This window comes from Mus musculus, chromosome 1 (genome assembly GCF_000001635.26).
Source record: "Mus musculus strain C57BL/6J chromosome 1, GRCm38.p6 C57BL/6J".
NCBI lineage: Eukaryota > Metazoa > Chordata > Mammalia > Rodentia > Muridae > Mus > Mus musculus.
The window spans coordinates 95,004,363-95,148,541 of NC_000067.6; the positions used below are offsets into that span (position 1 = coordinate 95,004,363).

The 144,179-nt window shown below is 36.6% G+C and overlaps 1 pseudogene; it reads right to left on the reverse strand.

The window, feature by feature from the left end:
• Window positions 1–35,571: 35,571 nt before the first annotated feature.
• Window positions 35,572–35,681, reverse strand: Gm23181 (annotated as a pseudogene).
• Between the last annotated feature and the right edge of the window lie 108,498 nt (window positions 35,682–144,179).

Genomic DNA, 144,179 nt, shown 5'->3' on the forward strand with positions numbered 1-144,179 from the left:
AATGTCAACTAAAATATCATTGACATCCAGACCTTTGATCTTTTCCCAAGGGCACGCATGTATTGCATACCTGTAGAAACTTTGTAATTACAAAGACATTTCAAGCCAATAAAATACTTTTTCTTGGTTGTATTAAAAATATTTCCATTCTTGATTTAACTTTCCTTATCTGTGAATATGTAAAAATGTGTTAAATATTTTCTTAATTTAAAATTTATTCATTATCTTCAAGAACTTTGCAAAATTTCTAACTTGCCTGAAGATATGTAGTATTAAAAAACTTGGTAGCTGTGCTTGCAATTGAAGAAGAAAGGTTGTTTGGCTGCCTAAAACTACACCACTGTGTTTTTTAATTTGCAACATCAATAATAATATATGCTCCCATAGATGGAATCATCGGAGAAAACAAGATAGGGAATTTACAAAAATTAGAATATTTATCAAAAGCAAATTGCATTTCCTTATTTATTCACTGAGCTTAAATGTTAATAAAATTCTTTCATTCAAATTATATCCACAAAGCAAACATTAGATAAGGCAATGCTATCAAGGATAAAGAATGACTGAATTGCTGGTTTTACACTTAATAATCTGGAACAGCGATTGTAGGTCAATGGAAAAAGAGGGTATTTAAAATGTTTCTATTGCATAGATAAAATGATACTTGATTCAAAGAAATAATGAACCATATGCACATTTGGGTGGGGGAGTGATTTCCTTTCATTCCAAATGCCAGCTAAACTGTAAGTGCTGACATTTTGAATAAAGGGAAGGAAAGATGAAAACCGATGGGACAAAAATGCTTGTCACACGCTGCCTTTCCATCACATAGATCAAGATCTTTGAATCCTGACTTCTTCAGCGCTGGAGACAAACTGAATTAAAATTGTTTGGACAGTTTGCAGTACAATTCAACAACAAAGTTTTATGCAGAATTCTTATTAAAGGCCGTCAATAAAAAGCAATGTAAAAACTTGCATCAAGTACAAGTTTCTCGCTGTGAACGTCTAACAGTATTGGGCAATGACAGTGTTCTAGTCAAGGTTGAATTGTGTTTCCTAGAGAAAGAGTGAATCCAGTGTATTGATAACAGATACCTTGCAATTTGTTCTTTCTTCTTCCTGAATCATATAAAATAATAAAAAGGGAACTTTCTGAAATGTGAATTATTAAACAAATAAATAGGAAATAAAAATGGCTAATTATAAAAGCAGAAAGTATAGTATTACATTTTTTAATTCATGGAATTTAAATGTTTTATTCAAATCTTATATAAGATTTGATTTTAATAAAGTATAAATATTTTTATTTGAATCATGAAATATTATCCTATCCTAAATTTATTAAGTGCTATTTAAAGTTGTAAATACTTTCATATAAAATTGTTCTTTATATTTACATTAAACAGCTGAAATAGCCCTTTGTTGTAGGATTAAAACTTATGTAGAAGAAAATAATAATGTAGATGCATATGTATACTTAATAAAATACACATGAAGATAAATTAATCACTTTTCTTTATATTAGTAATTACTTATTTCTAACTGATAATTAAATATATAATTTTCTAGGCATATAGAAGATCAAAGGTTTCTCTAACCTATTCGGCCATTTGAAATTATCATAATTTATTATTAATGACATCTTGGAATTTGGCATCTTTTATCTGCAGGGCTGGGTAGATAGAATGCATTGGTTAGATCTAGAAGATATGACTTTAACTGAAAACCCTAAATATACATCAAATTTTTGTCTGATAGATTTTGCACATAGTTATTTGCCACAGATATTTGTTTTTGTTTTATTGATAACTTCATACATGCATACAATGTGATTTGATTAAATCCACTGACTCTATCTACCCCTCCTCTATTGTTTCTACGGGTTTTACTTCCTAAGTTTCATATGCTCTTTACTTAAATACCTACTGGGACTTGAGTCCACTTAATGTTGATTTATGTACATAGATGCTAAACCACCTATTGGACTGTGGATAGTTTTCTGGAGCTGCAACCCTGAAGAAAACTTGCTTTCTTTCCCTTAGGAGTCATAGCTTCTGCCTCAGGATGAGACCTCATTAGCTCCTCATGCTCAGATTTTGGCTGACAATTTCGTTGAACACAGTCAAGGCCCCTGTGAATTCATGTGTACAAATAACTTAGTCGTGTTCAGAAAATATTATTATACAGGTGACCTCTCTCTCTCTCTCTCTCTCTCTCTCTCTCTCTCTCTCTCTCTCTCTCTCTCTCTCTCTCTCTCTCTTTCTCTCCGTCTCCTCTTCCATGTTGATCCCTGATCCTTAAGGGATACAGATATCCCTGAGCACTACGTTGTGTCTTATTAGGGTTTAAATGTTTCAACCTCCTTTCTAGTCCACCAACCAGAGGTAGCAGAAGATGATGGTTAATAGGACAAGGGGGCTGCTAACCTACTTAGAAGTAGTTCTTTGGGGTGATTCCAGTCTTTGCTTTCAGGATATCAGCAGTCCAGCTCAAACCATCAAACATGAATCGGTAGCAGCAATCTGGTCCAATTGTCAAACACCAAACAAGAATCAGTAGTAGCAGTTCGATCCAGAAGAAAAGTATGAGATTTCTCCAAATCATATGAGCCTACTGAAATGACAAGTAGCAGCTGGAATACCACAAGAACTTCTTTAGCCCTTTTCTCTCTGTGAAGTCATGACAAACAAAGATCAGTAAAAGCCCAGTAAAGTGTCACAAGGAGAACCAACTCAAGGGCTCCATTCACTGTCTGTTGGATTATACTTATACTCTTTCCAAACATCACATGTCCTCTCAAGTGTCTGCCTCAGAAAAACATCTTCTCACATACCTGCCTCATCAAAAAAAAAAAAAAAAAAAAAAAACCTTTCACACATCTTCCACAGCAAAATACCACTCATAAGACAGCTTCCAAAAAAAATAAAAATCACATGAAACAACTGAGTCTTCAAGGAAATAAGAAATTTCCACTTCACTGTACCTTGAACAGTGGTATATTTATGTATTAATCACCATCTACTGCAAATAGACACTTCTCTGAAGAGGGTTATGATATGCCCTGATAAGTATAAAGATAAGTTGGTGGGAAGTTATTATTATGTTGATTTAGCAGAACAATAGTATAAGGTTTTTCCAAAGGGCCTATGACCTAGACAGTCACTCTTTTTTTTTTTTTTTTTTTTTTTTTGCCTATTTATCAATATAAGGCCCTAGTTTCACCTATTGAGCATTTTTTAATTGCAACAAAAATAGTTGATCCCTCTTACAATACTCAGGTCACTATTTCACAGTGGGCATATCTTGCATATCAGGCATTATTGTGGCTTACATTGATTCAGAAGTGGGTAAGATTGTTCATTTTTTTTTCTCCAACTATTGTAAATGGAGTCTTTCAGCAATGTGAAATTTAACCAGTAGGGATGAAGCTTCCAGGTTGTTAGCAGTTTTATTTCTCGTGTACCATAATTCTAATATGCCATGTCTTCAAGGACCATTAGATCTACTCATCCTTAAAATTCAAGGACCAGAAAATTTTGTGTGTCATAGAGTGATGTTAATGTCTTCCAAATTCTTGTTTCTTCTCACAAGCAGCATGCTTAGGGCTTTCATGGCCAATAGATCAGAACACTGTCTACAAATGTAAAAGACATTATCTCTGAAATTTAGTGGTCTAGTATTCAATGGCACAACATACCCTTCATGCTTAAGGCAGCATTCTGACAATGGCCAAAATTCCTGCATATGCATGCATTATACATGTGCTTGTGCATGTCTGCACGGTAATGACTTGTGCGAGTTCCTATTCACTAGGCCTAATCAGAATTATGACATCAATTTAATTTACTTATCACATATTTTTAAAAGTTTAAACACACTCAAAATTTTGTTTTCTCCCTAACCTTTGATATTTTTGTAGATTAGAAAATTATGTATCAAAGTAGTCTGTGGATTAATCAAGTAACACACGCAGGCACACACCCACCCTATGTCCACAAATATTTAAATTTCTTCTATAATGTATATCTGTTAAATTTCCTCATGGTAAATTTCTGATTACCATAAATTAAGATCTTCAAGTTGCAAGGACAACTATTACAGTCACCCAAAGTCCTGCAATTGACAGTAAAATGATGTCTCTCAACAAAGCCAAATCAATAATTTAGAACATGTATCTTACGTTTGACTTTGCATTCTTCAAATCTACCCATTCTCACACATAAGACAAGTCACCAGCAAGTGAAATAAAGATTTTGCAGGGTTTTAGTCTTTTTGAGTCTTTTTTCCCTAGAGAAAAAAACATCTTCAGTATTCTCTCAGTAATAATAAGGTTTAACTATTTCATTACTTTAAAAGTAGTAATTCCACTCTTGAATATAATTTCTTAAATATATCATGATGAGAAACTAATCAGTTCAGAAACATGACTTATGCTTGTGCTAAATGAAGCCAGTTTAGCATCAAGAATAATCCTTCAGAAGGTGAAGCATTCTTAGGCTATCTACACTGTTTCTGTCATTATCACTGACATCATCATCTTGATATCCACACATCCTATTTGAATTTGTGGTACTCAAGATTAATCCCAGGGCCTAGAGCATGCTAGGCAGGGGATCCATTGATGAGCTGTATCACCAAAGTCTGCCCTGTGAGTTTTGGTAAAATAGAACATGAAACATGAAAAGAAAGAAATAACAATTTGACAACTTGTAGCATCACACTGGAAGCCACATTTCCTGCTCTGCAAGAAGCCATACTCTGGACTTTGTTTCCTTTGTCAGTCCTTTGTTTTGAAGCAGTTTTATCTTGTATGTCCATGCAAGATGAGCTCTTAACCCATTTCTGCTATATGTGATGGTCACTATGCTATATTTATTGTATTTATCTGCTTGTATTAGGGTCCTGAGTCTGTCTGTCTGTCTGTTTGACTGTCTCTCTCTGTCTCTGTCTGTCTCTGTCTGTGTCTGTCTCTCTGTCTGTGTCTCTGCCTCTGTCTCTTTCCTCTCTGTCTCTCACTCTCTCTGTGTGTGTGTGTTTGTGTGTGTGTGTCTTTACTCTCATTTCTCTGAAGATTGCTTCTAACATTTTTCCTTATACTTCTGCTTTGTCACAGAGTCATGGATGTATACATAATATTTTTTTCTGTACAAATTTTTGAAAATGCAGACCCATCGATATCAAGGCTGTATTGTATATATCTTAACACAAGCCATGTTTTCACTGAGTTGTATACAACCACTAAGAAGGAGATAGGGAGTCATTAATATTTGACCATTCATAAACAAATGTGACATTTATATCTGAGCTATCGATTGCTAAGTATATCCCTCAATCAGATCCTAAACAGTGAAAGGGTTGTTTTAGGTTGAACATAAATCCCCCAAATGACCTGGACTTCATTTTTAATGATAAATTACTGCAGGTAAGACAGACATGTTGATGGTGATATTGACTCTCACAACTGCCTTACTGTAAACCTTTTAGAGGATTAATAACAATGAGGACTAACTAAGGGAAACAGGATTTTATGCAATAATTTCTAAAATTGAAGAAAATGTTCAAATACAATTAATTATCTTTGATTTACTCAGCATATATTAGTCAGTTTTAAAATTTCACTGAATTATTAAACCTAATGTAGATTAGAAAAAGACAAGGGTATCTGAAAAAGCTACAAAATTAATAGTCTTTGAGAAATGTGTGCTTTCCATAGTCTAAAGTAGGACAAGATGAAGTTAATAAAAGGAGTGCTGTTCTGTGCTCAGTAGACACTGCAGAGTTGATCTGCTCCCCTGAAGGGATGTTTAACTCATGCATATTAAAATAAAAGATGACTAGGGTGACCCTATTGGAGACCATCAGTCTCAACTAACCTGGACCCCTGGGATCTCTCAGACACTGAGCCACCAACTAGGCAGCATACATCAGCTTCTGAGCCCTAACACCCCCTCCCCTCCCTTGGTATACAGCAGAGGACTTTCAGGTCTGGACTCAGTGAGAGAAGACACACCTAACCCTTGAGAGATTGAAGCCCTAGGGAGTGGGGACATCCTCTTGAAGATGATGTGGGGGAGATTTGGGACAGTCAGAGGGTGGACCAGGAGGGAGATAAAGTTTGGACTGTAAAAAGAGATTAAAGAATATTTTTTTTTAAAAAATTAAAAGAAAATAACAAATGTCTCCAGTATCCCTGATATATGAGTTTGATTCCAACTTCTCAACAGCCTGACAAAGTAAACAGTCTAGCTGCTATTGTCATGACAACTTCTCTTTGTAACCATTCAAAGTATTATTCAAGGACTATTAAGATTTGAATGCATTTCAATGACAAGACAAGAAAATACAATACAAATACAATATAGTTTTCATTCTTGGGCCACCAAAATGCTTGGGGGTTTAAATTGCCGACCACCAAACCAGGACCCAATCAATTCCTGCAAACTGTACACTGACGTCCACATTCACACCATAGCATGCACTCACCCAAATATGTAAATTTAATACAATTTCATTTGTGTTGTTCTTTACTTCTTTATGTATGGAGAAGGAATACAGCATTGCAGAGAAGTGCTTACAAGCTTTGCTAAGACATGTTGCCTTTGCTTTTCAAAATATAAAAACTGACTGAAATTCCAAATACTTAAAAGGAAACTATCAAAATAGTTTTAAGTTGGAGTTACCAAACTTCATATTATGATTTGAGTGTGAATCAGTTCAAAACATGTATTGATCTCATGTATTGAACTCTTGGTCCATAGCTAAGATACCATTTGGTAGATGGTGGCATTTAGGGATGTAGGGCAAGGCTTGAAAACCTGTGTCTCGGGATTGATATTAAGAGATATTTTATACCTGGCTCTTTCCTATACTGCCTTTTGGTTTCCTGGTTTGCTACAAAATCAACCCCTTTCCTCTACTGTTTGCTCCTACTGAAATGATAGTCTACCCAGCAGCACAACAGCAGAAAACCATGCACTGACACTTCTGAAACCTTGAAATAAAGTAAATGATTTCTTCTTTATGTTGTTTCTGCCAGGCATTTTAGTATTTTGGCATGAAATGTAATGAATACTCTCCATTTTTAGTGGTTTTTATTTTAACTAAGTATGCCAGATAGACATCTGTCTCTAATTTTGAAGGGTAGTCTCCATTTGAATTTCTTAATTTCACTTATAATAGAAAGATAATTGAAGTAGTTTATCTATCTAGCTTCCCAATTTATGTTAAAGCATTTGATTGATGGATAGTATTATAGTCATTTCTGGGAAGTCATTTTGTTCATTAAAATTGTCAATACAATGAATTGACTATACACAACTACAATCTATTTTTATTAACATGTGCTACCTGTTCAACTGCAAGCACATGATATGTTAAATATTCTTAAGGATGGCAAACATTGTTGGTCAAGGTCAAAGATAGATCAGTCTGGGGATCTAGTCTTTCTTACAGTATTAACTGAACAGTATATTATTTTAAGTGAAACATATTTTATTACATATACATCAGATTTTTATCTTTTTATTTGATTATTATGGCATCAATTTTTAATAGCTAAAGTAGTAAAGATGTTCTCAAAAATATTAGGGAATAATTTTAAATGAAATACTACATTATCTCACAATATACAACGTCTTATGTTTTAAAATGTTGTTTTCATCATCGTGCTTTATGTGAGCTGGTTTCTTGTTCATGTACAGAGTCTAAGCATCCTTGTCATGTAGTATCACTGAAGATTTCTTAAGAGCTGCACTCACAGGTTGTTACCCCCTTGCAGTGATGGTCTGCAGGGAAAGACGCATCTCTGTCTCTGACAAGGACTTTACTAATCTTTGAAAATCTTCCAAATGTACAAGAAAGTCTAAGCATTAGGTCTGAACAAAGTTGACAAATACAAAAACAAATGCAGAATGTATGTATCATACACGATGACTTGACATTTTATGAAATGAAAGAACCCTATCCTAAAAGATAATGTATCTTATAAAATATCTGGAAAATAAAGTCTCTCCCAAAATTAAATCACCTAGTAAAATAAAGAAATCAAAGACCTATCATGAATGTATGCTTAAGTATCTCTGTGTTTCATGAGAATTAAGAACAAAATCAGGATGCAGGATAAGGTCTATTTTTCCATATGTTTAATGGATATGTCTATACCAGTAAAAATTGTAAGGGATATCAAACATATTTGCAACATCTTCCTACATCCTGTACTTCGTTTCTATCAGATGGTTAACTTTAGGTTCTGTATGTGAGTGGGATCACGTGATACTTCTCCCTCTCTGCTTGGATTAATCATTATATCTAATTTATGTCAAATTTTTACGTCAAATGATATCCCAGAAATTGAAAGTGGAGGAAAAGTATAAATGGATTGAGGAAAAAAACACTTGAATATAGTTGATGGGGATATATTAGTATGCCTGTTATGGAAAACTGTATGGGGGTTACAAAGTCACAAAGAATGTCAATAAACAAAATAACCAATAAAAAGTTAAAAGAAAAAAGACAAAAAAGAAATCTAACTCTCATATGGAGCTTCAATTCCACTTCTGGGTAAATAAAAATCAACTGAAATAAAAATTTTAAACTGAAGAGATAGTTACGTGTTCATCTTCATTTCATCATTAGACACAAGACATGAAATCAAGCTATGTGCCCATCAAAAGATGAATGGCTGTGTACCTACATAATTTCCTATATTTTATATTTAATTGAATTATTATGTTTCCAAACTTTGGGAATTATAACATTGTAAGTAGATTAAAATCAAATAAAATTTGCAAAGCAAAAGTATTTTATACACATTAATATGGAAATCTACAATTACAGGCCCATGTCACCACCTTTTTTGGATCAAATAAAGGGAAAATTAGATATTCACAATATAATTCTAGTTTATTTTCTCTGTGTTTCTATTTCCAAGATTCTTTTACTTTCATGGAAGATGAATCAAACTACATTAAGGTCACATTCTATTTTGTAGGGCCAAATGTTATTTCATATCTTGATTTTATGTGTCTGGACCAATTTTTCACATAAATTCAGTGTCTAGGGATTAAAGCTTCAACAATGATTCACTAGGGAGGAGGTGTTATTTGGTCTGATTGCTCTTTGATTGTGATCATACCTCATTATTTAGAATAGATTATTGACACTATCTTTTTTGGTTCATATCTTTTCTTGCACATAAATCATATATCTTTAGCTTGAAAAGATCTGTAGAATTCCTTATATGTGAAAATCTGTAATATTACATATATTTGTACCATGGCTTCTTAGTAGTCATCCAAGAGCTAAGACTTAGATGTAGCATTAAAAATTAATAATTATGCAAAAATACTTTGAATATCCTGACTTAGCAATACTCTTCATTTTTATTACATGTATTTATTGTGTATATGTATGTATCCTTCTGCATTTGTTTGGATGCATTTGCCTGCTACAACTTGTGTTGGTCAGAGGACACCTTGTGGGAGTTATTTTTCTCCTTCTCCTGTGCTAATATGGAGGCTTGAGCTCTAGTTTCAAGGCTTGGGAATGTATGACTTTACCTACTGAGCCATATGCCTGTACCAAATTCATGTGTGTGTGTGTGTGTGTGTGTGTGTGTGTGTGTGTGTGTGTGTGTGTGTGTCAGAGAGACAGATAGAGAGAGAGAGAGACAGACAGAGAGAGAGAGAGACAGAGAGAGAGAGAGACAGAGAGAGAGAGAGAGAGGAAGAGAGAGAGATATTAAGACTTCATTGGCTATACCATATAGTAAGCAAATTTCATCAATGGAAGAGTAAACAAAGTCAGAATAAAAAATTTACTACAGAATTATAATCACTGTGTATAAAATATAAACATGGCTGTATTTCTTGAATTGTGAATCCTTAGACTTTCTCCCTTTCCTTTAAAAGTGGTCTGCCTTAAACTTTTTATTATAGTCATGAAGTTATAAACCCTAAGAAGCCTATTTATTATTTGATCAACTTGCCAACTCTGAGACAATGAAAAGCCTCGTTATTACTTATCATGATGCTTATCAGGTTACATTCATCTCATATGGTTACATAAGCACACACATACATTTTTATGTACACACACACACACACACACACACACACACACACACACACACACACACACGTATATGAACTGCAGCCTTAAGTGTAATTCTGAGAATGGCTTTGAGAATGCATTAGTGAAGGTGACTTATAGTTATCACAGAAAAGTATTTAATTGAAATATAAAATATTATTCTTATTTTAATTGAATAATATATAATTTTTCATAGTTCTATTATTTCTCATGCTTCGACTTTAATGAAAAATATGTAAACTATATCAAGAAATTAAACTACATATTAAAATTAAAGCTTAATTATATTTCCAATCCTATTGTGACTCTATTGAGTTTTACTCAATTTCAGGAAATCAACCTTCGTGGGCTGGTAGAAAATTTTAACTTCTTTGAGAAAACTTTTTGAATTTTATTGTTTAAAATCCGCATTCAATGTAATAAGCTTGGATTTTATATTATTTCTTTATAGTTATATTAGACAATCAAAATTTTATAGTACATTAAATGATGAGAAAAGTAAAATACCTGATCCTTAATCTTCTTTCTTCTTCTCTGTTCCATATCTAATTTAAGATTAATTTTCCTTCCTTAAACACCATTTTTTTTATCAGAATTAATGTATTTTTTTTTGTTCTGAGATCTATAAAGATATTTTCACCTTTGGTAATCCTGTTTTTGTTTTGTAAAATGTTTCCGTTCCTATGCTTTTCTTCTTTGTTTTGTCTCATTTTTATTTACCAGGTCTTTTATTCTGTCTTCTAAAAAGAAATTCAAAAGCAACTTTTATTGTATCTGACTGTACTTTCAAGTGTTTGCTGATTGGTCCTTTCCTTTTGTTCTGTGCTGACACTCATGTCAGCTCCCAGAGCATGAATCATTATCATTCTATTATATTTCTCTTTATCCTGTGTACTCCAAGCCCAGCCATTTTACCAATGAACCTGACAGACTGAGATTTTAAAGGGGAAGTGCTGGGACATGCTCAAATATCATAATGGAAAGTTTGAGCATTTGTACTACACTGAAAGCTTACCTGATGCTCTAAGCATGTTATGGAAAAGGAGTACTGAGAGCCTTTGTCAAATTGTTCGACTTTGGATTCAGAGCCAGAATTCTTACATCCCTATGTTTCTAATTGTGACATATTACTGCTTCAACTTGACACTACTACTTGAAATTAAGTAGGACACTTTCTCCTTGATTGGGGAAAAGTGCTATGAATTTCCTTTGAAATTCAGTTTCATGATTCTGAAAGTAGACAAACTAATTCTTGCTTTGCTTACCTAGCTCAGTAGATACCACTAGGAAGGTCCTTTTCTGTTTTATGGCAGGCAGTAGCTTGGTCAAGGCTGATAAACTGAAGTGATGTATTGATATCTTAAGAGTAAGGTTTTGTACTGTTCAACCTTCAGTTTAGGCAGAGCAAATTCCATGTAATAAACTTGGTACATCCTGGGTAAAAAAACAAAACAAAACAAACAAAAAAAAAACAACCCAAACAAACAAGAACAATAACTAAACAGAAAACAAAAACAGACTCATAATTACTGGTTTCATATTATTTCCTATGTGGTTTTCAAATTAATTAGTATAAAAACCACATATAGGGACAGCGCCATTATGTAAATATAAAGTAAAAAAAAAATAACTTGTAGATTTTCAATCATCTTAATGTGGTCTTCCGTTATCCATTTGTTTGTTAACAAATATTTTAAAATGCATAACTTAGCTATACTTAATATGATTCTAAAAATCACATTATCACCAAAGAAAAAGTCTTAGAGGATAAAGGTGTTACTCAATGGTAGATCTCTTGCCTGACATTCCTACAGCCTTCTATTTACTCTCCCCCACCACTTGATAAGAATAAAAGGAAGACAAAGAAAATGTTTACTCAAATAGAACATAGCTAACAAAAAAAGCTTGAATTTTACTTCAGTATAAATGTCTGACTAGAAGGGACAAATGGAAAAGAAATGGGTCTTTTACTTTTACAATGCATGTAGTTCTTCTCATTTAGCATTCTTGATATTCAACAAGCTAAGATATAAAGAATAGTAGTTCTATCAAATCCACCTCCAGGTATCGTTCCCTTTCAAACAAACAGTAAAATATATAACAAATACTTAAAGAAAAACTTCCCTCATGGAATAACACTTGATGGTTCCCTGCTCCTCTATCCTGAAGATAGGGAGCCTTAAAATAATTGAGTTTCACTGAAGATGCCCAGAAGTTTCTCTAAATATACTAGAGTGTTGCCATTCTGACGCAGTAACATACGCCACAGACTGCCTAAGGCTGTAAATACGCCACCAGTATAAATTGTTTGAAAAACAGACTTGGGCAAGTATTTCGGGGAAAGAAATATTGAAGGGCAGGCCTGCTAAATCAAATGGCAGAAATGGCAATAAACGCCACGCTGCCGAGTCCTCATAAGATTTACTGCAGATTCTCGCTCTACAACAAACTCATTTTTCCCCTGTGAGAGAAATGAAGTCATTATACAGTATCATGCCAAATCTGATGAAATACTATGAAAACCAACAAGGAATGGTTACTTTCTTCCTAGAGCTCCTGAAGGTGATCTTGTGAATAAATACAACATTGAAATACCCATGAACTTTATTTTTAAAAGCTATCCTGAATATTGGAACATTGTCTTTTGATATGTTTATTTTCCTCCTTTGTATGTATTATATTTGCATGTGTTTGAAAGGTTACTTATAATTTTTTTTATTTTACATGTTATATGTAGTATGCTATTTTTTAAAAAAGAAGATAGTCAATTTCTGAGGGTCAGCAGAAAGGATGGAACAGGCAACTTCGGGGGATAGGAGGTTAAGGGGACCCTCCAGAATGCACCAGAGACTTGGGAGGTCAGAGACTCTCAGGACTCAAAGGGAGGGACAGTAGGGAGAGGGAATTTATAGAGCCCACTTCCAGCAGGAAGACAGGACATCAAGTGAGGGATAGGGTTGCCATCTCACAGTTACAACTCTGACCCATAATTGTTCCTGTCTGAAAGAACTGCAGGGATAAAAAAGGAGAGAGGCCTGAGGAAAAGAAGGTCCAGCAACAGGCCCAAAGTGGGATCCAGATCAAGGGGAGGTTCCAAGGCCTGACACTATTACTGAGGCTATGGAATGCTCACAAAAAGAGGCCTATCATGACTGCCCTCCAAAAGACCCAAAAGGCAGCTGAAAGAGTCAGATGCAGATATTTGCACCCAACCAATAGACAGAAGCGGCTGACCCCTGTTGTTGAATTAGGGAAGGGTGAAAGAAGCTGAGCAGAAGGGCGATCCTGTAGGAGGACCAGCAGTCTCAATTAATCTGGACCCCTGACATCTCTCAAACACTGGACCACCAAACAGACAGCATATACCAGCTGATATAAAGCTGCCCACACACATACAGTAGAGAACTTCCAGGTCTGTGTTCATTCATAGATGATGCACCTAACCCTCAAGGGACTGGAGGCCCCAGGGAGTTTAGAGGTCAGGTATGTGTGGGGGGACATCCTCTTGGAGACTGGGGTGGGGGTGTGGGGTTGTAGGGGTATAGGAGGTGAGAGGGTGGGGGTGGGGAGGTGGGAGGAGGTATGGGATGTGGAATATTTGAAGATTGGGTGTTGGGGGGAATAAAAAATAATATATTTACAAAGTAAGAATGGTTGCATTTTAAGTTCCTTAATTAAAAAAATTCTTTGTTTTTCATTGTCAGTCTCTTGGTCCATTTGTTACAAAGCAGGCTTGTTTGGAATGAACTGGCTACTGACAGTAGAATCAAGTCAACTGGCATTCACCACAAAGTTGCCAGTGTCCACACCATTATAACTGCAAAAGGTTTGGAAATTTTAGCTTTTAAATAAATAAAAATTGAGTCAAATTCAATAGTTCTGATTTGAGTTTTCTGGCCTGGCTATACTTCTTCATACTTCAAACTTCAACCCTGCAGCTTTCCTTATAAACATTTCCAAAAAAGAAGTCTTCAAGAACATTTCTTTCAGATTGCAAATGTTGAACTTCACTTTAAATGTCCTTTGCCACTGGTATTATTGTCTGTTAGGGATTCGGGGATGCTCAGTTTCCCAACCTCCCTTTGGAGCCAGACTTTCTCTACATTGCTAAGGATGTTGGCATTAGACAGCACTATGTTAACATTCAGAAGTAACCTTGGTCTACACACAATAGCTGACTCTGCAAGGGTTATACACACCAGTATGTAGAACTGAAGACATGGTATCTCTAACTAGACAGTGCAAGCTCTGGACTCATTCTATGTTTGAAGAATGCATGAGGAACATATAATATCTGGATTTCTCCCTCTGCCCGTAGTTGATACTTCTTCCCCATAGCTGCATGGATCCTGTGGTGCTTCCAAATAGTCACTCTTAGTAACAAACTGGGTCCACTCCTCACAGGATCCTATGTGCTTCAATACTTTAAATGTGTGCTTATTGTTTCTGCTGATGTATTTCTTTATAGAAAATATCACTCCTATTTGGAACAATGATGAATGCATATCAGGTCTCTCTTCAAGCCCAAATCCCTTCAAATACTATACCTCATAGTGCTAGAAAACAATTGTGTCTCTCATCGATTTTTAATCTATAAATGGTCATGAGTGATTATAAAATTTAACCTAATTTAACTTGCATGCCAAAACTGTTTTTATTGTATCTAACATTTCCATATTTTAATTTGCACAAGTATATCGGGAGTCAACTTTTCTAATTGCTTCTTGCTCTTCAAATGTCTGTTTCCTGGTACCAGTAAATATTTTCATTACCTTATCATCCTAAATATCAATTTCTTTGATTTTTGAAAAGTACTATTTTACTTGTTTCACTCAATTAAAATAACACATTTTCTCTGAAGGGTGTATCTATTGAAATTCTTTTAGCTATTGTTTTGTATTTTTTTGATGATTGGTATTTAATAGCCCTATAGTTGCTGTAGAACAAATGATTCAATTGACATAAATAAACACATCAAACTTCCTTCTTTTTTGTTTAAATATAATTCTATTGTTAGAAGAACAATATACTATTTTTCCAGTAATGTTTTCAGCCATCTGATAAGTGTTATTTCTGAAGAGCCCAATACATTTACAAATTTTTAAAAACATTTGAAACTTTCTAAAATTTAGAAGAATTGTGTACATAAGAGAATACTTGATTAAAATAACAAAATCATTTCTTTTAGTCATTTTATATATATCAACATAGAAGACTATAAACTCTGAAAAACTCAAGTGCTATTCTCATAACATGTGAACCAATTAAGTTATAACTCACAAAATTTCACATATTGTATGTACTGCATATGTCAATTGGTTTAGCTTTGAAAAACAAACAAGGAAACATTAAATTTCTATAACTATTCATGTGTAGAAGAGTCACATGTACTAGCAAATTTATTTTAACCAGACTAAAGGAAATCTAGGTATAATTAGTATATATAAACTATAGCAGATCTTTTGCAGTTTCACTATGTTAGATTGCTGGGACACTATGCAGAGCTATGTGCCACCTTTTGACAGTAGCTGATATGAAGAAGTATATAAATAAACAATATCACCCAGTAAAGCTTAATGTAGATTAATTTATTTCTAAAGAACAGATAAAATATGTACTTCATCTGTTAACGCTTGAATTTAAAATATCTACATTTCTAATAATAGAAATGTTACAATCTTTCAATGAAAGAACAGCCACCAACACTATCATCACTATCACCAACAATACTGTAATCACTATAATCACCACCGCCATTACCAGCACACCCATAATCACCATCATCACTATTACCAACACCATCATAATCTTCACCTTCAACTTCATTCCTAAAGTTAGAATGTAAGAGAATATACAAAAAAATAAGTAACAGAACCCTTTATGTTGTGTGAGAATGATACAAACTACCATAGAATGTCATGATGATTACTAATTACAGACACCTCAGAGTCTTTTGGGCAAACTTTTTGATATTTAAATTTCATTCAAAGACATTTCTTTAGAGAAAAGGAAGAAATCTAAAAATAATTGGCCAAATGTTTCTAAATTACAATAACAACAATAATAACAAAATGTTTAAAAATATAAAAGTGTACAATTTATCTAAAGCAGAGATACACTGAAGAAATATAAGTGCCTCTGTTCTTCAGGTACACATTAAACTTAAGAAAGAATGACATTTCCATTACTAGATCACAATCAATGACTCTAGATATGGCAACAAAATCCAGGAAAGATATTGATTTGGATCTAACACATTTATGAAAAAGATAGTGGTGAAAGAGTTTTAAAAATAAGATAAATTTGATAAAGTATCCTTTCTTCTTTATTTGTCTTCTCTGAATTTAACACTAAAGGATATTAAGTATACACATTCATGAAACATCTAAGTTCTGTGTGTTGATTTAAATTAAATTGTTGATTTAAATTTAAATAAATATAGATAATATGAATTATCTATTTCACTAGCTTCCTATTTGCTTGCCATCTTTCTGTGTGTTTCCTTGTATACTATTTATTCTTAGTTTGTGACTACTTAAAAATGTTATGAGTCAGTAGTCATGCTCTATTATACCTTTAAAAAGATCTCACTCTTCAGATGAAATAAATGGCAAGGAATAATAGTGATTTATTCTAAATCTCCTTTGAAGTAGCTTACATTTATGTTTTACATACTTGACTGCTTGCTAGGTGGTCACCAGCTTGAATGGCCTCTATTCTTTGACCTCAACTTCTTGCTTTTAACTTTAATCTTCTTTTGAGTTACTGGCAATCCAATCAGTCCAATTATTCAATAATCTAGTGCTCTTGCCACTTAAGCTTTACATTTATTATATGTAACTTTCTATGATTTAAATATAACTTTTATATATTAAATATAACTTTTTATTATTTTTAACTTCACCATAAGTATAAATAGAAAGATGTTTATACTTTTAAGTTTTTATGTTCTATATCTATGTGTCTCTATGTATGGAGACATCAATGCGGGAATCAGTAGGGTTTGGGAGCTTTGGATCCTCCTTGTAGTTGAATAACAAATGTTTGTGAACTGCAGTGTGGGTACTGTGAACAGAATTCAGGTCAAAAGCACTAAGCACTCCTAATCACTGAGCCATCTCATTAGGCTATGTTTTAAATATAATTCATTTAAAGATTTGATACTTTTCAAAAATTATTATTTGTGGTATAATTTTAAAGTATATACTTGAATATTTGATGATTTGATGAGCTGAAAAAATACATTTTAGAGATACAGAAAAGGGCAGTTAAGTATATCAAGGACCATTCAGTGACTAGAGAGATGACTTGGTGGTTAAGAGTTCTGGCTGCTCTTACAGAAGATACAGATTTGATTCCCATCATTCACATGGTGGCTCACAACTCTCTTGAACTCCAGTTACAGGGAGTCAGATGCTAGCCTTAGACCCCATGGACACCAAACTTGCATTAGATAAATAAACACATGCAGGAACAACACTAATGAACATAAAATAAAATAATGTGTTTTTTAAAAGAACAAAACCAATCTGAAGTATTTCCATTTAGTCAGGAAAGAACAAGCAGAGAATTTTCTAAGTCTTATTGTCCTATAGGTCTCTCTCATCCTGTCACCTGTGATATCTGCGCATCTATTGTTTCTGTTATACTTAAGCAGGCAACCGAAATCTTACTTCAGATCTTATTCTAAGGATAATATAGAGTAACACTGAAAGTAGGAGAAGAACTAGAATGAGAAACAAAACAGACTTTTTAAATTAAATATCCATGTGCGGAAGAGATTTTGTTTGGAATTTAGAAATCAATGAAGCTCATCAAATGGAAAGATGCTTAAATTTAAAATTCATAATAGAAAGGATAAAAATTGTTAGCGTTTATGAGGAAGCAAACACTGGGCAACATTCAGCAGAAGTAATAATTTCACGTGTTTATATTGTTGGAGCAGAAGATTGCATGCACTTGGAGCCACAGATTTAATATTTTTGGAATTACTAAATAAGTATAATATCACAGGCACTACAACAATATTCACAATTGGACAAAATTAGACTATTACTTGATAATGTACACTCCATCTTCTAAAATGCAATATTGTTTACTAATATGTGTTATCATTAGCTAATGGACACAGTTGCTAATACATTCATTGTCATAGTTTTTTCCTCCAGTATTTCTGTCATTCTTTGCAGATGCCTCAACTCACCTCAACTCCAAATGCACAAATCACTTCACTTCATGCAAATGAATATAGAGAGCTTTCCCTTACTCTTCACTTTACTCATTTAAACACAAAATTATGGAAACCGAAGAACCACATATCAAGTAGTGATATAAAATGATTGCCATATTAATCAATGAAATTACATGCATTAGTAACAATGAGTGTACATTTTCTCAGTATCATGAGTGACTCTTCATCACCAGTGAGTGGGATAAGTGAATGTCAGCACATACTTGTAACCCTAGCACTCAGAAGGTGGAGGCAGGATGATAGCAAGATCAGGATCATTTGCAACCTGGTGACCCTGAGACTAAATTACAGACATGAGACATTGTCTCAAAAGGCAAATAACTTAATGAACAAATACATTTATATTTAGAAATATGTGTTTGTGTATGTGAAAGAGAGAGAGACACAGACAGAGAGAGACAGGAATATAGAGAGAGTAATTAAATTAAGAGCCAAATAATTTGAAAGAGTTGAGAACAGGTGTGTGGGACTGATTTAGAGGGGAAAAATTTGTGTAACTATATTTTCAAAAAATATTTAATAAAGAAATTAAAAGGAGAGACAGAAACACAAATAGAAATAAAGGAAAAGCTGCCTGTATAGTGAGCAATGTGCCACATGAAAGCCTATTCTGTGTAGATACAATATGTATATTAAATCTTTGAAGGAAGGGGTAAATGGCTTGGAAGTATATGGAAGATCATCCATGTATATAAATCTTCTTTTTAAATTATTTCTCCTAGTAGAATTATTTATGACTGTGCTTTGTTACTGAATACATCTGAGAAAATCCATTGAGATGAACATTTGTGATACACAGACAGTTCTAAATGTGTATATACTCCATCAAAATGTGCTCTTAAAAAGTACATGTGTCTATACGGTAAGAAATATTTTAATAATTTATAAGTCCTAGAATTTGTAAGTCCTCTACAGAGGAAATAAATAAGAAGGGGTAGTAAAATTCACATGTTAAAGGATGAATTTGCAATCTCTGAAACTAGCTTGAAATAGATACTTATAAATATGACTCATTTCTAGACATAAGTGGGAAAAAAAGACCTTGGACAAACTATGGAAAGTGAATTTAGCCTGAAGTGGTGTGACCTTGGGCTGTGACTACATTGGTATAATCTTTGTTGAATCATGAATGGAAAACTTTAGTAAAGAGAAAATATATATTGTAACTTCTCTATGATTATCTCAATTTTAAAAATAGAACAAAATTATACTTTTTCTTTTTATGATAAAACCATAAGCTTGATGATATAATCCCTTTGTGGTTTAATATTAATAAGATAATCTGGTGAGATATATTAATCAGATATTGTTTGGGGGATAAAGTCTAATGTAACCTTGTCTAACAGTCTCTATGGAATGTTCAAGGATGAAGGTGCAACTTCCACACAGCTCAGAATAAAAACAAAGGTACACAGGACAGTCAGTAAGCGAGGCCAAGATGTATCTAAACTCAGATTTGGATGAATAAATTTCGCCTTCCCTCGTATTTACTAAGGATTCTGTTGGCCTCCTTTAAGAAAAAATGCTAAAAAAAATTCTAATAAGTCTTAAGATAAGACAATTTTCAGACATTTCTTTTTCAGATCATGGAAAGTGTACATGGAGAGCAAACTCTATACGTCTGATTAGCCATGAAACTCACAGAACAATAAACTTTCTACCATGAACTTCTCCACACTAAACCACATGAGCAGTCATGATTAAACGAGAGCAGCATTAATTGAATGTTCATGTTATCAAATTGTTTAATAAATTTAATTAACTTAAATCTATATTTTATGAATATGACTTTTAATCATCTATCCACAACTCATAAAATCAACAGGATTCTGAAACACTCATTAAGAACAACATCTGTATCTTTGGTCTAATATAGAAAATACATCGCATGCAAAATCAGTATATTTTTAATGTGGAATTTCCCAGGAGTCTGAGACAATTGACATTTACTAGTTAAAGTCAGTTCCACCCACTATTCTAACTCAGATATTGAAAGAGGAAAAATAAGTGTTCAGGCAAATTTATTTATGGAAGTTATGGCTACATGAAGTTGTTTCTTGTCCTGACCACCAGTGCAGAGTTTGGACATCGGTGTCTGAAGCAGCATCCCCAGGTGCCTAAATATAACTCTGTTGCTAGATAGCCCAACTGACTCTGCTTCCTCCATCACCAGCCATATGGGCCTAGGACAGCTTCTTTTCTGAAAACGTGGGCATATGAATTCCTAATTAATTCCATATAATTCCTATTAGGCTTATGAAATGAAATTGATTGCCTGTTATAAACACTTGGTATTTAGCCTACATAGTTGAGTATTCTATTCACAAATTATAAAATGAACTAATGAGTCCATGGCTTACTTGCTCATTTCAGTCTATGGTCATTGCTAAGTCTTCATTTTTTTTCCCTTTAATTCTGAGTAATGCGTTATATGCACTATTGGCCACTAAAGATTTCTCGAATCTGTTGTAACTGGCGTTTATGATGGTCCTTCTTCAAGAACCTTAGAACTTGGTTGAAAATCTCTCAGTTCTTCTATGATTTCCTTTACTGACTGATCTGGTATATATTTTAGTATGTCAGGCAAATGATAATTTTGAAATATATATATATATATATATATATATATATATATATATGTATAACAAATTCTTCATTAATTGTTTAATCCTTAATTTCAAAGTAACATGTAGGATATGAAAACTTATTTTTAGTTTACAAATGAAAATGAAAAAATAATAAATAAGCCCACATTTATATAGCAAACATTAGGCTGACTCTCCATGCAAAGACATTTAGGGACCATGTGACCCATATTCCAAGAATAGTGTCCTTATGGGATTCCTTAGTGAGCCAAAGAGTAAATTTCCAACTCTTGCATCTTCTCTGGAACTCTTTTCCTTCTGTTTCTTTGTCTTGTCCAACACTGAAATGTTAGTTTTTGTTTTATCTTATTATATTTTAATATTATCAGTTTTAAGCCTGTCTTCTAAGACAGAAATGTAGTAGAACCAGATGGGAGAGAAAGTGGGGAGGAACTGGGAGGAACAAAAGGAGAGGAAACCAAAATTGAGATATAATATGCAAAAAATAAATCCATTTTCAATAAAAGGAAAAAATAAAAACAAAACCATGTTCTCTACTGTAAGGTATTCCCTCATGCTTTGCCCCCATATCTCTCTCCATTGAACCACACAGGAACCAGCAGTCTCAGGCTGGGGAATTAACAAGTGTCTCCAGGTCCTGGCTATTATAAATAAGGTTGCTATGAACATAGTGGAGTATGTGCCCTTATTACAAGTCAGAACAACTTCTGGGTATATGCCCAGGAGAGGTATTGCTGGATCTTCCAGTAGTGCTATGTTCAATTTTCTGAGGAACCGCCAGACTGATTTCCAGAGTGGTTGTACCAGCTTGCAATCCCACCACCAATGGAGGAGTTTCCTCTTTCTCTACTTCCTCACCAGCATCTGCTGTCACCTGAATTTTTGATCTTAGCCATTCTGACTGATGTGAAGTGGAATCTCAGTGTTGTTTTGATTTGCATTTCCCTGATGATTAAAGATGTTGAACATTTTTTTCAGGTGCTTCTCAGCCATTCTGTATTCCTCATGTGAGAATTCTTTGTTTGGCACTGTACCCCATTTTTAATGGGATTATTTGAATTTCTGGAGTCCAGCTTCGTTTATTTCATTAGATATTTTCTTCATTTACATTTCAAACGCTATCCCAAAAGTCCCCTATACCCTCCCCCGCGCTGCTCCCCTACCCACTCACTCCCACTTCTTGGCATTCCCCTGTACTGAGGTATGTAAAATTTGCTAGACCAAGGGGCCTCTCTTCCCAATGATGGTCCACTAGGCCATCTTGTGCTACATGTGCAGCTGAAGAATGGATTCAGGAAATGTGTACATTTACACAATGGAATACTACTCAGCTATTTAAAATGATGAATTCATGAAGTTCTTAGGCAAATAGATGGACCTAGAAAATATCACCCTGAGTGAGGTAACCCAGTCACAAAAGTACACACTGGTATGCACTCACTGATAATTGGATATTAACCCAGAAGAAAGAAGATCAAAGGGGGGATACTCTGGTCCTTCTTAGAAGGGAAACAAATTATCCATGGGAGGACATACATAGTGTAGACCAGAGACTTAAGGAATGACCACCCAGAAACTGCCCCATCTGAGGATCCATCCCATATACAGTCGTCAAACCCAGACACTATTTTGGATGTCAACAAAAGCTAGCTGACAGGAGCCTTATATAACTGTCTCCTGAGAGGCTCTGTCTGAGCCTGACAAATACAGAAGTAGATACTCACAGCCATCCATTGGACTGAGCACAGGGTCTCCAGTGGAGAAGCTAGAAAAAGGAACAAAGGGGTTTGCAACCTCATAGGAGGAACAGCAATATGAACCAACCAACACCCCCAGTGCACCCAGGAACTAAACCACTAACCAAGAGTTCACATGGAGGGACCAATGGCTCCACCTGCATATGTAGCAGAGGAAGGGCTTGTCAGTCATCAATAGGAGGAAAGACCCTTGGTCCTGTGAAGGCTCTATGCCCCAGTGTATGGGAATGACAGGGTCAGGTAGTTGGATTGTGTGGGTTGGGGAGCAAGGGGAGAGGGTGTTTTTGGAGGGGAAAATTAGGAAAGAGGATAACATTTGAAATGTAAATAAAAAAAAGAAAAATGAAAAATAAAAACAACAACATCAAAAAACCAACCAACCAAACAAACAAACAAACAAACAAACAAAAAAGCCAAGTGTCTCGCAGATTTTCTTACTATAAAAGCTGAGCTTAATGTCTGAAAGCAGCATACAGCCACAGTTTGTTCTGCAATTCACTAAATACTCAGTCCTGAATCGAATACATGTAAGAAAGGAATGGTTCAAAATATGCAAGCCTTTGAGTTCATTAAAAAATAACAAAGAAAAGCCAAATATACATGCATAAATATACACATATGTATATATGAGTTTGAATATAGAGTATTGACACTATCGAGCCCTTGGTAAAAAAAAAATTAGGTTGATTTTCTAACTTTGGTATTTTCATTATAAAGAGATTTATGCTGTTATTTTTTAATTTATAAGGCTATGCTGTAATAGGTGGACTGTGATACTATAATCTAAATGTTGATATGTTTTGTAAATGTTTTTGTATAACTAATTCAAGTGTAATAAGTATAATGTTATGGTTTAATCAGCATGTGTCTGAGGATAATATAAAGTGGTTGTAGAGCTGTTAAAATTTCATAATCTAAGCTATCCTGGAACAATATCAGGGTTTTGTTTTTGTTTTTGTTTTTGTTTTTTGCCTAATAGAGGCATTGCTCAAAAATCTCTCTCTATTGCATTGCAAATGGACCAGCAATCACAGACTGGGGAAAATAAGTGTCTCTGTCAACCTTTCTTACTATAAAGCCTAATTCGTATTGCTTAATATATCTACTAATGAAATGTATGTTAATAGGCATTTTTACTGGTAATTTATTTTAAGTGGTCATATTCTTTTAAGTTTCAATTTTGATGTTGTAAATATAGAATAATTAATGCTTACATCTTCATATCATTCATAGATTCACTATCATTTATGCATCATTCAATACCATAGATTCAGTATCATTAGGGTTGTTACAGATAATAGAATAGTAATTTGAACTACTTTAAATAAGGTTTATAAAGATCTTATCCTACAAAATTACTATTAAAATAATAGATAGTAAATTGTGAATGTTATATATACAGTATTTAAGGCTATGTGAGTTAATATAATTTCTAGAATAAATGAAATAATATGAAATCAGATGCTAATTTAAGATATTATCAAGGCATCTGATTATATAGCGATTCTTTTATATTATATGATATTTTAAAATTCTAGCTGAAGAAAGAGTGCCATAAATATATATAGGTTTTTAACATATAAATTAGACAAAGTTATACAATGCTTTTACTTGTTTTCACTGGTTGAAAAAGCTTCACTGTAAAGCTTGAGTAGAAACAGAAATAGGTCAATCTATTCCTTCCTTGCCTACACTTTAATTTAAGCAGTTTCAGGAGACATGTGGCACAAGGATGGGTATCCATGAAATTGTTACAGAGTAGTGAGAAGCGTCAGTGAAGAAATGTCATGTTTTACACTTAGACTTTGCTCACTAGGGTACGTGTTATTATTACAACAGTGAGCTCTCAATATGGATATAGTAGACTTATATATAATGTAGACTTAGATAACTACAGATAGACAAATAACTTTGATTGATATGAGAGAAAGTAGTATATAAACTACAGGGACTACTTTTAAACTCCTTTGTCACAAAGTCAACAGTTTTGTGTTTACAAAACAAACATACAAAAAATATACCAGTTGCCTTGATAAAACATGAAAGTACGTACTTAAGAGTGAATTAAAGTTTACTTTATTTTTTCTTAAGGAGATAAGGGTCAGTTTATTCTGAATTCAAAGAAGTGTGAACATGTCCCAGGAACACAGATTTAATTTACCCCAAAACTCCATGTTCCAATGTAGAAGCAGTTTCTTAAAGACATTATAGAACATTGAAAGCTATTAATGAACACATCCAGATTATAGTAAATCAGAGAAAACTATTATATATCTTAGGTATTCTCTGACAGTATCCTTAGCCTTTGATTGGTGGAATCTAGGGGCCTGTTTAAACATTTCAAATAACATTTATCTGTTAGACACAGTTTGTCAGGTCTTATCTAAAGGTAAGCAAAGCTTGGTTATTTAGGAGTCTAAAAATAGCACCTGTAAAACTGTACTGAGGCTCTGGACAGCCAACATTCACCGCTCCACATCACTAAAGTCAATAAGGTAGCTTTGTTCCAGGAATTTTCATTCACAGTAACTTCCAATATACTCACTCATTCATCAACTTAACTTGATAAACGTCTTTCTTTGTACCGTTTGGACTGTCATTACCTCTTTGGTGTAAATGAGTAAACTTTTCTTCTTTTTATCTGTATCTTTTTAATTTTCATACAGTAAATTTTGTTTTCCCCTCCCACAATACCTCCTAAATATTTCCCAGCTCCTAACCCATTTTACTTTATTTTTCTTTCTATCTTTGCATCTCTCTTAAACTTAAACACACATACACACACATACAAACACACACATACACCCACACACAGTTACACATACACATACACACACACACACACACATACACACACACACACACACACACACACACACACACACACACACACACACACAAACAAAGTTTGTTTTATGTTGGTCAACTACTCATTGGCACGGGGCTTGCTCCAGAGTGTGCTTGATGTGTTCAGTGGCACTCCATTGGATAAAACTGATTTTTCCTTTGCCAGTGTGTAGCAACTGCAATAATGTCTTGGTTAGGGGTAGGACCTTGAGTTTGTGTCAACTTCTCCCTCTCGGTACTGTGGCCATTCTGTGTGAACCTTTGCAGCTCTCGTGATCACTGTCACAGTCTCTGTGGGTTTGTGATTGTACATCAGCCCTGTTATGCCTGGAAGACACTGTTTTATGAAGTCATCTATCACTTTGGGTCTTATAGTCTCCTGTCTTTTCCCATAGACCTCTGAGCCTTGAAGAGAGGAGTTTGATAAAGCATACATTAAGGTCAAAGACCTTGAAAATCTCTCAGTCTCTGCACATTGTCCAGTTGGGCTCTGTGTTAACTGCAATCTTCTGAAAGAAGAAACTCCTATTATGGATGTTGAGTGGGATCCGAAATACACACCGGAGAAAACATTTAAGGTTTATTTTCATTTTTATTACTTTTATTCATTTATTGTGATGCATAAAGCTGAAAATATTTATTGTCTGTTTTTGAGAGGTAAATTTATCTACCCCACAGAATACAATTTGCTTAGGCTAAGTAAAAGTCTACGTTGACTTAAACAAAGAATTTACACAGCAGAAAAGCTAAATTTGAACCACCCTGATAGAAGAATCAAAGGTAAAACCATTTACATTTTAAGTCCTAAAATACAATTGGTAATTTACAGACTATAGTAGAAGCAATCTGGCAATTCAAAGAAGGACAAAAGACCCTAAATGCTTTGAGTGAACACAACAGTCTGGAGAATGTTGATGTTCCCAGCTGTCCAGTAACTGAAGGTGTTTAGCATGAACACTACCCATGAATAGCACCAAATGCGCACAGGGAATAGTAGTGAGTAATGTGGAGTTTCTTGCTATTTTGTGTTCTTTTTTTTTTAAATTTTTTTTATTACGTATTTTCTTCAATTACTTTTCCAATGCTATCCCAACAGTCCCCCATACCCTCCCCCCCACTCCCCTACCCACCCACTCCTACTTTTTGGCCCTGGCGTTCCCCTGTACTAGGGCATATAAAGTTTGCGTGTCCAATGGGCCTCTCTTTCCAGTGATGGCCAACTAGGCCATCTTTTGATACATATGCAGCTAGAGTCAAGAGCTCCGGGGTACTGGTTAGTTCATAATGTTGTTCCACCTATAGGGTTGCAGATCCCTTTAGCTCCTTGGATACTTTCTCTAGCTCCTCCATTGGGGGCCCTGTGATCCATCCAATAGCTGACTGTGAGCATCCACTTCTGTGTTTGCTAGGCCCCGGCCTAGTCTCACAAGAGACAGCTCTATCTGGGTCCTTTCAGCAAAATCTTGCTAGTGTATGCAATGGTGTCATGGTGTCATCGTTTAGAGGCTGATTATGGGATGGATCCCTGGATATGGCAGTCTCTAGATGGTCCATCCTTTTGTCTCAGCTCCAAACTTTGTCTTTGTTCTTTTTTATTATTTAGAATAATTTTAAATAATTTTAAATAAATTTATAAACATATTTTTTCTCTCCCCCAAGTCCTTCCAGATCTTCTCCCATTCCCTACCCACCCAACTTTAAGTTGTTTCTTAAAAACAAGCAAGCAATACAACAACCCCCCCTCCCAAAACAAGTCAATAAAATCAAACCATACAGACACCCCATTCTGCCCCCCATCCCTCCAAAAAAGAAATTGTAATCAAATAGATAGGTCAGGGAGCAAGGGTAAGATCAAATAGTATGCTTGAAAAAATGGAAAACAATATAATGATAAAATAATTACTAATGATAGTCTGCTGTAATTATAACCAGAGCCTTGCTTGTCCATCATCAGAGAAGCTTCCTGCTGAAGAAGATGAAACCATATTGAGACTCAACAAGGAGACATTGTGTAGATCATTACAGTCCTTAGAGGACTCATCCCTAAATGGGATGTCTTCATTAAATGACTCCCCTCAGCTCGGGAAATCCCTAGGAAGGCGTACAGGAGCCAGAGGGTTTGGAGGGCACTAGAAGAACAAGACCCTCCAAATCAACTGAGGAAAGCTCACATGAGTGCAGAGATTCTGAAACATCAAGCACAGGGCATGCATGGGTCTCTACCAGGTCCTCTGCATACATAGTATGGCTTCTGGCTTAGTGTTTTAATTGGAATCTTGAGTATGAAAATGAATGCTTCTCTGATTCTTGTGCCTTCTCCTGGGCTCGTTTCCTTCTGTTTCTCTTTATCAACTCTGGTATGATAGATTTTGTTTTATCTTATTATACTTCATTTTGTTATATTCTAAAAAAAAAAATGAATGAATGAATGAATGAATGCCTAACTACTAGCTTAGGAACTGAACTGTCATCTAAAAGTGAAACTGGCCATATCAACTACTCCAGGACTCATGTTCAGGAATAGTTGACCAACAAACATGTAATGACACCACAGGGTTTTTTGTTTGTTTGGTAGTGTGTGTGGTTTTGTTTTTGTTTTTTGTTTTGTTTGTTTGTTTGTTTGTTTGTTTGTTTTTGTATGTGCTTTAATTTGGTAGAAGTAAGATTTATTTTGAGTATGTATATAGGGGATAGTGTGAGGATGTATTTATGGGTATCTAAAGTGTTGCATGCCTTGTATGCTAGAGTTATAGGAGGTTATTAGCATCCATGTGGACATTAGACATGAAAACAGATTTTCTGGAAAATCAGCCAGAGTTATCTCTTTTCATTCCTTTAATGTACAATTTAAAAAGAAAAATAGAAAACCAAACAGACACACACACACACAGAGGCATGCACACACACTCATGCACACACAAACAAAAAGTTTTAAACATTTCTTTAGCTCTTCACACATACTTGTGATGGGCACAATTGACGTCTTCTTTATAGTTGTCACATAGAGGTAATCAGAAGTAATCAAAATATTAATTCACAGATAAATGCATTAGGAATTTCTAGTATGGAAAACATAGTCCATACAAAAAGAGCACAATAATGATTAACAACACATCAAACATTATACCTATGTTCTTTATGCTGAAGCATAAATGCAGTTGCCAAAACCGTACAGGTATGCGATTTTCCAGCAGAGAAAATCTACCATTACTTCCTAAAACAGAGAACATGGCAGGACACATGATTCAATAAGTAATTTCAAGAAGATGTGTTTTTGGTTTTATCATAATTGTTTTCAAGCCTGAAAAATTTCACCCTGCTAATAGCTATTTGTTGTTGTCTTCTAGCCTCATTGAATGTTAAATATTCATCATATTGTCAAGTGAAATCTACTAAATTGATGATCAGCAGCTCGACTTACTTTCTCTTTTCTTTTTTTCTTGGTTATTTATTTACATTTCAAATATTGTTCCTCTTCCTGGTTTCCCCTCAACAAACATCCCATCCCATCCCCCCCCCATCCTTGCCTCTATGAGGGTGCTCCCCCATGCACCAATCCACTCCTGCCTCACCACCTTGACATTCCCCTACACTGGGGCACTGAGCCTCTTCCACAGACCCTCTTGGTCCCTTGTCTATGTAGAACGGGGTCTCTGGTTGCAGATGGGCAAGGAGTCTGCGAATGACAGACAGCTCAACACACGAGATTGTGTAGAATCTGAATGTATTGTCACAAAGTGAACACCAGACTTATATAATACAGAAAATACAGGGGGTAGGATGTCACAGTAGGCAAATTACATTGAAGTTACCTGACACAAAACAAAGGAATGACTTCAAAAGGACTTGTAGGAATTAGGTAAATGTTTACAGTAAAGATAAAGCAATCCTGCCTAGGGGCAGCTTAATGATAGGCAAGGATTTCACACCCTAGTTACAATTTGAGCTACTCCTTTGAGCCTTGAGAAAGCTAGCACCAGGAGGTTCTGCTCTAGCAGACCTTCTCATGAATAATGCAATACCACAACCCCCCTATTTCCTGGGCCCTGATAAATTCTTGTATGAGTGTAGCTTGACTGTTCTTTTAAGTATCTGTGGAGAATCTCCATTTGTCAGAAGAATTCACCAACTTGCTTCTAATATGCAATGTAGCCTGCTATACCTGGCTATAGTGAAGATTCCTGTCTCAGTGGGATTCCCTAACTCTTTCATAGTAAACCCACCTATTAGCTAGGCCATTGTGTATGGGTGAGACTGGCTACTGCCTCAAGTAAACACTCTGCAGACTAGCCCTGAGCTATTCTCGGTTCTTTGTGATGCCTAATTAGTTTCATTGTCTCTATTAGAAGTAAATTTGAATGTTACTGAATAGGTAACCTTCTCACTGAATTCCTATTGAATTCCCAGTTTGTTGGCTTCAAGGTTTTTCTGGGACATTGGAACACTGGCAAAGGCTTAGCTATGTCAGAATTCAATCTTAAAAGGCACTTATAATAAGATAATACTAAAAGAGAGCATGTGGATCCATACACCAGACTAATGCAAGGATAGGGTATGAGTATATGAGTTATGAGAACTCCAAAGTTCTAGGAGGTGAGTTTCCTTGAAACTCTTTGCCTCGTGAGTGCTTCCAGGCCTCTTGGCCTGCCAAGCAAACTTCACTGGAGTGTGCATAGCAAGCCTCCACAGGACCAAGGGCCTCTCTGCCATTGATGCCCGACAAGGCCATCCTTTGCTACACATACAGCTGGAGCCATGAGTCACTCCATTTCAACTCTTTGGTTGGTGGTTTAGTCCTTAGGAGCTCTGGGGATCTGGATGGTTGATATTGTTGTTCTTCCTATGGGGTTGCAATTAACTTATTTTCTTAGCTTCCATTAAATAAATTCATGCAAATTTCTGCAAATTGAATGCTGTATTTATTTTGACTTAAAAGAACTTTAAAAGAATCTTTCTCATTTATAATCAACTAAACGTGTTTAATTGTTGTTGTTGTTGTTGCAGTGATGTTCTTAGGTGTGAGAGCTTGTACAATCTACTCCAGCTAGTAAATATGTAGTAAAGAAAATGATATTTTATAATGGTGAAACATGACATGTTGTTCAGAAAATAGAACTAAGCTCCTGGTCAAAGTAATGAATAGAAAACAATGTAAATGAGAGAGACTCATAAAAAATATGGTAGTAACATTACAGTAAAGAAGTTTCAATATTATTTACTTTACATACACATGAAGGAAAAGAGAATTCTTAGCTTTTCCATCCTTCTTAAATTGTTTTATGAATGTGATATTTATAATTATTCATATAAAAGTAGCTACTACATTAAAATGCATAAGTCTAAGCAAAATAGCTCACGAAAGAAACTTGTGATTTGTTTGCACAGCTCAGAACACAACTGTACATCCAAACAAATCAAGTATTTTCTACCATAATTTGAATTTGCAATAAATAAACATTGAAACTCACTTCATGTATATCAGATTGTTATTCAACTATTTGCCTTAAATCCAATCACAGATCATTCACCTGTGGTATTTCAGATTAAAATATGTTAATATAAAGACAGGTTGGCATATACTACTAATCTAATTAAACTGTTCTGAAACCATTTGATGACCCTGTACTTTTAGATTTCTCACATACCCTAGGGAAACTTCCTATTTTATTTGCATTATAATTGAAGAAATTTGTTTAATTACCTTTCCTTACAAACCTAGTTGGTGATTTTATTATAATCATACATTTTAAAGAAACTCTAGAACATGTTAGGAAAGAGAGACTTTGCTCAAATATTTATATTACAGCAGAGTTACCACTGAAAGCTTAGACTGAGAGTGCTCACGGTTTGTCTCTCACTTGTTGTTAATACTTTTTCTATAGTCTATGTTATGTTTATCAGGGCAAGCATTCAGAGCATTGATCTTTCATTTCTTAATTTTGGTATTGTTTTAGCTTTGTACTACTTCCTGCACTGGAAGCAGAAAAGCAGCTTATGGAGATGCTGCAGTCTGTGTTCGTACGCATTTTACCACTTTCTGCACACCGGTTTACTTTTGCAATCTCAGTAGATAGAGATGATCATGAATCAGCCTGTTTCTTTTATGCTTTTTGTTAATGAACAAGGGGCATTGGAAGAACAGGTGAAGAGACTGTTGTTGGAACTGCAGCCTGCCCAGTGCTGAGACCATTGCTCACTTTGTCTTTGGGAATCAACTGAAAACTCAATAGTACTTGTGAAAGAAAATAAAACTTGAGACCTGTGATTCATGTAATTTATGTCAAATAGCCCAAAGAGTTGTTTGTGAGCTTTGAAACCTGGGGCTGAGAACATAGCAGAACAGGCCCGCTGTTAAGACATTCTTGAGGCTGCTTGGCCATAAAGATAAAGAGAATGACATGACCGGACTGGCCCTGCGCCTCCCTATTTCCTGCCCTTCTGACCTAAGTTAAATGTTATCTGCATGTATAGTCTGCTGGACTATAAATGGACCAATCATGTGAAATTTCGCCAATCCCCCCCACCCCCCAGTCCCAGCCCCTTTTCTATAAAAACCCCTAGCTTCCAAGCCTCGTGGTCGAATCCACTGTCTCCTGCATGAGATACATTTAGACCTGGAGCTCTGACATTAAACTACCTCATGTTTTTACATCAAGACGGTCTGTTTGTTCATGATTCTTGGGTGCACGCCAAATCAGGAGTTGAGTGGGGATTTCCCCACTAGGTTCTTTCACTTGTAAAGTGGAACACACACTAACCCTACCACACACACCACTACACATATACCACACACACTCACATTCACACTCACACAAATACACCACAAACACACAACACACAACACAACACACACACAACACATACAATTTCACAGCCAACTGTCATGTTTTTTATGTAGCCAAGATTGTCTAACCAAGAGACAAAATGAACTAATTTCCTTTCCTTTTATTTCCTTAGGCCTTGCTGTGAGCTTAGTTAGAAGACTTATGCTACCTCTTCAGTTTTCTCATGATTCTCAGAAATCAATCACTTGGAATTACAAAGAGGAGCTTTGCTTTGGATTGCCCAGCTGCTGTGATCTGTCACTGCCACTACTGAGAGAATTGCCTCTAATATGTGAAAACATAAACCAGGCTTTTTCCTTTTGAATCTTAAACTTTCCCCAAAGAAATGCATATTGGATTGGTGAGGAAAAAAAAAAAACACTCTGTTATATTTCAACATGTGTTGTTAATGTAGCAAATGGTATCTACCTGAGAGCCTGTCTGATCTCAGGAGGATTACCTGATAGGGACAGCAGAGTACCCCCACAGAGTCCGCTTAGCAGATCACCCAGACACTTCTTATTGCTGCAAACTGTGACTTCATTTCTTGCCAACTTGGAGCTTTATAAGCAATGAAAAATCAGCAGTTTATCTGACAAATAAAATAGCAGCAATCCATAATGAACCAACGTCATGATGGCTGTGGTGCAAGTCTATAATGGCTGTGTATATTCTGAGTGTATACAGGCAATGGGATTTTCATTTTAATGATTAATATTTGACCTACAGGTAAAGGATTGAGCTAATTACATATTTTATGAAACTTTATTTCAATAAATTCATTTGATATTTGTTGTGAATAGCCCTGGGAATAATTATATTTGATGTTAATTCCATTCTCTTCTGAGTGGTTGAGAACAAGGAATGAGTCAGCACTCAGGTGATTTCCTGTAAACCTGCTTACAACCTTAATTTGTAAAATAAAGGAGAACTGATGATTGGGCAGATAAAAGGGAAGGTGGAGCAAAAGGTGGGGGAGAGAGAAGGAGAAAATGGAAGAGGGAGAGGATGCAGAGGAGGAGGAAGAAAAAAAGCGGAGCAGAAGCTCATGGCCTGGAGAAACCACAAGTTCTAAGAGGTCTCATAGATGTGGAAGATGGTAGTGTAGTGGTAGATCTGCCTAATCTAGGCGCACAGCATGTATTCATATTAACCGAGTTGTGTTGTCCTTGCTGGGGCATATTTGGGTTGGAGATTTACCACAACAGATATTATCATTATTTGTTTTGTTCCATTACTTTATTCATTTAATTATCCATGGACCCTAACCATTCCTGCAAAGTAACCATTCAATGTTTGGTCTACGTTCTTCAGTAATTGGATGCCTTTCCTAAATGAACGTCTATGCTTCCTTTCCAGTTTTTTACCAGAACAATGAGCTTGTAAATTGAGTTGATTTTTTTTCTATTTCTTTGTTTACGTTTTATTTTATTTTCATTGGTTCTTTGTGAATTTCACACCATGCACTCCAATCCCAATCACCTCCCTTCCCTCACACCTGCCCTCCACCCTTGCAACCTTTGTTCCAACAGAGAAAACAAGATTTCATAGTAGAAGCTATAGTATGTCACAGTCTGTTCCACAGTATCCCTTCTGTTGACACTGCTTTGCTTGCAAATGTTCATTGCAATGACTAATTAATTAGTCTGGAATGAGGCCTCTGGTTTCTGCTCCTCTATCAATACTGAAACCTCACTCAGATGTCCTGTTGTTGCCTGTGTAAGGGAGATCCTGTACTATTGGATCTGCAGTACCCTCCCATTCATGTGTTCTAGCAGTTGATCAATTGGGTAGATGTTGGGGAGGATTGATTCAAAGCCCTAAGTCAAGGACTGAAAAGTATTTGAGCTGGTCATCCTGCCAACTTTCCTGCTTTCACAACCTCAGGGTCAGCTCACCAGCAACTTCTGTAATCAGGGCCAGTTCTATTCTACTGCCCAGGCAAGGTAGAAATGAACATCTATGCCCGGGTCTGTTCTCTAGAGTTTTGCAACCAGTAAGGGTCATGGTCAGTTTTCCTGCTCTCATGATCCTAGGGCCAGCTCTCCTCATTATCATAGATGGCTCGGGAAGAGTGCATCTCTCCCTCCTCTGTATCACTGCCCCTCAGACAAGAGGCTCTTCTGTGCTTATGCTCTTGGGACAGGTTCGCCAGCAACCAGGTCAGAGCTGTCCAACTGAGGTGCAGGAATCTTTCTCCCATTCTAATGACCAGCTCCCCGATGTGCCACAGTTGATGAGGGGTGAGGAAGTCCATGCCACTGCTTGGGAGATGAGTGGTAGGACCATCTAGCCCTCATATCCTCATAGTCACTCATCTGCAACTCCCTAAATGTTCAGTGTTGGCTCTCCAGCCAGCTAGTGGCTCCATTGCCTCTGCTTTCATGCTTCCAGGGCCAACTCTCCCACAATGCTTAGGGAAGGGATGGGGCCTGTTCTGCACAACCCTTAGACATCAACATGTCCCCAGATATGGCAACCCAGACATCCACCTGACATTTGGTGGTAACAGACCCCTGCTACTGCAGGAATGATGGACCAGACATGGACCCACAGGGGACAACATGAGCCAGCACTTTAGCATAGTTCCAGGTGGCATCACCAGCTACTCACATCAGCCTGTTCCTTATTACTCTTGAGTCTCAAGTTTGGCCTAGCTTCATTGTGTCCACATCTTTGTTTCTTTCTCTTTCATTTCTCTACCATTTAATTGCTCATAGTGGCAACCCTGGCCTGAATGTCTAGATTCATCTCATGAGTGCTCTCAAGAATATTATGTTCTGCTCATGCATTATGGCACTGGGCAGGGGGTCACCTAGGGCATGGTTCCCCCCATCCCCTGAACTGCACAATGCCAGACTAGTGGTCATCCCAGGCTAACTTACTGTCAGGGCCGCATGGTGCCAGTCCGGTGGTCTTCTTAGGTTCACTCCTTGCCCAGCCTGTCATATTATTCCCTTTCAAAGGTAGTCTGTCTTGGGCTCATTCCTGCTCAGGACTATGGTTCCAGGCAGGGTTCTTTTAGTCTGTAGCTTTTCAGCTTGCTTCTCATCCTGGGAGCCCATCCAGACCTGCCTTGGTGTCAGACTGGAAGTCATCTCAGACACGCTTCTTGTCTGGGCTACCTGGCACCAGACTGGTGGTCATTTCAGGCTATCTCCTCCCCAACTCACCCCTTCCTCCAATTTTTTAGAGAATGTTAAGCTACTAATCATTCAGATGTTCATAGGTCAAAGCACTGAGCATAGATATAACCTCTCTTCTTGCTGCCATCTACTGATGCACATGGACACATTTGGAACAGGTATTATTATTATTATTATTAATTATTATTATTATTATTATTATTATTATTATAGTTCTGGCTGTTTGAAATTTCTTCTAGTCTCATAGTCGATATTTGTATGTTTCTCTGTATAATATAAGCACATACCCATCAAGTCTTTTGCTTTCAGATGCCAGACACAGCAGAGGGACTATAATAGATTGTATGTACATTTCATGTAACTAAGGACTGTGAATTGCTTTTAAACAAAGAAATGCATATTAATTACTATATCTTCTATTCCAAAACAAATGGTTCAATTGTCTACCTTTCTTTATGCAAGAATATATCAGCATTTGTAGGCATAATGTTATTGTGCATTGTGTAAAGACTATGTTTGTATTATTTAAGTGCCTATTTCTTCTCCCACATCTGGTTGCAATCTGGACATGACATTGTAATGCTTATTCTAAGAATCTTCCATTTCAATGTTATGTAAACATTCCTACCCATTTATTCTCTGAATTGTCAGTAAAGGCTGATCAGCCAATGACTGAGCAGTGCTGAGAATACGGCTTGACTTGGCATACCACTGGGGTCCCCTTGCTCAGTCTGATCATTGGCTATAAGCATCCACATTCATTTCAGGGAAGGGGTAGAGAGAGAAGAAAGAGAAATCACCAAAAGGAGAAAGTCGAGAGGCACCATGAGAACACATTTGGAGCAGAGAGAGATAGGTCATTACTAAAGTGTGAGTATCTCGAGGCTTTTGTCTGAGAGGTAGCCAGATTAGCTTAGCGTAACTGAATAGATTAATAACTGCTCAGCTACTGGGCTGTAAGTCTATTAAATAAATCTTTTGTCTTAGATTTATTTATTTGGGAACTAGCTGAGATGGAGAAAGACTATCACTTTTAAAATTGTGCTAAGAAGCATTTTGTTCAGAAAAAATATGTCACAATATATGCTTAAGTTTTTATACACACACACACACACACACACACACACACATATATATATATATATATGTAACAAAAGAAACAGAATACATCCATATTATAATCCTCATAGTTTTCAAGCTGAAGCTATTTTAGTAAGCTTCTACACTAGTAGGTTTCCATGAGGCTTTTTTTTTATAACACTTTTATAATTCAAAAGGCTATTGATAATGTTACCTTCCACACACTGATGGCAAGCCCACGTCACATCACTTACTTATATCATAAAATATAAAAGAATGTGATTGATTGGTAGTCAACCAGAAACATCACCCCTAGCGGATAGTTTTTATAGTGATGGAGGGTATTATACATGCTATCAGAAACGAAAAGTAATTATTAATCTCACCCAACTGTGAACGCTGTGAGCTATAATAATGGCCTTCCATGAAAGATATGTCTTTCTACTAAATAGGGGCATGACTCTTATTAGAGTAACCAACTGCCTCTTATTGGATTTAAGGCCCTCTTCACATTATCAGACCCGTACCTGACACTGTTAGTGAGACCAAGAACCTGAAACTAGATAGGTCACAGGACCTAGAATAATAATTACTATTATTATTAATAATGATAGAATAATTGCTATTATTCTGCTAAGTGAACATTGTGATAAAATGCCTCCTAATAACATATTTTTATTAAATCAGTTCATCACTTATTCCTCATTAGAGAAGCTTTCCCTTGCATAGAAACCCACAACTTGGCAATACACAGAGAGTGAGAATCTTTGGAGTATTCAGCCTGAATGAGATGTCTACATTTTACCCTTCATATGATGTCTCAGGTACTAATGTGGAACGGGGAAATAGAAAGATGACTAGGGCTAGAAGGGATTAAAGATTTCAGTGGAAACATGTTTTCTAGACACAACAGGGAAAACTCACAGAGCCCGTGGCAATGTGAACAGAGCTGTAAAAATTCTAGGCAAAGAAAAGGGGAAGTAAGAACTGGGTTCCATGCCTAGCCAAAAAGCCATCCGTGATCTACTTTCTAACATTTTTTATTTGATAATTTGTTTATTTACATTTTGAATGTCCCCACCTGGTTTCCTCTCCAAAAACCACCCATTCCATGCCCCCTCCCCATACCCCCACGTGGGTGCTTCCCCACCCATCCACCTACTTCCACTTCACCACCCTAGCATTCCCCTATGCTGGGGCATTGAGCCTTCACAGGACCAAGGGTCTTTCCTCCCATTAATGCCCAACAAGACCGTCCTCTGCTACATATGTGACTGGAGCCATGAATCCCTCCATGAATACTCTTTGGTGGTTTAGTCCCTGGGAGCTCTGGAGGGTCTGGTTGGTTGATATTGCTGTTCTTCCTATGGGTTTGCAAACCTCTTCAGCTCCTTCATTCCTTCCCTAAACTCCTCCACTGCTCAGTCTGATGGTTGGCCGCAAGCATCCACATCTGTATCAGTAAGGCTCTGGCTGAGACTCTCAGGAGACATCCATATCAGGCTCCTATCAGCAAGCACTTCTTGGCCTCAGCAATAGTGAATGGGATTGGTGGCTGCTATGGAATGGATACCCAGGTGGGGCATTCTCTGTATGGCCTTTTCTTCAATCTCTGCTCCACTCTTCGTGATCTATTGGAAATAAAAGAAAGTTTTATTTCAATCAGATTTCTTCAATAGAATGATATCGGATATATCAACCACACTCCAGGACAGACAGCATGCTCTGTAGTAGTTGGCCAACACAAATGAGTTTGCATGATTCTGTTGGTATTGTTTCTGTTTTGAAGAGAAAAACAAATTGAAGTTGAATAGATAGGGAGGTAAGGGATGACATCTGGCAGGAAGTAGGGGAAGAAAAAATATTATTGAAATATATTATATGAAATTCTCAAAGTAAGCATATTAAAAATCTTCCAAAACAATAGTGATATAATAATTTTAGCAATAAAGAAAGCAAAATTATCTAATATACTTAAAGATTTATTTTGTATGTGTGTAGATTTCTTCCTTTTTTATATGATTTCTTTTACTTCTGTTCCTTGACTTATTACTATAGTTAGAAACTCTGCTAGGATGCAAAAAATTTAACACCATCTTCTTTCCATTATGTGTGATCATAACAAATCAAATTTGTGTTACCAATTTGAGTGGCTTCTTTCAACTCCCTTGTTTATGAAGATATTAGCATGATTAAAAGATATCCAAAGCATGTTGCAAAAGATGTTAAAAGAAATAATAACCCTCAAATCTTTGTTCCATCAGTTGTCCATATTATTATGAGCATTGTATATATGATATGAATTAATCCTGGAAAAGATTGAAATCTGAATACATTGTGGTTGGCCTTAATTAATGAAATAATAAATTTTAGTCATGTTTCTGTATGTGTGCATGTGTGCATGTGTGTGTATGTGTGTGTATGTGTGTGTGTGCACATGAGAAACAGAGAAGCAGAGATTGAGACAGAGACAGAGAAAGAGAGACTTTTATGTTTATCTCTATTTTTACTCTGTTGTTTGTTTGTTTGCCTATTTCTTCTCTAAAGGGAGAGAGGGAGATAGAAAGGTTGTGGCATTGTGTAGATAAGGGCATTGAGTGGCATCTGGGAGTAATTTAGGGAAGTGAAATAACAGTCAGAGTATCTTATATGAAAAAAACCTGTTCAATGAAAGTCAAAACAAATATGCAAGGTAAGAACTACCATTATTTTAGAATAATTATGATTATAAAATATCATATTTCTTCCCAGAAATGCCATATACAACCATAATAAGAATTTCTCTACTAAATAAATTTTAATTTATATATGTATTTAAGTATCAAAATTTGATAATCTAATAGTGAATAATAATTTAGTTATTTTTACTGATGTTTCCTGAACCATGTTCATTGAACTCATTGATTACATTACAAAAGGAATATCCTTTCAGTATCAAAACATATCTAATACACTTTGAGAAACAAATATTCTGATAGGTAATTATGATTTTTCTTTGGTAATTATGATTTAAATTGGTATGTATTAAGAAAACAATTGGAAAAAAGTTCTGGAAATTATCAAAGATTGCTTATACTAGACAAGAATAATAAGCTTGCATATATACTTATGATGCATATAATGCCATAAAAATCTTTAGGCAACAGAGATGTATAATAGGACTAAATTAAAACAGAACTCCTTCAATTGGTCTGTAGGAATTTGGCAACATTTTATCTCTATGGATGCACATTATTTTTAGAGCATTCAGAATAGTTGAAGGAATGCAGCATAGTGAGTTCACTTGCACTGTGAACGTGAGTACTCTAGCAGAGCTCAATTTTAAAGTTCTTTTAGTCACTTCCCTACATTAGGGGTTATAAAAACCAAGGCACTCTTTTGACATCTCATTTCAAAAATAACAAATTTGTCATTAAACCCGAGCTATGAATTCAAGCTTATTGATATCTCTATTGGCACTACAGCCTAAGAAGCTATAAATATTACTTACATTCTTATTACTACCTTGAAAGTTCAACTCAGAAGAGCAATAAATCATTCTTGGTTCTTTATAAAATATCACAAAATGGGAAAGAGGATTTATGTTATACTCGACATAATAAAAGATTGAGTTTTAATAGTTCTCTAGGTTTATACTTAATTCAGTTTTATTAACTTTGTCTAAATTTTAATTTTTCAATAGGTTAAAAACAAGTTTGAAAACTTGCTTCAGTGCTTTCCATAATCATACTCAACATGCACATATGTTAAGTGGAGCAATCTTGAAATTGGAAATATGCAGATGTTTTTCAGAATAAGAAGATAATATTCCTAATAATATGCTTATTTTTTTAAGCATGAGATTGAATCTGGGTTCTTGTGTATTCCATTCAAATGTTTTATCACTTTTTCCATCATTAATCCTTTTTTATTTTATGCCGCATAGGCTGATTTTCAACCTGTTAAGTAGCTGAGGTCTCTGCTGCACAGCCCTCCAGCATCTGTGCAGTAGGAATGTAGGTGTGATCCACCATGCTTGTCAAGAGACTCAATAAACTTTACTGGAAAGTGTGAATATCTATTTACCTAAGGGGAAAGAGTGAGAAAACAGCACTTTAACATGGATGTAAAATTGCCTTCAAAGTCTGTAGATGAAAATTAGATACAAAACCATGATTTCTAAAAAATAAAGGAGAAATCCTTAGCTAAAAATCAGGCAATTTTTATTCTCAATAGATAGAATATATTTTAAGCCAGCAAGTTTAATTTAACATTAGAAACTAATAGCATCTGTATTGACTTCTCCTTAAATATCTGCCAGGAGTTTGATGGGTTTGTAAATATGCTCTCAGTTTAGCCTCAGTTTGGCCTATAGTTTTTTTTTTTTTTTTTTTTTTTTTATATATATATATGAGGTTGAGGATAGACTTTCTTTTTTAGTCCAACAACCTAGTTCCATTCATGTTAGGCAGTCATGTTGATGGGAATTTTAAGGCTGTAGCTTATGATATTACTAGGTGTGATGGTTTGTATATTCTTGGACCAGGGAGTGGCACCATCTGGAGGTGTGGCCTTGATGGAATAGGTGTGACCTGGTTGTAGGTATGTCACTGTGGGTATGGGCTTAAGACTCTCACCCACGGCATGGATTCCCTCTGGTTGAGCATCCAATTACTGAAGTTTTGGGTTCTGTTAAGGTATGTGTGCTACACTGCACCCTTAGGGTTATCTTGCTTTGCTGGTAATCGGTGTTGTTCACAGGCATCAGAACTGACTGGACTGTTGATTTCTTCCCTCTTTTGGAAACTTGCACAATGCCTTCTAGGACCATAAAAGCTAGTTGTCAGGGAGGAGGCCTTAAGGCCGGTTCCAGCTCAGAGACCTCCATGGCCTGTTTCTGAAGTCCATGGTGCCTTTAGAAATAGGAAGTCATATTTTACCTCTAAGAGTAACCAAGGGTAACAGCAACAGGTTGTATGTTTGGGAATATCTTGGATAGCCCTGTCTGTGAAAAAGCTTGACTATGCCATTGAAGTTGGATTCTTCTACCTCATCTCTACTTATAATTCAAAGGTGTGTTCGTGTACAGTGTTTCACACTTTCTGCTTGTTTCTTTCTTGTGTTTTGTTTAAAGGTATTTCATGATCTTTGCTTATTTGGTCTAAACCTTCTATTTTCTCTTCAAGACCTGATCTTGGTTTTTGGCTTAGGTCATTCTACTTGTATGTCTTTCCTGTGAGTTTTCCATTTGAATCATTTGGTTCTGCAATCTGTTGTTTGAATTCTATTTTCAGGTCTTAAATTGTCTTTGCCATTTCCAACAGTCTTAAGTTTTGTGTTTCCTTGAGCATCATTCAGATGTTTATTCTTAAGATATTTGATTGCACTGAGTTTTATTCATTTCTTCTTTGAACTCCTTGAATTTTTTCCTATTGTTGATATTCTTTCAATGAGATCTTGGCGTGTACACTTCTTTTATAAGCTCTATGATTGCTATGGAAGAACAGGCGAGAAAGCATAGAAGGTATTGGAGTATATTATGTCTAGAGTTTGGGAATGGTGTTTGTACAATTAAGTCATATTGGCAGAAAGGAATATAATATATATATATATATATATATATATATATATATATATATATATATGATAAACATCCTGTTCTAAGATTGGAGTATGGTGGTAGATGTATCTGTGTGGGAAAGATGCATGTGACATGGGGGAGATCTTTGTCTTGGGGTAGACATAATTCTAACATAAGCTGAGTTCCTTTGAAATGAAGGTAAAGAATGGACCCAGGATAAATCTTTTGAAGTACAGAAAATGCATGGATGTGAAGGTCAATAGAAGTAACCAGGCTAGACGTGAGAGAATGATGTAGGAAAAATATCTGCATTTTTAGTAAGATGTTTAGTAAGATAGTAGAGATGGCCCTAAGGTGGTTGAATGTAGAGCAGTTTCTGGAAGAGCCTTAAAGTTTGGCTGTGGCACAGACTAGTTTGTTCACACTAAGATACCAATGTTGAAAAGGGATTTTCATTTTATCAATAAATTTTATTTTATCAGTTATCAATTAGTGTTACACAAAATCAAATCAAGTTGTCAAAAGATACACAGATTTCAAGATTTTACTTGTTTTATTTCAATTGTATGTGTTTATCTGTTTATGTATCTATGGTTATTATGTGCATATAGATGCCAGAAGAAGGGGTTGGAGCACCTTGGGGTATAATTACCTGTACTACCTGATATGGGAGATGGGAATTTATTGGGTGCTGAGAACTAAAATATACCCTCTGTAGAAGGATATTATGCTCTTAACATTTGAGCTATTTCTACAGCTCCTCAAAGAAGCATTTTGGCTACATAGCATGGATATGCCCCTAGACCTTCCTACTTGACCCCCATAACTTTGGGAATATTTACTAACAAATTACTCTTTGATTCATGAAAGATGCCCACTGATAATTACAAGATAATCACTTACCTGCTCACATTTCCACACTCCCTTCTGCTATCAATAAAAATGTTCTTGTAGAGTTTCCAATACACACATCTTACAACATCCTTCTGTTTCCCAACAAATGTTTAGAAGTTGTGCTTTCTAATAAAGATCTGTTAACTGCAGATTAGATTTCTCTGTGTATAACTGAGAATATTTCTATAATGTTCTATCACTTCTGGGAAGTGTCTTTAAAGCCTGCATTTCTTCTACCAGGCTACTCAAGAAATCATATGCCTTTATATAATTCTCTTGCTCATCACTCAGCAGTTCAAAACACGCTTACTCTGTGACTTCTTAATATGGCACTTCTGAAGCCAAAATGTATTTTTTCTTATTGCTGAAAGGACTTTTAATAAAACTAACAGATATATTTTTGTTATGGATTATTTAATTTTAACCTATGTTTTATTTGTATAGTGAAATATCTAAGACTGGCCAAAAATCTCTCAGTCTAGAGATCCCAGACAGTTCATGAACTCCTGTATTAGGTAGTATAAGCCCAAATGTTCCAATAGCCAGAGCTGTAAGTGTGCCCCAATGCCTTTGCCAGAAGATTATTTTAAATGGAGTTATCATTTGTATTACAGTTCCTTATAATGTATGCTAAAATTCTCCAGGTGTCAAATAATGTGCCTTATCAATATTTTTGATGTATTAGTAGATGAAATCAGTATAAGTAGTGAACTAATGTATACATCAAGTTTGTGATATGTGTTGTGAATTGGTTTATTTCCCTCAAATCCCTTATAAATAAGTTGAAGTTCTGACTCTGCACCTGTGAGTACAACAATATTTGGAAACAAAGCCTTTAAGATATAACTTAAACACACTGTTTTAAGAAGTATTCTGACATCCAACAACTGTCATCCTCAGGAAGAAGAGATGCAAAGACAGCAGCATTTTGTTACAAAAAAAAAAGCACAATACAGGATTAAGCCAAGAAATGCCAAGAACAAATGGCACCAACCAGGAAAGTGGGATGTTCAAATGAGAATGCTTTCCAATGAGTCTCTAAGAACACTGTGATATGAGCTTTAGCCGTAAGAAATGGCAAGAAGTAAAATTTTATTTTGAAAGGCTTCTGTTTTTATAGCATATTTGATTCAGTCACCCTAGAAATTAATATGATAGACGTCCCTTAGGAGATAAACTAGGCGTTTGTGTACAAGAGTTCATCTCTACGAAATTTTGTCTTCTTTTTAGCCATTTTTGTGAAACTGAAATTGCTTTTTATGCATTCTATGTATAGCATGCAAGTGTAAGTTTGGATGAATTTGTTTTATTTTAAATGTATGAGTTAGGACTAAGTGATCCTATGTGTGTCATAAAATATTCTGCTTTGCAATTCAGAACTTTAACTAGCATTTAGAATTTCACATGTTCACTTTCTGTCATGTTTAATTTGCTCAGAGTAGTAATTTCCATTTTAAAGGTCAATAACCATTCATTTCAAGATAAAATTTTCTCTGTGTTATTTTTGGTAGATCACAAAGATTTTGATTAACTTCTCAATGTAGATTTTAAATAATAATTTAATTAAATCAAAGGTTATCAGAAAAGAGCCAAATATCCAATTAGATGTTTAAAAATCATCTATTCCTTATAAAATAATACTGCACTACAAATGGTTACTAAACTGCCTACAAGATTAGTAGACTAGTAAAAATGTACTTTCCATCTAAATTATCACTATTAAATTGCTGTAATAACTCATGACTTGAATGGAGCGATTATTTTTGAATGTTTAATTTTAGGATGGAGCTCACTATTCTGAGCATTATGCTTGTAGCTGCAGTTCTAATAATTACTTCCTTGGAACAGAGATAATTTGGGGAAAAGAGGCAGAATTAGCACATATGCAAGCAATGAGTAGGTAAAGTTATGAAATGAATAGGCAGTAGGTAATGCCTAGTCATACTTTGGTAGCAAAAGTGATGTGATCACTCAAAACGTGAATAAATCATTGAGATATAATCACAGCAAATATCAAAATTGTGGTCAGTTAATTCTCAAGATTTATTGATTTAATATATCTTCCTAGACTTTTAAAATTAATTTCTTTAAGTAGCATACACTGTGATGGATAGCAGTAAAATATTTTTACTTATATTCACTTGAAACTATTTTATCAAGAGTCCCATCTCACTAATATCTTTCGTGCCACCTGACCACAGATTGCTGTGTCCCTAATTATATACATGAAAAAACAATTACTAAAGAGAGAGAGAGAGAATATATATATATATATATATATATATATATATATATATATATATATATATATGGTTGGAGAAAAAAAGGGGACAGGGACAATGATATAACTATATTATAATTGAAAAAGTTAAAATACATATTTTTAAAACTATATATAGTTAAGTTTACAAGTACTTATACAACTTTTCTTGAAGTGATAGTCTAGTATTATTCCACCATTATGTGATATGATACAATATGTTATTTTGATTCTTTTTTATTTGATAAGGCTTTCTTTTGGACTTACAACACTTTTTGATTTCAGAATGTTCCACGGGCTACTGAGAAGAGTGTATACTTTGTAAATATTGAAAAAAGAAGAGATAAATATAACCAAGGATAATTGAAAAAGGCTTAGGCAACATTATTTTAAAAGTTTTCGCCCTTCCAGTTGGCACCAGCACCAGGGCACCTTGGGTACAGAGTCCGCAAACACTCCCAAGGTCCCCAGAGGACTTTCCACGGGATCTAGGACCTCTGGTGAGTGGAACACAACTTCTGCTCCAATCCAATCACATGGGACCTGAGACAACATTAAATAGGGAAGCAGAAAACCAGGCCTGACCAGGGTCACAATTCCCTTCCGGTCAGCACCATCACAGTGGCACCTTGGGTGCGGAGTCTGTGAGCACCCCCAAGATCGGTAGAGGAGTCTCCAAGCGATCTTTGGACCTCTGGTAAGTGGAACACAACTTCTGCAAGTAGGCAGGTTCAAACTCCAGATATCTGGGCACCTTCCCTGCTAGAGGAGAGCTTGCCTGCAGAGAGTACTCTGACCACTGAAACTCAGTAGAGATCTAGTCTCCAAGGTCTGCTGATAGAGGCTAACATAATCACCAGAGGAACAAGCTCTAACCAGAGACAACTATAACAACTAACTGCAGAGATTACCAGAGGCGAAAGGCAAACGTAAGAATCTTACTAACAGAAACCAAGACCACTCATCATCACCAGAACGTAGCACTCCCACCTCACCCAGTCCTGGGCACCCCAACACACCTGAAAAACTAGACTCAGATTTAAAAGCATATCTCATGATGATGGTAGAGGACATCAAGAAGGACTTTAATAACTCACTTAAAGAAATACAGGAGAACACTGCTAAAGAGTCACAAGTCCTTAAAGAAAAAGACGAAAACACAACCAAACAGGTAGAAGTCCTTAAAGAAAAACAGGAAAGCACATCCAAACAGGTGATGGAAATGAACAAAACGATACTAGACCCAAAAAGAGAAGTAGACACAATAAAGAAAACCCAAAGTGAGGCAACGCTGGAGATAAAAGTCCTAGGAAAGAAATCTGGAGCCATAGCAATAGAATACAAGAGATGGTAGAGAGAATCTCAGGTACAGAAGATTCCATAGAGAACATGGGCACAGCAATCAAAGAAAATGCAAAATGCAAAAAGATCCTAACTCAAAACATTCAGGAAATCCAGGACACAATGGGAAGACCAAACCTACAGATAATAGAAGTAGATGAGAATGAAGATTTCCAACTTAAAGGGCCAGCAAATATCTTCAACAAAATTATAGAAGAAAACTTCCCAAACCTAAAGAAAGAGATGCCCATGAACATACAAGAAGCCTACAGAACTCCAAATAGTTTGGACCAGAAAAGAAATTCCTCCAGTCACAAAATAATCAAAACACCAAATGCATACAACAAAGAGAGAATATTAAAAGCATTAAGAGAAAAAGGTCAAGTAACAAATAAAGGCAGATCTATTAGAATTACAACAGACTTCTCACCAGAGACCATGAAAGGGAGAAATCCTGGACAGATGTAATTCAGATTCTAAGAGAACACAAATGTCAGCCCAGGCTCGTATACCCAACAAAACCCTTAATTACCACAGGTGAAGAAACCAAAGTATTCCATGAGAAAACCAAATTTATACAATATCTTTCCACAAATACAGCCCTTCAAAGGATAGAAAAGGGAAAAGTTCAATACAAGGAGGGAAATTACAACCTAGCAAAAGCAAGAAAGTAACCTTTTAACAAACTATGAAGAAGATAGCCACATGAACAGAATCCCAACTCTAACAACAAAAATAATAGGAAGCAACAATTACTTTTCCTTAATATCTCTTAATATCAATGGACTCAATTCCCCATTAAAAAGACATAGACTAACAGATTGGTTACATAAACAGGACCCAACATTTTGCTGCATACAGGAAACCATCCTCAGTGACAAAGATAGACACCACCTCAGAGTAAAAGAGTGGAAAACCATCCAAGCAAATGGTCCCAAGAAACAAGCTGGAATAGTCATTCTAATATTGAATAAAATCCACTTTCAACCTAAAGTTATCAAAAAAGGCAAGGAGGGACACTTTATACTCATCAAAGGTAAAATCTACCAAGATGAACTCTCAATTCTGAATATCTATGTTCCAAATTCAAGGGCATCCACATTCATAAAAGAAACTTTGCTAAAGCTCAAAGTCCACATTTCACTGCACACAATAATAGTGGGAGACTTCAAAACTCCACTCTCATCAATGGACGGATCATGGAAAGATAACTATACAGAAACACAGTGAAGCTAACATAAGTTATGAAACAAATGGATTTAACAGATCTATAGAACATTTTTTCCTAAAACAAAAGGATATACCTTCTTCTCTGCACCTCATGATACCTTTTCCAAAATATGGACAGGGGGTATTTTGAGGGGAAACCAGGAAATAGGATTATATTTTATATATAAATAAAGAAAATATCTAATAAACAATAAAACTCAAAAATTTTCATATATGTATATATGTTTATATGTATGTGTATGTATACATATCCTTAATGGAATTTCATCACATGATGTGATGATGTTTTTCTGAAGAGTTTATACCTTATCTAACAAAACCCTCAGTACCATGTACTGAAAACCTCTAATAACTGGTTGGTCCAGTGAATTCAATGCTCTTCCTAGACATTATCCTTTTGATTCAACATAGTGAAAATTGTGACAGCAGTGCAGTAATTAAAAAACAAAAAAAGTGCCTGGAAGAAAAAAATACAGATAAAACGTGTTCCTTTCTAAGTCTTCAATACATGGGTGCTAGCAGTTAATATACGGGAATAATCTGTTTGAATCTGTAATTGTTTTTCTTAAGTTTCATCTTCCCTATTTGCATTTCAGTGGCCTATCTGGTAACACTTAGGTTTATACAGATTTGGCTCTACAGGTATTTTTTCTCATAATTTGGAGATTTTCCAGGTCCCAAAGAGTACCTAATTGTCTAGCTGGAATGCATATTACAAGTGGTAATCAGAGATCTATGTAGGTAGAGGAAATAGCTCTAGAATTTCTAGATTTCATAAGTATTATTAATGGGGTTATACTTCAGGGTTCTCTTGATCTAGACCAATTAAATGCCAGATATGTGGCTGAAGAGATTGATCCACTAGGGTTAGTTAGGGTTTCATTCCTCTGAAATGACACCATGACCAAGCTAACTCTTATAAAAGAAACCATTTAATTGGAGCTGTCTTACAGCTGTAGTGGTTCAGTCCAATATTATTCATGGTAGGAAACATGGCAATATCCAGGCTGCCTTGACACTGAAGAGCTAAGAGTTCTACATTATGATCCTAAGGTAAGCAGAAGAAGACCCAACTACTCTAGGCTAAGCCTAATATAGGATCACAAAACCTATCTCCACACTGAAGCACTTCCTCCAACAAGGCCACACCTACTAATAGTGCCACTTCCCATGCATGGGTCAAGCATATTCAAACCACCACACACTACTAACCTTAGGTCTGGATCGTGAAACTCCGGACTGATTCTTAGTTGATGAAATCTAAACCTAGATACCAAATGGAGAGTTATGTTAATAGTTTCCACAGTCTCTGGCAATCTGTGCTTACCAGCTTGTCAAGTCCCAGCCCTCGCACACTCCACCGTTGTCTCTTGGTTACTCCTATTCACCGTCTCCATAGTAGTTCATTTTTCTTCACTAGAATCCCTCTTATGATGACACTTTCCACTAGCCTCTTATCCTATAAACAAAATAAGAGTCTTTTCCACTGGTGAGCCAATCACCCAAGAAATTACCATGTCACGAGGACCTGCTGCTGGATTTGGGGCCTCTGAAGACAGTGAACTTTCTCAATAACAATCCTCATACCCTCTCTTCCTAGAACCATCTTAGTCACCTATCTGCAGCGTCTGAACTGTTTCTCTTTACTTGCCTGAAACTCTGTTCTGCTTGTCTCAGCTTCTTTAAACTGGCTTAACTATTATTTAATTTTACTGTGTTTTTTAGGTATCCTTTTACTCTGAATTCCAACAGTCTTTTGTCCTTTTCTCCTTAGGAAACAGTCCATTCTTTTTCACATTGAAAACAGCTTCCTAAGTCAAGCAGCTTCAGTTTCTAGTTCACTAACTTTACCCCAACATATGTCATTTTTAATGAAAATTTTATAATAAAGATTCTATAATTTTAAAGGATAACATGCATTCCAGTATTTTCTGAACATTTACCCTTAAGATATTCCATTTAACATAATCTTTTACCCAAATTAGTGAAGCTAAAAAATAACTTTCAGCTTATGAATACAAGAAATGCAAACTAATAACTTGCCACCTTTATGAAATAAATCAAACTTAATTGTGTAGTAGACACTACTCTTACCCTTGGCATGTATTTAGATAGTGTGTATAAATACACATATTAATCTTTCCCACAATATTAGTTCATTGTTATATATATGTAACAGTCTGTAGTAAAACAAGAATGCTGAAAAAAGCATGACTGCATAGACTAGAAGTTATTGTAATATATGTCTTATAATTTGTAGTCTAGCTATAAATAGTAAGCAAAAATGGAAAACGCCTGGCATTTCATTCCAGGAATTCATCATCTTAGCTATCCTCTCAGAATTCAATACTTAGTGTCACTATTCATTATATCAGCAAGTAACTTTTAATGGAATGATTAAAATATGGTTATTAGCTTTTCTCAATCATCATGAGCTTAAAATTCATAAATCTGAATAATTCAGTTAAAATTATTTAAAATGCATCTATAGAATGTGAACAATTAAAATATGTACAAACATAAATATGTATAACTATGATTATGTGCCTTCCAGGTAATAATTTTAGAAGATAAATGAGAACATTCTTTTGTCAAATTTAATAGATTAAAACCCACTGAAATAGTAAAACTACTGGTGAGTGTTACTGTTTTTACAAGATTCTATATTAAAAATTCTTCACTGTTAAAAATGCTGTAAAGCAAATATCATAACCCACTTGTGTTTCTTTAAGGACAGCACACATATAAGATGCTAGTGCAAGAAGCTAGTGGTACAATATATGTCCAAATTACTATTGTTTAGGAGCTGTAAAAACATATCAGCCTAAACTATCTATTTAACTAACCAGATAGTAAATATTTGCTGGCATAAATCAATTTTTTTCAGGATATTCAGCATGTTCCCTTAGTACCAAGGCACTTCTGAATTTCATTACAGAAAGCATTGAACCTAAGCATTACCTTTGGAAATGTACGATCATCACCCTATTCAGAAGTACAGTTTCTAGATATAAAATGAATTAATCTTCATGTTTTACTATTATATTCTACCAATTAGCATAGTTTGAAACCATTAAGTGGTCAAAATAGTTAAAAACAGACAAGATCAACAAGTGGTAAAGCATGAGCAATCACAATTACATCTCTTTTTCCCAGTGATTTGCAGAGTAACTTTTTTTTTTGATTTCCACTGAGTCACATCATATTCCTCTTTTAATCTGTTCTCAGCAATTACAGCTGAGCTTGCCAGTATCACCAAATGAAGTGAACCAATAAATTGAATTGCCTCCGCAATGGTTTACTCTTAACATCATATCTATTATGTTACTGATTTGAAACTGTTATCTAAAATAGCATAAGCTGCAGAAGTTTCCTGCTTTGGATAATAAAGCACTGGATTTAAAACGCATGTCCTTAGCATTTGAATTTATCTCTAGATGTCTGGCATTTATTATGCAAAATGCTTTCTCAAATGTTTCCTTGAAAGATTTGTGTAGATATGAGTCCTGTACAATATCAAAGCCAGCCCCAGTTCTTAATTGAGAAGTGTCGGGGGCATGTATCTCAAAGCTTTGGCCATAGGGTTCCCCAAAACAAAGAGAAGTGTTGTTGTTATTTTTATGTCTTTGTAAGTGTTTCTGGTTCCATCTTCATAGCAGAAGTCTATAGCATATATTATAGGGAGATTAAGGAAGCCATTTTAAGTATGGAGCTAGAGTTCCATCTCTACAGTAACTCGACCAGCTGATACATGACAAGATAAGGGTACTGTTTCTCAAATGGCAGAGTTTTCCATCTCTTAATGAAATAACATGGCCTCCTAGGAAATAGAACCTATCATCTAATTTTTGTTCTCATAAACTAAGTTTAATCATTTTTATTGTCAAATATTAACAAAAATAATGCAATATTCCTGTTACTCCATACTGGTTTTTATAAGTTCTTTTTGCTTTGTTATTGACGTCTCCAGTAGAACTGCAATTGATTTAAATGTGTTTTGGTCCTGGTAGGCACTCTGTGACCCTCCTGGGCCTGTAATTAATAATATTTTCCATTGAAACTGGACATTTACCACTCTATTTGATGTGTTTCAGTGTGGGTTGTGTTGCTTCATTTGGGTGTGCTCACCTGAGAATCTCACTCTATAGTACACGATGCCCGATATACTTGGTCACCTTGCATCAGCCTCAGAAAGCTGTAATTACAAGATTACCAGTATGTCATGAACATTCAGACTTATTCTTTCAAATATTCTGCTTTTAGTAGATCACATATATCCTAATTGCCACCTTTTTTCTATACCCCAGAAATCAGGTCAGAGGATCTGAAGCCTCTTGGTCTCCAAAGAGAACAGTGCCTCAGCTGGGGCTCTCCTTGCAGTTGAAGGCAGGTCTCAGCTGCTGAGAACCAGGCTTGACTAGTCTCTTACCTTTTCTAATTCCTGGCATATAGAATTTATTAAGCAGTATGAAACTACATTGTCCTGAAAAGATAGGAGCCAAGAATCGATAATTTGTGCCTTGAACTGAAGTTCTCTATCTTCTCCTGTTGTGCTATCTAATGTTGGCTAAAATTTGATTAAGCTTTTCTGAAAGTTAATTCATCTTATTTTCTTTCTAGCCAAAATACAACATTCTTTACCAGCTTACAACATGTCCTCCATTCTACTTGATCTTGTTTTGTTAGCATACTGATAATGAAGTGTCCAAGGCTGTACTTATCAGATGACTCCATTTATGTTATCATGCTTATTTATTTATAGTATCCATTTTTGATATTTTTCTCAATGTTTCCATCATTAGCTAATATTATACAGGTATTCTTTCATTTTGCATGTTTTTAAAGCAGATACCTTAATGTATTATTAATGAAGATGGTAATTTTCTACTCTATAAGCTCTGTCATGTTGGAGTTTTAAAGTGATCATTCTGTTTTGATTGCTTTATCCACTTATTGTGTCTTGTGATTTCTTATCAAGACTAAAATGTGATATAACAAACTATAAAAGCTATTCCTGGATGTGGCATGTAAACTTTACCTAGAAATGTAATGGCGAATGTGAGGGCAGCTCCCCACATTTTTTCTTGTCTTGACTAGTCTTGAAATGTTCTTTCTCTTTTATAATATTTTGTTTAATATTCATAGATGTGTCTAGTGTGTTTGCATCTGGTAAACCCATCTATGCTTCTAAGTTTTTTCCAACTTCATTTGCTTTCTCCCATTCTCTCTAATTTAATATCTATCACCTTATTTAGTATTGTGTATGTTCATGAATGCATGACCATATACTGGAACACAGGTAGCTTTAATAATGTGCACATTTTCAGGAACTGTTTATTATCCAAGATAGATTCGTTGACAAATTTCTTTGCCAGTGTACTTCTCCATGCTTTTCCAAATATATTTAAGTAAAATAATCATGCAATCACATATTTTTCTGATTTCAATCTTTTCTAAACTCAAATTAAATAAGCAAAATCTCTATATAAATAGAGATGACTCTAGGTTGGAATTAGCTAGATCAATTTAAACAATATATTTGTTGTACTACTGAGACCTGATATCATATAATTGATATTATTGTAATTGAAAGCAGGGTTGGAGGTAACATGAGAGATCAGATTGTTGGCACTTGGTTGTAGTCAATCCTTTTTAATAGAGATAGTGCTTAACTTTTTCACTTTTGAAATATGTGGGTTTTTTTTCACAGGATTATTAAATTTGTTTCCCTGTTGCTTGTATTTAATTCTAGATCAGCTCCTTTGAATGACTGTAAGTCCCCTTCATCTCAGATCTGTGTAACAGTTGCTATATGTCTGCCTGTTTTGTAAGCTAGCACACAGTGTTCTTTTGTATTCTCATGTACTTGAATTTTCTATGTGAAAAAAAATAAATTTGAAGAACAACCATGTGCCTGTTCACAATCTTTAGAAAGTGGATTGGGATTGAGTATTACAGGTCAGAAACTAATGATGAAAATTGTGTACTTACTTCTCCATTTAACATTATTAAAAATTTACTGTTGATATTTGTATTTAATAGATTAATTATCAGAAGATATTTTGCAGTGTATGGTTTTCCAAAATAGATATTTTAGTGGAGAGATTTTTAGAAGCATCACCATATGTAGATCTAAGAACATTAGAAATCCTGAGAAAATAGTGTTGGTGTCTATAACATTTCTATTCATTTGTACTTCACACTACTGTAACTGTAATTTTTCAAATGCTTTAACCTTCCTAGGTAGTGGGGAAAAAAAGGATACAGGAAAAGAAACCTGTTTAGAAAGGTTCTTTGGAGCAACTCCTGTCTGTGTTGTCTGGAAATCAGCAGTTCAGTTCACAGTTTAGCAGCAGCAGCAGCAGCAGCTGAACCCACTCGCAAACACTTTGTGGATACACTGGCAATCCTGATCAGTAGAATTGGGAGAGCAAACATGAATTAGCAGTGGTGGCACTACCTACCTAGCAGAGACAGCAAGGCCTTAGCCTCAGCTCAAGTCAGCAGGAGGACCTGGAGGGACACCAGCAGTTCTCGGTTGTGCCTCTCCCAGCAAAGACACAAGACTTACAAGCCTTGTACATCTAGCTCTCTAAGCAAGCCAAGCTTAGTCTCTGCCATTGTCTATTAAGTCATTTTCTACTCCAAACATCACGTGTCCTCTATGGTTCTCATCTCAGCATGTGTCTTGCTTCAGCATGCATTTTGCCTTAGCATTTGCATCCAATCAGTTCATGTCTACAAAGTCCCAACAAATGGAGCTCAACAATGCAATGTAAGGCAGACCAATACATGTGTGTTGTTAGCAAACAATCCTTCATCAAGTGTCCTTTCACATGCTTGCTTAATAAGAACATCCTCTCCCGTGTGTCTGCTTCAGCCAAGAGTTCCTTCATGAGTGTGCCTTGGTCTCATGTTCTTAGTTTCACCTGTGTCCACCTCAGGAAAACACTTCTTCATGTGTTTGCCCCAGCAAAACACCACCAACACAACTGAAAACCAAAATAACCCTTAAGTTTCCACATTACAAACACTGTCATTTATTTTGAGTATAAATTCTTCTTATCCTACTGTTATATTATTTAACCCAGGGTATTGTGGGAAAAAGATCAATTAATCTCATATAGGACAGAAAGACAAACCAAATAAACAATTCCATTAATATCCAACACAGGCAACCAATGAGTCTAACAGATTTACTGATGCATGGATGAATGTTTAATTAAGAACTTGGGTGACACAAAAACCCTTGATTCAGATAAATTGTCCAGCATGGGCAATGATATCACTGAAAGATGCATTACTAGGGTACCACTTTCAGACTTTACCTCTTATGCACAGCCCCCCCACCCCACCCCCCCGCCATGTGAAAATGCAGTGTTGGAGGGAGTAGTAAGGAGAATCCAGATAACAGTCTGGCAACACTTTGTGTAATCTTTCTGTTACAGCATATCAATATCTCAATAAAATAATATTAGTTACTTTTCCGTCACTCCGATAAAACACCATAAGCAAAAGCAACTCAAGGATGAAAGCGTTTATTCTGGCTTTTGATTCCAGTTGGATGCAAGTATATCATAGCACAGAAGTAGGTAGGTAGGTAGAAGTTAATAGTAACCAACAGGCCTGGAAGCAGGAACAAGGAGCTGAGAGTTCACACCCTGGAACTGGAAATTTGAAGCAGGCAGAACAAAGTGAGAATATGCAAGGCTCTCTACTTTCAAAGCCCAGAGTGAATGACATACTTCCTTTAGTAAGACCACATCTAGTAAACCTCCCCAGGCAGTGTCACCCACTGATGATGAAGCACAAACTTCTTTGTCACAGTTCTCTTGGTGAGAGTGGCTTCTAGAAACCTTGAAGAAGGGATTCAGGACCAGTTCACTCTTGTGCTCTTTATTTCTCCAACCCTGGATCCACATGAATAGCATTAATAATTTCCATTGTCAGGTTTGCTTGGACCCCACCTTCTTTTTGTTTTGTTTTGTTTTGTTTTGTTTTGTTTTGTTTTGTTTTGTTTTTCGAAACAGGGTTTCTCTATATAGCCCTGGCTGTCCTGTAACTCACTCTGTAGACCAGGCTGGCCTTGAACTCAGAAACCCGCCTGCCTCTGCCTCCAAAGTGCTGGGATTAAAGGCTTGGGCCACCACACCCAGCTGGACCCCACCTTCTATGTATCACATTAACAGCAGTGCTTTTTCCCCCATTTTTATTAGATACTTTCTTCATTTACATTTCAAATGCTATCCCCAAAGTCCCATAAACACCCCCCCCCCCGGCCCGGCTCCCCTACCCATCCACTCCCAATTCTTGCCCCTGGCGTTCCCCTGTACTGGGGCATATAAAGTTTGCAAGACCAAGGGGCCCCTCTTCCCAGTGATGGCCAACTAGGCCATCTTCTGCTACACATGCAGCTAAAGACACAAGCTCTGGGGGTACTGATTAGTTCATATTATATTGTTGTTCCACCTATAGGGTTGCAGACCCCTTCAGCTCCTTAGGTACTATCTCTAGCTCCTACATTGGGGGCCCTATGTTCCATCCAATAGATGACTATGAGCATCCACTTCTGTATTTGCCAGGCACTGGCATAGCTTCACAAGAGAGTGTTATATCAGCGTCCTGTCAGCAAAATCTATCTGGCATATGCAATAGTGTCTGGGTTTGGTGATTGTATATGGGATGGATCCCCAGGTGGGGCAGTCTCTGGATGGTCTTTCCTTCCATTTTAGCTCTGAACTTTGTCTCTGTAACTCCTTCCATGGGTATTTTGTTCCCCATTCTAAGAAAGAGTGAAGTATTCACACTTTGGTCTCCCTTCTTCTTGAGTTTCATGAGTTTTGCAAATTATATCTTGGATATTCTGTTTCTAGGCTAATATCTGCTTATCAATGAGTGCATACCATGTGTGTTTTTTGTGATTGGATTACCTTACTCAGGATGACATCCTCCAGATGCATCCATTTGCCTAAGAATTTCATGAATTCATTGTTTTTAATTGCTGAGTAGTAAGTACTCCATTGTGTAAATGTACCACATTTTCTGTATCCATTCCTCTGTTGAGGGACATCTGGATTCTTTCCAGTTTCTAGCTATTATAAATAAGGCTGCTATGAACATAGTGGAGCATGTGCCCTTATTACCAGTTGGAACATCTTCTGGGTATATGCCCAGTAGATGTATTGCTGGATCTTCTGGTAGTACTATGTTCAGTTTTCTGAGGAACCACCAGAATGACTTCCAGAGTGGTTGTACCAGCTTGCAATCCCACCAGCAATGGAGGAGTGTCCCTCTTTCTCCATATCCTCACCAGTATCTGCTGTCACCAGAATTTTTCAGTTGTTTTCTAGGAGAAAAAAAAAAAAGCCTTATGCTCTCCTTCACAAATGGAAAGTTTTGAGGGTGGAGTCAAGCTCTAAGTGCATTCTTCCCATCATTTTCAGAGCATGAAGTTACTCCTGATGGTGCTGTCCTCATCGTCTTCAGCACCACCCTCAGCTGCAACATTTTTCCTGGTGCTATCTTTCTTTCTAAACTGAAAATTTTATATTTCTATCTTTCTTTCTTCCTCAACCACTCTTTTTCACTTACATTTGCATTAGAGTCAATAATAAACATTCCACAGCTTCCATAAAATACTATCCTGAAATGATCTCTGCCAAATAATTCAAACCACTGCTTCTAAATTTAGTTTCAGGCAAATTCTTAGGACAAGGATCTAAGACACCCAAACTTTTGCCAAAATGTTGAAGGAATATCTTATACTATGGTTGCTAATATTGTTCCCCTCTGAAATCTTTTAAGCTGGGACTTCACAGTTTACATTGTTTTCAGCACTACTGTCTTCCAACATCTTGCAATGGCAGTATATCAATCCTGCGCTATATCACACAACTGCTTTTATAGTCTATGTCTTAAGGTTTTCATTGCTGTGAAGAGATACCATGACCAAGGCAACTCTTATAAGGGACAACATTTAATTGGTGCTAGCTTATAGGTTCAGAGGTTCAGTTCATTAACTTCATGGCAGGAATCATTGTGTAGATAGACATGGTTCTGTAGAAGAAGCTGATAGTCCTGTATCTTTATCTGATTGCAACCTGGAGAAACTAACTCAGCCAGATTTGAGCATATATATGAGATTTCAAAGCCCAACCACAGTGACACACTACATCTCCTTCAATAAGGCCATAACTTTTAATAGGATATTCAAACCACCATAGTCTATAACCCCCAAGGCTGACAAAATAATCAAAAATAGTATTAATGTAAACAATAATAACATAAAACACATACTCTCCAGAGTGGTGTCTGATGTTTAGTACCATATTGTATATTAATTTCTTTTCAGTTTCTGGTATTAAAAACTATGATCAAAAATTACTTAAGGAAGAAAAAATTTATTTAAGTTTATTGTTCCAGAGATATTAAGAGCTTATAATGTCAGTGAGTCATAGTAGCAAGCAGTAGGATTGACAGCAAGAGCAGAATATTGAAAGCTCACACCTTGAACTGCAGGTATGAAGCAGAAAAACAAATTGGAAGCAGGCAAGGTTTTTTATCCTCAAGATCCACATATAATGACATAAATTTCCAACAAGGACTCACCTGATAAACTTCCCCAAACAGTACCACCCACTGTGTACCAAGTATTCAATTATCTCAGCCTACAGAGACCATTTTCACTTCAATCATTATAGTAGATATAGTTATCATAGATATAACTACCACTGTACTATTTTGTTTATTTTATACTGTAAATATGTAGCCAATGCTGCCTCTATTTCATGTGCCAATCCTATGATGCAAAGCTGTGTCACAACATCTGCCTTTAGCACTAACACTTTTTGCAGAGAGCAAATCAGAATTTGGTAATTTGTGTGCACAATTTGAGTATACACAGACACTCTAAAAACAACACCACTTATGCAAACTCATTGGTCACTTACTTTATCACAAAAGACTCTAATAAGTTTTTAGTGTGAAAGGGTGTGTGGTTATTGGCAGTTCTTAGAAGATAGGCCTGGTCACCCATATGATGTATGACAATTAAAGAAATGAGAAATGGTGAAAAGTGAAAGGTGACATCTATTCATGGTGGTGACATTGGGAAGAGGCAAGGTTCAGTGATGTCAAGTCCATGTTGAGATTGGGCTTCGCGGCCACCCTACCTAAGTTAGTCTAAGTTTTATCAAACTAATTTTTTAGAATATGCCTTGCCCAAGGATTTCTGTTTCATGAGCAGCTTTGACTCAGTTTTCAGCGTGGAAGATGATTTTGGTTTTTGTTGTTGTTTTGTTTTGTTTTTTGTTCTTTTTAAATGTCAATTTTTCATTAGCTATTTCTTCATTTACCTTTCAAATGCTATACCCTTTCCTTGTTTCCTTTCTGAAAGTCCACTATAGCCTCTCTCCTCCCTGTTCTCCAACCTACCCACTCCTGCTTCCTGGTCCAGGCATTCCCCTGTACTCGGGTATATGATCTTTGCAAGACCAAGGGCCTCTCCTCCCATTGATAGCTGACTAGGCCATCCTCTGCTATCTGTATCTGGTAGACAGATGAGGAGCAGTACCTGTCTGGTACCACCTATTTGACACAGACGGATAAATCACTCCTGGAGATTAGAAATGGTTCTATCCTTACTTTGCATCCCTTTTTCCTAATTCAGTACCTTGTGTAGCTTCAATAGAAGACAGACAGACCTAGTCTGACTGCAACTTTCTATGTCAAGGCCGGTTGGGTTGATATCCATGGGAAGCCTCCCCTTTTCTGAGAAGCAGTGGAGGAGGAGTGGAGAGATGGAAGCCAGGTGAAAGGGAGGAACTGTGAGGAGAGGAAGGAAGGGAAACTGTTATTTGGATGTAAAGTAAATAAATGACTTAATTAATAAAAATGAAAAAAATATGTATTTACATGAACATTTAACAATAGTAATTTATAAGTAAATTTATTTTAAAACAATTATTGATATTACTTACTATTTATGAAAGACAAAAAAAGTATATACAAAAATACAAAGGGTGCAAGCCTGTACATTTAACAGAGATAACTGAGACTTTAGAATCACATAGGTGTGTTAAAATCATGTCAGAAAAATCAGACCCAGGAACTTATCTGACAAACCAAAGGAAAGGGGTCTAACACCTGTACCTCTGGGCCATAAAGTGGCAGACAGCTTGGATTATGATGACATCTATTGACTTCTCAGATTACACTTCATGTATGCATCAAGGGGCCATAAAACAATGAACTAATGGCTGTCCCAAGGGCTTTGGACAACAGGGTTACAGTTGTCCATATCGTCTACACAGACTGCCATTTGCTGATCCTCTTATTTAGTTATATAGACTGGTCCCACTCTGTAGTCTCCCCTCCCCCAGCCTGAAACCTGCTTGCTCAGGGGTGGAGCTTCCTGCTCATTCGTTCTGCCACACCCACTGCTAGAACCTGCGGAGCCACACACGTGCACCTTTCTACTGGACCAGAGATTGTTCGGCGGGAGTCGGGTCCCCTCCCCCTTCCTTTATGGCTGGTGTCGCAACAATAAAATTTGAGCTTTGATCAGAATGAATTTGTCTTAGCTCCATTTCTTCTTTCGCCCCGTCTAGATTCCTCTCTTACAGCTCTAGTGGCCTTCTCAGTCGAACCATTCATGTTGCGAGCTGCTGGCGGCTGCAACACCACTCCTGTCTAACTGCTATATTCCCTGTAGCTATTACTCCTCTATTATCTCTGCTGCTGACCTCACCTGCACAGCTCCACGCTGACTGGCTATTGAAACTACAACAGTAGCTGCAGGACCTTCCCAGAGCCTCCTAACTGGTTTATTATCTCACTCAACAGAGCTCTTAATATTTCCATTATTTTCCAGTTCTGCCTTATCGGGACCTTTAAAAATGTCTTGAATTATCTTGTCTCTTTAAATTGTTACATTGTTTCTGTAGCCTCCACTGTACATGTAAATAAATATATTTATTGGATGATATGTAATATGTGAACTAAGGGTTAAATGAACATGTGTTCATTTACAGAAAAGCAGGAGTCATGAAAAATGGAAACAGCAGTAACTTGTGGGATTATTTTTAATCAGTAAGTTTTAATATTTTTTAAAGGCACTGACGTGTCTGTTTGTATTTCTAACAGCAAGCTCACATCATTCAAGATATTAGTAGGAATTTTCAGTGTAAATAGAATGAGCTTTCTCTCAGGGATGGGAGGTCTGCATAATTCAGCAAGGCAGTTCTTCCCATTGGTTACTTTATTGTGGTCCTGCAAGGTGCTGCAAGGAGCACATATCACTGTCATCCCTTGAGGACAGCAATCTAGTTTGTACAGGATGAGCACTTTTACCAAGGAACACATGTGTGTGTGTGTGTGTGTGTGTGTGTGTGTGTGTGTGTGTGTGTGTGTGTGTTGCATGTTCTTAATCTTATAGATAAAAGAATTTCAAAACAGGGCTAAGAAAGAAGCTGAAGGACAAGTTTATTACAATCTGAGAGAGAAAGAGTATAACAGATCATGCAGCTATGGTTATTGGCAGCTGCTGGGAGAGGAAACATATGCAAAAGATAAAACTTTATGATTTGGGTTAGAGGTTAATATGAGTTGTAAAGTTGTGAGCAAGGTGAGGGAGGGGGTATTTCATGTATTAGTAGAGATGTTGAGGTTGAAGCTTGCATCCTGAGTTTTGACCAGCTGGTCTTGCTGACCCATCCTTAATAAGCTACTTAAAGTGAAATTTATTTGTTCAAAACTGAGGAAAGAGATTTATTCAGTGTGAGCAAATTCAGTAAAATGAATTCCCAGAGACTCCTCCTCCTAAAATCTAAGTAGGAGGCCTTAATATTAGATATAAAGTTCAAGATGTGTGTCTGCGTGAGTATGCCATCCTGGTCACGGTGTAATCCACACACTCATCACAAATCCATCAGAGACGGTTGTACTTATATGTCGTCAGGACCATGTGCCTTGTCTATCTTGGAGATTGGCTCCCCACTTATTGGCACCAGAGCACTACCCTTTGTACTATTGCAGTACACTCCTGGAAAAAGCTCCAGTTCCTTTGGGTCTAATGACCATCTGATAGGGAATGGAAGGAAAGTGAACAGCATGTGTGGTGGGAAGGAGTTCAGGCAAGAAAGAGTGAAAATGTCAAAAGGTAATGTTATAAGGAGGGCAAAGGTTTTTGGTCGGTGCCTGCAAAAAGAAAGGAACAGAATAAAGAAAAGGTGCATGTGCATGTGTGTGTATAAAGCATAAGCGTGTGTGTGTGTGTGTGTGTGTGTGTCTGTGTGTGTGTGTGTGAAATTCCAAGGCTAATATTGGGAGTCTTATTAGATCACTATGATTTTTATTTTACTGTTCTTAGCAGGTCTATCAGTTGAATCCCAAGATCACCAATACAACTAGCTAGTCAGCTTGTTCTGGGGACCTTCTGTCTCCATGTATCTAGAGATAGATTTATAGAGGCACAGTACCTTGATTTTCCTCCTTAGAATCTCAAATACCTTTATCCTTTCAAACATTTTCACAATCTTGGGCTGATTCTTAAAAGAGGAGACAATGATATACTCTTGTAATCTGATCAATGTTTGAGTACTGCAGAATGCATTCTTGCTACCCAGGGTCAGAAGTATGACTCAGATCTCATTTTTTTGACCAAAAGTCATAAAACTGATTATATAATCAATTATTTTTCTTTTATATAATAAAATAGGCATACATTTATAGGAGTAAACAACGTTCCCTTCAACAAAATTCTGATGCCCTGTCGTCTTCTTTCTTTCATATAATATTTTATATTTGAAGGATGGACAATTATAATACATGCCCTTCATTTTACTTACTATTATAATCTATAAATAGAGGTGCATTTGTTTCCTTGAAATTAGTGTGTTAGCATGGATACAGGTGATGAGCTACTAGGGTAAGAATGGGAGACTGTCCACCCTCAATGGCCCTTATCTTGAATGTCTGACTTGTTACTTCTTATACCTTATGGTATAGCCTCAACTTCATAGATAATTGTCCTCATCTTGGAGTGATTGCTCTTGGGTAGTTATGCTTTGACTAGAGTCTAAAGTGACTACTGTTGATTTATGGAAATGACTTATCTCAGTGTCTTCAACATTAAAAGAGAAAAAGGCTACGTTAAGCATATATTCATTCAAAGATTAACATGTATCAATCAGCTTACAGACGTAATCAAATATCCCAATGTAAAGAGAACTTGCAGAGTGATATCTATGGTATCAGATATTTGTGCTGATTTTAATCTTTGTGTTGGCCTCAGTGAGCAAAAGAGCTTCTAAGATCCTGCTTTATGGCTTACGCCTTTAAACTTTAGAGATGCTGACCGACATACAAACAAGCATGACTGTATGTGCACACACAAACACATGCACACAAAGGATTTAGTAGTAATAAACAGCACAGTTGCTTTGTCAGTTCATAGCTTTACATTTTTAAAGTGTATAGTAAAATTTACTACCTTCTGAATATAATTTATCTTTTCATGTATAGTATTTTTTCCTCTTTTGTGCCTGCCCATTACTTCATTTTTCCATTATAAGTAACTAACAGTCTGAATAATGTCACAAGTATTAAAACAGGTGAGTAATAAATGAATTACTATATAAATGTAAAAGACTTAAAAATTAATTCATTATGCAAGGAACAATTACAGTGCTAAGTGTGTCTATTTTGAAGCAGCCTTGAAAATTATAGTTTAATAATGTACTCTTTTTAAAGAAGGATAATTAATAGCTTTTCTGTACCTGTGTTATTAAAATCCATCAATACTGTATTACCTGTCTGAAGGCTTACAGATTAATCAAAATCACTGTTTAATGTATAGAGAACCAGACAGCAGGTCTATAAATATATACTCTCTGTAGGAGAAGTATACTATGTTGGCTTGTTTTCTTGTAAATTACACTTTTTGAAAAACTACAAAAGGTAAGTCTGCACAAATAGGAAAGTCAATTATAAAACTTTGGGGCAGTGCTTCTTAACCTTCTAGTTAAGGACCTTCTGCTCGACCCTTTAATACAGTTCTGAATGTTCTAATGACTCCCAACCATAAAATTATTTTGTTGTAACATCATAATTGCAATTTTGCTACCATTATGAATTACGATGTAAACATTGATATGCAAGATGTCTGTTATGAGACCTCCAAGGGGTCGTGACCCACAGATTGTGACCTGCTGCTCAGGTACTTTTCTTTCAGGAAAACAAAACAAAACCAACCAACCATCCAACCAATCAACCAAAACAGCAAGCATGTTTATCCTTGTACGATTGTAGTCTCTTTGCAAGAATGCCATATAGCTATGAACCACAAGAAATGCTCCATATTAGATGGGAATATTTTAAAAAGAAGAACAAGAGGTAATTCACAAGTTTCACAGAAAGTATATACAAAAGCAAACTATAAGAGTATTTAACAGCATGCCACTTTAATTGTATTATGTGGAAGTCCATATTTTTCTCTTGTCTTGACCCAGTAGAACACTCTGCTTTTCTGCTCCCCAAAGCGAAAAATTTGGACTACACATGGTAAAAGATCAAGTAGTCTAGATTTAATTAAAGCATACAATGGTGCTAAACTATACTCTTACGTAAGGCAAGAGAAGACTGGGCCAAGTAGTGATGGTCAGGAGCCTGGGAGATCTGGGACTTACACTTCACTTTGCTGTGTCTTCTCTCATATGCTTCTTCTGAGGCCTTCTAAGAAAGAGGTGTGATTTTTCTCAGGAACCCATTTAACCAAGAATTCAGTCTGATCAGGGCAGATGTTGAGGTTGCTGACAAGTTAAACTAGAAAAAGGAAAAGAATACTCTCAGCATACTCCCCAGCAGAGGCAGAATCGAAGCTCTTTTAGTTTGATCTAGCTGATAAAAAATACCACTGCACACTGTGATTTACATATATTTTTGGAGTCCTGGCCCATACCTAGCACCATTGTCCACCAGTCAATCACCACCTTGATCTGTACACAGAATTTCAGGAATTTGAATTTCCTACCAATTGTTTTTTATATCCTGTTACTGTTGGTCATTTTGTCCTGGAGGTAACTTCCTATATAACAACTGGAACTGTGGACATGTTTTATGGTGCAATTCTAAGCTACTAATTATTATATGTAGAATTATTACCATTTTCTCTGCCAGAGCTATGGTTCAATTCAGTGGGAATGTATGTCTGCTGATATTTAATTGGTTAAATTTATCTTAATAACCTTATTGTAAAGTTAATATTAAACTTTTTATGACCTTTATAGGTTTTATTCTATATAAATATCCTTTTTATATCATGGCATAATTTTTATTTCAAATTATTTCATTTCTTACTTTTTAAAGGCAACAATTGTGAGGGAAGAGGCTGGCATATAAAATATATTAACCACTCTCTTAGGGTACAGAATCATTTGCACATGCTAAGCATTTTAAAGCCACAGGGTATAATTATGACATCTTCATATTTGCAGCCACAGCCTGTTGCTTAATTATTTTTCAAAACTATGAGCATCTCAATACCACAGGCTTCTAAAATTGCAATAAAGCTCATGTTAATACAAGGAAATGGTGGTGGACAAAAAAAAAGGATGTGTTAGATGACTGTCATGACCTTTTATAACTTTTAAAAGTATTTGTCAAGCAAACTTCTCAAACATGGTTTTACAGCCCTGTGAAGGAGAGACACTTGAACCCTAAGATCAAGAGAAAGGCTATGGATGTGGTTCAATGCTTCAATTCATAAAGTTTGAATCTCCAAGTAATAAGTTTAAGGTTGATGGATCAAAATAGTTTTGAGCATCCATAGTATAAAGTGGTTTTGCTTGTGGGTTCCTTATGATTGGGAAGTTGAGCAGACCTAGTATGACCTCCTACTGTTCTATGATAGACAGTACTGATGACGATGGTACGTCCCAGGAGGTACTTATAGGGACAGCTGAGTTCTGGGATGAGTTAAGAATTACCTTGAAAAGAGTGTAAATGCCACATTTTCTTAGAATGGTGCCTCCATTATTCTTTTTGTTTTACATATAAATATACAAATGACACCATAGTATCTATAAACACTAATTTTTAGGAGGATGTTATGTCCATAGATATTTTAAAATAAAACAGGAAATATGTCAAAGATAACTTTAATTCTTCTAAGAGACACTTGCAGAAAGTCTGTACACATATTTCTCCATCCACAGTATGGAGATGAGTATTTGAAACGTGTTTAGATTGAGTGCTGTTTTAGGTTTTAGAAGAAAAGTAAGTAGCCTGTTAATTACCAACAGCTTCTTACAAGCCAGACAGAGAGGAGCTGGTATAGTCAGAGAAATCCATAAACTGTCCCCAGAAAGTACTAATGCATTGCAAATAAATAGCTTCTCCAATGTTGTTCTCTGCTTTACAAGGGTCATAAATAGTATGTTTTCATTTGCAAAGTAGTATTCAAACACAGGATAAATGGAGACTTTTCTACAAGTTGTTTTTATACTCTATTCGTTTATTTTTTCCTATCCTGGTGTTATAAATGCTTTTTTCCTTACTTAAATTCATTTTATTTTTTTAGAATAAAGCCTAAATCAGCATTCACATGAATAAAGCTTAGTTTATTATTCTAATGGATTTAAAACCAAAGCAAATGAAATTCTGCTGTTTTAAAAAAGATTTTCCCTTCACAGTTGAAAATAATAAAATTAAATTAATACTTAACATTTGCTTTTGCAACTAGTTTGAATATTAATCATTTTAGTGTTTAGAAACTTTTTCATGAGGATGAAAATCTCATTCCAAATCAGTTTGTATAGAATGAAGAAAACTGCTTTCTCTGTAGATTCAAAGAAGGCAAAATATGTTTTTAAAATAAAATCACCTGCTTTCATTGTTATATATGAGCATACACTGGCTCACAAGTAATGCTCCGTGGGAAGCTATGTGCCACCACATATGGTCATGACTATTTTATACACAAATGGTAACCCCAGTATCAGTTTCAGAAGCTCTTATGCATCTAGTTGTGAGAAACAAATACAGTATAGGAATTAAGTTATCTCTGGTTAAAATATCATATCAAGCTAATGACAATTTGATAATGTACTTAATGTAGCTTAATCTTGATTTAAAAAGTATTTCTCAGCTAGAGACACGAGCTCTGGGGGTACTGGTTAGTTTATATTGTTGTTCCACCTATAGGGTTGCAGACCCCTTTAGCTCCTTGGGTGCTTTCTCTAGCTTCTCCATTGGGGGCCCTGTGTTCCGTCCAATAGCTGACTGTGAGCATCCACTTCTGTATTTGCCAGGCACTGGCATAGTCTTATACGAGACAGCTATATCTGGGTCCCTTCAGGAAAATCTTGCTAGCGTATGCAATAGTGTCTGGGTTTGGTGACTGATTATGGGATGGTTCCCCGAGTGTCGGCCATCACTGGGAAGAGAGGCCCCTTGGTATTGCCAAACTTTATATGCCCCAGTAGAGGGGAATGCCAGGGCCAACAAGAGGGAGTAGGTGAGTAGGGGAGCAGGGTGGAGGGAGGGTGGAGGGAACTTTCAGGTTAGCATTTGAAATGTAAATAAAGAAAATATCTAATGAAAAAAAGAAAAAAGGAGTTTAAAAGAAAAAAAAAGTATTTCTCAGAAGGGAAAAATGATTCATTGTGTGTCAGAATAAGTGAACAAGGATGACTAAGAGTCCACAAAAGGTGCAGACTTTCTCTCACTATCATGAATTTGTGACTATTTCATACATCTTGCTTCTACCAGATGAGTGTGAATGTTAAATGAAGTTGAAGTATTTTAGTAATCAGGGCGGGTACAAATAACAATATTTCTAGACTAACTAAATGAGGCAGCAAAACGACCATCCAGAAGAGACACAACTCCCACTTTTCAAGATTAGTAAATTGTTCTTCTTGAAGATTCAAGAGGCAGACAGTTTGTATTTCATGCTGGATGATTGGGAAATTTAGCAGAGCTGAACTTCATAAGAACTCAGCTATTAAGAACGAGGACATCCTGATTTTTGCAGGCAAATGGATGGAAGTAAAATATATCATCCTGAGTGAGGTAATTCAGACCCAAAAGGACATGCATGGTATGCACTCACTAATAAGTGGGTATTAGATAAGAGAGAGAGAGAGAGAGAGAGAGAGAGAGAGAGAGAGAGAGAGAACAAGAGAATGAGAGAGAGAGAGAGAGAGAGAGAGAGAGAGAGAGAGAGAGAGAGAGAGAGAGAAAGAATACCCATACAGAATACACAGAATTCAAAAGGCTCAGTGAGCTGAAGTGCCCCAAGTGAGGATGCCTCAGTCCCACTTGGGAGAGAGAAGAAAACAATAACAAGTAGGGAGGGAGGGAGGGAGGGACTTGGAAGGGAATGTGGACTGAGTGGGGGAGCAGTGGTGGGTAGAGGGGAACATGAGGTGGGTAGAGGGAAAAGGACTGAAGTCCTGAGGGACAGCAAAAGAATGTAAACCAGGCAACCTCAGGAAATAGGAGGTTAGCAGGACCCCCCAGAATGCACCAGAGATCTGGGAGATGAGAGACTCCCAGGATTCATAGGGAGGGACCTTTGATGAAATGCCCCACAGTAGGGAGAGGGAACTTATAGAGCCCACCTCCAGCAGGAAGACAGGACATCAAGTGAGGGATGGGGTTACCATGCCACAATCACATCTCTAACCCATAATTGTTTCTGTCTAAAAGAACTGCAGGGATGGAAATGGAGAGGAACCTGAGGAAAAGAAGGTCCAGTGGCAGTCCCAAAGTGGGATCCAACTCAAGGGGAGGTCCCAAGGCCTGACACTATTACTGAGGCTCTGGAAGGCTCACAAAAAGGAATCTATCATGACTGCCCTCTGAAAGACCCAACAAGCAGCTGAGTCTGATGTAGTTATTTGCACCCAACCAATGGACAGAAGCACTGACCCCTGTTGTTGAATTAGGGAAGGCTGAAAGAAGCTGAGGAGAAGGGTGATCCTGTAGGAGGTCCCAATTAATATGGACCCCTGACATCTCTCAAACACTGGACTACCAACCAGGCAGCATACACCAGCTGATATGAGACCCCCAACACATATACAGTAGATGACTGCAGGGTCTGTGTTCATTCAAAGATGGTGCACCTAACTGTCAAGAGGTTGGAGGCCCTAGGAGTTTAGAGGTCAGGTGGGATGGGGGTGGGGGCATCCATGTGGAGATGGAGTTGGGTAGGGAGAAAGTGTGAGATGTGGAGCAGTCAGAGGGTGGATGGGGAGGGGTGGGGAATGTAATATGGAGTGTAAACAAATAAAATTTGGAAAAAAAGAAAAGAAAAGAAAAGAAAAGAAAAGAAAAGAAAAGAAAAGAAAAGAAAAGCCTCTCATGACTTAGAAATGTATTTTCGTCTTACTTTTACCCATCAGGTTTGGAAACTACAAAGCAGTGACCAGATGACACTCACTGTAACCAATTTAATTTGCCATGATGGTGGCTTTTTTTTTTTTTTTTCGATTGACAATATAAAACGAAGAAAATCTGATTAATTTTTCCTTGCAAAACTGGAAAATTGATACCCAGGCCACCATGATCTGGAAAAATGATCATGTGTGCATTCTCTACACTAGAAATTATATCTTTCAGTTGTCTCATCTCCAATCAATTCCTATTGCCCTTGCCACAACAACTGCATGTCAACTTCTATGTATCATGCCACTTGTATATGAAACAAGGTTGAAAATAATGATTTGGTTACACACAAACAACAACAACAAAAACAAAAACAGAAAGCATAGTGGAAAAGGAAATTGGCTTTTTCTCCTTATTCTGTTTGCCTATCCAGATAACAGAGCCTAGAAGCGCCAGGTGCCACTGATTGAAACCAAATAGCCCACATAATCATGTGGTTTCCAAAGAAATCTTGACAAGGATCATAAATAAATTATTTATTTAGGGCCGAAACTGAATTCCTACATCTAAACATCTATCATAATTCCATCCTTCGAATTGGCTTACAGAAGAAAATTCTTTAACTGTTGCTCTTAGTGAGATCTCCATTCTCTGAACAATGCTAACAAAAGATGTGGGGCTCCTCAGCAATCCTTAGAAAGGCAACAAGAGCCCCCAAGGTAATTGTGACTTACAGAGAAACGCACAACCACACAGGGCACACACGTGTCTACCTTGTTTACTCTTTGAAGTTCTGTTTCTGTTAACCTCTGGTTTCTGTTAAAATGCTGTCTTGAGTAAACAACTCTGCTTTATACTGACTCATCCTGGAGTTGATTTCTGTGGCAAAGCTGTGAATCACAGCTCTAAAAGTCACAAATAGAAAGAGGAAAAAGGGACCACTTCAGACATCTATGGAGGTAGGGATGGCTTATGGGTATATCTGGGCCACTGTCCCTATCAATTAAAACTTAGAAATGGCTGAAATCCAAAATATGTTATCTGATAATTTTAGAACCCATAGGAATAGAAGTAATCAATTGAGAGGGCTATGGATCCACTGAAACCTCTTTCTTGGACTCTCCTAACTTCTGTTGGCTGTGAACAGTTATTATTGTTTCTTTATTCGCCATTACAAGACACCCCCCCCCCATACACACACACCCTGCCTTTGTCCTCACAGGATGCTGTTGCTTTCCCTGTGTGACTGTCTCCATGTGGTCATCTTATACAAACAATAATCATATAAGTTAATGGCTGATCCTTCATTATATCTCATCCTGTGTACATCTGCAATGATCCTGCTTTTAAAGGATCATATTTGAGATACCAGGGGTTAGGATTTCAAAATCACCCAGGATGAGTGCACAGTTAATAGTACCAAGCCCACAGAGTTCACATTCTTCTCACATGCAAATTAAACTTATCTCATTTCAATACTTTCAAAAATCTTAACTCATTCCAACTACAATTCCCAATCTTAAATCCATGTAATCTAAATCAGGTATGGTTGAGGTTTAACATATGTTCATCCTGAGGCAAAATTCCTCTCCATCTGTTAAAGTTTTTTTTTAAGAGAGAGAGAGAAAGAAAAAGAGAAAAAAATCTTATCAGCATAAGACAGACATTTATATTCCAAAAAGGAGAAGTAAGGAGTGAAGAATAGAAACATTGACTTGCAGCAAACTAGAAACAGCCATGACATCATTTGTGATGGACTCAATTTTCTTCAGGCTCTTAAAAATCCACCATCACTTCAGCTTTGGACAGGAGCCCAATATTCTGGCAGCCAAGCCTTAGCATTGATAACATTCTTGGGGCTACTCTTTCTTCGTTTTCCCTTAAATCTGTTTCCTTTAGTCCACACTAGCAGCATTACCTACTAATTTATTATTGTCAAAGTCATTGTCAACCTGCCTTGTATTGTCTAGAAACCAAGTCAGCAAGCCAGAGCAATCTGCAAAGATCTTTTGTAATTATGTCAGTATCTTTGTCTTTTGGCAGAATGGCTGATTGGCTCTTAAGTTGCATATCTAATATGTTCTACAGAGTATTGTCTTGTTGCAGATTATAAATGTTTCAGTGCACACGGGATTATCTATAACAGCTAGGGTTAGTTCTTTTTGGTTTTGATTATATAGTGTGTACTGGCTGGTTTTGTGTATTAACTTGATGGAAGTTGGAGTTATCACGGAGCCTCTGTTGAGGAAATGCCTCCACGAGATCCAACAGTAAGGCATTTTCTCAATTAGAGATCAAGGATGGAAGGGCCCATTATGGTGCCATCCCTGGACTAGTAGTCCTGGGTTCTATAAGAAAGCAAGTTGAGCAAACCAGGGGAAACAATCCAGTAAACAGCATCCCTACACAGCCTCTGCATCAGCTCCTGCCTCCAGGTTCCTATCCTGTGTGAGTTCCAGTCCTGACTTCCTTTGGTGATGAGCAGCAATGTGGAAGTGTAAGCTAAATAAACCCTTTCCTCCCCAATTTGCTTCTTGGTCATGATGTTTTGTGCAGGAATAGAAATCCTGACTAAGACAGACTGTGTCTTCAGTTCAGCCAATCTTTTATACAATTACTATATCTAGCAAGGAAAAACCAGAGTGCACACACACCGATTATTTATTTATTTATTTATTTATTTGGAATCCATGTTCATTGTTTACAAATTTTCTATTCATTTGTTACAAAGACCACAGTTCCACTAATACACTATGTAATACTCCCTCGAAATGTTTTCTTTTCCTTTTGGTTTTGTAGCAAAATTATATAATTTTCCATCAATTCCTTTTCCTCCCTCCACTCCCTTCCATAAGCCCATCCTTTCTCTCAATCCATGGCCTCCTTTCTTAATTGTTAATTTCTCTCTGCTATACAGTAAAAATCAAGTTTTCTATTCTTAATTAAAAGTAGTAGACTATTTAGAACAACCTAGAATTTTCTCTCATGCTTTTCAAAATTATGCCAGCCTCTACTCTAGGTATAATTCTAAATTCAATTCAACACTTTCTTCTATTTGTTACAATTGTACCCTATTACATCTGGTTTTCTAGGAGACTGATACATAATACTAAAATCTGGGCTACTTAAATAAACAGAAATATATTGTCCTACATTTCAGGAGCCTAGAAATCTGACAACATATTGTAGGGTTATTGACTATCCTACTACTATATGTAATTCCAACTTAATTACTATCTTCCATGTCTCCATTGTCAAATAAGGTTTATATAAGTTATTTTCCTGTTCATAGGATAAACAGCTGTCTGAGGCAACTTATATAGGGAAGAATTTATTTGGGTTTACAGATCTAGACAGAGAGTGCGGAGTATTAGCAGGCAGCCAAGAACAGGAAGCTGAGATTAGATCTCCAAACCCAAGCTGAAGTACAAAGAGTAATCTAGAAGTTGGATGAACTATGACCTTTCAAAATTCACCATGAAATGCCACTAACCATGAACCAAACACATGAGCCTGTGTGGGAAATCTCTAATGGTAACCGCCAAGGTACTTCTCAAGTGTTGATTATGATTTCAATATTACCTTTCTAGAAAATATAACTCAAGATATAACACTTTATATACTTATTTGTCAAAATTAAATATATGCTAAAGGGATTCTTTGTGTTTTTGAATATTTTCCAGTGTCCATATTTGAATATCTTACTTGATGGCCATACAGATATGCCATGGTGTCTTTATTCTGTAACTCTCATATAATCTCCATAGGCACAGATGTATTCCCCTTTCTCTTGGTTGCTTTCCTGATCTTGATGGCTAATCCTTATTATCAACGATGACACACAATTTAGAAAAGGGACTTGGAAAAATTGAACTGGAAATGATTTGGAAGCCTCCTTTCCAGTGGCAAGCACTCATAGCGTCTGAAATTGCTATGTCAAATTCAAAAGGAGAAAAACAACTGGTAGTCCTATGCAAATGGAAGTCTGCAAACCACCACAGCATTCACCTTGGCAAGATATCTAGCCCCAGTTGTGAACCTACTAATTGTAGATAACCAATAGTAAGGAATTTATGCCTTGTGCCTTCCTTAAACCTAGTCAGCTACCCAGGGATGGGGGATAGCTGGAGAGAACCTAGTGTTGCCACTTTACAAAACTAGTATAATTTCTCACTGTATTCTAAATACACAGCCTTAGACTCACAGATAAGTGTAGTTCCCACCCATCATCAAAGCTTTTTTTTTTTTTTTTTTTGTAGAAGACAAGGGCTATTACAGAAAGACACAATTAGAATAACTTCAGAGAATAATGGACTGTATACTGTAGGGTGCCTGGCCCTGATTGACATAGCTATAACATGACACCTACGTATGTGGCCCAGGAAATATTGCAAAAACGGGGGTGGAAAGATCATAACAGTCAGGGTATTATGGCATTGTCCATGAGATAGTGTGGTCTCTATAGCACAATGGAGACACACACATGAAAGTGGAACAGTACAGTTACCTAAACAAGGTCAGTGCAATGACAATAACAGTTGACATGCCAGGGTGGACAGGGAAAAACTCAGAAGGTCCACACTTAGACCATTACAAGTAGTAAATAGCTGTAAGACAGGGAAATGCACTATTTTCCAGGGACAAGCCCACTGATGAATTATCCAGCCCTAAGTGATTAGCCCTGTACACATATGGAAAACACACACACAGACACACACGTCTTAAATTTTAAAGTGAGTGAGAGACTATCATAAAAAGACATGGGGAGGTACAGGAAAGTATGTACAAATGTTGGATACAATAACCATGTATAAATTCCCAAAATCAATAAAGTAAAACTCTCAGGTCATTTATGTAGCTAATATGCTTTTTTTTTTATTTTAAGCTTTGAAACTACACATAATCAACTCTTTAATGCATGTGGCAAGCTGATGAATACAACACAGGAGATGAATTGTATTTGCCTTCAAAATTATGTACAACAAAAGTCAAAAATAGCTACTTCTTTACCACCATGATATCAGAGACTGTGAAAAAAAAACTGCTCAAAGCTCTAAACAATTTATCTCCTGGAAATTTAATTTTCTTTGAATATAATTATAATGAGTGTTCTCAGAATCATTTTATATTCTCTTTAGTCTTCTCTGTCTTGCTGTGATTGCTATTAATAAATTATAATGTGTTAGTTTTCCTCATGACCAAGCAGACTGATGGTCAATTAATGTCCAGAATTATATTAACTTTGAAGTCTAAAATACCTTAAACTTTCCCAGAATTGAAATGGATCACAGAGAAATAGTTATACTTGGAAATAATTTCATTTTAAAGAAAAATTCTGTTTATTTCTGTGGTACTTCTGTTTGAACCTTTTTTTTTTAAATTAATGAATACTACTTTCAGTTTGAACATGCTGAAACACATTATTTATAAGAGTGAATGTCTCAAAATTTCTCATTTATTTGGTTAGTTTTGGGGGGCTTATGAAGTTTGTTCATTTGTTTTTTGTTGTTGTTGTTGTTGTTGTGTGTGTGTACATGTGCAAGTACACATTCACATGCAGACGTGCATGGAGAGTTCAAGGAAACACTTCAGTGTATTTTAAGTGGCCTATTAATTTATTTTTATTGAAATAGTGTCATTTTTTGTAAACAAGTAACAAAGGACTGTATACATGCGTCATTGCAGTAACAAATAAGTGCCAGCATTAAGTTCTAAAGTGAACCCAGATTAAAGTTATTCCTTACAAAGTGTAGTTTCCTTCCCTTGATGTTCATACACTTTCATCTTCCTAAACTCATTTCTATTTTTGCCTAGCCACACATTGCACCATGCTACAGTCTTCAAATACCTGCCTTCTCTAGGTGGTTTGCACTCTCTTGAGTATGCTCAGACCTAGGGTTAGTGATATTGGAATGATTTATCTTCTACCCTCTGAAAGACTAATGGTATAATGTTATATTCTATGGAAAACTCAGAAACCTTATAAGGCCATGCCTAAATTACTCAAGAAATAAGTTTCAAAACATACTGACTGACACACAAAAATTGCCTGTTTTATGTATATGCAGTGTTATTAAAGAATAGAAAGTGAACAGAGTCCAATGATTAAACACACAGAAAGACACATACAGACAAACATACCTACACACCCTTCTCCAAGGTCTAGCCCAGCGAGTTCCTCAGGCACCACCATCCATGCCTTTTCTACTTCTTTCCTGATCTAGCAACAGCCACAGAATAAGTTACCCAGCCTCCCTGGTACCTTGCATGCATGTCAGCTAAACTCTAAGCTTCTGCTGAGACCCTGTCTCAACAAACAAACAAACAAACAAAAAGTGGATATTAGCTGTAAAGTACAGGATATCCATGCTATGCTCCACAGACCCAAAGAAGGTAAACAAGAAGGAAGCCACAATCACGAATGCTTGAATCTCACTTAGAAGGGATAATAAAGAGTCAGAAGAGGCAGGTGGAGAGAGAGAGAGCTGAGTGGGAGAAAGATGGGGTAGAGCATGGGGGCACAGGAGCAGGTGTGGAGAGGGACAGGGGAGAGAGCCAGATTACCATTTAAATGAATGGAAATCTGTAACTGATAGAGATGGGGAGGTAAGGACGGGGGCATCTCCAGGATGCCACAGGGAGGTGCCCAAGAATCAATGGGGGTGACCTTAGCTGTGACTCACAGCCTAGGGGATATGGAACATGAAGAGACCACCTCCTGTAGCCAAGCAGGAACTCCAGTGGAGTGGTAGCAACACCACCAAAGACAGAGGAAATACCCAAGTAATAGCAGGTCCAGCTAGAGACCCAACTCATGGGCAAGAACAAGTCCCAGGCGCTACAAATGGTACTCTGTTATGCTCGCAGACAGGAGCCTAGCATGATTGTCCTCTGAGAGGCTCCACCCAGCAGCTGACACAGAGGGATGCAGACACCCACAGCGAAACAGTGGATGAAGCTTGGAAGAGTTGGGTGAAGGCCTGAGGGCTGAAGGGGTAAGAACTCCACAGGAAGAACAAGAGCATCAACTTTCCTGGACCTTTGGGATTACAGAGAATGAACCACCAACTAGGGAGTGTGCACAGGCTGGACCAGGGCCTCCATACACCTGCAACTTGATCTTCATGTGGCTCCCGAGCAAGCGGAGGTTATCCTAAAAGCTGTTTCCTATCCATGGGATATGTTCATATAGCTGGGCTGCCTAGTCTGACCTCAGTGGGAAAGGGTGTGTCTTGCCCTGCAGAGACTTGATGTGCCAGGGTTGGGGAAAACCCAGTGGGACCGCCACTCGCTAGGAAGAGAGGCGGTGAAAGTATGAGGGAGGGATTATGGGAGGGGTGACCAGGAAGGGGGCAGTGAGCAGGATGTAAAGTAAATAAATAAAATAGAAAAGAAAAAGAAAAAAAAGACAAAAATAGCTTAAATAGGCTATCCAGAGAAATCTTGAAACTTGCTAGGCAAGCAGTGATTATAGGATGTAAGTCAAGAATCTAGACACTTTTTAAGAAGAAATGCTCAGTTTATAAACTTGGATGCACATAGTATGTTTTGCAATGTGAGCTGTGTCTTCTAAAGTTGTTCTATTTTTCTTCAAGAAAGGATAAGGAAACTCATTAGCTGAGTGAGGACGGAATATCGCCAGTGGTTTGAAATAATTTGAGAGACAGAAAGGCAAGGAGTCAATGAAAATATAATCAGCCTTTCTGTGCCATGCTCATGCATAATCTTGCACATATGCATTTATTCAACAAATATTTATTTTGCCGTTTCTATTTTCTAAATATTCCCTAGGCATTTATGATGTGAGAGTAAACAAAATAGTTTGTGTATTAGAGAGCTTAGGTTAGTTACCATAAATTTTAATTGAAAACAACTATGGTTTGTTATCTGTGTTCCTTTGGGCAGAATTCTTCATGAAACAGGAAAAAAAAAGTAATTAATGAGAACTGAGGTTTTCTTTCACAGTGATTTGAAATAAGAAAAAGAAAAAATGATTTTAATTAGGTGATGGGAAGCTTTGTCTTGTATGGAGGGAATCAAAAGCATTAGATTCATAATGGACAGTAATCAATTAGAATGTATGAGTTCCATTGTAAGTCAAAGATTACTAAGGATGAGAAATCAGAAAGACAAAGTTTAAGCAAAGCGGGTGTGGATGGGGAGAGGCTTAAATTTCAGATTATGAATTGATACAATGCAAATTATGTTTATTATGGATTCTTGAGTAGATTATAATAAATTCAACAAATGAACAAAATCTTTAACATAGTTCCTTTGATATTGCATTTCAAAAGGGTTCTCCAAATGATTCAAAATTAAACTTAAGATATCATATGACTATGGATATCAAGGGATTAATTATGATAGAAAGCAAATCTCTCTCCCTCCCCCCTCTCTTGATTGATAGATAGATAGATAGATAGATAGATAGATAGATAGACAGACAGATAATGTAGAAGTTGTTAGATGGAAAGTAAAGACAATGGATTTACAATGGACAATGATCAGTTTTATAAATAAACAAATGTGTGTGTATACACACACATCTATACACATATACATGTATATGTATATGTGTGTGTGTTCCAAGACTTTGAGAGACAAAGATTTATTATAGACCTAGTGTTGAGCAATATCAAAGGGACCCAATAAACGTGAAGTTGGGAGAAAAAACCCACTCTGGATATGGTAGCTAACCATGTGATTGAAGGTGGAGTCATAATGTTTCTGTTTTTATATATTTATTTTACTTTCTGAAATTATAATATATTGCATTATTGTTCCCTCTCTTTTAAATAACCCTTACCACATACCTCCCCTTATTCTCTATAAAATTTATGGCTTCTTTTTCTTTCATTGTTGTTATACACACACATTGTGTATATATATGTATATATTATATATGTGTGTTTGAATTATATACACTATGGATATATATATATATATATATATATATACATATTCCTGAACATATAAATGCAACTATTCAGTCCATTGTATGTTAAATGGCTTTTAGCTATCAGTAAAGAATTAAGAAACCTATTTATATGCTCTCCATGTAGCTATCTCATATATATATATATATATATATATATATATATATATATATATATATATATATATATATACATGTCATTCCACAGTTTTTAAAGTTTAGGAATTTTAGACAGCATACATTCCCTTCAAAGTCAGATTCAACAGGGATAGCTTGGGAGACCAGAGCATTTATATGAACCAGCCCCCAGCCCACAGGAATAAAAGTATAATTACTATTTTATAAGTTAGTTTCTATCATAAGAAGGCTCTATTGTTTTGTTAGTAAAGAAAAAAAAAGTCACTTCTAAAAAAAAGATCCTCTGTTTAAAAGCTTTGCTAGTGAATTAAATAAGATTTAAAGTGATTATTGTCAACTAATTTGATGAACACTTAGATAGCATCATGAAACCACTTAATAGTGAGTCATCATTTTTACATAAGGAACAATCTTTCAGCAAGGTATTCTACTTGACTCTGAAAGTAGCTAACTAAGCTTTATTAGAGACATGGAATTTTCTTGTCAATAATGGTTTCTTACTTATCAGCTGTTAGGAAACTGATCTTTTTTTTCCATTGCTGACCAATAATCTGTGATATGTGAATCCTCTGTTGTGATGTTCAATACATTTCCCTACCAAATAGTAAGTCTCAAATTTGGGTTGAAATGCTCTCTCTGTCAGTCCACCTATCAGTGAATGATTCAATTTCCCTGATTGGCACTTTGTTTGTTTTAAGAACTAAATTATAACAGTTCTTGATGTTTGTGAAAATAAGAGAACTCATGTGAAATTACTCGGGATGAATTGTGAGGAAAAATTGTTGCTATTTTTCTTTCTTTCTTTTTTTTTAAATGTACCATGTTTTCTTTATTCATTCTTTGGTTGAGGGAGGACATCTAGGTTATTTCTAGTTTCTGGTTATTATGAATAAAGCTGCTGTGAAAATAGCTGAGCAAGTGTCCTTGTGGAAGAGTAGAATGACCTTTGGGTATATGCCCTGGAGTGATAGAACTAGGTCTTGAGGTAAATTGATTCCCATTTCCTGAAGAACTGCCATACTGATTTCCACAGTGGTTGAATAATTTTGCACTCATACCAGCAATGTAAGTGTGTTCCCCTTGCTTTAAATCCTCCCAGCCGAGATGCTGTCGAGGATGTGGAGAAAGAGGAACACTCCTCAATTGTTGGTGGGATTGCAAGCTTGTACAACCACTCTGGAAATCAGTCTGGCGGTTCCTCCGAAAATTGGACATAGTACTACCGGAGGATCCCCCAATACCTCTCCTGGGCATATATCCAGAAGATGTCCCAACCGGTAAGAAGGACACATGCTCCACTATGTTCATAGCTATTTTTCTAATATAACTGCTCAGAAAATAATCTTGAAATTTACATGAAATAAATCCCCACTTTCCAGATGAGTGAACTAGGCAAACTCTGTTAACTGATATCTTTATGATATCTACACACACAGAGTTGCTTCTAAAATGCTGGAGCTTTCTTTTTTCATTTAGCCTGGGAAACCTCATTCATTCTCAGGAAGAGAGAAAGAACAACTACAGGAGCTACCTTAAAAAAGAATGTCTGGTTAGAAAATGAACAACAGCTTTATATTTCTACTACCATGTCACATGTCAATAACACAACGCTCTTTAAATCAAGGCAAATGAAGAGTCACTCATTCAAATTCCTATCATTGCAACTGTAGGCTTTTCTACCAGTGCACAAGTTTCCAAAATAATAACTCTGAGACTTGTGAAAAATTGTCCAGACCAAAAGCTTTGCCTTGTTCCTACTAGCCTGTAACTCAATTATCCTGTTTATTCTAGTTTAAGTCAGGCCATGTGGTTAGATACCTCCTTTCAGGTTTATGCAACCACCTTCCCAAGAACTCGGTGCAAATCTTTCCCACATCTGACTCTATCCCAGAAATCCTCTGTACAGGAACTCCCACCTCCCTATTTCCCACCTAAGCTAATATGACAACAGCATTTATTGACAGATGATACTTCCATACATTGCACAAGAGATTCTATCTACCCATCATTAAAAATTATAATGAATGGTTTCTAAAAGAAACCCTTACATTTAAACTTTAACAGTCATTCAGTTATAAAAAATGAATTTAAATAATTAATCTTTAAAATAATAATAGCATTTAGATACTTGGTGATATTGAAAATGAAAAAGTAGTGCTGTTCTTACAGTACAGCATTGAGAAACAGCTCTGGCAGGATCTATTATTTAGAAATCTAATAGAGAGAAATATAGGGTAATTTTTTTTGGCACTACACCTAGTATATATTTACTACCTTTAATAAAGTTTTTATTGATAACTGAATTAAGTTTACAAAGATTGACTATGTAACATTTTTAAACACTATTATATGTCTCTTTTCTTTAATTATGAAAATTTGAACTTTACATATATTATTGTACAGGTTTGAAAGAATATACAAAATAAAATAAAATTTATCAGTTCTTAAAAATATGGCAGCTTTTTAGAAAGAGAATTCACTTTCTTCATACATGATAAAAGAGCTCTACTTTAATAATAAGCTCAGCAGTTCCAGGCCAGAAAATACTGAGTGAAAATTCTAACAGTATCACATTTTAAACACTCTAAATTCACTTTATTCAAATTTTAAAAATAAAATTGTTGTAAGTAGTTCGTAACATTGTGATGGTGAAATGAGATAATATCTCAATATAGCAATTAACACATCATGATTCCTCTATATTAGTAGATTCTCATTTCAGTGTAGGTAATACAATGATTGCTTCATTGATAAATATTCTGAACCTTTTTGTTTTACTCAAGTCAGAGCATGCCTGAAATATCCTTTCTTAGGAAAGTTCATATGAAGGAATAGTCTTAATGGTCTTACTTCGCACTGGATAATACATACTACAAGCGTAACCGACCAGGTAAGTTGTTACAGACTGGTATAACAGTGGCATGGCAGTTATAAGGGTAACCAACTGCTTTCTGATTGATTTTTAAGACTGACCACAGAGGAGCGGTTCCTTGTCTGATACTATTAGCTTCATCAAAAGCTCATGATTAGCCAGGTGTGGTGGCACAGGTCTTTAATCCCAGCACTGGGGAGGCAGAGGCAGGTGGATTTCTGAGTTTGAGGCCAGCCTGGTTTACAAAGTGAGTTCCAGGACAGCCAGGGCTATACAGAGAAACCCTGTCTCAAAAACACCAAACACACACACACACACACACACACACACACACACACACACACACACACACACACAAAACCAAAAAAAAACAAAAACAAACAAACAAAAACCCCCTCATGATTATGGGGATTATAGGTCCTAGTTTTTATCATGGTACTCCAGGGAAAAGGAAGCAAACCTAAAATGTCAGTTTAGTCTGTGTAAGATGCTTTGTTATTAAAAATGCTTTCCAGAATGCCAAAACCGTAGGTCACCGAGATAAAGTGGAAAGGAAAGACATAGCCCACCTTACAGACACACACTTAACAAATTCAGTCAGGGGAAAGAAATGCTCACACCTATTATTATTATTACTACTACTACTATTATTATTATTATTATTATTATTATTATTATTATTATTATTATTTTCCAGACAGGGTTTTTTTTTTGTGTGTAGGCCTGGCTGTCCTGGCACTCACTGTGTAAACCAGGCTGGTCTTGAACTTAGAAATTCACCTGCCTCTCACTCCCAAGTGCTGGGATCAAAGGAGTACACCACCACTTCCTGGCCATACTTCCTTATAGGTGACAAATCACTGAATGCCTGGCTCTCATTTCCTCTTGGGGTGGGGAGCTATGAGGTCCTAAGGAGGATTACAAGGGAGGTTAATGAGATTCACAGAGGTCAGGGCTAAGAGGGCTCTAAGGGTTCACAGTGATGGACCAAGTGCCTGGGCCTGCATTTTCCTGCCTTTAGAGAAGCATCTTTTTGTTATGGCAAACTTCCTTCAAATTATCTGAAAATAGTAGTTTCCAGAATTTTCGTTCTATTAGATATTTCCTTTGTTTATATTTTAAATTTTATCCCCTTTTGTCATTTCTCCTCTGAAACACCCTCATCCCCTCTCCCCTCCCACTGACCACACCTCTGCTTCCCAGTCCTGGCGTTCACCTACACTTGGGCATAGAGCCTTCACAAGGCCAAGGGCCTTTTGTCTCATTGATGTACCACAAGGACATCCTCTGCTACATATTCAGATGAAGCCTTGAATCCCTCCTTGTGTAATCTTTGGTTTAATCCCTGGGAGCTCTGGGGGTACTGGTTAGTTCATATTGTTGTTCTCCCTATGGGGCTGCAAACCCCTTCAGTTCCTTGGGTCCTTTCTCAAGCTCCACCATTGAGAACCCTGTGCTCAGTCCAATGGATGGCTGTGAGCATCCACTTCTGTATTTGTCAGGCACTTGCAGAGTCTCTCAAAGACAGTTATATCAGGCTCCTGTCAGCAGGCATTTGTGGGCATCCACAATAGTATGTGAATTTGGTAACTGTGTATGGGATGGGTCTCCAGGTAAGGCAGTCTCTGGATGACCTTTCCTTAATTTTCTGCTCCAAATTTTGTCTCTGTATCTCCTCCAAAGGGTATTTTGATCCCCTTTCTAAGAAGGACTGAAGTATCCACATTGTGGTCTTCCCTCTTCTTGAGTTTCATGTGGTTTATGAATTGTATCTTGGGTATTCCGAACTTCTGGACTAATATCCACTTATCAGTGAGTGCATATCATGTCTGGTTTTTGGTGATTGATTTACCTCCCTCAGCATGATATTTTCTAGTTCCATCCATTTGCCTAAGAAATTCATAAATTCATTATTTTTAATAGCTGAGTAGTACTCAATTGTGTAAATGTACATTGTCTGTATCCATTCCTCTGTTGAGGGACATCTGGGTTCTTTCTAGCTTCTGGCTATTATAAATGAGGCTGTTATGAACATAGTGGAGCATGTGTCCTTATTACATGTTGGAACATGTTCTAGGTATATGCCTAGGAGTGATATAGCTGGGTCCTCAGGTAGTATTATGTCCAGTTTTCTGAGAAACCTCAAAACTGATTTCCAGAATGATTGTACCAGCTTGGAATCCCATCAGCAATAGAGGAGTATTCCTCTTTCTCTACATCCTTGCCAGCATCTGCTGTCACCTGAGATTTTGATCTTAGCCATTCTGACTGGTGTGAGGTAGAATCTCAGGGTTGTTTTGATTTGCATTTCCCTGATGACTAAGAATATTGAACATTTCTTTAAGTGCTTCCCAGTTATTTGAGTTTCCTCAATGGAGAATTATTTTCTTTTCTTTTTTCCATTTTTTTATTAGGTATTTACTTCATTTACATTTCAAATGCTATCTCAAAAGTTCCCTATTCTTCCCCCACCCCCCACTCCCCTACACATCCACTCCCACTTCTTGGACCTGATGTTTCCCCTGTACTGGGACATATAAAGTTTGCAAGACCAAAGTGTCTCTCTTCCCAATGATGGCCAATTAGGCCATCTTCCACTACATATACAGCTAGAGAAACAAGCACTTCGGGGCACTGGGTAGTTCATATTGTTGTTCCACCTATAGGGTTGCAGACCCCTTCAGCTCCTTGGATACTTTCTCTAGCTCCTCCATTGGGGGGCCCTGTGTTCCATCCAATAGCTAACTGTGAGCATCCACTTCTGTGTTTGCCAGGCACTGGCATAGCCTCACAAGAGACAGCTATATCAGGGTCCTTTCAGCAAAATCTTGCTGGTGTATGCAATAGTGTCTGTGTTTGGTGGCTGACTATGGGATGGACCCCCGGGTGGGGCAATCTCTGAATGGTCTATCCTTTTGTCTCAGCTCCAAACTTTGTCTCTGTAACTCCTTCCATGGGTGGTTTTTTTTTTTTTCCCCAATTCTAAGAAGGGGCAAACTGTCCACACTTTGGTCTTTTTACTTCTTGGGTTTCATGTATTTTGCAAATTGTATCTTGAGTAGTCTAAGTTTCTGGGCTAATATCCACTTATCAGTGAGTGCACATCATGTGAGTTCTTTTGTGATTGGGTTACCTTACTCAGAATGATTTGTTTAGCTCTATATCCCATTTTTTAATAGGGTTATATGGCTCTTTTGAGTTTAACTTTTTAGTTCTTTGTATATATTAGATATTAGCCCTCTATTGGATGCAGGGTTGGTAAAGATCTTTTTCCAATCTGTTGGTTGCCTTTTAGTCCTATTGATAGTGTCCTTTGCCTTACAGAAGCTTTGCAATTTTATGAAGTCCCATTTGTCAATTCTTGATCTTAGAGCATAAGCTATTGATGTTCTGTTCTGGAAATTTTCTCCTGTGTCCATGTGCTTGAGGCTCTTCCCCACTTTCTCCTCTATAAGTTTCAATGTATCTAGTATTTTGTGGAGGTCCTTGATCCACTTGGCCTTGAGCTTTGTACAAGGAGATAAGAATGGATAGATTTGCATTCTTCTCCATGCTAACCACCAGTTGAGCCAGCTCCATTTGTTGAAAATGCTGTCCTTTTTCCACTGGATAGTTTTAGCTTCTTTCTCAAAGATCAAGTGATCATAGGTGTGTCGGTTCATTTCCGGGTCTTCAATTCTATTGCATTGATCTACCTGCCTGTCACTGTACTGATACCATGCACGGTTTCACGGTTTTTAGGTTTTTTGTTTGTTTGATTGTTTCTGGTTTTTTTTTGTTTGTTTTTTGTTTTTTTAAATCATTATCACTATAGTACAGCTTGAAGTCAGGGATGGTGATTCCCCCAGAAGTTCTTTAATTGTTAACAATAGTTTTCACCATCCTGGGTTTTTTGTTATTCCAAATTAATTTGCAAATTGCTCTTTTGAACTCTATGAAGGATTGATTAGGAATTTTGATGGAGATTGCATTGAATCTGTAGATTGCTTTTAGGAAGTTAGCCATTTTCACTATATTAATCCTCCCAATCCATGAGCATGGGAGATCTTTCAATCTTCTTAGGTCTTCTTCAATTTTTTTCTTCAGAGACTTGAAGTTCTTGCCATACAGATATTTCACTTGCTTAATTAGAGTCACACCAAGGTATTTTATATAATTTGTGACAATTTTGAAGGGTATTGTTTCCCTAATTTCTTTCTCAGCCTGTATATCTTTTGTGTAGAGAAAAGCCACTGATTTGTTTGAGTTAATTTTGTATCCAGCTACTTCACTGAAGTTGTTTATCAGGTTTAGGAGTTCTCTGGTGGAATTTTTTGGATCACTTAAGTATATTATCATATCATCTGCAAATAGTGATATTTTGACTTCTTCCTTTCTAATTTGTATCACTTTGACCTCTTTTTGTGGTCTAATTGCTCTGGCTAGGACTTCGAGTACTATATTTGAACAGGTAGGGAGAGAGTGGAGAGCTTTGTCTAGTCCCTGATTTTACTGGGATTGCTTCAAGTTTCTCTCAGTTTAGTTTGATGTAGGCTACTGGTTTGCTGTATATTGCTTTTATCATGTTTAGGTATCAGCCTTGAATTCCTGATCTTTCCAAGACTTTTACCATAAAAGGGTGTTGGATTTTGTCAAATGCTTTCTCAGCATCTGATGAGATGAACATGTGTTTTTTTTCTTTGAGTTTGTTCATATAGTGAATTACATTGATAGATTTCTGTATATTGAACCATCCCTGCATCCCTGGGATGAAGCCTGCTGGATCATGACAGATGATCGTTTTGATTTGTTCTTGGATTGGGTTTGAAAGAATTTTGAGTCTTTTTGCACTGATATTTATTAAGGAAATTGGTCTGAAGTTCTCTTTCTTTGATCTTTGTGTGGTTTCAGAGTAATTGTGGCTTTGATAAAATGAACTGCATAGTGTTCCTTCTGTTTCTATTTTTGGAATAATTTGAAGTGTGTTAGTATAAGGTCTTCTTCTTTTTGTTTTTTTCTTTTTTCTTTTCCACCTCCCACAGCCCCCACAAGAAAAGCATGGTCAGTAGTCATGTAAGCAATGGTCCAAACTTCTGACCTTCAGGCTAAACTTCTCCCCAGTTACCTAGCTACAGTGAATACCATAAAGGGGGCTGTTAAGTACCCACTTTGCTCTCTCTCTCTCTCTCTCTTTCTCTTTTATAAGATATTTTCTTTATATAGATTTCAAATGCTATCCGGAAAGTTCCCTATACCCTTCCCCCACCCACTCCCCTACCCACTCACTCCCTCTTCTTGGCCCTAGCATTCCCCTGTACTGGGGCATATAAAGTTTGCAATACCAAGGGGCCTCTCTTCCCAGTGATGGCCAATTAGGCCATCTTCTGCTATCTCAAGTATAAGGTCTTCTTTAAAGATCTGATAGAATGCTGCACTAAACCCATGAGGTCCTGTGCCTTTTTTTGGTTGGGGGACTATTAATACCTGCTTCTATTTCTTTAGGGGTTATGGGATATTTAGACGGTTTATGGGATATTTATATTGATTTAATTTTTGGTACCTGTTATCTGTCTAGAAATTTGTCAATTTTATTCAGATCTTCCCTTTTGTTGAATATAGCCCTTGTAGGATCTGATGGTTTTTTTGGATTTCCTCAGATTCTGTTGTTTTGTCCCCCTTTTCATTTCTGATTTTGTTAATTTGGATACTGTCTCTGTCCTCTCTGGTTAGTCTGGCTAAGGGTTTATCTATCTTGTTGATTTTCTCAAAGTAAGAGCTCCTGGTTTGGTTGATTCTTTGTATAGTTCTTTTTGTTTCTACTTGGTTGATATCAACCCTGAGTTTGATTATTTCCTGCTGTCTACTCCTCTTGGGTCTATTTGCTTCTTTTTGTTCTAGAGCTTCCAGTTGTGCTGTCAAGCTGCTAGTGAATGCTCTCTCCAGTTTCTTCTTGTAGTCCCTCAGAGCTATGAGCTTTCCTCTTAACACTGCTTTCATTGTGTCCCCTAAGTTTGAGTATGTTGTGGCTCCATTTTCATTAAACTCTAAAAAGTCTTTAATTTCTTTCTTTATTTCTTCTTTGACCAAGTTATCACTAAGTAGAGCGTTGTTCAGCTTCCATGTGTATGTGGGCTTTCTATTATTTTTGTTGTTACTGAAGACCATCTTAGTCCAATCTTCCTATAGTTATTGAGAACTGTTTTGTGTCTGATTATATGGTCAATTTTGGAGAAGGTATCATGAGGTGCTGAGAAGAAGGCATATTCTTTTGTTTTAGGATAAGATGTTCTATAGATATGTGTTAAATCCATTTGGTTCATAACTTCTGTTAGCTTCACTGAGTTTCTGTTTAGTTTCTGTTTCCATGATCTGTCCATTGATGAGAGTGCAGTGTTGAAGTCTCCCTTTATTATTGTGAGACATGCAATGTGGTGTTTAAGCTTTATCAAAGTTTCTTTTATGAATGTGGGTGCCCTTGCATTTGGAGCATAGATATTTAGAATTGAGAGTTCATCTTGGTAGAATTTGTCTTGGATGAGTATGAAGTGTCCATCCTTGTCTTTTTTTTTTTTTTTTTTTGATAACTTTAGGATGAATGCTGATTTTAATCGATATTAGAATGACTACTCCAGCTTGTTTCTTGGGAATATTTGTTTGGAAAATTGTTTTGGAGACTTTTACTCTGAGGTAGTGTCTGTCTTTGTCACTGAGGTGGGTTTCCTGTATGCAGCAAAATGTAGGATCTTGTTTACATAACCGGTCTGTTAGTCTATGTCTTTTTATTGGTGGAATTGAATCCATTGATATTAAGAGTTACTAAAGAAAAGTGATTGTTACTTCCTATTATTTTTGTTGTTTAGAGGTGGAATTATGTTTATATGGCTTCTTTTTTGTTTATTAAAAGAAGATTATTTTATTGCTATTTCTAGGGAGTAGTTTCCCTCCTTGTGTTGGAGTTTTCCATTTATTATTATTGGTGCTACTTGTATCTATAGCTCCTGACCTCTTTCCTGGGTTTTCTATCTCCAATGTTGTCTCTATTTGTTATTTCTTTATTGTTTCTATTTCCATTATTAGATCCTGTATGGTTTTGTTCAATTCCTTCACCTGTTTGGCTGTGTTTTCCTGTAATTCTTTAAGGGATTTTTGTGTTTCCTCTTTAAGGGCTTCTACCTGTTTACCTGTGTTCTTCTGTATTTCTTTTAGGGAGCTATTTATGTCTTTCTTAAAGTCCTCTTTCAGCATCATGAAATGTGATTTTAAATCCAAATCTTGCTTTTCTGGTGTGTTGGGTTTTTTCTAGGACTTGCTGTTATGGGAAACTGTATTCTCATGATGCCCTTTAACCTTGGTTTCTGTTGGTAAGATTCTTGTAATTGCTTTTGCCATCTGGTTATCTATGATGTTAGTTGGTCTTGTTGTCTCTGGCTTCAGCTTGTCCCTCCTGTGGTCCTTTATGCCTATGCCAGCACTCCTGCAAGACAAGCTCTCCCCAGGCAAGACCCATGCACAGAGGGCTGCAGTACAGCCCCAGTTCCTGGGTGCAAATGGATGCAGAAAGGAACCTCTCCCAGCTGTTCTGTGGTCTGTGCACTTCTGGCTGGTCTTGCCTTAGACGACCATCAGAGAGAAAATTATGATCTCTTCTCTGAGTCCAGGAGTCAGATCACTTTCTGGAGACCAGCTCTTCCCTGGCAGAACCCGTGCACAGAAGGCTGGGAGACAGTCCCAGCTCCTGGGTGAAGATGGAGGCAGGAAGGCCAGAATTTTCATTCTAAAACTTAGAAAATTTTCACAGCAAAAAGGGACAATTTATAAGCTGACCCACTTTAATATTTTTTTTAACATTTTTGGGGGTATTTTCCTCATTTACATTTCCAACGCTATCCCAAAAGTCCCCCATACCCACCCACCCCCACTCCCCTGCCCACCCACTCCCACTTTTTGGCCCTGGTGTTCCCCTGTACTGGGGCCCTGTGATCCATCCAATAGCTGACTGTGAGCATCCACTTCTGTGTTTGCTAGTCCCCGGCCTAGTCTCACAAGAGACAGCTATATCAGGGTCCTTTCAGCAAACGCTTGCTAGTGTATGCAATGGTGTCATCATTTGGATGCTGATTATGGGGTGGATCCCTGGATATGGCAGTCTCTACATGGTCCATCCTTTCATCTCAGCTCCAAACTTTGTCTCTGTAACTCCTTCCATGGGTGTTTTGTTCCCAATTCTAAGGAGGGGCATAGTGTCCACACTTCAGTCTTCATTCTTCTTGAGTTTCATGTGTTTAGGAAATTGTATCTTATATCTTGGGTATCCTAGGTTTTGGGCTAATATCCACTTATCAGTGAGTACATATGGTGTGAGCATCCACTTCTGTGTTTGCTAGGCCCCGGCATAGTCTCACAAGAGACAGCTATATCTGGATCCTTTCAGCAAAATCTTGTTAGTGTATGCAATGGTGTCAGCGTTTGGAAGCTGATTATGATGAGATGGATCCCCGGATATGGCAGTCTCTAGATGGTCCATCCTTTCATCACAGTTCCAAACTTTGTCTCTGTAAGTCCTTCCATGGGTGTTTTGTTCAGGTAATGAAACAAATAGAACAGCAGATCTGTAGCATTTTTTAAAGCTGCTAAACAGTAATCATCATTTACTATTTTATCTAAAATAGACTTAAGAATAAAATTCCTTCTATGAGTTTGACTGGACTGTTTAAAAATATTTCTACTCAAGTTGTATGAATTAATCATATTAATTATGAGATATTTAAGTTAGCCATCTTCAATCTGAATGAAATTCAAATACTGCAAAATTTGAAACTTTTGAGCAGTGATCTGGCCCAACAAATGGATATTCTAAAATAAGAATCTTTTGTTTCCTTTCAAAATTATTTTAAAATCTTGTATGATACTTATAATTTGGATAGATATTTAGATGATTAAGTGAGTTTCATGTTTTGGTATCAAGATGGCTCATTATGTGTATTCTAATCTATTAGCCAATACTCATTAAAATTTCTGCTCCCTAAAGGTTTGAATAAAGGTTTCTCAATTATTTTTGCAAAATATAAGTATTTATTTAATATCTAGAAAAGGAATAATATTTTCTAGGTTAGAATTAACTAAATTCTATCCTTTTTGCCTTAAGAAGTTTTATAGATATTCCAGAAGGAAGATTCAAAGAAATAAGTACAGATGAAGTAATATTCAAAAAGGAAACTAAGAAAGTTCAATAATAATTTATTAGTGGTTACAGGATAAAGAACATTAACAACTATATGCTTATAGATATTATAATTTTACTTACATTAATATGTAAGATATTCCTTATTCCCACAATGTGTGAATGTCTTAAATATATATCTTATTATATGTGCAATTAAGGATTCTTGTATTATTCTATGAAGTTAAATAGTATAATAGATGAAATTGATGAATTTTGACAAGAAGATATTTTAAATGTTTCTTTATATGACCTATGTTACTAGAAACAGATGAGACACAAAGGCTCCTCATAGTTTGATTAAAACCTTATCAAAATCAATTGTGTTGAATCATAGTAACTATTATGCTTTAGTTCGGAGCATAGTAGGACTAATCTGCAAATATATTCATGTCCATTTTTTAACTTGAAAGTCAGATAGTAAATCTGCCTACATTTCCACTGTCTCTCATCTTTGTGAAATCTTGCAAGGAAAGAACAAGTTGTATGGTGCTGTATCCCACAAGAGATCATTTCCTTTGTCAAAAAAATATGCTTGATCACCCTCAAAATTGATCTTCCGTTTCTGCTAAATAGGACATTGGGCACATAAGCATTCTGTTTACTTTACCTTTTATTCTTAACCTGTTTGTAATTTAACTTTCTTGTTGTATCTCTTTTCATATGCTATTGACTTTCTCAAGGGGTTCACAATGGCAAAAGTAAAGGCCCTGAACCCAGCAAGTTAATTGAATGCTTGAGTGCTCTTGAACCATGTGAGCACATAAGAATCACTCTACCAAAGGCTGAAGCTGTCTTCCTTTACAAATTCTCAGTGTGGCTTCTGATTTCCAAATGTAGCTGGTCAGAAACCACATGGTTGGCACCATTGCCAACCTTTCTTAAAAGCTCAATTCGTCAATATGTATACAAATATATATAACCATGTATTTATTTGAAATATGAAATATACATGCATATTTCAAGAGGCTAAATGTTGATTTGTCTCTCCTCCTCCACCCCCTCATTTTCTTTCTCAACTTGAGTGCATAATTGAGGTTTTTTTTTTTTTTTTTTTTTTTTTTAGGAACAATAAACACAATTTTAATTTTCTTTTGACTAAGACTACAACCTTTTCTTTAGGTTTATATATACTAAAAGCAGAAACAAATGAATGTAATCAAGGAGCTTTTCACTTCTCATTGCCAAATATGATAAAATAAATAAATAAACAAACAAGTACCATTTTATGCAGCTTGGAATCTTCCATTCTGGAAGCTGAGGGACCTTTTTGAAAATTGCAGAAGAGCATCTCCCATTTGTAAGTTCATTGTAAGAAAAAATAACACCAAGTTGAATTAGAGCCAGCAAGTTGATGAGATGATGAGTAGGATTCAAAATATGAGTGATGCATTAGTATATTTGAAAACAAAGTCAGAAGGTTTCTTTTTCTTATGCTTTTATCATGACAAATACCAGAAGGTTGTTTAAAGTAGAAATTTAAAGTAGGAAAATAGATACTAATACAAAACTTCTTTTTTTTTAACAAACACTCATGACATTATATGCAAAGCATTTTAATATCATTGTTATGATATCTTTGTACATGTAGACATCTATTTTTTTTCTCTTATTGAAGATAAACTACTCCTAAAATGTATCCTGATAATAGTTTTCCCTGCTTCTACCTCTCCTAGTTCCTCCCTACTTCTGCTCCCCTTCAGGTTCACTCCCTTTTTTCTCTCTCATTAGAAAAAAAGAAACATCTAAGGGGTAACAATCAAGCTTGACAAAATAAAATATAATAAGGTGACGGTAAAAGCTATCATATCACAGTTGGACATAGCAACCCAACAGGAAAAAAAAGAGTTCTAAGAGCAGGCAAATGAAACAAACACCCATTTTACTCATAATCAGGAGTCCCATAAAATACTAAGCTAATAGCTATAATATATAGCATAATATATAGATATAGATATAGATATAGATCTAGATATGGATATGGATATGGATATGGATATGGATATGGATATGGATATGGATATAGATATAGATATAGATATAGATATAGATATAGATATAGATATAGATATAGATATAGATATAGATATAGATATAGATATAGATACAGATATGATAGCTGCTGCTTCAGTCTCTGTGAGCTCTCATGAACCTTGCTAAATGGATCCACAGTGCCTTGTTTTTCTGATGTTCTCCATCCTGTCTGGCTTTATTTTACTCCCAAATAATATTTTCATTATTTATTCAGGAATTTTATACAATGCACTCTGATCACACTCACTTCCCATTCCACCTAAGTTCACCCTCCTGCCTTCTCCCTTCCCCCAAAATACACCAAGTCCAATTTGTTTTGCCCATATACTCATTGGAGCATGGTCAAACTCCAAATGGCCAGCCCTTTAAAAATATGTGAGTTCTATCCCACATCACCAAAAGCTATCAACTATGAAAGAGCTATACTTTAGCACCTTTATCACAATTTTTAAGAACTTTCTTTAATAACTTCATGTCTGGACTGTTTCTCTTTTCTGTGGGCGAAGTCAGGGAGGTTGTTACAGAAGTCTTCGGCTTCTTGGTCTCAATTATGAGTGTGCAGTCCTTAGAAACACTGCAAAAGAATCCTCCTTGCCCCTAGCAGCCAGTGGCAGCACAAATCATGGACCTCTACACTGACATCTAATTTTAATTCTCCTTTGTTAAAACACTATAATAATAAAATCAAAATTGATTCAAGTATGCTATATCACAATTCAGAAAAATACTTAATTCTATTAATATCAAATAAAAGTATGTTGCAAAAAGAAAACAAATCTCCTTCTTAGTTGGTGCTATTTCAAACCTTGATTACAAGAAACAATTAGCCATTCATTTAAAAAGTCAGAGGCAATGTGATATCTATCTACACTGTAGTGTAAATACTGAGATTTCAATAGTCTTTATTTCAATTTAGATTACAGGAATGTAGAGCCAAGCGGTTGAAGAATCTGTGGTGAGTATGTAGATTATAGAGTTTGAATAATTAACTAGGGGATGCAGGGGGTGCTTTCAGATGGCAAGAGTTTATCTTCAGACTAAATTTTAAAACTGGGCTAATCCAAGTAATGTCAGGCCAGTAAAATAGGAACAAGGCATGGACAGAAAGGAAACACTGTGTCAATTCTTTATGACTTCTAAGCAAAGCACAGGTCAGATCATTTGTCATTTCTATGGGTTTTGTTTGCATGTTTGTTTGTTGTTGTTTTTTGTCTGACACTGATATAGTAAAAGATTTTTAAAGTATTATTAAACGGATAAAATATAAAATAAATTGATGTAATTTCCTCATTTCTGACTGTACATGTATGTACAAAACTATAAGTAAATACTGGGGGACACAACATAGACTATTAGCAAAGTTGGGTTCAAAGAAAGGATGTAAAATCAGTAAAAAATACAATGTCATAGATTAGAGAAAATAAAAATTAAATGTTAAAAGAGATATTGACAATTATTGAAAGTAGGAGTTTTGAAAACATGAACAAGTATTTGAGTAGACAGTATTTAATAGTAAATTCCAGTATAGGACTATACAGTCGTCATTACACATTGCATTGTGCTAGATAATAACAGAAGAGTTCGATATAAAAATTTTGAAGCATTTACACAAAGCGCTAGATGTTAGATATTGGAGGAATTTTTGTTGGATAGTATTATATCTATTTGACATGAGATAGAGTCATTTTTAAAGAGGGAACCACAAGAGATAAAATGCCTCTATCAATGTAACTCTCACACCCAAGGCCAGGGATCCTTGTGAAAGAGGAGATGGAAAGGTTATAATGGCCAGAGGGAAGGGACGTTTGTTGTGAAAGTGTCTTTTAAGAATGTCAGAAGGAACACCCCTAAACATTCATCTGCATGACAGCCTAGACAAGAACTGACCAAGGATAACCTTAAAAGACATCCACAGTGGACAGGGGAAAGTCGAAGACACCTCAACTCTACAAAGAACAGGTTACTTACAGGTGACTAAGAAATTCTGAAAGCAAAATAAATAGTGATCTCTGGAAGACACTAAATGGTCAGCCCTGAAATCATACAAACAAGTAACATTATGCATACTAAACAAGTTGCATTTATGTCTCTCTCACACACATATATGTGTGAATATGTGCGTGTCTGTGTGTTTCTGGGCTAGTCTGATATTTCAACATTTTAAAATAGAAAATTCATTTAAAGTTATGTAAATTAGCAGTGATACGATCAAGTGATAATGGTTTTCTACTGTCTTTGAAATGGGTTAATTTAAGAATAAAGATTGATTTTCATATATGAAAATGTGTTTATAGGTCTGTGCTATACTCATCAGGCTGGTAGAGTCTTGCTTACTTTTAAGAGTGGAATTGACATGAAAGGAAGGGTGGTCAGGTTTTGATCTGGGGCCTTATAAAAGATAGTACAGCACCTCTTTTGAATGGCCTGGGATTTCTCATGATCCATGTTTCAGGCAGTGGGCATCATGTATTTTACCCTCTTTTATTGTTAAAGTCTGAAAATTTATTACAAATAGGCTGTAATAGCATCAGTCCCTAGTTGCTATTGGAATGATTTCTCTACTGTTTATAATATTTTATGCATTTAATTTTACAATATCAGTAATACTTTATTTTCTATTAAAATCATCAATATTTATTATCTTTAAAAATTAATTAAAATGCTGGATCATTTATTAATTTAAACATGCATTGTGTGCTGTTTGTATAACATTATTTATATTATTAATAATGTTCCCAAATGTATGAAAGTAAATTTACTTGTCAAGTGTCATAAAATATAACTGAGAACATTTTATTAATCACACCATCTTTCCTTAATCAATAAAATATAATTACAAATGTGCTTTCTTAAATTGCACTATGGGCCTCCTATGCTATGCAAGTACCCAGCCACTCAGCTACTGTATCAACCCAATATCATATTTTCTTAACGACTGTGATTATGTTTAGGCTGCCCTCCTGGTGTTAGATAGACAGGGCAGTTTTAATATTTAGGCTACCCTAATGGTATTAGGTGCACAGAGCAACTTCTTTGTTTGTAGTGACAGTTAATAGCCTTGTGGCTTCATTGTTTATGGGGTATAAGCCAAGTACCCATGTGGAATTGTTGGAAACCTTGCACGAGTTGGTTCTGTCCTTCCTGAACTCAGGTCATCAAGGTTGACTATAGAGCAGTCTTATCAACTCTGTTCTTGAAAATTGTGACAATTCTTTTCCTACATTTTTTTTTGTTAGGAGAAAAATTAAAAGATTCCTTTCCTACCTTTCGTTTGTTATTTTTAATTTATTTATTTATTCAAGATTAAGTAATTAATATGACTTATAAGAATTATGATTGTTATGGTGGGTTGTTGCAGGATTTTCCCTGTCCAATTACTTTAGGGCAGCAGGAGGCCTGTGATTGGACAGGGAAAAGGGAGGCAGAGCTAAGAGTTGTAGAGACAGAGTCTCAGAGAAGAAGGAAGGAAAAATGGAGGTGGATATGAACCAGTGTGGCTTTAACCAGCCATAGGTAGTTATGATACCATAAGGTTAGAGTACTTGGGATAAAGTTTTTATCATTATCAATTGGTTCTGAAATTATTGTATTAACATCGTGTAGATTGTGATTTTATTGATACATAAATCTGTTTGGTTAATTATAAGGTTCAAGAGTTTTGCTCTATGTGGTTACTGGAATGTGGGACCACTGATGGCAGAGAGGGAACTAGCAGTTCCAGGGACATGGGATCCAGATGCTGCGGGGCTGTCTGGAGAGAGTTGCCAGCTACAGGAGTGCAGGAGCGCTGTCTGACCCACCAGGGGAACTGGCGGAGTGAGAGAAATAGGAGTGCAGAGTTGGGGGGTTCTTTTTTAATATTTCCCACAACAGGGGGAAATGATGTAAACTTATACCTTTGTTTGCAAATATTGTTGATTTAAAGTAGCATAAAACAAAATAAAAGAAGATAGTTTTATCCCCTTATAAAATAATTTATTGAATGAGCCCCAGCAATCTCAGATGACTTCACATTTGGGAATATAGCATTATGGGCCACTTCTGGCTGCAAGAAAAGCCTAGATAACCAAATTGATGGTGGTAATAGGAAGAAATCGTATCAGCCAGATAGTTGGAGTTAGAATCTGATGTGTTCCTATAAGGCTCACTCATATTGAAATGTCAGTCTCCAGCTGGTCACACTGTTTTGAAGATATGGAGCCTTTAGGAGGTGGGCCCTGGTTGATTGACATAGGTCATTTAAAGCAGACATTTGGAAGGTGTATACACACCAGTCCTTTAGTGTTGTCTTTTTTTCCTATCTGCCCAGTGTCAGAGCACTGCCACATGAGCCCACAGCCATGAATTTACCTGCCCAAATATGGTAAATAGAATGTTAATTCCCTTCACCTGTTTCTACTAGGAAATTGCTTGTGATGACCAGAAAACAGTTTGTATCATGGTTGGATTTGTGGATGCCCTTAAACTCTATCATATGATTTGTATATTGGATATTCTTTGTGAAAGGAATGTGTAAAAACTAAAAGATGTGGGTTAGAGGAATATAAGAATGTGCAAAACCAGTCTGGTGGCCCATTCTAGTGGACAATAAGAAGCATTGAATGCCAGTAAAAATATAGTCCGTGGAAAGTTGGTCAATAAAATTTCACAAATGACAAGCTCCTTCAGAAAATGAGCTTTTTTTCTGGAATTCATTTTTATTTCATTCTTGCAAAATTTATAACTATGTTTTACCCTTGTCCTCAAAACTGTCACAAAGTTGAACATGAAAGTTATGGACTTATTTATTTATAAAACAACTTTTGAGACAACATAATATTCAGATTTCATCATAATTATTTTTCTTTCCTTTTAGGAAAGTTTACAGTGTGATTTGAAAACAAAGAGTAAAGTACAGAGAGTTGATATAGTGTCCTTAGATGAGACAGAGAGCACGGGCATGATTAATATCACAGTAAAACAAGCACTACAAAAAAGCTATAACTATAAAAGAGATCAGTAGCATTACAAAGACACTGGGTACTTTGCATTTGGACAACAAGAAAGATGCTTTGACGATAAGACTCACTCCCATTTAAGTCTCCAATGTTTGAATACTCAAACCAATTTGAAAAGCTTCCACTAACATTATTCCAGGTTTAGCCACCAAACACTCACAATACAAATATAGCTATGTTAGAAGGGTGCCTAGCACCTTCTCTAGCTGTCAATAGAAACTGAAAAGATTCATGTTGGGCTAATTCCAGAAATGCAAAATGGAAGAATTATGGAGTCATGGAAGCTCAAGCCAAGTCATTCTTAGCAGGGTCAAATTCCCCAAGAAAAAGCCCAAAGAAGGCTATGCACAGATCTTAAAAGTGAAACCTCTATTACAGTAGAATATACAATTTCCATCAGTGAAGAATACAGGTACTTATATCAGCTTATTGGAACAATCACCCATGGAAGGAGTTACAGAGACAAAGTATGGAGCTGAGACAAAAGGATGGACCATCTAGAGACTGCCATATCCAGGGATCCATCCCATAATCAGCCTGCAAATGATGACACCATTGCATACACTAGCAAGTGTTTGCTGAAAGGACCCTGATATAGCTGTCTCTTGTGAGACTAGGCCGGGGACTAGCAAACACAGAAGTGGATGCTCACAGTCAGCTATTGGATGGATCACAGGGTCCCCAATGGAGGAGCTAGAGAAAGTATCCAAGGAGCTAAAGAGATCTGCAACCCTGTAGGTGCAACAACATTATGAACTAACCAGTACCCGGAGCTCTTGACTCTAGCTGCATATGTATCAAAAAATGGCCTAGTCGACCATCACTGGAAAGAGAGGCCCATTGGACACGCAAACTTTATATGCTCCAGTACAGGGGAACTCCACGGCCAAAAAATGGGAATGGGTGGGTAGGGAAGTGGGGGGGAGTATGGGGGACTTTTGGGATAGCATTGGAAGTGTAATTGAGGAAAATATGTAATAAAAAATATTTAAAAAAAAGAGGGAGGCCTCATATGCTTCAAATGGGAAGTGTATATGACTAGGGTTTTCTCAGCCTGTTAGAATTCAGATGTCACTACATGTTTCAAATGTCAGAAAGGGAAAAGGTTCAGTGTTTTTTTTCCATTATACGAGGTTTAATTTGGTCTCAATGTTTCCTGATGCTTTTCTGCCCTTTCATGTTCGAATATAAATGATTATTTTGTACCATGGAAACATACAATCTACATTTTGATTTTACCAAAGAATAGTACTGGATTTAGTCTCTGTAAGCACATTGGGTTTCCAAACAGTTTAGGAAATATTAAAACTTGGGAAATGTTGATATTGAGATGTTGAATTGATATTTTGCAATGTTAGTTGGGTTTGTAACTCACTGGGTTCATGCAGAACGTTAGGGCAAGAATCTGAAATGCTCCCCCACATTCATTTTTGAATTCTTTGTCTACAGTTTGCAGTTTGGGGCTATTTCAAAATTTATGGGGCTTTATATTTGCAAGAATCATGCATGGTATATAGAAGGAGGTGACTAAGATAGGATTTTGAAAATTATGTGTGCTGATCTTCTAGTTTTTTTCCCTCTGATTTTTAGTCAGTAAAGCTATGTAGTATGTATGCAGCCTCTGCTACATTTCAGCATGGTCCTAAGCCCTCTGTCATGCCTTCCCCACCATGATAGAATGCAGGCACTCTGAAAACAGGAGCCAAAATAAACCCTTTCCCTTAAGTTGTTTTTCATCAAGGATTTGACTCTAGCAACATAAAATAACCAATAAATCTTATATGAAAATAAGCATCCTTTATAGACAAGAGGACTCAAATGTCAAGAAAAATTGAATACATATAGTCAGCATTTTGACACTATTTTCCTTTAAAAAGAAATACAGTCATATGAGTGATTCAAAACCCTACTATTTTGTACATGGAATTTTTGTGAAAGAAATATCAGGGCTTATAGTAAATTTAACAAAAAATAAATTAAGTTTCTATCATGAGAATGCCACCTTCATGGAGTCACTTTAAACCATAGTCAATTGATCAGTCATGATTCATGTCATGAATGAAGTTAATACTTGAAAAAAAAAGAATATTGGCAAAGGTTCTCATATCCAAGAACCAAAAGGAATATTGAGAAGTGACTGTACCACAGTCACTTATACAGACCTACAAGAACATAAAGAATTAATTTATTCTCACTAGCATGGAACAAGGTCAAATAAATTGAAGATAATATGAGATCAAAGAGTAATATGATTTTTTTCAAATGGGTCAAAGTTTTATAGAACATGCGTGGCTGAAGCTACTTATTTTTTCTAACAGATGTATAAAGTCGTAGATTGCTAATTTTTTACAAGTACTTTCATGGTGATGATTTCAAAAGTATATTTTGTGGTCTATAATCACTGGTCCATTAAATTGCAGACTTCCCATATATTCATTACCATATATTTATTACATAGTTTGTCATAATTATAATTTGAAGAAAGTTTTCAGAAACCATATTAGTGTTGAAAATGATAACTCTATGTGTAAGATAATAATTGAACACTCTAATGATGATTTGGAGGCTGTCAACATGGTTCACAGTTGTGTCAGCTTTCATATCACAAGACATAAAGCACTAAATACTATGCAATGGGTGGATGAGACATAGAGCTACCTTTTATTCCTCCTTATATATGGCCATTGTAGTGGCTAATCCTGGTTATCAACTTGACTATATCTGGAATGAACTACAATCCAGAACTGGAAGACTCACCTGTGATCCTAATCTGGAGGCTGAGTGATACAAGTTTCCTGACCTGGATCTTGGCATAGAGATCTTGAGGCATAGCAGCTAAGAATCCTAGAAGATTAATACAGGGAGATCTCTGAGTTCATCTGGGACAAAGCAAGTCCCAGATCCAGACCTGGTGGCACACACCTTTAATCTGGCCCAAACCTTCTGCTGGAGACCCACATAAGGACATTGGAAGAAGGAAGATTTACTCTCTCTTCTTAGCCTGCTTGTCTTGTGGGACTGAGCAACTGCTAGATCCTTGGACTTTCATTCACAGCTGCTGCTGACCATTGTTGAGAGTTGGACTACAGACTGTAAGTCATCAACAAATTCCCTTACTCTATAGAGATTACCTATAAATTCTGTGACTCTAGAGAACTCTGGCTAATCCAGTCATCATATACTTTATGCCCCCTAGATGACATCCCATGAATGCTGTCTATTCATATGAGTATGAACTCATGTAATATAGAGGAAAATCAAGACTGAATTCACCAAACCATCCTCTGTTTCTATTATACTTCAAAGATTTAAGAAAGTACCTTTTTTCATTTAATTTTGAATATTGTATTTTTTAAAAAAAATTCTCCAGCTTTATTAAAGTAAAATTGACAAGAATTAAAGATATTTAAGGTGTTCAATGCAATAATTTCATTTCTTGCACTGCTGGTCACTTGGATAAATAGTAAAAAAAATATGAGCAAAAATGAAAAATTTCACCTATTGTTGCAATTCTAAAAATATCCTAAGAAAGATATCAATACAACCCCTTAATTTATACCACAAAGGGACTAAGATATAATTTATTCCAGAGAAAATATCATTGATCATGGCCCAGGAAAATGTTTTTGGGCAATCCCAAGTCTAATTTTCAACTTGATAACAATTTAATAATTTCCACAGATTTGATGCATTGAGGGCCTTTGACATGGCTGTACCCTGGCTAACTAGTTGTTTTCTAGTTCCCTGGCCTATGCAGTATCAAGTTTGTGGCCATATGAGCAATATTTGAATAGGTTCCATTACATTGAGTGGGCCTTTGATCCAGTCAGGTAATTGTTGATCACTCCCACATACTTAGTCACTGTATCACACTAGCACATTTTTCATTAACATCAGAATCATAGCTACATTTTATATATGTGAATTCAATGATCCATATGTGAATTTAAAATACATTCTGTATTTTGAGAGGAAATGGCATGTTTATATAACAGAACACTGATACGACAGTAGTCAGTAAATTTTTTTGTAATTAGAAAAATCCTATAGTCCTTTAAATATTAGATATATTTAGTTATTTTGAGATTTGTTAACAGACCTACTTTTATTTTCGTCACTAATGGCCCTATATTCATATTATTGCATCCCTTAAGTGTAGCCTCAGGACTGATGCCCACAACTTTTCTCTGCTGCTGACCATTGTTGGGAGTTGGACTACAAACTGTAAGTTATCAACAAATTCCCTTACTATATAGAGATTATAGAGATTCTCTTACTATATAGAGATATTGCATCCTTTCTATATAACTCCAAATGCTTTTTAATAATGCTATTTGAAGATGTTATATTTTTCTAAATTGATTCATGCATTGAAAGTTTTGGTACCCACCTAGGGAATATGGGGACAACCAGGTCATGAATGTACTAACATCCATTCATGGCTTTTCTTTTTATTTATTTATTTATTTTTATTAGATTTTTTAAATATACATTTCAAATGCTATCCCAAAAGTTCCCTATACCCTCCCTCTGCCCTGCTCCCCTACCCACCCACTCCTGCTTCTTGGCCCTGGATTTTCCCTGTACTGGGGCATATAAAGTTTGCAAGACCAAGGGGCCTCTCTTCCCAGTGATGGCCAATTAGGCAATCTTCTGCTACATATGCAGCTAGAGATACGAGCTCTGGGGATACTGGTTAGTTCATATTGCTGTTCCACCTATAGGGTTGCAGACCCCTTCAGCTTCTTGGGTGCTTTCTCTAGCTTCTTCATACCCAGAAGAAGTTCCAAATGATAATAAGAACACATGCTCCACTATGTTCATAGCAGCCTTATTTATAATAGCCAGCAGCTGGAAAGAACCCAGATGTCACTCAACAGAAGAATGGATACAGAAAATGTGATACATTTACACAATGGAGTACTACACAGCTCTTAAAAACAATGGATTTATGAAATTCTTGGACAAATGGATGTATATGGAGGATATCATCAGTGAGGTAACCCAATCACAAAAGAAGGCATTAGATATGCACTCATTGATAAGTGGATATTAACCCAGAAACATAGAACACCCAAGATACAATTTGCAAAACACAAGAAAATCAAGAAGAGGGAAGACCAATGGGTGGATACTTCATTCCTCCTTAGAATAGGGAACAAAATACCCATGAAAGGAGTTACAGAGACAAAGTTTGTAGCTAAGATGAAAGGATGGACAATCCAGAGACTACCCCATTCATCGCTTTTCATACCGAATGCATTACTAATGTTTGGTCCTGGTCAGAGAAACTGACTAGGGCTATGCCTTTGAAAGGTCTATTGTGTAATCAGTTGTCCTTTCTCTCTGTATCGCTTGCTCTCTATCTCTCATTGTCTCTGCCTCTCTCTTTTATTTGTGTAAGTCTATATAACTCTTCCTTCACTCTCACTGGCTCTGGGGTAAGTAGCACTGCCCTATCATAGGTCGCCCCTCTCTGTTCTGCTTTGCTTTAGTTTCAAAGGAAACAATCACTTACCTGTGGAATCATGGGTTATATATCCTCTGAGAACATGAGTTCAGATAAACCCCTTCAGTTCTTTGTTTTTTTGGAAAAAGGCAATAGGATATTTAAACTCTCTAATGCTCATAATTCTAAGAATTAAAGATACAAGTAAAATCATTCGTCTGGCTTCAAATAAATTAAAATTTCCTGGTTTATATCCGCTACTACTCGACACTGTCCACACATGAAAGATGTGACTTGGGGCCACCTTCTCTGGTGAATGAAAAATGTAGAATTCACTAACTTTGAAGGGCTAATAGCATTGTATTTGACATTTGTTCGTGTGATAGTTCATGTTATATTATCATAACATAAAATTTTATCTCATATTAAAAAAAAATGGTTAAAGTAAGCCTCCAACCAAGCAAATTATACATGCACTAGACAAGCTCTCATAGCATTTTACCTACCACTGTGCAATGTGTGTGTGTTTGTGTTTTAAAATAATCTAGAAAAAATTCATAATTTTACTTTTTTGTTTAAACTGTGTTTCTATTTTTGGTACTGTATATTTAATTTATGAAAAATTTGTATGCATATTACACCAAAATAATTGGATTGTTATTCAAGAAAATAAATTTTCAGGAAACCTTAACAATTATAAATTGAAGCATTAATTATAACATTTACAAAATCAAGGACAATTGAACTAATAATATCCAAATTTGTTGCTTCTATAAAAACAATACATGTAATGACAAATTTATTTTCAATTATATTTGAATAATAAGTTACTCAGTAATGTGTTATATGAAAGGACATGTTCATGTTTTTTAAATTCCTTCTGTTTGCAATTGATTGGTATTAGATTCCACAAGAAGATATGGTAAATAGACACTTAGGCTTTCTCTGACAGTAAATCAAGTAGTTGGATATCTCTATGACATTTGCTATGTCAGATAAGTAAGGCTTGTTGCTAACTTTGTTATCTTCTTGAGCATGATGCTATTTCCTTTAAATCATATTCATAACGTCACGTTGTTCTTAAATTAATCACATTTTGGAAGGAGGATAGGTGTATTCCATTTGTGAAATGCCTGCCGAGCATTCACATAAACAGGCTTAACGTACTATAGACCAGGAAGGGTCACAGAACAGCCTTGTAAGCAGAGCACCTGAGAGCAAAGATAGAGCCAGGATCACCAGGTGTTTCCTGTCATCCCCAGCTGCTCTGTGAATTCTAGGCCATTTTGGAATTATGCAAGATCTCATATGGATTTATGAGATCTCCTCAATCTCATAGAAGCGAACAAACCCGGAGTAACAGTAAAGCCAAGGCAGCAGTCAGAATAAGAACACAGCTTTTCTCTTTATATTTCGTTTTTGTTTTCATTCATTTCGTGTGCATTAAATTGTAAGAAACCTGAAAATAGGGTTCATGAGACATTGTTTTAATCAAGTACATCTATACTCATCATTAGTAATTTATTCTAGAATGTACATTTTTTATTTAATTGAAATATGTAGTGTAGTGGCAGTTTTCCATGCTGTAAATATTTAAATAATTTTCTTCTCTCATCTATATCAAAATTGTTGCTTTCAATGAGAAACACATTAAAGTTAGAAACTTGGAATGGATTTCATGGTGCGTTAGAATTCAAGAAACAGGTTGCTAATTGTATCTGAAAATCAATTGCAGTTCTAGTAAATCTCCAGCTACTTTTCTATGAAACTCTCTCTCTGTAAGTATTCACACGTTTACACTTTTTACATATGAGTTATGTTTATATATGTGTCATTTAAAGATGTATAGTGACACTTATTTTAAGGACTGTTTCACAAGATTGGGCAGACTATTGAGTCTGAAATTCTGCAGAATGATTGGAAAACTAAAGGCCCAAAGAGATGCCAGTTAGTCCCCTCCAAGACTAGGGCCAAAACCCAAAGAGAGCTGATGCAGTATCAAGTTAGTAGAGCTGAGACACACACGAAAAAATTAAATTTCATTCAAATGTAAAGGCAGTGAAAGAGCTAACTGTGTTGTCTGAAGGCTAGAAGGTGTGAAGTTTAACCTTTGTTCTGTTCTGGTTGTTTGCTCCGTAGTAATCTCTACTGTGTGAGATTACTACTACACTAGCACGAGAAATACTGATGAGCAAAATTTGTCAGGTTGTTAATTAATATGTGTTAATAAAATGCTCTGTAAAGGACATTTTCTAATACAAATAAATATTGTTTCTTGTATCTTTTGCTTTATCATCACTAATAGCATCAAATGAGTACGATTAAAAAGTAATATGAAAGAAAATATAACAACAAGAATTCCTTGTTTTCTGACACAGTGAGGTAAATTGAAAGAGCATGGTCTTTCATTCCTCACATTCACATCTTTACAACATGGACTGAACCTGAATTCCATCTGGTTGTGTTTTCATTGTCTTTCCTTTTGAACACCGCTGTTTTGATGACTTTGTTGAGTTGTAGACTGTAGGATGTGCTAGTGCACAAGCTGTGAGTCTACAGCTCATCTGCCCAAGTGATGTTCTGTTCTTTTCTTAAATCTTGTTCTCATTGTTTGTTGCTATTATTAATTATTATTCTCCTGCTCATTCCTTCTCCTCCTCCTTTTCTCCTCCTGCGCCTTCTAATTTCTGTCCTTTTTTTGTGGTGGTGGCATGTGTGTGTGTGTGTGTGTGTGTGTGTGTGTGTGAGAGAGAGAGAGAGAGAGAGAGAGACAGAGACAGAGACAGAGACAGAGACAGAGAAAGAGAGACAGAGAGGACTTCATGTTTACCATGTGAGCAGTTTCTGGCTGACATGACAAGGAGTGGGATGCAAAGAGAACAGGAGCATCTTTTAGGCAGAGCCTGCCTACTCTCATATCAGCATGCCATCAGCTGATGAAATGCTTGCTGTTTTTAGCAAGTGAATTTGGAATGGTTTGTTAGGTAGAAAAACAAATGGATACAGATATTGAAAGAAGTTATCCAATTTTATCACATAGGCAATCTAAATGAAATCCTACCCTATAACAAATGAATGTGATTAGTTTAGTAAATTAAAATCCGAATTTTCATTTCACCAAAATGAATTAAGTCAATCATAGGTACCTTTCTTAGTCCTTTATCATCTAAGCTCACATGAATATATGTCATTGACTTTTTGATTTCCAATCCTGCTAGATACACAGTGAGAAGGTTATGCAGTTTGGTTTTGGAATGATAACTGTAAAATACTCCTGCTTTACAGCCCTTTTCACACTAGAGTACCACACAAATGTCAGAATTGTCCAAAAAGGGATGGCAATTTTTCATCATTTTTTTTTATATACTTCAGGGAGATGTAGGGTGAGTCAGCTTCAGAGGCTTGGCTTTGCCTTTCATGGTGCCCTTTCTGTGTGGAGACTGTGAGTGTTGTGTACAGAAAATAGTGAATAGTAATAGAAACAAAATTGCCTGCCTTATTATCTAATGTTAATTAAAACCAAATGTCCTTCCCACAAGGCAGCTAATGTACTTTAATTATTTGGATTTGTGCAGAAGAGACAAGAAGGAGCATGCAATTATTAAGGGGGACGGGTACATGTTATACCAACAACTGTTCACAATGTGAAATGGTATCATTTTCCCTCTATGTAACTTAAACACTCGTCAAGCAATCTACTTCATCTATTTAAATAACACATTAATTTTTCTCAGTCATATAAAGTTAGAATTATGGTTTTTATTGAGTTTAACCTTTTCAATTAAAATCAGCTCAAAGCTATAGTTTGTTTTTACTGTTTTGTTTTGGAAAAAATTAACATAGTAAATGGTACTTTACAGAATGAAGAGCTTTGAAAACTATAAAGACTAGATCAAATGCTCTCCCTTTCTATTTAAACTTGAAATTATTTTAAAGATTATTTTGCCTCTATTAATCTGGGATAAAAAATATCTATAAGGCTAAGGAGTGAAGTAAAAGTTTGGTAAGACCCCTCTAGGAAGAGCAACTAAGTCTTGTGATCCTTGCCATAGTTTTCCAGATTTAGGAAACAAAACCCCAGGCAATCAGCTCACATACTTAAATATTTAAATTCTTTTTCAGGCTCTGCTTATGAGTTCACTTTCTTTGTATGTTAAATAATTCATTCTACCAGAAAACCTTCACTTGCCTACTGAACAGTGAGCTTATATAACTGTCTGAAGACCCCAAATCTTATGTCCTAGTATATGGGTTCTTCACTGTTACAGGAAGCATCCTGGACTCTCAGTTAAATAAGAGTATGATTTTCAGCCTATAGAACTTCTATCTGCATATAGTTACTTAGTTCTCTGCATTGATTACTTCTCTTGTGCTTTGTATGTATTCAATACATATGCTTAATCACGTACCTTCACCTATGACTGATATTACTCTTATGTACTTGTTCTGAGACAATGAGTTCACCCAGGATTGTGGGAAAGAAAGAGAAATGGAGACATAATTATCAATTGGATGCTTATTTCAGATACTGCTAAACATGGTGGTATGAACCAGGAACGTGATTAAAGATACATCAGAATTCCTGAAAAGTGTTTAAATAGAATATTACTATCAATGTGTTTTAGAATCTGCACAAGGATCAAATATAATGTTGCCAGACTGGGGATGGAAAGATGGTGTGATGATTTGTATATGCTTAGCCCAGGGAGTGGCACTATTTGTAGGTGTGGACTTGTTGGAATAGTTGTGGCCTTGTTGGAGTAGGTGCATCACTTAGGCGTGGGCTTTAAGACCCTCATCCTAGCTGCCTGGAAGTCAGTATTCTGCTAGCAGCCTTCAGATGAAGATGTAGAACTCTCAGCTCCTCCAGCACCATACCTAGATGCTGCCATGTTCCCACCTTGGTGATAATGGACTGAACCTCTGAAACTGTAACCCAGACACAATTAAATGTTATTCTTTATAAGAATTGCCTTGGTTATGATGTCTGTTCACAGCAAAAAAGCCCTAAGACAGATAGCTCAGCAGTAAAGTGTGGGCGCTGCTTCTCTAGATAACTGAGCTTGGTTCTCAGAACATTTTTTCCATGTCAATACATTGTTTCCTTTTTCTTTTCTTTTTTATTGGATATTCTCTTCATTTACATTTCAAATGCTATCCCAAAGTCCCCTATACCCTCCTCCCCACCCTGCCCTGCTCCCCTACTCACTCACTCCCACTTCTTGGCCCTGGCTTTCCCCTGTACTGGAGCATATAAAGTTTGCAAGACCAAGGGACCTTCCCAATAATGGCCAACTAGGCCATCTTCTGCTACATATGCAGCTAGAGACACGAGTTCTGGGGGTACTGATTAGTTCATATTGTTGTTCCACCTGTAGGGTTGCAGAACCCTTCAGCTCTTGGGTACTTTCTCTAGCTCCTACATTGGGGACCCTGTGTTCCATCCTATAGATGACTGTGAGCATCCACTTCTGTATTTGCCAGGCACTGGCAAAGCCTCCCAGGAGACAGCTATATCAGGGTCCTTTCAGCAAAATCTTGCTGGTATATGCAATAGTGTCTGCGTTTGGTGGCTGAGGTTCTCAGAACTTACATCACACAGTTTACAAGTGCCTTTAATTTCAGCTCTGGTGCCAGTGGACTAGATGGGGATACACACACACACACACCCTTTACAATAAGTTTGAAATGAGTAAAAGTATGATATTCTCTGTAGTACTGCTTGGGACCAAGGATGGCAATTTGTCCAGAAGTTCTTTCAAGTGTTCCGGATTGCTTTAGCTGTTCTGAGGTTTGTTTTGTTTTGTTTTGTTTTGTTTTCCATTTGACAGTAAGAATTGTTCTTTCAAGGTCTGTAAAGAATCGTGTTGAAATTTTGAAGAGGATTGCATTTTCACTGTTAACCCTACCTATCCATGTGCATGGAAATTCTTTTTGTCTTCTAATAACCTCCTCAATTTTTCTTCAGGGACTTGAAGTTTTTGCCCTACAGGTCTTTCACTTGCATGGTTAGAATTACATTGAGATATTTTATATTATTTGTGACTATTGTGAAGGGTGTTTTTCCCTAATTTCTTTCTCATCCCATTTATCATTTGTGTGAAGGAGGGCTACTGATTTCTGAGTTCTGTGGTACAATTTTTGGGGTTGTTTATGTATACTATCATATCATCCACTAATAGCGATTCTTTGACTACTTCCTTTCCAATCTGTATCCCCTTGATCTCAGTTAGCTTAGTGTCCTAGTTAGAACGTCAAGCACTATATTGGATAGGGAAAGAGGGGGCAGCCTTGTCTGATCCCCATTTTAATGGCAATGTTTTGAGTTTCTATTTAATTTGGTGTTGGCTTCCTGTATATTGTTTTTGTATTTCATAAGTACAAAACTCATAGTACACTGTAGCTGTCTTCAGAAACACCAGAAGATGGCACCAAATCCCATAACAGATGGTTGGGAGCCACCATGTGGTTGTTGGGAATTGAACTCAGGACCTTCAGAAGAGCAGTCTTAACCACTGGGCCTTCTCTCCAGCAAAGTTTTATTATGTTTAGATATGCAGTTTGTTTCCCCAATCTCCCTAAGACTGTTAAAACAAAAAGGTGTTGGATCGTGTCAGAGACTTTTTCAGTGTCTAGTGAGATGATCATGTGGACTTTGTTTTTTTCCAGTTTATTCATACAGTGAATTATGTTGATAGCTTTTTTTATATATTGAGCCATCCTTTTCTCTCTGGGATGAAGCCTACTTGATCATGGTGAATGATGTTTTTTGATGTGTTCCTGTATTGGGTTTGTGAGAATTTTATTCATTATTTTTGTATCAATGTTCATAAAGGAAATTAGTCTGAAACTCTTTCTTTGTTGAATCTTTGTGTGGTTTAGGTGTCAGAGTGACTGAGGCCTCATAGAATGAATTTGGCAATGTTCCTTCTGTTCTATTTTGTGGAATAGTTTGAGGAGTATTGGTATTAGCTTTTCTTTGAAAGTCTGGTAGAATTCTGTGCTAACATGAAACTCAAGAAGAATGAAGACTGAAGTGTGGACACTATGCCCCTCCTTAGAATTGGGAACAAAACAACCATGGAAGGAGTTACAGAGACAAAGTTTGGAGCTGTGATGAAAGGATGGACCATGTAGAGACTGCCATATCCAGGGATCCACCCCATAATCAGCATCCAGACGCTGACACCATTGCATACACTAGCAAGATTTTATTGAAAGGACCCAGATGTAGCTGTCTCTTGTGAGACTAGGCCGGGGCCTAGCAAACACAGAAGTGGATGCTCACAGTCAGCTAATGGATGGATCACAGGGCTCCCAATGGAGGAGCTAGAGAAAGTAGCCAAGGAGCTAAAGGGACCTGCAACCCTATAGGTGGAACAACATTATGAACTAACCAGTACCCCGGAGCTCTTTACTCTAGCTGCATATGTATCAAAAGATGGCCTAGTCGGCCATCACTGGAAAGAGAGGCCCATTGGACTTGCACACTTTATATGCCCCAGTACAGGGGAACGCCAGGGCCAAAAAGGGGGAGTGGGTGGGTAGGGGAGTGGGGGTGGCTGGGTATGGGGGACTTTTGGTATAGCATTGGAAATGTAAATGAGCTAAATACCTAATTAAAAATGGAAAAAAAAAAAAAGAATTCTGTGCTAAAACCCTTTGGCCTTGGGCATTTTATGGTTGGGAAGTTATAATGATTGCTTCTATTTCCTTAAAAGTTATAGGACTATTTAGATAGTTTATCTGATCTTGATTTATATTTAGTATGTGGTATCTGTTTAGAAAATCACACGGCCCCTAATGGAGGAGCTAGAGAAATTACCCAAGGAGCTAAAGGGAACTGCAACCCTATAGGTGGAACAACAATATGGACTAACCAGTACCCGGGAGCTCTTGTCCTTAGCTGCATATGTATCAAAAGGTGGCCTAGTCGACCATCACTGCAAAGAGAGGCCCATTGGACATGCAAACTTTATATGGCCCAGTACAGGGGAACGCCAGGGCCAAAAAGGGGGAGTGGGTGGGTAGGGGATTGGGGGGGTGGGTATGGGGGACCTTTGGGATAGCATTGAAAATGTAAATGAGGAAAATACCTAATTAAAAAAAAGATTTTCTAATTCTGTGGAGTACAGGCTTTTGTAGAAAGACATAAAGATTCTTTGAATTTCTTCAGTTTCTGTTATTATGTCTCCCTTTTCATTTCTGTTTTGTTTTGTTTTGTTTTGTTTTGTTTTGTTTTGTTTTGTTTTGTTTTGTTTTGTTTTGTTGAGCACTGTCTTTCTGCCTTTAGTTTGGCTAAAGGCTTTTCTGTCTAGTTGACTTTCTCAAAGAACCAACGAGTAGTTCTGTTCATTCTTTACATTGCTATCTCTGTTTCTAATTGATTGATTTCAGCCTTGGGTTTAATTATTTCCTGCCATCTGCTCCTCTTGGTTGTGTTTACTTCTTTTTGTTTTAAGAGCTTTCAGGTGTGGTGTTATGTTGCTAGTATGAGATCTTTATAATTTCTTTATGAAGGGACTTAGTGCTATGAACTTTCTTCTTAACACTGCTTTCAATGTGTCCCATAAATCTCAGTATGTTGTGCCTTCGTTTTCACTGGATTCTAGAAAGTCTTTTGTTTCTTAATTTCTTTTTTAACCCAATGGTCACTAAGTAGAGAGTTGCTCGGTCACCATGAGCTTATTGGCTTTGTGTTGTTTCTGTGTTTGTTGAAGTCCAGCATTAATCCATGGTGATCTCATAAGTTACAAGAGGTTATTTCAATCTTTCTGTATCTTTTGAGGCTAGTTTTGTGACTGATTATATAGTCAGTTTTGGAGAACATCCCATCGGGTCCTGAGAAGAAGACATATTCTTTTGCTTTTCAGTGAAAGATTCTGTAGATATCTGCTAGAACCATTTTGTTTATAACACATATTAGTTACATTATTTCTCTGTTTAGTTTCTCCTTTGATGACCTGTCCATTGTTGAGAGCAGGGAGTTGACAGCTTGATCAATGGAATAGAATCAAAGATGCTGAAATATATCACATGCCTATGGACACATGAATATTTACAAAGAAGTCAAAGTTATACAAGGAAAAAAAAAGCATCTTCAACAAATTGTACCAGTCTAACCACATGTCTACATGTAAAGCATGCAAATAGATCCATGTATGTATGACCCTGCACAAAATTCAAGTCCAAGTGAATCAAAGACCTCAACATAAAACTGGATACACTAAATCTAGTAGAAGAGAAAGTAGGAAATAGCCTTGAATGCATTAGCATAGGAGACAACTTTTTGAACAGAACACCAATGGCTCAGGCTCCAAGATCAACAATTGATAAATGGGACCTCATGAAACTGAAAAGATTCTGTAAGACAAAGAATAATGTCAATAGGACAAAACAGCAGCCTACTAATTGGGAAAAGTTCTTCACCAACTCTACATCCAACAGAGGGCTAGTATCCAAATATATATAAAGAACTCAAGAAGTTAGACTACAACAAATGAAAATAAATAGGTGGAGCAGAGACTCAAAGAATAGCCAAAAATAACCGCCCCAACTTGAGACCCATCCTATGGACAAGCACCAATCCTGACACTGTTAATAATACTCTGTTATGCTTACAGGCAGGTGCCTAGTATAACTGTCCCCTGAGAGACTCTACCCTGAAGCTGACTGAACTTGGAATAGAAGCTGTCCCTAAAACTGTTGTTATTTCTCAGTGGAATATATTTCCACAACAGGGTTGCTTTTTCTGGCCTCAGTGGGAAGTGCAAAGACTAACCCCCCGCAGAGACTCTAACCCTGGAGATATCCAGCAGAGGGGTTTACCCTCTCAGATGAGAAGAGAAAGGAGAATGGGGTGAAAAACTATGAGGGGGAGACTAGGATAGAAGAGACAGTAATTGGGATGTAAAAATAAACAAACAAACAAACAAACAAACAAACAAATAATAGATAAGGTACAGAGCTAAACAAATTCTCAACAGAGGACTGTCAAATGGCTGCGAAGATCTTAAAGAAATGCTCAGTATCCTTAGTCATCAGGGAAATGTAAATCCAACTGACTCTGAATTCTGTCTTACATCCATCAGAGTGGCTAAGAACAAAAACTCATGTGACAGCACATACTGGCAAGGATTTGGAGAAAGTAGAATAGTCTCCCCTAGCACTGGTGAGAGTGCAAACTTATATAACCACTCTGGAAATCAATCTGATAGTTTCTCAGAAGATTGAAATTAGTTCTTCCTGAAGACCCAGCTATATCTGCTGGGCATGTATCCACTGTACCACAAGGACACATACTCCACTATGTTCATAAGAGCTTCATTCATAACAGCCAGAAACTGGAAACAATCCACATGTCCCTCAAAAGAAGAATGGATACAGAAAGTGTGGTTCATATATACAACAGAATACTATTCTTCTATTGAACACTAGGACATGGTGAATTCTGCAAGGTAATGACTGGAACTAGAATATATCATCCTGAGTGAGGTAATCCAGACACAAAAGGGAATGGATGGTATGTACTCACTTATAAGTGGATATTAGCCATAAAGTACAACTATGGTACACTCCATAAACCCAAAGAAGCTAAACAAGAAGGAAGGCACATGTGTAGATGCTTGAATCTCAATTAGAAGGGGAAACAAAATAGTCATAGGAGGCAGAGGGAGGAAGGGAACTGGGTAGATGAAGGGATAGGGAGGGGAATCAGGGTAGGATCATGTATGGGGAGAGACAGGAGAGAGGGCCAGGAGAATGAATGAAACTCTGCAGCCACTGGGGAATTAGGTGGGTAGGGGGCATCTCTAGGACATGCCAGAGATGTAGGATTGGGGAGGCTCTTAGGGGTCAATGTGGGTGACCTTAGCTGAGATGAATAGCAATGAGGCTATGGAACCTGAAGAACCCACCTCCTATAGACATGCAGAAACATCATATAGCTGTGGTAGAGTCAGGACACTAATATCCACTTATAAGTCAATACATACCATCCATTCCCTTTTGCTTTCATCCCAAAATGTATCCTGTCTAAAAGAAATGCAGGGACAAAGCTGGAACAGGAACTGAGGGAATGGACAAACCAGCCCAACTTGGACCCATCCTAAGGGCAAGCACCAATTTATAACACTATTAATGATACTCTGTTATGCTTGCAGACAGAAAACTAGCATAACTATCCTCTGAGAGGCTCCACTGAGCAACTGACTGGAACAGATGCAGAGACTTACAGTCAAACACTGGATGGAGGTTGGGGGAACAATTTAAGACCCTGAAGGGACAGGAACTCCATAGGAAGACCAACAGAGTCAAATAACCTGGACTCTTGGAGACTCTCAGAGATTGAGCAACCAAGCAAAGAGCATACAGAGGCTAGTCCAAGGTTTCTGTCACATATGTAGCAGATGTGCAGCTCAGTCTCCACGGGCCACGGACTTGATGCACCAGGATAGGTGTCTACCCAGCCAGAGACCCCTACCATATCAGAGGTCAAAAGGAGGGGCAAGAGTAGAGACTCTGCTGGGGAGCACTGGTAGTAGAAGGCAGCGATGGGGATGTGAAATGAATGAATGAATGAATGAATAAATAAATAAATAAATAAATAAGGAAAATAGGATGATATTCTCAATAGACTGACAATGGTGGGTACAGGATTCCTTAATGAAATATCTGGCACATACATAAAATAAGGTTTCTCTCAGCAAGTACCATGTGAATAGATTGGTTCTCGAGACTGTACTGTGACATTGTTTTATAAGATCACCCATGAAATATTAGTATACCAAAAGCAGAAATAATCATGTCAGCAAAGGTCTGGACCTGAATAAATGTACTGTAAATATTCTTCCTTCCTTAATTTCTTTCTTTCTTTCTTTCTTTCTTTCTTTCTTTCTTTCTTTCTTTCTTTCTTTCTTTCTTTCTTTCTTTCTTTCTTTTTCTTTCTTTTGTTCTTTCTTTCTGTTCTGTTCCTCTCTCTCATGCTTTCTTTTCCTACATTTTTTTTGTCATACCAATGGCAGCAAAGCATCCAAATATTCCAACCCAATGCTGACATGCTCTGAAGTAGTATACACCTATGGACATAGGAACAGACAATTTAGCTATGAACACCTAGGGTAACTGTGACCATTGAGAAAACTGACTTCAATGCCATTTTAAAAATAAACATCCGTTGTTGTATCTGATGTATGAAATATCAAGCTCCATTTTTGGATCAAAAAGCATAGATATTTTGGAAATTATACCACTACATATAGGGCCTGAAACAATGTGTACAAGGGTCATGTGCAAAACGGCAGAATAATGATAGAATACAGAGAGAAAATTGAAATGATGTAGACTGGACTGTGTTTATGGAAGACTCATAGTGCTGAGAAATCTGTACTCATTTGGTGGACTGGTGGACTGATGGACTGAAGATAAAATTTTAAATGTATTCAACATTGAAATAATCAGATAGTCTTACAAAAGAAAAAAAATGTATTCCGCATTCTCAGATCAAATCTGTTGGAAGGCTGAGTTCCCCTGAGATATAAGGTTATCTACATAAAATGTTTCAAATTAAAATTTCTCCAGCTTTTACAGAGTAGAAAATATCATGACTATAACATACAGTTTTCTAGCTTTTTAAACTTAAAGACAATATGCAGGAAGCATGAGTTCCTAGTCAACTGATTTAATTGAGTGATGATGAGGACCTTCTTTGATGTCCTGTTGGAGTTGTGGTGCTTGACAGCTCTCACTGTTTTGCTTCTCAGATTGCCACTATTATCTCAGTATGCCTCAAGAGTACTAATATGATCTGAGAAACCCTCTGAAGCTCCATTCCTCAGAAACACCAAATTGAATCTATTGTGCACAAATACCTTGAATAGATTAACACCTCTAACCTCTGCAAGACTTTTGGTACTGTTTGACTGTTTGATATGCATGGAAATGGGTGATTTTTTTAATCTCACGTTTATTTTCTTGAATAATTGATCTGGTTAGCAAATGAGAATAAATGTGAATATGAAATATAAGTAAAATGCTAGTTATTACAACTAATGAAGCCTTTATAGTAATTTTTGCATAGAAAGCTTAAAACCATTACTTCTACAACCAAAGTGGAGAAAGCCATTTTCATTTAACATAGATACACTATGCTGCGTCAATTTTTTTACATGCAACAGTTTATAATGACTTGTGCCTATGTGTTTTTGCAATTTCACTTTATATTTGAATAATAATTGAAATTGTGCCTTAATAAGGTAAAAGTTTTCATCCAAAATAATCACTTCTTGAAGTTTTGCATAATGTTAATTAACTGGGTAACTCTAGGTAAAGCTTTGCTCATTTAATATCTTTGATAATAATTAAAAAGAGAAGTTTTCTTTTAGCACATCAGAGTAACATAGCTAGGATGTTTAGAAACTACAACTTTGATACTCTGGAATTTTATGCTTACATTTTAACCATAAGGTAAAGTTAAGGACAAGGCAGAGATGAAAAGAGACATCTGGTCCTGGTGTTCCTGGTGCTCTTATTCAATTGCTGGCACCTGAAGAGAGCAAAGGAGATGGTATTTCTATGTCTTAGAGATGTGCTGTGTGAGCCACGAGCTCAAGCAAACACAAGTGAAGTAAAAGTAAATGTTACTGGATTTTGCCACTTCCAAACTCTAATTCCATATGTTTGCACCCACTGATTGCAGAGCCATGGAGCCAGGCACACAAACACTTAAAAGCAATTATTTGCTCACTAAAATAATTTTGTAAAGTAAACCAAGTCTTCAGCCCTTAAATTAAAAAATATTAATGCAATGCCAATTCTGAATATTCATGAAAATTATATAGAATTAAGAGTATCTTGTGGTCGTTTTATGTTATTTGAGTCAAGAGTATCAGGAGCTCATCACCAGTCGTCTGGAATTGCTGTCAAACATGCGCATGCGTATATTCACGCTTACCATGAGGGCAAGGTTATATTACATTCAAGTCATCATTCTATACTATCAGCAGATAGGTTTCATTTTCACTGTGGCATGGTGTGTGGTAAAAGGCTGTCATACACAAGTAGTTTAACAGAGACCTGTCTTTTGTTCCTTAAACTTTAACTTTTATCTTCACACACCTCTCCAACAACATCATAAATAAATAAATATGTAAATAAATAAATAAATAATAAGTGGATGAACAACATCTCTGGACAAGTAGAGAGTACATCTAAGAGAAGTGAATTAAGTTTAAACAGTGCAAAATAGAGAAGAGCCCAGACTCACACTTTACATGTGTTAGCCTACTTGCTGCTTTGACTCAAGCTGTTACATTAGTAACCTCCATTTGCAAAAAAAAAAAAAAAAAAAAAAAAAATCAGCCAGGAAATTGAGATGCATATTTTTGCCTACCTAATTTTTTTCATATACCAAGTGGTTATTTTATAAATTATTTTGTGATTAATGTTTATACTTTACTAGACAAAAGTGACTATGTAGAATAATAAATGCATGATTTCTATAAAAATCAAAATGTATTTCTGAAAACAACTGAAGATGAAGAAATAGAGAATCCTGAATCTCGCAAGCTTGCTCTCAGATGCAGTTCTGGACATTCGGAATTTTAGATTATTTCTCTAATTCTCAGATGAAGCAAGGCTCAGTGAGGCAGCATTCTTCATTAAGAAACACTTAACTCACTAATGATCTCAACCAAGTGAAGAATGAAGAAAAGCCATTTCAAAGAACACAGCATCTTTTTAAAAGAAAAATCACTTGTTCTCCTTCCAAAATGAATAATTTAGATGGCCATTAGCTACAATCATCATAGGTGGGCAAAGGAAAGTGGGAAATAGTATAATTTCATGGATGTTAATTGCATTTTGATGGAGGAAGAGGGATTCTTGTGCTTGGTGAATTGAACTGCAATAATAACACAAAATAACTATTTGGCTGCTTGTGAACTCATTAGAGTTTAAATTACATATTGATCTACAACTTTCTAACATATCATTCAATTACAGAAATTTATATAAATACATCTAACAACCAGATTCAATGGGTCACAACCAATATAGTTCTATGTTAACTTTGAACCTGGCATATATATATATATATATATATATATATATATATATATATAATATATATATATATATATATTCTAATTTGACATATATATATATATTCTAATTTGACTTATTTTCATGTTGAGATTTAATATCATTTTTAGATTTTTCTTTGCTTTCCCAAATGGCTAGAGAAACATTCATCATTTTCTCCAGCATGTATTACTGAAAGGCCAAGCCTACTCCATCCATCTTGGACTGGTCTCCACCTAAAAAAAATGAAGCCTGAGAACTTGACCCACAACTGAACCTAAGCTGCACCCAAGTACTAGGAAGGACTCCAGAGCTTGTCCCTGGCCAGAGTTACTCCCTACCTACTTCCCAACAACAGTTATTCAAAGATTAATCTGATTGTTTCAGATGTACTTTCAGACTGTTTGTAATTATATATGGTCTTGGTTCAGAGCACCCACCTGTCAGCTTACAGTAGTCATTCAATTAGATGCTTGCCAGAAAGGACACCCACACACTTGCTCCTATTTCTTATAAAACTTTGTCCTGATGAGAGTTCCAAATCATCCTGTGGCTGGTGGTGAGTGAGCCCAAACTCGAGTTTGGAGAAAAGAGACTCTAATGTGATTACATCTGAGTCGGCGCCAGGTTGGCCTTTTGTGCTAGTGAATAAGGAACAACATTGCCACTATGCCTTTATTTTTATTTTATATATCTAACCAGTATAAAATGAGCCTTTATATGTATGCACATAGAAAGATAGCAAGTCTAGTCTCAAGTTTAGCCCATGTATAACCTTCCTTTATGAACAATATCCCTGCTGTTGCAACTGATTATATTTCAGATTTGCCTAAAATACTCATGGTGATTATTGCTGACTTTTTGTTTTATAAGTGTTCATTGCATGCATACGGAATGAAGTAAGACAATTTCTATTTTTGTAGCCTGTTCTTAAGTTCACGTCAGTGCAAGCATGTTCCTAAAATCAGATTGCTAACAGAACTGACATATAGCCAGAGTAAAATGTCATAGTGCATGTGCAGTACATGACACAAGGGACATTTCATGACAAGCTTCTAAACACAATTAGAGTTGATTAGTATTGAAAAAGATCTTTCAGTGGGAACTGTGAAGGAATGAGGGTCCACAGACTTTCCTAGGGCAAATTTGCTTATTCACTTATTTGCAAAGGGAGAATGGTAAAGGGACACTTTAAAGCTATGATTTCTTCTTAATGTAGTAGGATGAAAACTAGCCTTTTACTCAATTACAATTATACTATTTGAAGAAAGCCCAAGGCTTTATTTATTTGTTCTGCAGTTTGTCGCACTGAATCCCGGTCTCCACATACACAGGTCAAGTGCTCCATCTACTTGGAGGTCTATAGTGCTGAGCTTGCAAATACTCTGGGCATAGCCTTGGTTCTTTTCATCCTGGTATTTGGCTTAGGAGTACACTCACTTCTCTTGCCCTTTAGAGGTTGAGAAAATGAGGTAAGGACTGCTGCATTAGGCTAGGAAAAAATGAGTAGAGAAGTGGATGGATGGGTCTAATTCCTTCTTCAGACAGGAATACCAGTATGCCTGGGGATACAGCTCCTTGAGGACAAGAACTTGCCTCATAAGCCTTGGGAACAAAGTTTCATGCCTGAACCCATCTGAACAGAGATAACCAACTCCAGGCTAGTCCTCTGCTCTCCAACTATATGCTACCTCCTGTGCACACATTTGAACACACTTGCACGCATAGATGCATACACATACACACACTCACAAAATTATAAACTAAAAATAATTGATGTGTATCAAGAAAGACTATTATTGAAAGAGACTATGAACTATGCAAGTTGAGTGAGATGTTTGTATAGGTATGCAATAACAGAAATCTTATGTTTTCTGTTTGACAGTGTCACTCTAGATATGTAAGAGACTGCAATATACTTAAGCCAATTGGATCACAATGTACTACCACTTAACTACTGTTATAAAATATTAAAATGCAGAAAATTATTAATAATGGTGGGAAGATAGTAACATGTTTAACAGAATTAATTTGGCTCCTTCAGAGTTGCCAGCAAGTATTATCATCCTGCCAATATAGTGGAGGTCATGGCTGATTTTTCGAAAAAACATACACACACATATAATGATCTCTGCTGTCTGTGTAAGTAAACAGATGGCAGCCAGAGGCAATGTTGAACAGATTTTGTGCTTATAGTGGAGTATGTTTGACAATATCTTCAATGTATTTGAGAAAGAGACTCAATAAAGGTTTTGAGTTTATACATATTCGTTCAGATGTTTCTCTGAATCACCTCAGGTAGTAAACCTAATAATATTAAAGTAAATAAAAAAGGGTCATTCCAGACTCCATTATGTCCTGACACACTTTTCTGTGTTCGTTTGTAAAGTGCTTTGGGTGTCTATATCTCAGTAGTTTAGAAACCAGTGTTGACAGTTTCATTTAGAAGGTAAGTAACAAAGGACAGGCTAATATTTTATTTTTGACCCAGGTCCCAGTAAAGAGGGAAAGTTCATATAAAGGGAATAAAATATGCACTATGTTAAGGCTATTGTTCCTGTGGTATTAATATTTTTATTAATAAACTATAAAAATGGGTATTTTAGCATATAGGGATGATCATCTTAAAGAAATTAATACTGATTTTCTTTAAGAATGAATTACTGTTCTCATCACGTAAAACTCCTAACAACCAAGACTACAGTCTAATAAAGTAACAGGGACTATATGCTCTTAGATGAGGGGAACAGTGTATACCAGAAGGAAAGACCTGAGAATGATTTTGCCATGATCTTCACTTTTTTTTTTTGTTAAAAGACACACATATTTATTTAGAAGTTATAAACAAGAGTAGAGTACCAATGAATACAAATTTAGGGTACCAGCTAGCATTCTATCATCCAAGATTTAGTCTATTAATTTGGGTAGTAAGGAGAACTTTTTTTTTTTTCATTTATTAGGAATTTTCCTCGTTTACATTTTCAATTCTATCCCAAAAGTCCCCCATACCCACCCCCCAATCCCCTACCCACCCACTCCCCCTTTTTGGCCCTGGGGCTCCCCTGTACTGGGGCATATAAAGTTTGCAAGTCCAATGGGCCTCTCTTTCCAGTGATGGCCGATTAGGCCATCTTTTGATACATATGCAGCTAGAGACAAGAGCTCCGGGGTACTGGTTAGTTCATATTGTTGTTACACCTATAGGGTTGCAGTTCCCTTTAGCTCCTTGGGTAATTTCTCTACCTCCTTCTTGGGGGCCCTGTGATCCATCCAATAGCTGACTGTGAGCATCCACTTCTGTGTTTGCTAGGCCCAGGCATAATTTCACAAGAGATAGCTATATCTGGGTCCTTTCAACAAAATCTTGCTAGTGTATGCAATGGTGTCAGCGTTAGGAAGCTGATTATGGGATGGATCGCTGCATATCACTAGATATCCCTAGCAATCACTAGATGATCCATCCTTTCGTCACAGCTCTAAATTTTGTCTCTGTAACTCCTACCATGGGTGTTTTGTCCCCATTTCTAAGAAGGGGCAAAGTGTCCACACTTTGGTCTTTGTTCTTCTTGAATTTCATGCATTTAGCAAATTGTATCTTATATCTTGGGTATCCTAAGTTTCTGGGCTAATATCCACTTATCAGTGGATATTGTGCGAGTTCCTTTGTGATTGGGTTACCTCACTCAGGATGATACCCTCCAGGTTCATCCATTTGCCAGGAATTTCATAAATTCATTTTTTTAATAGCTGAGTAGTACTCCATTGTGTAAATGTACCACATTTTCTGTATCCATTCCTCTGTTGAGGGGCATCTGGGTTCTTTCCAGCTTCTGGCTATTATAAATAAGGCCGCTATGAACATAGTGGAGCATGTGTCCCTCTTACCGGTTGGGACAGCTTCTGGATATATGCCCAGTAGAGGTATTGCTGGATCCTCCGGTAGTACTATGTCCAATTTTCTAAGGAACCTCCAGACTGATTTCCAGAGTGGTTGTACAAGCTTGCAATCTCACCAGCAATGGAGGAGTGTTCATCTTTCTCCTCGCAAGCATCTGCTGTCACCAGAATTTTTGATCTTAGCCATTCTGACTGGAGTGAAGTGGAATCTCAGGGTTGTTTTGATTTGCATTTCCCTGATGATTAAGGATGTTGAACATTTTTTCAGGTGCTTCTCAGCCATTCGGTATTCCTCAGGTGAGAATTCTGTGTTCAGCTCTGAGCCCAATTTTTAATGGGGTTATTTGATTTTCTGGAGTCCACCGTCCCGAGTTCTTTATATATATTGGATATTAGTCCCCTATCCGATTTGGGATAGGTAAAGATCCTTTCTCAACCTGTTGGTGGCCTTTTTGTCTTATTGAAGGTGTCTTTTGCTTTGCAGAAGCTTAGCAATTTTATGAGATCCTATTTATCGATTCTTGATCTTACAGCACAAGCCATTGCTGTTCTATTCAGGAATTTTTCCCCTGTACCCATATCTTCGAGGCTTTTCCCTAGTTTCTCCTCTATAAGTTTCAGTGTCTCTGGTTTTATGTCGAGTTCCTTAATCCACTTAGATTTGAACTTAGTACAAGGAGATAGAAATGGATCAATTTGCATTTTTCTACATGATAACCGCCAGTTGTGCCAGTACCATTTGTTGAAAATGCTGTCTTTTTTCCACTGGATGATTTTAGCTCCTTGTCAAAGATCAAGTGACCATAGGTGTGTGGGTTCATCGCTGGGTGTTCAATTGTGTTCCATTGGTCTACTTGTCTGTCACTATACCAATTCCATACAGTTTTTATCACAATTGCTCTGTAGTACAGCTTTAGGTCCGGCATGGTGATTCCACCAGAGGTTCTTTTATCCATGAGAAGATTTTTTGCTATCCTAGGTTTTTTGTTATTCCAGATAAATCTGCTGATTGCCCTTTCTAATTCGTTGAAGAATTGAATTGGAATTTTAATGGGGATTGAATTGAATCTGTAGATTGCTTTTGGCAAGATAGCCATTTTATTACAATGTTGATCCTGCCAATCCATGAGCATGGGAGATTTTTTCAACTTCTGAGATCTTCTTTAATTTCTTTCTTCAGAGACTTGAAGTTCTTATCATACAGATCTTTCACTTCCTTAGTTAGAGTCACGCCAAAGGTATTTTATATTATTTGTGACTATTGAGAAGGGTGTTGTTTCCCTAATTTCTTTCTCAGCATGTTTATCCTTTGTGTACAGAAAGGCCATTGACTTGTTTGAGTTAATTTTATATCCACCTACTTCATTGAAGCCTTTTATCAGGCTTAGGAGTTCTCTGGTGGAATTTTTAGGGACACTTATATATACTATCATATCATCTGCAAAAAGTGATATTTTGACTTCTTCCTTTCCAATTTGTATCCCCTTTATCTCCTGTTGTTGTCTAATTGCTCTGGCTAGGACTTCAAGTACAATGTTGAATAGGTAGGGCAAGAGTGGACAGCCTTGTCTAGTCCCTGATTTTAGTGGGATTGCTTCCAGCTTCTCACCATTTACTTTGATGTTGGCTACTGGTTTGCTGTAGATTGCTTTTATCATGTTTAGGTATGGGCCTTGAGTTCCTGATCTTTCCAAGACTTTTATCATGAATGGGTGTTGGATTTTGTCAAATGCTTTCTCCGCATCTAACAAGATGATCATGTGGTTTTTGTCTTTGAGTTTGTTTATATACTGGATTACATTGATGGATTTCCGTATATTGAACCATCCCTGCATCCCTGGGATGAAACCTACTTGGTCAGGATGGATGATTGTTTTGATGTGTTCTTGGATTCAGTTAGCAAGAACTTTATTGAGGATTTTTGCATCGATATTCATAAGGGAAATTGGTCTGAAGTTCTCTATCTTTGTTGGGTCTTTTTGTGGTTTAGGTATCAGAGTAATTGTGGCTTCATAGAATGAGTTGGATAGAGTACCTTCCGTTTCTATTTTGTGGAATAGTTTGTGAAGAACTGGAATTAGGTCTTCTTTGAAGGTCTGATAGAACTCTGCACTAAACCCATCTGGTCCTGGGCTTTTTTTGGTTGGGAGACTATTAATGACTGCTTCTATTTCTTTAGGGGATATAGGACTGCTTAGATCATTAATCTGATCTTGATTTAGCTTTGGTACCTGGAATCTGTCTAGAAACTTGACCATTTCATCCAGGTTTTCCAGTTTTGTTGAGTATAGCCTTTTGTAGAAGGATCTGATGGTATTTTGGATTTCTTCAGGATCTGTTGTTATGTTTCCCTTTTCATTTCTGATTTTGTTAATTAGGATGCTTTCCCTGTGCCCTCTAGTGAGACTGGCTTTATCTATCTTGTTGATTTTCTCAAAGAACCAGCTCCTTGATTGGTTGATTCTTTGAATAGTTCTTCTTGTTTCCACTTGGTTGATTTCACCCCTGAGTGTGATTATTTCCTGCCTTCTTCTCCTCTTGGGTGAATTTGATTCCTTTTGTTCTAGAGCTCTTAGGTGTGTTGTCAAGCTGCTAATGTGTGCTCTCTCTAGTTTCTTTTTGGAGGCACTCAGAGCTATGAGTTTTCCTCTAAGGAATGCTTTCATTGTGTCCCATAAATTTGGGTATGTTGTTGCTTCATTTTCATTAAACTCCAAAAAGTCCTTAATTTCTTTCTTATTCCTTCCTTGACCAAGTTATCATTGAGAAGAGTGTTGTTCAGTTTCCACGTGAATATTGGCTTTCTATTATTTATTTTGTTTTTGAAGATCAGCCTTAGTCCATGGTGATCTGATAGGATGCATGGGACAATTTCAATATTTTTGTATATGTTGAGGCTTGTTTTGTGACCAATTATGTGGTCAATTTTGGAGAAGGTACCATGGGGTGCTGAAAAGAAGTTATATCCTTTTGTTTTAGGATAAAATGTTCTGTAGATATCTGTCAAGGTCATTTGTTTCATCACTTCTGTTAGTTTCACTGTGTCCCTGTTTAGTTTCTGTTTCCATGATCTGTCCATTGGTGAAAGTGGTGTGTTGAAGTCTCCCACTATTATTGTGTGAGGTGCAATGTATGCTTTGAGCTTTACTAAAGTGTCTTTAATGAATGTGGCTGCCCTCGTATTTGGAGCATAGATATTCAGAATTGAGAGTTCCTCTTGGAGGATTTTACCTTTGATGAGTATGAAGTGCCCCTCCTTGTCTTTTTTGATTATTTTGGGTTGGAAGTCGATTTTGTTATATATTAGAATGGCTTGTTTCTTTATACCATTTGCTTGCAAAATTGTTTTCCAGCCTTTCATTCTGAGGTAGTGTCTGTCTTTTTCTCTGAGATGAGTTTCCTCTAAGCAACAAAATGTTGGGTCTTGTTTGTGTAGCCAGTTTGTTAGTCTATGTCTTTTTATTGGGGAGTTGAGTCCATTGATATTAAGAGATATTAAGGAAAAGTAATTGTTGCTTCCTGTTATTTTTATTGTTAAAGTTGGCATTCTGTTCTTGTGGCTGTCTTCTTTTAGGTTTGTTGAGGGATTACCTTCTTGTTTTTTCTAGGGCGTGGTTCCTGTCCTTTTATTGGTTTTTTTCTGTTATTATCCTTTGAAGGGCTGGATTCATGGAGAGATAATGGGTGAATTTGGTTTTGTCGTGGAAAACATTGGCTTCTCCATCTATGGTAATTGAGAGTTTGGCTGGGTATAGTAGCCTGGGCTGGAATTTGTGTTCTCTTAGTGTCTGTATAACATCTGTCCAGGCTCTTCTGGCTTTCATAGTCTCTGGTGAAAAATCGGGTGTAATTCTGATAGGATTGCCTTTATATGTTACTTGACCTTTTTCCCTTACTGCTTTTAGTATTCTATCTTTATTTAGTGCATTTGTTGTTCTGATTATTATTATTTATTGGGAGGAATTTCTTTTCTGGTCCAGTCTATTTGGGGTTCTGTAGGCTTCTTGTATGTTCATGGGCATCTCTTTCTTTAGATTTGGGAAGTTTTCTTCAATAATTTTGTTGAAGATATTTGCTGGTCCTTTGAGTTGAAAATCTTCATTCTCATCCACTCCTGTTATCCGTAGGTTTGATCTTCTCATTGTGTCCTGGATTTCCTGGATGTTTTGAGTTAGGATCTTTTTGCATTTTCTATTTTCTTTGATTGTTGTGCCGATGTTCTCTATGTAATCTTCTGCACCTGAGATTCTCTCTTCCATCTCTTGTATTCTGTTGCTGATGCTCGCATCTATATTTCCAGATTTCTTTCCTAGGGTTTCTATCTCCAGTGTCGCCTTACTTTGGGTTTTCCTTATTGTGTCTACTTCCCTTTTTAGGTCTTGGATGGTTTTATTCAATTCTATCACCTGTTTGGTTGTGTTTTCCTGCAATTCTTTAAGGGATTTTCGTGTTTCCTCTTTAATGTCTTCTACCTGTTTGGTTGTTTTCCTGCAATTCTTTAAGGGATTTTTGTGTTTCCTCTTTAATGTCTTCTACTTGTTTAGCAGTGTTCTCCTGTATTTCTTTAAGTGAGTTATTTAAGTCCTTCTTGATGTCCTCTACCATCATGAGATATGCTTTTAAATCCAGGTCCAGCTTTTCAGGTGTGTTGGGGTGCCCTGAACTGGGCGAAGTGGGAGTGCTGGGTATTGATGATGGTGAGTGGTCCTGGTTTCTGTTAGTAAGAATCTTATGTTTACCTTTCGCCATTTGGTAATCTCTGGAGTTAGTTGTTATTGTTGTCTCTGTTTAGAGATTGTTCCTCTGGTGATTTTGTTACCCTCTATCAGCAGACCTGGGAGACTAGCTCTGTCCTCTGAGTTTCAGTGGTCAGAGCAGTCTCTGCAGGCAAGCTCTCCTCTTTCAGGGAAGGTGCACAGTTATCTGGTGTTTGGACATCCTCCTGGCCGAAGATGAAGGCCCAAAACAGGATCTTTCCCAGAAGCTGTGTTGCTTTGTCCTGTCCCAGAAACTGGCAGCCTCTGTATTCCACACTCTCACCTGTGCAGACTGCCCTCCGTGGAGTCCTGGAACCAAGGTGGCTTCCGCGGAACCTGAGGCAGAAGCCTCTTGGGCCGGGCGGACCCCTGTGCTCTGACCAGGAAGGTGGCCGGTTGTCTGTAGCCGAAAATGGCGCCGCCCGATCTTTCAAGCAATAATAACTACCTGGAGAAAATGTAATTAATTATTTGTAAAAACTCATTATCTGTGTCATATTATGCAAGTACAACTGAATATATGGCTTTCTCTTTTCCTGTTTTTATGTTTATGAATAAGTGCATGCGTCATGCATGTGAGTGTGTGTTTGTGTGTCTGTGTGTGGTGGAAGTCTGTGTGTCTGTGTGTGCGTACAGAGATCAGAGGATAACCTCAAATATCTTCTGCACATGAATGGACTGCTGTACTAGTTTACTACACAAGAGTTTATATATATATATATATATTGGTTTTTGGAGACAGGGTTTCTCTGTATAGCCCTGGCTGTCCTGGAACTCACTTTGTAGGCCAGGCTGGCCTTGAACTCAGAATTCTTCCTGCCTCTGCCTCCCAAGTGTTGAGATTAAAGGCATGCGCCACCACCGCCCGGCAAGAGTTAATATTTTTTAGCTAAAGGGGAATTTAAGTAAATAATCAAATATATAATACTTTTAGGTTAATAAATAGATAATATTGTAGATAGCTCCTTTAATGCTCTTTACAATTTTGATGATGCTAAAATTGCATATGGTATCTCAGTGTAGAAGCTATAAAGTATTAAACTCTTCATGCTTTAGAAAAATATAAATTTTGGTATAATTTAAATCTTCAAGTAAATAACATCATCAGTTATGATTTTCAATTAAGTTAGCATACAGAACTACAAATATGAAAGAAAGAAATTCTTCTTCAAGCTACTGAGAGAATGAATTAGCATTCAGTTACAATATTTCAATTATAAGTTAAAATTAATGACTTTTAAGAGTATTATTTTAATTTAAATAAATAAGGGAGCCAATAAGTTTTCCTCTGTGCTTAATTACACATTCTGCTCCTACTTTAGTTGAAAAATGAATTAAAGTATAAAGTCATATATCTTGCCTATTAGGCAAATACCAGTTCTTGTACGCACACACGTATACACACACACGTATACACACACACACACACACACACACACCCATGAACATAACGTAAGCCTTGACAAGGAAACATGGCTAGAGTACAATATCTCCTATTTTAAAAGGAAAAGATACAGAGTTAGAATCCATGTGACATTAGAAATGTTATGCCCACATGACTTCAATCTCATAATCCAGTCCACATTGAGAAAAATCATGTAGTCATCTGTACAAGTTTTCTCTTCATGTATCATGCAGAGAGGATTGAATGTGTATTTCTCTTTTTCTGTTTTTGTGTGTATGCATGAGTGTGTGTGTGTGGGGGGGGCAGATAAGCATATGAGGAGACCATAGGATAACCTCACATGTCTACTATATATGCATTAAAGTAATGCTGGTCAGAAAATCTGCACATGGTCACTCTACACTACCCTGTGTTTCTCTTCTTTCCTCAAATTTTTATCCCATAAGACTCCCCTTTCATATACCAGCATTTTCAAACAAGGTCATCCTAGAAAATGATTTTTCTCAATAGTCTACTAGGAAGTAACCGAGCAAAATGGGAATTTCAACCAGTCTTTGTGGGAAACGTTGCATGATGGAAAATGTAACCGCCTTAGATTGGTGTCCAGCACATGACTCCTTCAGAAGTATAATTACCCTTTGCGAGGTCTTTCACATATCACTCTTCACTGATCAGTAGAACAGTCAGTATTTTAAAGATCATTCATGAAACTGATGAGAATACTCTAAACTACAGGTTTCATGTTCTGAATTTATCTTGTTTTTTTTAGATCTGAATATGAAAGAATTCTTTCCAAGATAGACTATAGGAAATTACTCGTGTGATGCATATTATTTTCTCTATAACTTTCAACAATATTTAAAATTTTTTAGTCATTCTGTAAATGCACATGTCAATAATAGGGCAATATGTAATTCAGACAGCAGGGTCACAGCAGTGCAAAGTCTCTGCTAGTGTGCTTACAAATAGTACTTATTTTTAATATATATCTGAATCATTTTCTGTGAAATTTCTTAAACTAAGGATATCCTTGCTTCTTGTATTTTAAAATATAATTAAATATTTATTAAGGGAGTTAACAAATATTTGTTAAGCATAAATGGAGCAATAGGCAGTACTCTAGGTTAAGGATAAGGCAGGCACCAATAATGCTTCTTAGAATTTGGGAAATATATGGAGATGTGTGGGGTGGTATGAAGAAGAGAGACATATAAATCATGTTCAAAATCTTATGTTCCTTCCTTATATGTAAAGCTTATACTAAAAAACAAAGGCATGGTTGGTACTTTGTTTTGTACTTTTAACATACTGAAAAATAATTGCAAGAAATTCAAATAAATATGTTGCTGGAATTTCTAACCCCAATAAGCCTGCATAAAAACACACAATCCAGTTATTGTAATTATAAGCTATGTGTCTAGACTGGACAGATCTAACACTATACTAACTTATTCTCTAGCTATCAGTCCCTTTGCTACTTACAGTTTCTCCTGGTCACAGAGTTTTGCTCCATTTTGGCTTCCTTCCTTTAAATCCATCCTTGTCAAACCATTCATGATATCATCCCGTACATAAGTCTATGCATAACAACTGTGCACAAAGGTAGAGAAGGACAATAGAAACTCTCTCTCTCTCTCTCTCTCTCTCTCTCTCTCTCTCTCTCTCTCTGTGTGTGTGTGTGTGTGTGTGTGTGTGTGTGTGTGTGTGTGAAGTTGTACTAGGGGGAAAATCAAAGACATGAAGTACTATTCATGTCATAGATGTTTTCAAGCATCTACTTACAATTGTTGCTGCTATGTTTATATGTTTGTCAGTATAGTTGAATTATTTCTCTAAGCTTCTCTCTGTAAGTCTGAGGTGATTCAATACGTCTTAGCTTAGCTTCAACTTTAAAACTTTTGTAACTAAGAAACCTCAAGAGTACCAATCTGGGAAGAGAATTCCTCTGTAGTTTCTCAAATGTGGATATCAAAGGAGGGGAAAATAGGATGGCCATTACTAAAGAGATAAGCAGCATTTTTGTTATCACAACAAGAATGTTCAGTACTTACAGGTTGTTGGAACAGTCTGATGAAATTACAAGTATCCAAGAATTTGGCAATATTCATCAATATGCTTTTAGTTCTTACTTTTCATAAAATTGGCTTTTCACAGTATAATGAATTTTTAAATTTTTTGAGATATTCAACAGTGTGAAGCAGGATTTCAGATATGGAAAATATTAGTAATAAATTATATAAATATGAGTGCTAAATTAGGAAGTAAGAAATAGTACAATGACAAATTGCCTATTTTCTAGGACATTGAAAATTACTTTTTCAAATTAATAATTATTAAATAAAATAAAAATAACTCTCAACAAATAGAGAGGTATCTCATCTATGCTTATCAAAGAGAAACATCATCATGTATGGTATATCTCATTCAGGAAGAACCCAAACAAAATACCAGTACACACACTAGCAGTGTGGGCAGATGTCATTTTATCCAGAGCCATCAGTTTTGCTGCCAAACCATAGCACTAAATGCATTCTCTTTATACAATCACAATGTATTAAACTCTGTTCTTTTAAATCATCCATACTATATTTTTATTAATAACTTATTTACAGGTATAATCTGTAGCAGTATGTGTTAGTCTTCCTTCGATGTCCAAATACCATCTCAGTCTGCCTCTAAATGATGTGTTGATGGGGACATTCTGAGGTTTAGTAGAGGCTATCTTAAAATTCTTTTCTGTAGCTGTGTCAGTATATGATTGTGTGTATGTGCACATTTCTGTCTGTATGTGTATGATTACCATGCATGAAATGAATAACTACTTTGAATCCAATGCACATATAAGATACTAAACACTCAAACTTATTTCTGTGCTAAAAGTAGCACTTTCAGGTCATTTTTATTATCTATGCTATTTAAAACATGAAAAAAACAAAGGGCAATGAACAAAACAAGAATGGATACAGAAAATGTGGTTCATTTTCGCAATGGAATACTACTCAGCTATTAAAAATGAGAACATCATGAGCTTTGCAGGCAAATGGATTGAACTAGAAAATATCATCCTAAGTGAGGGTAACTTAGATGCAAAAGAATATGCATGGTATGCACTCACTAATAAATGGATATTAGCCAAAAATACTAATAAATAGATATTACCCCTGAAAAATTAGCCCCAAAAGGATACAATCCACAGAACTCAAGAAGGCTAATAAGCCAAGTGAGGATGCCTCAATCTCACTTGGGAGAGAGATGAAAACAATCACAGGAGAGGGGAGGGAGGGAAAGAGGGACCTGGGAGGGAAATGGGATGGGGAGGGGGGCATGATAAGATATTGATTGGGTGGGGGAACAGGACCGAGGGACAGTATGAAGAATCTAAACAGGCAACCTCAGGAGGTAGGAGGTGGGGAGACCCTATAGACCTGAGAAGTAAGAGACTCTCAGGACTCAAAGAGAGGGACATTAGGTGAAATGCTCTACAGTGGGGCAAAGGAACTTGTCAAGCCCACCTCCAGCATAAAGACAGGGCATCAATTGAGGGATGGGGTTGCCACCTCACAGTCAAAAACTGACCCACAATAGTTTCTGTCTGAAAGAACTGCAGGAACAAAAATGGAGAAGAGACTGAGAGAAAAGAGGCCCAGTGACAGCCCAAATTAAGAACCAGCTCAAGGGAAGGCCTCAAGCCCTGACACTATAACTGATGCTATGGTGTGCTCACAAGAAGGGGCCTATCATGACTGTCCTCCAAAAGCCCAAAAAGCAACTAAAACAGTCAAATGCAGATATTTACCCCCAACCAATAGACAGAAGCTGGTGACTCCTGCAGTTGAGTTAGAGAAAAGCTGTAAGAAGCTCAGGAGGAGGGCGACCATGTAGTAGCAATCTTAATTAACCTGGACCTCTGAGATCTTTCAGACACTGAGCCACCAACCAGGCAGCATACACCAGCTGATATGAGGCTCCTAACACATATACAGCAAAATTCTGCCAGGTCTGGACTCAGTCAACGAAGATTTACCTAACCTTTGAAAGACTTGGGGCCCCAGGGAATAGGGAGGTCTGATGGGGTGGGTGGGGATGGGGTAGGGGTGGGATAAGGGTAGTGGAGACATCCTCTTGGAGACAGGGAGAGGAAAAATGGGATGTGGAACTGTTGGAGAGTGAGCCTGGAAGGGGATAACAACTGGACTATAAAAAAGAGTAATGAACAAAACAACAAACAACCTGTTCTGTTAAGATATGGAAGAAGTGATGGATTTAAAACAGATATTCATATGAATATATTATATACCAAAAAATACATGAAAAAGAAATCAAATATACAACATTTACAGATTTTACTCAAAGAAAGCAAGATTCTATGGATAGTTTTAAAGGCTTTTATTATGAAGTTTATTGTAATCAAAAACCTACTTTATTTATTCATCAAGCCTTGAAGAAAAAATTATCTATTTTGTGGACCAATGTTGCAGGAAAAGTACTACTTTAGTATTATTATACTGATGTTACAAAAAATGAGAAAAATCTCTCTGTGGAGGTTTTGTCTGTTGCTATGTATTGTAATGCTAAGTGCAGGGCCACAAGACCTGGTTGCTCCAGAGATGAGAGTCTGCACACACTAGACCAAAGTGTCTCTGCTATGCGACCTTGACACCAAGTCATTTATGATTGGTGAATAAAGATGCCAACAGACAGTAGCGAGGAAGAAAGGACATAGGCAAGACTTAGGGTTCCCAGGCTTGGGATCAGAGGACAATCACAAGGGGAAGAAGAAAAGAGAGAGAGGAAAAGCTGCAGTGGGTTAGATGAGTCATAAAATAATGGCCTGTGGGTTGGCTAACTGGAGCTGAGAGCAGTCCAGACAAAGCATGGCAAATTATATAATGGGATTATTGGTTGGAAAATAGACATAATAGCATAGAGAGTAGATATCTTCCCAGCTCTTGTGCTTATTGAGGCATATTATAATTATAAAGGTTGGGTGTGTCTTTTATCCGGGAACTAAGTGGTTGAAGGCAAGGTAGAAACCTCACATAGGGATTAAGCATTTCTGCAACATCCCTCAGAAGTTGCACTGGAACGAAACCATTATTGAGTTATAGGAAAATAAAAAGGTTGTATAAGAGTAAAGTATCACAGCATCCTTGTATGAACATGCGATAATAAAATCTACTTCTTGTGATAACTTAAAAAAATAATTTAAATGTTAAAAAGTAAAAGGTTCATTAAAAAAAAACAGTGAAAAACAAAGCAGCAGAGAATTTCAAACATAACTGATTTTGTTTCTTTTATTTTTTTTCATCTTGACCTAAAAAGAATAATTGAAACAACTTATATTTAGTAATCAACCTGTTGAATATACAATATATAACATAGTATGTTATGTGGAAGTAGTGTGTATTTCCACAGAAAGAATGTGTTTACTTCTGTCTTAATAATAAAAAAACTCTCATTTATGTTACTCAAAATGAAACATCATCAAATATGATTAACATAGATGAGAGGTTTTTTATTTGTTGAAACATACCTTTGTTTTGTTTAATAATTTTAAATATGAAAAAGAGTAATTTTCAGTCTGATGATGCCCTAGAATATAGATTACCTAGCATCTTTTTAAAGATGTTCATGTTTTACAGAATTACATGATATTTCTATTGAGGCTGATTCAACTTGTTTCACACTATCAAATTCCTATGATGATGTCTTTATAATCACCGATCTCCAATACTCTATTACAGTTTTGGTTTTTTGCCTTCAGCCTTGGAATATCTGCATATCTTAACTCAGAATCTCTCTCTAATTCATGCCATATATATGGAGCTCACTCTCAGCTTCCAGTGCCTCAGTGGGTGTTGGTGTTGGTAGCCCACATCCATAGCCTGCCTTTACTAAGTGTTCTCATGCATAACTCTTTTGTCATTGTCACTCTCTTTCTGTGTCTATGTCCCCGTGAGTTCAGATTTCCCCTTTTCACATTTTTCCTCTATGTAATAGGTAGGAGTTTTCTTATATTTGTTTGTTTAGTTTTGGTTTTTTAGATGTTTTCCTCTTTTTTTTTTTTTTGTCTTTCTTCATGAACATCTATTTTTGGTTTACCCACCTATCATAAAGTAATTTCTAATTCCTGGCAAAACTGAAATCCATTGAGCATGTGCCTTACTTAAGGTTTTCTTCTATGTTCTTCCATGCTTGTGCTTAAATGAGGCACCAACAGCTAATGAAGTCTGACCAAATTTCATGGTGGCAAAGCAAATGAAATGAGCTCCCAATTCACAAGGTGAGAGTAGCCAAGCATCTCCTCACAAACATAAAATAAAGCAAATGGTCAAAGAGGCATTGGCCTCAAAGCACTGCTTAGAAAAGATGAAGAGAAATCTGGTAGTTATTATTTCTTCTCTCTGGAGAATGCCGCTGGTTACAAACCATGCTGAACAAATGTAAATGGTGACAGAGACTCCAGTCCCATCCTGATAAAGGAAGAACAAAACAGTTAATCATCTTACTTCTTTCTATTTACTTTTTGTTGTTGTTGTTTTCAGTTTGACAACATGCTATCCAATTACAATTCATATGTCAAAACGATACATGGGATTAAGATTAGAAATTGTTAGCAATCAGGCAACCTCTGAAGCCAGTACTGCCTGGTGACAGTGAGCCATTAGACAGCCCAGTGACAAGAAAACATATGAGGGTGATTCTACCTGAGACTTGTAGCAGTGGAGGAAATGGACCCTGAAGTGGCCACATCTTGTAGCCAGGCAGGACTCCCAGTGGAGGGATAAAGACAGCAACCCACCCACAAAACATTAGGTTTAAAAACCATGTTCTGCCTACAAGATGTGAAGGGACAAAGATGGAACAGACACAGAGGAAATGGCCAACCAATGACTGACCCAAATTGAGACAATATTTGTAATGATTACCATTCATAAAGGTTTTAAAATTTCTTTTTAACCTATAATTCTTTATCCTCTTATGAGATTCCCTAACCTTGTATCATTATATGTCATGACTTAAATAGGTATGACCTCCATAAATTCATGGTTTTGAATGCTTGGTCATAGCCACTGACTTTATTAGGAACCATGGCTTTGCTAAAGGAAGTATGTCACTTTAGAGGTGGGGCTTTGAGGTCGTATATGCTCAAAGTACACCAGTAGGGTACACAGTCTTTCTCTGCTGTCTTCAGATTAAGATATAGAACTCTCAGTTCCTTCTCCAGTACCATATCTGCCTGCATACAGCAATACCCTCCACAACAACGATAATGGACTAAGACACTATGTATGTTTCTTCATGGTTGATAAATTTATAAAATTATTCTCAGGAATATGTACTCAAGGGAATTATACACATGGTGGAAAAAAACAAGTGACTCAAGATTAACTATATCAATGAAAATCTAGGCTTGTATTGGATTTAAAAAAAAAAAGCACTTCTAGTCTTTCCCTTAACCAACTGATCCAATGATGTAAGAGGCATGCTAGAAGTTCTAAAAAGTAAGGTACAGTGTCTCTAAAATGAGTTCTTTCACAGTTTCTTTGGCAGAGTTTTCTTGTTCTGTCTTTCATTAATAATACCTAAAGTTTAAGTTAATGCTTTCTGGTTTGATAGTGATGTCATCCCAGACAGGGAAAGACCATCCCTTCTGAAGTTCATTCCGGCTAAAACAATGACTTGGTAGAGAGCCACTAGGGAATTAATTTTTAACAGAGCTTGTCTTAGTAGTCTAATTCTTATTTTAAAAATGCCATTGCTATGTGTGACTTGGTTGTAAAATTGCTTGAAGTTAACAAGTATGCATTAGCATGCCCTTGAGAAAATCTGATATGTACTCAACTGGCTTTGAGGTGCATTTTTTCAAAAGTACATTTATCCCTTTTAGGTTTTTGAAATAAAAAGAACCATGTTTTCTGCCGAGTAGTTAGTCTAAGAAAGTCTAGGAGAGTTAGAATGCAGAACAAATGACTTGAGATTCTTTTTCCTTGGGGAGTCATTTGAATGTTTCAATGTGGCTGAATAATCATTCAAAATACCCTGAAGCCCAAGTTAAAATGATCAGTGCAACAAACCCAAGTCACCCATGGATCTGCGTGCTATGCCTGTTCTTAGGCGTATCTATTCCTATATTAGTGTCACCAGTAATTCCCAAAGTAATAAATTGAATATTAAAATTTAACATGAACAGCTTCTTTCCCTCTTTTGCATATGTGTGAAAATAGAAAATACATTGATGTGGTATGGAGAGTTTGTGCTTTGTATGTGAGTGTATGTGGGGGAGGACAGAGGATGACATCCAGTGTCCTATTCTATCAACTTTGCCTTTTTTCTTTGACAGTTTATTCCACTGAACTTGAGGCTAGGGTACCAGCTGACAAACTCCAGCAAAGCTATACCTGCAACAGTCTTGGGATACAGTTACATTCAGGTATATGTCCATGTTTGTGTAGCAGGTTCCATTACCTACTAAGCTACCTGCATCAGATATCATGTTCAAGCATTTGAGAGAAAAAATGGTACAACAAAAGAGACATTTATAAAATAACAAAAAGATCCAAATCCTGGATCTAGCTTGCTTCACAACCAGCTAAATATTTCTAAACAGGAATGATTTATTTAATAGTAAAATATGTCATATTTGAGAACCTATATAGTTTAAAATATATTTTAAATGACAAGAAAACATGTGTAGAGGAAGTTATAGACAGAGAGTCAGTTAATGAAAATATTGGAGATATTTTTATTTTATTTCATTATTCTTTTTGTTTCAATATTACAATATAAATACATAATTTACCCCATCTTTTGCCTTCTAAAGCTTTCCATATACCCTAATTCTCTCTTTTAAATTCATGGCCTCTCTTTTCATTCATCGCCATACATAAACATATGTACATGCATATATATTCCTAAATACATAAATATAACATGATCAGTATAAACAGTCTTACTTGTACGTATGTTTTCAAGTTTGACCATTTGTTTTGGATACCCTGTTACCCTGGGAAGACCCTTGGTAAGACTATATTCTTTGTCTTCAGATTTCCATAGTTGCCTATATTTATTTGTGTCTTAGTTAGGGTTTTACTGCTATGAACAGACACCATGACCAAAGCAACTCTTATAAGGACAACATTCAATTGTGGTTGGCTTACAGGTTCAGAGATTCAGTCCATCACCATCAAGGCAGGAACATGCCAGCATCCAAGCAGGCATGGTACAGGAGGAGCTTAGAGTTCTACAACCTCATCTGAAGGCTTCTAGTAGAATACTGACTTCCAGACAGGTAGGATGAGAGTGTTAAGCCCACCTTCATAGTGACACACCTATTCCAGCCATAATAGTGCCATGCCCTGGGCCAAGCATATACAAACCACCACAATTGTGTGAGAACACTGAAGGGCTGAGAAGCACTTGAAAGAAATGTTCAACATCCTTAATCATCAGGGAAATGCAAATCAAAACAACCCTAAGATTTCACCTCACTCCAGTCAGAATGGCTAAGATCAAAAATTTAGGTGACCGAAGATGCTGGTGAGGATGAGGAGAAAGAGGAACACTCCTCCATTGATGGTGGGATTGCAACTACTCTGGAAATCAGTCTGGTGGCTCCTCAGAAAATTGGACATAGGACTACCACAAGATCCAGCAATACCTCTCCTGGGCATATACCCAGAAGATGTTCCAACTGGTAATAAGAACACATGCTCCACTATGTTCATAGCAGCCTTATTTATAATAGCCAGCAGCTGGAAAGAACCCAGATGTCCCTCAACAGAGGAATGGATACAGAAAATGTGGTACATTTACACAATGGAGTACTACTCAGCTATTAAAAACAATGAATTTATTAAATTATTGGGCAAATGGATGTATCTGGAGGATATCATCTTTAGTGAGGTAACCCAATCACAAAAGAAGTCACTAGATATGCACTCACTGATAAGTGGATATTAGCCCAGAAACTTAGAATGCCTAAGATACAATTTGCAAAAAACAAGAAAATCAAGAAGAAGGAAGACCAACGTGTGGATACTTCATTCCTCCTTAGAATAGGGAACAAAATACCCATAGAAGGAGTTACAGACACAAAGTTTGGAGCTAAGACTAAAGAACGGACCATCCAGAGACTGCCCCACCCCGGGATCCATCCCATAATCAGTCACCAAAGCAGACACTATTGCATATGCCAGCAAGATTTTGCTGAAAGGACCCTGAAATAGCTGTCTCGTGTGAGGCTATGCCAGTGTCTGGCAAATACAGAAGTAGATGCTCACAGTCATCTATTGGATGGAACACAGGGCCCCCAATGATAGCGAAAGTACCCAAGGAGCTAAAGGGGTCTGTAACCCTATAGGTGGAACAACAATATGAACTAACCAGTGCCCCCAAAAGCTCATGTCTCTAGCTGCATATATAGTATAGAAGATGACCTAGTTGATCATCATTGGGAAGAGAGACTCCTTGGTCTTGCAAACTTTATATGCCCCAGTACAGAGGAATGCCAGGGTCAAGAAGTGGGAGTGAGTGGGTGGGGGAGCAGGGCGGTGAGAGTATATAGTATAACATTTGAAATGTAAGTGAAGAAAATATCTAATAAAATATTGAAAAAATATTGAAAAAAAGCCACATGAACCTTTTTTTCATCCATGTTAAAGTGTCTGTTGTTGTTCTTGATCAGCTTATGTTCAGTAATCATGTTAATGTTGGTGAGATTATTTTGGGTATAGTTTTTGATATTCCTAAGGGATGTAATCTCACACACACACACACACACACACACACACACACACACACACACAAACTCTTGATCCTCTGCCTCTTACACTCTGTCCCCTCTTCTATAATGAATCTTGAGCCTTAGTTGTATTGTATTGTAGATGTTTCTGCTGGGACTGGAATCCACAACTCTGCATTTTGATAGGTTTGGGGATTTTTGTAATGGTATTTATATGTTGCAAAGAAATATTCCTTTGGTGAAAGTCTAAGATTTTCTGTGGAAATTAAGGCAAATATTTAAAATGTAATTAATGATTATGCTCATGTCATAAAGTGAATACTAGCACTTCTCCTCCAAGATCACTAGCCTTGGGTACTTGGCTAGGTTTCAGTCTCAAGAATGAGTTCTGTCATTAAAATTATTCACAAATTTAAAATACTATCTCTCTATTTTGTTTGTCAGCTGGTTCATGTACATTTGAGACCAGCCTGAAGAAATGTTGTCATAAATGAAGTTCTCATACCTATGTTTGATCTTTGAATGTTGTAATACTTTGTTCTTTAAATTATCTGACTATTTGAGAATTTCATACTTGTAGATTAAATAGGCTTCCACAGGCTTTCACTACTGTAGATTTCAAAGTTAGCATCTAACTTTGTTTGTCACCAAACAATACCTCCTCAATACACAAAGAGATCAAATAGTCATTTATGAGGAGATGGTCAGGTATATGTAAAACAGGAAAGAAGACAATCATATAGAACTGGGAAAGTCAGTAGAGATGTAATAGAACTAGTCCAAGTGTGCATGAAGCTTTGGATTTGACCTCAGTGAAAAGTACAGGCTATTAAAAAAGAAATATATTCTAAGGTCAAGTAAATTTAGTGAAAATAATGACAAAGAGGCCAAGTTTTGACTCCACCTAGAAAAGATGCAAAATTCACATTTTTTATTTGTGTAATTTTATTTTCAGCTTTGTGCTCATCTCAACTTCTGATTCTACCATTCCACAGGAACTTTCTATTAACTAAGCTAATAGACATGGAACAAGAATGCACATGAGACAGTCTAAAATGATGATAATTTGATGAATGAATAACCCAATTTTCATAAAAGACAGAACTTTAAAAGTTTTCCAGAAAAACTATTCCAGCGTTTTCTGCTAAACACATTTGAGTATATCATATTTCGTTGATTCGTATTTTGAGAAAGCTGAAGTGTTTATCCAATAATAGAAGTTAAGCAGACCTAGTTAGATTAGAAGAAGAGAGTGATGGATTTAAAACAATGCTTTTCTGCTTAATTTAGTGTCTTAGTTTCATATTGGCCATTGTATTAATACAAGCTGTTTAACTTGTTTGTGTTTCACCACATGAATATGTCATTGTATACATGTATGCATATATACTTGTGTATGTATCTAACTGGTTTTATTAATATAATTTATGATGATATATCTTAATTTTAATATATCTACATGTATGTAAAAATATTTGGCGAGTTACATTAATTTGTCAAGTTTTAACTTGGCTAGTGCTGTTGCTTCCTGTAGGATACTGAGGGTTAGTTCTAACACCTCTCAGTTTCTGAATTAAATATATCTATAGGTTCAAGCATATACATTGTCTTAGTCAGAGTTTCTATTCCTGCACAAACATCATGACCAAGAAGCAAGTTGGGGAGGAAAGGGTTTATTCAGCTTATACTTCCATACTGCTGTTCATCACCAAGGAAGTCAGGACTGGAACTCAAGCAGGTCATGAAGCAGGAGCTGATGCAGAGGCCATGGAGGGATGTTCTTTTTTTTTTTTTTTTTTTTTTCCATTTTTTATTTGGTATTTAACTCATTTACATTTCCAATGCTATACCAAAAGTCCCCCATATCCACCCACCCCCACTCCCCTGCCCACCCACTCCCCCTTTTTGGCCCTGGTGTTCCCCTGTACTGGGGCATATAAAGTTTGCAAGTCCAATGGGCCTCTCTTTCCAGTGATGGCCGACTAGGCCATCTTTTGATATATATGCAGCTAGAGTCAAGAGCTCCGGGGTACTGGTTAGTTCATAATGTTGTTCCACCTATAGGGTTGCAGATCCCTTTAGCTCCTTGGCTACTTTCTCTAGCTCCTCCATTGGGAGCCCTATGATCCATCCATTAGCTGACTGTGAGCATCCACTTCTGTGTTTGCTAGGCCCCGGCATAGTCTCACAAGAGACAGCTACATCTGGGTCCTTTCAATAAAATCTTGCTAGTGTATGCAATGGTGTCAGCGTTTGGATGCTGATTATGGGGTGGATCCCTGGATATGGCAGTCTCTACATGGTCCATCCTTTCATCTCAGCTCCAAACTTTGGCTCTGTAACTCCTTCCATGGGTGTTTTGTTCCCAAATCTAAGGAGGGGCATAGTGTCCACACTTCAGTCTTCATTCTTCTTGAGTTTCATGTGTTTAACAAATTATATCTTATATCTTGGGTATCCTAGGTTTGGGGCTAATATCCACTTATCAGTGAATACATATTGTGTGAGTTTCTTTGTGAATGTGTTACCTCACTCAGGATGATGCCCTCCAGGTCCATCCATTTGGCTAGGAACTTCATAAATTCATTCTTTTTAATAGCTGAGTAGTACTCCATTGTGTAGATGTACCACATTTTCTGTATCCATTCCTCTGTTGAGGGGCATCTAGGTTCTTTCCAGCTTCTGGCTATTATAAATAAGGCTGCTATGAACATAGTGGAGCATGTGTCCTTCTTACCTGTTGGGGCATCTTCTGGATATATGCCCAGGAGAGGTATTGCTGGATCCTCCGGTAGTACTATGTCCAGTTTTCTGAGGAACCGCCAGACTGATTTCCAGAGTGGTTGTACAAGCCTGCACTCCCACCAACAATGGAGGAGTGTTCCTCTTTCTCCACATCCACGCCAGCATCTGCTGTCACCTGAGACTCACTAAAGGGATGTTCTCTACTGGCTTGCCTTCCCCTGGCTTGCTCAGCCTGCTCTCTTATAGAACCCAAGACTGCCAGCCCAGAGATGGTCCCACCCACAAGGGGCCTTTCCCCTTTGATCACTAATTGAGAAAATACCTTACAGTTGGATCTCATGGAGGCATTTCCTCAACTGAAGCTCCTTTCTCTGTGGTAACTCCAGCCTATGTCAAGTTGACACACAAAACCAGCCAGTACATACATATAAACAAATACAATAAACTCTTAGCAGTGCAAATAAGAGTTGTGGAAGGTTGTACTATGCAACATAAAGTTGTCATGCTGTAATCATAATTGATGTTACATGATAATAAAAACTTAATTTGAATAATTAGCTTTAAAATATAAGGTATACGTGTTGAAGCTAAGAACTGAATGTTGTCAATGTCCCCCACCCCAGAACCCTAGAAAGACAATACTAAATTATTTTTACACAAAAGAGAATCACATAACATTGAAAGGTGCTAAAAATTGATGCACATTTCTAGACAAACATTAAAAGGTTAAAATGGTCAGGGAATTTTAAATGAGTGTCATTACTTACACAGTCAGTATTATCTGTTAAGAATAGCTCAAAATTCCATAAAATAAAGGAAAATTAACATGGTATTTTTAAATGAGTTATACTTGACATTTATATTTTTCTAGTATGTACCTAACATGTAATTGTTAGAGATATTATTAATATCCAAGTTTGAATTGAGGATACTTACACAGTGAAAGCAGAACTAAAAGTATATGTTAGTTATGTTTTATACTTAATGGGCATGTTTTGAAGACCAAAGGCAAAGTTTTGTTTAATTTAACTTTATCTTCAAGTGATAAAACATGACATAATTTACAAATATTAATGAAGTGGTATACAATATTGTAATATGTATACACTCTATAGTATTTCTTTAGGCAAACTGTATCTTCTATCAAACATTTATTATTCCTTTATGATGTAAGTATGTTTTTTAGCCTTTTTAGACAGATAGCCCTTATCCTTCCCTGTTGTTGATTTCTTGTTCAGTAGTATATCAGAACTTTCCTCATTTTCTTTCCCATTACCTTCCCCCAGACTTTACAACCCACTCTCCACCTAAAACTTCCTTTTAAATAAATTAAAACTAAACTACAATTATATTCCCTTGCCTCTCTCCAATCTTACCTAAGTGAACCCCTCTTGATCTCTCAATGACATGGCCTTTTTTTTCTTTACGTTTTGTTTTATATGTATAGGTGCTTTTTTTTTTTTTTTGGTTTTTCAAGACAGGGTTTCTCTGTGTAGCCCTGACTGTCCTGGAACTCACTTTGTAGACCAGGCTGGCTTTAAACTCAGAAATCTGCCTGCCTCTGCCTCCCAAGTGCTGGAATTGCCACCACTGCCTGGCTTTTTTTTTTTTTTTTAAGATTTATTGGTTTCTTTTGTACATATGAATACACCACCATTGCTGTCTTCAGACAAACAAGAAAAGGGCACCGGACCCTGTTACAGATGGTTTGTGAGCCACCATGTGGTTACTGGGAATTGAACTCGGGACCACCGAGTCACCTCTCCTGCCCAAGGGAGTTCTTCTTGGTGAAGATTATTTTATTTTTTTCCATGCTCAGCATTACTTGCTACCAGAAATTCCTTTTTCCCTAAATTTTGAGGCACCTCATTTTTTTTTTTTTTTTTTTTTTTTTTTTTTTTTTTTTTTTTTTTTTTTTTTGTCAAACTACTATGTTTTAGGAGAGCCAACAGGATAGAATTGAAGTCATGGGTTTTTTGGGGTTTTTTTTGGTTTTTTTTTTTTTTTGTTTTTTTTTTTTGTTTTTTGTTTTGTTGTTGTTGTTTTTTTTACTTATTATGGATATTTTTGTATTGTAGGATTTAACAATGTTCTTTTTTTTTTAAATATTTTTTATTACATATTTTCCTCAATTACATTTCCAATGCTATCCCAAAAGTCTCCCATACCCACCCCCTACTTCCCTACCCACCCATTCCCATTTTTTTGGCCCTGGCGTTCCCCTGTACTGGGGCATATACAGTTTGCGTGTTCAATGGTCTTCTCTTTCCAGTGATGGCCGACTAGGTCATCTTTTGATACATATACAGCTAGAGTCAAGAGATCAGGGGTACTTGTTAGTTCATAATGTTGTTCCACCTATAGTGTTGCAGATCCTTTTAGCTCCTTGGGTACTTTCTCTAGCTCCTCCATTGGGAGCCCTGTCATCCATCCAATAGCTGACTGTGAGCATTCACTTCTGTGTTTGCTAGGCCCCGGCATAGTCTCACAAGAGACAGCTATATCTGGGTCCTTTCAGCAAACTCTTGCTAGTGTATGCAATGGTGTCAGCGTTTGGAAGCTGATTATGGGATGGATCCCTGCATATGGCAATCAGTAGATGGTCCATCCTTTCGTCACAGCTCCAAATTTTGTCTCTGTAACTCCTTCCAT